The sequence below is a fragment of the Vulpes vulpes genome, chromosome 3 (assembly GCF_048418805.1).
Source record: "Vulpes vulpes isolate BD-2025 chromosome 3, VulVul3, whole genome shotgun sequence".
Classification (NCBI taxonomy): Eukaryota; Metazoa; Chordata; class Mammalia; order Carnivora; family Canidae; genus Vulpes; species Vulpes vulpes.
This window is the reverse complement of record NC_132782.1, coordinates 146421861-146543756: the sequence shown is the minus strand read 5'-3', so window position 1 is coordinate 146543756 and position 121896 is coordinate 146421861. Positions and strand designations below refer to the sequence as shown.

At 41.3% G+C, this 121896-nt stretch overlaps 2 protein-coding genes across 5 annotated transcripts; one reads left to right on the top strand and one right to left on the bottom strand.

Annotated features, from left to right (window-relative positions):
• Positions 1-13570: 13570 nt before the first annotated feature.
• Positions 13571-39262, bottom strand: CRYZ (crystallin zeta). Of its 3 annotated transcripts, none has more exons than XM_072754865.1 (9): positions 39177-39262; positions 33541-33657; positions 32012-32164; positions 28109-28272; positions 23488-23539; positions 19382-19531; positions 15526-15627; positions 15330-15425; positions 13571-14704 (listed from the first exon to the last, which is right to left on the bottom strand). In XM_072754865.1, the coding sequence occupies exons 2-9, from the start codon at positions 33649-33651 to the stop codon at positions 14540-14542; spliced, it is 993 nt and encodes a 330-aa protein (XP_072610966.1). In that variant the 5' UTR covers positions 33652-33657; positions 39177-39262; the 3' UTR covers positions 13571-14539. The 3 variants fall into 3 exon arrangements, with proteins under 3 accessions (XP_072610966.1, XP_072610967.1, XP_072610968.1); XM_072754866.1 differs by lacking the exon at positions 39177-39262 and adding an exon at positions 34700-34833; XM_072754867.1 differs by lacking the exon at positions 39177-39262 and adding an exon at positions 34694-34827.
• A 70-nt stretch (positions 39263-39332) lies between these two features.
• TYW3 (tRNA-yW synthesizing protein 3 homolog) lies at positions 39333-59397 on the top strand. Of its 2 annotated transcripts, none has more exons than XM_026018078.2 (7): positions 39333-39569; positions 43482-43562; positions 45201-45299; positions 45518-45589; positions 47867-48000; positions 56099-57248; positions 57315-59397. In XM_026018078.2, the coding sequence occupies exons 1-6, from the start codon at positions 39333-39335 to the stop codon at positions 56316-56318; spliced, it is 843 nt and encodes a 280-aa protein (XP_025873863.1). In that variant the 3' UTR covers positions 56319-57248; positions 57315-59397. The 2 variants fall into 2 exon arrangements, with proteins under 2 accessions (XP_025873863.1, XP_025873862.1); XM_026018077.2 differs by adding an exon at positions 41242-41433 and having other exon boundaries at positions 56099-59397.
• Positions 59398-121896: the final 62499 nt, after the last annotated feature.

The following is a 121896-nucleotide window of genomic DNA, read 5'->3' as shown; positions in this document are numbered from 1 at the left end:
AAGGACAGCCTCACAAAGGCGGTGACCCCGAAGTCTTGAAGGATGAGCCGTTTTCGTGAGGCGACAAGGTAGGAGGTGGGCATGCAGTGGGGAAAGTGTCCCCCAGGGTAACGGGGGCAGCACACGGGCAAGGCTGAGAGGCTGGCAAGTGTGTGTGCACCGCCCAGAAGTTATTTCAGGCTCCCAGGGAAGACAGAGCATGGGCATGGGGAGAGCTGTGGCTAAGACCAGACAAGGGCCTCAGCCCCAAAGGCTCTGGAAGCTTAGGTTAAGAAGTGGGGTTCCACGATCCAGGCTGCGGGGACCCCCTGGAGATGTCAGCACGACAGGGAGAGGATCAGATTTTCCCACTAGAGCAGTCATCCTGGCTCCCCGGAGAGGGGGAGGGGGAGGACTAGTCCACGTGCTGGCCAGGTAGGAAGCTGTTAGCATTGAAGAGAGGCTGACCTGGGCCCAGAAGGCGGGTGGGGGGGTGCACAGTGCTTTAGGAAGGGGCATCAGCCGGCCAGTGTGAGAGCACGTTGACATGCAGGCTCTGAGAAAAAAAGAAGGATTATGGGTTTATGCTTATATAGCCCCAAATGAAAGGGATATTTCTTTTCCTTAAACAAAGAGAGAAAGCCCCACCTTTTAATGCAGATGTCTTCCTTCTCTTTGTGTGTGGCCTTTGGAAAGAGTTAAAATATTTCTCATCATATGAGAGGATAATTGCTCCACAATCCAAGCATGCAATTTTACAAACTAAATTTGGAGACTTTCAAAAAAATATTGATCGCACCTGAAAACATTTAATGAATGCAATTTGGAAACAAGGGCCCAGAGACACCAATTTGAATCAACAGTGCTTAAATACTCCCATAAAAAAAAAAAAAAAACCCACCCAGGGGCCTTGGGAAATTTGGAATAAAACTATAATGTGTTTTCAAAGGAAGGTTTGAAATTTTTAGGTGAACAGCTATAATTATAAATTGAAATTAAATATAATGCAAAGGAGGCCACGACTTCCCTTGCTGTCAGAACAAATCTAAGGAATACGTTGTGTCCTGGGATGCCTGGGTGGCTTCCTTGTCAGGTGTCAGCCTTCAGCTCAGGTCATGATCCCCAGGTCCCGGGATCCAGCCCCACATGAGGCTCGCTGCTCACGGGGAGCCTGCTTCTCCCTCTCCTCCCGGCTCGTGCTCTCTCACTCTCTCTCCCTCAAATAAATAAATAAAATCTTTTTTTTTATTATTATAAAAAAGCATCCCTTGTGTCCACCGAGTATCAGACAAGGGCATACGCTTATTCCCTACATAAACCACTTTCTGCTTACGTAGCAGAGGTTTTTACCTCCGTATCCAAATGCTAACGGATACATTTTTTTTTTCCATCTAACTCAGATTTCAAATCTAAACATTTCCACTGATCTGAAAGGCTCCCTGTGACCCTGCTGGTGTTATCTTCTGTTACCCTCCCACCCCCTCACTCCACCCTGGTCGGAGCACCTCGGCCCTCCCGAAATGCACCACAGATGTTCCTCAGGGCCTTTGCACCTGCTATTCCTTCTCCCTGGAAAGCTCTGTGTCCAGCTATCTATCTGCACAGCTGACCTCCTCCTTTCCTTTAGGTCCCTCATGTGAACATCACCTTCATCGGAAGGTTCCCCTGACCACACCACCTAAAGCAGCCCCTGCTCTCAACGTTCTCTTGCCCTTTACTCCTCATGACTTCTCCATGTGGCTCTTACCATCCCTCGACACCCCATGTACTTCACCTGTTGGTTTATCATTGCCTCTTTCCACCCAAATCCAAATGCTACGAAGCCACAGCTGCTGATGTATAACTCAGGGTAGAGAACAGTGGCTGGTTCAGAGGAGGGGCTTAGCAAATATGTTAAATGAATGATGTTTATTTGAAGAATTTATTAAGTTTTTAGTCCAATGGGTGAGCTAGAGGTTTTCCATCAATTTACCAACCACCTGCTATGCGGCAGGTACTGTTCTCTACCTTTCATGAGACAAAAGACCACCCGTGGATCCCTGGATAAACAGAGCCGTGGGAGTCAGACAAGTCGGTTGATAAATATTGTCAATTATACTATGAAAAAGCCAGGAAAAAAAAAAAACAACCAGATAACTGCAATCATGTGCTCAACATATATTTATTGAGTGCCTAATGGAAGAGAGCTAAGTTTCTTTGCAGGCTTTTTTGGTGCCAACATTGTACGAAGGCATAGAAAGGTGCATCTAATAGATTTTTTATAGAACAACCAATAAGATAACTAGTATCCCTGACTGAGAACCATGAAACTTGAAACTCCTAAAGGCCCAAGGTTGCCACACTAGGGAAAGATGAAGGCTAGACCAGGTCTGGGCTTGTCTCACTCCGTAGTGGTTGTTCTGCTAAAGGAACCAAGAGAAAAACATCTAACCTATTAGTGGGGTCAGAAGAGCCTTCCAAGGTACTTGCATCCAAGCAATGTGGTAGAATTGGGCAAGAGGGCAGGGGAGGGCGTGCTGAGCTGGGCGGACAGCACGTGTGGAGGATCGCGACATCGCACTTCCCATAGAGAAAGAAACTTCTGGGCCTTTGTTTTCACTAATAAAGTAGGTTAAAATTTTGGCTTTCTGAATTACCGAAATATAACAATACAACACACACACGCTCCCCGTTATACACAATAGCAAAATCAATTTAATATGTGATGTAACTCAATCCTGCAATGCAAATAATCAGCATGAAGGAATAATATCAACACAAGATTGAGGGAGATCTAGTATTCCAGATTTTAACAAAAGGGATGTGATTGCCTATAAACAACATTTTCCATTTATAGCATATAATTAAGTAACTTATGTGGCAATTAAATTACATGCCAATTAAATAGAATTGCAAGCTTTAATAAAACAAGTTAAAAACAAGTGGAAGTTATTACTGAAGCACATCAATTGCCTTTTTCCTACGAAGTTGAATTGACATTTAAAAATTAATACTTACCTGTGTTAGGCACTTTGTATATTTAGAATATAAGTTTAAGAATTAGGCTGTCCAAGGTTTTCAAGCTAAAATTAAATAAGGTTAAGAGGTCTGGATGCTTGTTTCATTCAAATAAAATAATAAAGGAAAGTAAATGTTTTAATGGATCGATTTTACTTTTATTTTCTTTAAAAAAAAAAATCCCTTTTCTTTTTTTTTTCCCTCTCTTCATCATCCAAAGTGAGATTTTCTTTGAAGCAAGATGGCAAGTACCCAGAGCTGAGCTTTGACAGTATATAAAGCCAGTTTTTTTGTACTTGATCCAAATGTTAAATCTGCAATTTACAGTTAATGTACCAATATGTTTACATATCTCTGTGGGTTCTTCTGCAATACAGTTTAAACTTCATATATATACATATATATACATAATATGCACTACATATACGTGCGTGCGTGTGTGTGTGCGCGTGTGTGTGTAATACTCGGGATACAGCATTATTTGTAATAACACTTGATAAACAAGTATTATTTCCAGGAGATGTGCTTCCCCCTTGTCTGTGGTTGCCCAGGGTTGTGTTGCATACCTGGGACTTCATATGCTTCAAAGCGTTTAGATAAACACTGGCCAGGATGACTGGGAGCTAAATACCCACCCACACACACACGTAGGCACATATAAATATATACATATATAAAAATATATATAAATATATAAATACATAAATATATAAATATATATAAATACATATAAATATATATAAATATATAAATATATAAATACATATATATATAAATATATATATATATATATGATCTCAAGGATGGAAAAGCCTGCACACAGAGCACTTGAACCTCCTTTGTACCTATCCGGAGCAAAAAATATCAATAGCGTACTAAACCTAACTGAGGCTATTACTTCTTTTTTAATATATTTTATTTATTTACTCATGAGAGACCCAGAGAGAGAGAGGCAGAGCCACAGGCAGAGGGAGAAGCAGGCTCCCTGCAGGGAGCCCGACGTGGGGACTCGATCCCAGGACCCTGGGGTCATGCCCTGAGCTGAGCACAGATGCTTAACCACTGGGTCCCCAGGCGTCCCCTACCTCAGGCTATTACAGTTGGTTGTTTGAAGCACCCTTTTCCCCTCCTCCTGTCTTTTTTATTCCCACTTTCCAATCTACTCAGGAAAATGGGAAAATTGCCATGGATCAATTTAACATATCTTATTTCCTAAAAGCCCTTTTCTTTCGGGCCTGTGCAGGAGCCCTGCCCTTAGGGTGCAGAGCACTTCCCCTTTGACAAGGGACAGGCAGTTCTCCGGATCCCATCGAAAAAGTCGTGTAAAAGAGAAATTGTCATAAAAGGGATGCTCTGCTTTCCAGATCCTTGCTGTGTCTTCATCTAGGCAAGGCAGAGCCAAAGTAGACAGGTAAAGAACAGGAAAAAAAAAAAAAAAGTTGTCTTTATGGGAAAAATTGAAAAAGCTTAAAAAATACATATCTATATATTCACAACAAATGTAAATGGTGCGACAGGGAGACCAAGGCAGAGCAGCTGACCCGCTGTCGCTCCCCAGAGGCTTTGACTGCGCCTGGGCCGCCCGCAGGCAGCTTTGGATTCCTCACCTCCAGCAGCTTAAATTCTATTTAGGGCAAAAAGGGTTCGATCTGGTGGTGCGACTGCTCAGTGCCCGCGGGCGGCAGTGTCCCCCGAGCTCGGCCGCCCCGTCGCGGCATCGCGGCCACCTGCTCTCATCACCGGCCTGGCAGCCCCCACGTACCTTGCGGGGGGAGAGGCCTCGCCCGCCTCCTGGCGCTTCCCACGGGGACACGGAAGCAGCGTGGTGTCTTCCACCAGCCCCTCGGCCTCTCGGCGTGTCCGGAGCAGGGACGACAGGCCAGGCGGCCGTGGCTCGCAGGACCGCGGGCAGAAGGTTCTGGGCTCGGAGGGCAAGCGACAGGAGGCGCTCGGCAGCAGGTGCCACACCTGACTGGCCACACCGGGGGACGGAGTGAGGAGGCGACAGTGAGCTGGGGGGCGGGAGGCTCGGGGAGCAACTCGGGCCAGGAAAGCGGATGGGGCCACGCGACAGCAAGGACAGCCCTTCGGCTAGTTGGGTGGGACCAGTGTCTGGGCCCCGACGTCGCTGGCCACGTGCCTGGGGCCCGGGGGCAGCAGCCGGCCTCATGGTGCTGAGACAGTAAGGTGGCACACGGGCGCGGGACACAGTCGTCACCGCCAGCCTGGTCCCGTCAGGGCGGGGAGGCTACTCTGGCAGGTGTGACTGCAGAGCTTGGAGGGCGCCTTCGTCTCCAGTAGGCGCCGAGCCGGGCTCTGCACCCACGTTTCCTGCCCCCCGGCTCCTGCCCCTGGCTCCTGTCCTCAGCTCCTGCCCTCGGCTCCTGCCCCCTGGCTCCTGCCCCCCCTCAGCTCCTGCCCTCGGCTCTTGCCCCCCCAGCTCCTGCCCCCTCCCCTGGCTCCTGCCCCCCAGCTCCTGCCCTCGGCTCTTGCCCCCCCAGCTCCTGCCCCCTCCCCTGGCTCCTGCCCCCCAGCTCCTGCCCTGGGCCTGGGCTCCATCCCGGCCCTGCACCCCCAGCCCACGGCCACCTCCCAGTGGGGCACAGCGCTGGCCAAGGCCCGGGGGTCAGGCCGGGGCCGCACATATCCTCGGCAGGAGGCAAGGTCCATTCCAGAAGTCAGTGCACGTACAGGTTCATTAGCCGAGTCGCTAACCGTCTGCCGAGTCCCTCCCACCCTGCGGCACCGAGACAGCCCTAGGACACGGGACAGTCCCCGCAGAGAACCGCGCAGGCCAGGACGTGCGGCAGTGCCAGGTGGCCGGTGCGCCCCGCGTACCCGTGCTCTTCTAAAGGGACGGCAGTGGCCCTGAGCAGGTGGCAAGCGTTCAGGTCCGTCCAAGGAGCCGGGAGGAGGGGAGCCTCCTGCCCCCCGGGGGGCCGAGCGGAGCGGCTTTCAGTGCCCGGCGGCCTCCAGGCCTGAAGGCTCAGCTGCGGGCCCCCTGTCCCCACACCTCACCTGGTGCCAAAGGCTCCCTGGCCGCCCAGCGGGCTCCTCTGTCCCCACCTGATGGCTTGTCCCTCTCCTCCAGCCTGTGAGGCTTTTCAAACCAATCGCATTCCCCGGGGGCACCAGGGGCTCCCCTGCCCGCCTGTTACTGCGGGGCCTGCCCCCACAAGGCCCCCTTGGGTCGACTGGGCTCCCAGGTGCAGCCCCCGCGCGGCCCTGCACGGCTCTCAGCGCCCTCCTCCCTGGGCCCTGGGGGGTGACTAAGAACTCCTGCCCCCTCCTGTGATGAGCTTGGGGGCTGCATGTTTGGCGTCTCACACTATTTAGGGTGGGGGATACCCCCTTCATCAACGAGGTGCAAATGGGGGGAGCCGCACAGTCGTGGTCATCGAGTCCTGAAGGACGAGCATGTGGGTAGGGGGGGACCTGGAGAGAAGCCCGGTGCAGGACAGAAGGGCCGGGTGGGTTCAAGGAAGGCCGAGCGGGCCGGCAGGATGGAGGTGCGGGGGGGCCAGGGAGGCAGGGCCCTGGGGAAAAGCCGGGCAGTTCATGGGGTCCTGATTTTGTTTCCTGAGCACAGTTACAGGATTTTAATCCGAGATTTCACAAAGGTCGCTCTGGCACTTTGTGGCCACTGGAGCCCGGGACAGCAAGAGGAGGCTGAGCCACCGCCGGGGCCTGGGCCCGAGGCGGGGTGTGTGGGCGCCGAGGCCAGAAGGCAGAGGGCAGAGTGGGGCGCGGGAGGGCCTGCTGGGCCTGGGCAGCCGGGAACAAGCTGTCCCCACGCACCCAGCGGGGGCAGGGGTCAACTCCGGACACGCTGATTCCGACCGGTTTGTGCAACACCCGAGCCCCGTGCCCACAGGGGCCTCAGAGCAGGCCGGGGAGCAAGGGGGGAGCGCACGGGGGACAGTGATGCCAGTCGGGGGTAGTGTATAGGGGGGAAGGCCGCAAAGCAAGGCACAAGGCACGCCAGCGTGTACAGCGGTGAGTGAAGGAGAGGCCTACGCGGGCAGCTGAGACGGGAGCAGGGGTATTAGGAGGACGGTGGTCTAGAAGTCAGGGCAGGAAGGAGTGTGAGGTGTTCATGCGTCCGGGGACATGACGAAGCCCCAGGGTTCGGGGAAGACTTGAGGGCGAAGTTCCTGAAGAGGCCAGAGCAATGGGATTCAGGGAAACGAATGCTTCGGAAGCGGGATGGGCACCCGAACCAGGGGATGGAGACAAAAGGGGCAAAGGCATTTCCAAGTGTAAATAGCTTAGTGCTTTCTTCGTCGTGAAATAAAAATTCCAGAGAAATGAGTCCATCGGAGAAGGACAAACATTATATGGTCTCATTCATTTGGGGAATATAAAAAATAGTGAAAGGGAATAAAGGGGAAAGGAGAAAAAATGAGTGAGAAATACCAGAAAGGGAGACAGACTCCTAACTCTGGGAAATGAGCTAGGGGTGGGGGAAGGGGAGGTGGACAGGGGTGGGGGTGACTGGGTGGCGGGCACTGAGGGGGGCACTTGACGGGATGAGCAATGGGTGTTATTCTGTATGTTGGCAAATTGAACACCAATAAAAAATAAATTTATTATAAAAATTTAAAAAATTAAATTAAAAAAAAATTCCAGAGAAATTGCCTACCGCTGGTGGGGAGCAAAACGGGAAAACAGCACCCCTCACTTAGTTCCCCAGCGGGCTGCCCATAAGCAGGCAAAGGGTTCTTCATTTGCGTGGAAATGTAGTTTGATAGACATAAAAAAAGGAACATAATCTGAGAAGCACTTAGAAGCTACAGCGATAGGTCTATAAACAAGACTATGTGAAACCAGCTAATAAACTCAAACCTACTTTAGGATAAAAGAAACTGCAAGACACGTAAAAAACCCAAATTACATGGATACACTGAGAAAGAGAATGACTGTTAATTCCTAAGCAAAATAGTATTTCACCCAATAATACGTGGCTACAATTTTGCTAAAATGCATCTGTCACACCTCCTACAAGTGCCTTTGATTACAAGTGATGCTTACAGTTGGATTTCAAACGTGATGCTGCAACCAAAACAAATATCCAAGACACAACCGATAAGCCCAAGTTCATCCAGGGTTTTTTATTAACCGTAAGTTAAATCTGAAAGTTCAAGTGTACACACAAAGTTCTTCCAAGAACAGATTATTTCTCACCCTCTGAAGAGTCTACATTTTAAAGACAAAAATGGAGTATTTTCTGAGGACAATTTTATGATTTCAAAAACAAGCATGAGACTAATCATTACAATCCACTTAATACAAATTGAACACACGCCCTGCAATAATGTTTTACAGAGCATGTCATAAGAATAAAATACCAACATAGATAAAAAATAAATTACCAACACAGATAACATTAATTCTGAATATGCCGACATACAGCTGCGGAAGATTCAAAATAAGACATATATATGTACTCTGAACCTTCATAAGTCATTATTTTGATGTTTGATATTAAACTCTTTAGATCCTAACATTTATTATTTAGGGAAGCAGTTCTTTTAAATAGAATTTTGTGGGGTGCCTGGGTGGCTCAGTGGCTGAGAGTCTGCCTTCAGCTCAGGGCGTGATCCTGGGGTCCTGGGATCGAGTTCTTCATCGGGCTCCCCGCAGGGAGCCTGCTTCTCCCTCTGCCTATGTCTCTGCCTCTCTCTCTGAGTCTCTCATGAATAAATTTTAAAAATCTTTAAAAAAAATAGAATTTTGCTGCTGATTTGTTAGGAATAACTTTGGCTAAAAAAATTTTTTTGAAAATGTTGAAAAAATGAAAGTATGAGGAGGGAATCTTGATGATTCTACTACTACATCAAAACCTTCTGCTAGGGATCCCTGGGTGGCTCAGTGGTTTAGCGTCTGCCTTTGGCCCAGGGCGTGATCCTGGAGACCCGGGATCGAGTCCCACGTCGGGCTCCCTGCACGGAGCCTGCTTCTCCCTCTGCCTGTGTCTCTGCCTCTCTCTCTCTCTCTCTCTGTGTCTCTCATGAATAAATAAATAAAATCTTAAAAAAAAAAAAACACCTTCTGCTAAGTAGCTAAGGGGCATCTCTTGAAATGCATAGGTAAACCCAATGAAATAGAACCGTAATTATACATATTTTGTATCTTCTTTTTAAACTTAATATTCTTAATTCTGTGCCCTGCACGTCTTCCCATGTCAGCAGCTACATATCTCCACGATCATTCTAACAGCTACATCATATTGCACTGTACAAATATATCAGCTTTTTAATCTCTTAATTGATGAAAATCTGGGTCATTTCCAGTATTTTACTATGACGAGCTAGGCCGCAGTGAACACGATCTCAACACACGCCTACACAGACACATCCAGCTCGTTAGGATAAATTCCTGTAGTGGAATTTGTGAGTCAAAGGAGAGCCATATTTTAAACTTAAAGACACTGTCTATTCTCCAGAACAGAAGCAACTGTATGCTCCCAACAATAGTCCCCGAGTGCCCATTTCCTGTATCACTAATGAGGTGAACAACCCTTTCCCCGAGTTCGCCTGCCGTCTGCATCTATCCTTGCATGGATTATCAATTCATTTCCATGTCTCTTGTGGGGGGTGTTCCCCATTTACTAGTTTGAAGAACATTCTTTTTTAAAGAAACTTGATTTTTTGTTACCACAGATCTTTCTCTACTTTTTCTATTTTGCTCTTTCTTTGATAGTTTGGGTTTCTGAGCAATGATATAAGGGGCTACTCACCTCTCAAGACTATCAAAAGGTATTCATACATCAGATTTTTGTTTTATACAATTTTGTTATTTTAAAAATTTTGAACTATCTCAAAGTTTATTGATGTTATATGTGAAGGAAGATGCTACTTTTTATTATTTTTTCCCAAATGGGTAGCCAGGTCTCTCTCTCTCTCTCTCTCTCTCTCTCTCTCTTTTTTTAAGATTTTATTTATTTATTCATGAGACACACAGAGAGAGGCAGAGACACAGGCAGAGGGAGAAGCAGGCCCCATGCAGGGAGCCCGATGTGGGATCCCGGGACCCCGAGGTCACGCCCTGGGCTGAAGGCTCAACCGCTGAGCCACCCGGGCGCCTGGTAGCCAGGTCTCTTAATAACTTTCTCCCCACTCAAAAGCCATATTTATCACCCCCCAAAGTGAGAAACATTTCTAGACTGTCTTGTTCCACTGAGCTTGGACTAATATTTTAGCAATTCTACCTTGGGAAAAAAAATTTTGTAACCGTTGAGACTTCTTCCCACCTTTTCTTTTTTGCCCTTTCTGAATTGTCTGGCTATTTGCCCACCTTTCTTTTTTTTCTTTTTTTTTTCCCACAAAAGAAGCTTTAGAAACATTTTTTTCAAGTTTCTAAAAAGCCCTATTGAGATTTTGATATGAATTACTTTTTGAATTTCCAGAGTATGAGGGGAAAATCTGTACGTGAACCTGACCAAGGTATCTTTGAGTATTACGTCCCCCGGGAGTTCTGTAATTCTTTTTGAGGATCCTATATGTTTCCTGTAAATTTGGTCACTTATATTTCACTACTTTTTAAATTGGTAATAGTACTTCTATTGTGAATAGACCATTCTTCCATTTTATTTTCTAACTGATCAACAGGTTTATATTAATCTTTGTATATTTGTTGTGCAATTAGCTACCTTTCTGAACTTAGTAGTCTTTCCATTTGTTCTCTTGCATTCTCTGGGTCTTGCACTGGAGATGATTCTTGTGTACGCTCCCTTCCAAGATCTGTGTGACTTTAAAATTTTTTAAAGGATATGTCTTATTACTAGTAGTTTCCATTAATTTAGTACAGACCCAATAAAAACTATCAGTAAATAAACTCAGCTCTTTGGGTTAGTTCAGGAAATCTTCTCAAGTCTTCTTTTTCTGTTTTCTTTGGGATGGCGCATATATAATTCAATTTTTTTTTTCTTTTTCTTTCTTTTGTTTGCTATATCTTGATTTTTTCTCATCTTTTTCTTTTCTTTTCTTTTCTTTTTTTTTTTTTTTTTGAGTGATCAAATTTACCCATATGACCTATGAAGTTTTCAGTCGTGTCACTTGCGCTGACTCGTTCCTCCTACAGGAATTTGATTTTGGGGTTTCCTTTTATTTTTTTCGTATTTCAGGATACTCCTTTTGATTTCTTCTCTTTTTCTCAATTTATTCCTTCTTTAGGGCTAATTAAGATGAAAGTAATAATTTGAACACTTGTTTGTGCAAGCCAGAGCACTACGTACTCCACAGACTTTAACTCGCTTACTTCCTACAAATGCTTGAGGTAGATACCAGTCCCATGTTATGTGTGAGGAAATGGAAACTCAGGATGACTAGATAATTTGCCCAGAACTCTACTCTGGTCAGGAGGAGAGCCAGGACTTAAAGCCAGGTCTTCTACCCCTTAACTCATTCTTTTACCAACCCTACGAGAGGGTTTCACATGCCCTTGGGCCTCCTCCCTGTTCAAAGAGGAGTCCAGTTCCTTTCGAATCTGTATCTGGAATGAGGTGGCCTCCTCAGTGCCTGTGTCCATTCCAGTGCCTGCTGGACTAAGGCGGGAGCACCTTCTGCTCCAGTTCTCAGGTGATCTACCATTGCTACAGTCAGACCAATGTTCCTTGTACAAGTGCTATACACTCTCCAGTATTTGCTACAATCTAGGGATCCCCCACTCTCCATCCAACCATCCATCCTCTATCTATTTGCAAAACTTCTTTGTGGTGACTGGTATATCCAGGGGTGCAAAGTCCCCCTCACTCCTGAATCTGTAGTTGTACCAAAAATTTAAATTTGTAGTTTCTATAATGCCGGTGAGAGAAAGGGGCTGAGGAATGCTGTTTGTGGGGAGCGGGGGTTGGGTTGGGCACAGATCTCAATTCTAGCTGCAGCTCCAATGATGTCCGGGCAACAGGGACTTGGTTTTCCAGGTGGTGTAGCTTCTGTGCCCTGAGTTAGGGATTGAGTTGGCTTTTTCGTAACTTCTATCCAGCTAGTTTGGATCAGTGAATAAAAGGATGGACTCTAGAGCTGATGTAAATTCCCAGAGGATTTCGGCACCGGGTTTCCTCTTTGGTTTGTAGTATTGTTACAATCGTCCTGGATGTTTATGCATGAAGCTCAGGAAGGATAAGCAGGGATTGCCAACCTCTGGCATGTTTAACACATTTAACAAGGATTTGTATCACACAGTAGGTTTGGAATTTAGACTCACTTTTTTTTAAGATTTTACTTGAGAGACAGAGTGAGCGAGTGAGAAAAAAATAAGAGGCAGACAGCACAAGCCAGAAGAAGAGGGAGACAGAGAAAGAGGGAGTAGACTTCCCACTGAGCAGGGAGCCTGATGTGGGGCTCTACCCCAGGACCCTGGGATCATGACCTGAGCCAAAGGCAGACATTTAACTGACTGAACCCCCCCATGTGCCCCCTGGACTCATTCTTAAAGAGCACATGTGGGCTGTCACCATCAATGCCTCAGTCTGACTCTAGACCAAAGTGCATCTGGATTCCTTTTTTAAAAATTTTTTTTTAAGATTGTTTTTTTATTTATTCATGAGAGACACACACAGAGAGAGAGAGAGAGAGAGAGAGGCAGAGACGCAGGCAGAGGGAGAAGCAGGCTCCATGCAGGGAGCCCGATGTGGGACTCGATCCTGGGACTCCAGGATCACGCTCTGGGACAAAGGCAGACGCTCAACCTCTAAGCCACCCAGGCGCCCCCAGATTCCTTTTCATGATATAACATTTCTGGGCTCTTTTCATGGATGTAGAAAGTTCCCAAAATATGAGTTATTCCTAAAGCCCTATGGTTTAGTCCGATTAGCCTAAGACAATTTTCAAATGATTTATTTTTAAAAAAAATCCTTATACTAAAAAATGGTACTGTTGCAAAAGAATTAAGGTTTCAGCTGAGGTGTTTTCCTGTCTGTGAGATGTGGCTGAGGAGGCAGAGAGAGCCAGGTCAAAGCGACCCAGTAGGTTTTGCTATTCTTGAGCGATATCTTGCACAGAAAAAAAAGCTCTTGACACTGAGAATTGTGGAAGCCCCTTGGCACACACAGAATTCTCACTTCCATAAAGTTAAGGACATTATAAAATGTTACCTCGCCCCCCCTCCATTTTTTTTTCCCTTTTCAGAAGCATGCAAGTTATTTTGTACTTCAATAGCCAAAACTACTCTGGATGGAGACAGCTAACAAATGCATCAAAAATATTAAATGTGTAATTGGAAATCCCAAGCTACAGTAAGGGCCCCTCATCCGTGTTCCTATGTTACCTTCTTGTGATGATTGGTTTTATATATCAACATAATGTCACCACATTTTGTTTACATGTTTACAAAAAGTCACTGGGTGATTTTAGGTAGATTATCCTCAGTAATGCAAGTGGGCCTCAAAGGGTTGAAAGCCTTCAGAATGGAAACTGAGGTTTCCTAGAGAAAGAATTCTGCAATGTAAAAACCCTGCTGGCCCACCCTATAGATCTAGGCTTATCAGCCCCCATAACTGTATGAGAAAATGCCTTAAATCTCTTTATACATACGTGTGTGTGTTTGTACATATATGAGGCTATGCTCATATAAAGAAAAACAAGAACAAAAATAACAATCAAACTTTATTTCCTTGTACATAACATTGATTGACAGCAAGATTTCTAAGTAATCATCCCTTTATTTAGTTTAGATAAAGACTTCCAGCACAGAACTCTGTTAGAAATTAACCATTAGGAACCATGTAAAAGAGATGTAAGGCACGTACCATATAATGATCAAATAGCAGCTTTAATTTTTCTACAGAATTTACTGCAAGTTACCACATAATGAAAACAAAAGCAGGTTACTCTAAATGTGTTGAATTTGTTTAGTAATTTAAATAAAAACATATGACTCCCATTACACAGATAATTCTAAATCTACTCTGAAAAACAAATCAAGAAATATCTGTCGGGAGATGACATACCTATCCTAGCAAACCAAAAATTAGGCTGTTCTCTTCACAGAATATATGGAGAATGAGTAACTATCAACACAGTGAATGTTTTAATATTTGGGGGAATATTGGAAACCTATTTGTTAAAAAACAAATTTCTCTGGACATTGTTTATCTCGTCCTTGTAGATCCAGATGAGATTAGTTTAGAAAAGCAGTCTTCTTGAGTCTAGAAAATCTTCAGTCCAGGACAGTTCTGGGCTAATCAAAGAATCTTTACAAACAGGCTTGGATATCACATAGTCGTATTTTAAATTAGCTTGCTTAGCCAAAGGTATGGAATTAATGATCAAGTACCAGGATTTTCTGTTAAAGCACCCAATGCCAAACCACTACGGGCTGACATTCTACTTCCTACCATGATGAGTCTGATTAGAGGTAGATGGGAGGCATAAAGAATATGGTGAACTATAAATAAATTGTGCTCCAATGCCCATATCTCTAAAGATAAATCTTGGTTTTTTTTTTTTTTGTTTTAATATAAGAAATTCACTAAATTGAATGCTGATTAGAGCAAAGGTAGTGTAAGTAAAACTGGGGGTAGGAGACCTCTATTTGCATTGGAAGTATATGAAAGAATGAATCATTCTAAGAGAAGAATCATTTTCCCAATAGCCCCACTGCTGTGGATGATATTTTCGTGAGCCTGGACCACCTTCTCCAGTGAATACTGAGAACCTATCACAGGTTTCAACCAACCGATTTCCATTCCAGCTTGAAGGGCCATTGCAAATTTCCTAAATTCCTCCTAAGTGGAAGAAAAAGGTCTTTTTGTTGAACATGTAAATTAATTTTCAGAAACATTAAATTTTTCAGATTCTAAGAGTTAGAACATAAACAGTTCCTTGCAAATATGTGGCTTTTGTCACTTATCCAGAACTACAGAAAAAGTAGTTTTCTACAGAGTAACCATAAGTCCAATTTGTCTGAGCAGTGTCTGTTTACAAAAAAAGTACCGTCCTGAAATAATTTGTAATACTATCTCCTTTCTCGCTCAAGAGTGTCTTGACTTGAAAACAAAACAAAACAAAAGGGACGCCTGGGTGGCTCAGCGGTTGAGTGTCTGCCTTCAGCTTAGGGCCTGATCCCGGATTCCCAGGATCAAGTCCCGCATCGGGCTCCCCGCATGGAGCCTGCTTCTCCCTCTGCCTGTGTCTCTCATGAATAAATAAATAGAATCTTAAAAAAAAAAAAAAAAAGAGTGGCTTGACTTGGAAAATTACATCCTCACCCTCGTTATCGTGTAGTGACTAATCCTTAACATACCCATCCACTCAGATACCTTAATTTTAACATCTACTTAAACTTTCCATCTGCCCGACTAGGCAAATTGTCTCCATGTTTCAGTTACCAAAATCAGACTCACTTCCTACCTTAGTTGATGAATAAAGAGCAGTTCCAATTATACTGGTTTCCTTTGGGATGGTGTCCCGTGGGTTTATTTCAATAGGACCTCTGCTGCCAACAACCTATTATGAAAAACAACTTGTCTATGGTGAAAGATTACTGCAAAATAGTGTTAAATTATGGTAAAGCCTCAAAGTGGTAGAAAGAAACCAAAATACTTACTATTACTCGTCCTCCATACGACAGAAGATCCAAATCATTACTAAGATTTACATTAGCTAGCATTTCAATGATCACGTCAATGCCTTTTTCACCAACAGATTTCTACATAATAAAAAAAAAAAATGCAGAGTGAAGTAAGAAAACAAGGAAGAATCTGGTAAATAGTTATCATGGTCCCATATATTACAGAAACGTGTTTCAAAAGACATAAAATGCTACATTTTTAAGACGAATCATACACATTTTTAAGTGATCTAATTATATAGTGATGATGTAATTCCAAGGTACCAGTCACAACACCTAAAGTGTTGATGAAGATTCATACTAAACAAATTTCAAGTGCTTCGACTCAACTTGACTATAAAATATTTTTTCCTTGGTTGAAATTTTTCTGTCTTCAAAAATGTATTTTCGCAGAGAAACCAACAACAAATCCCAAATCCCAAAAAGGCTTCTACTTTTGTTAAGACTCAAAAAACAAAGGAAGAAAATCATTGGCTGCTTGGTGTTGCAGCATTTTTTGGTGCGCACTCAGTTTCGTCCCAAGGGGTTCCCACTCAGCGTGGTGTACTTCTGGGTTTTCAGAGACGTTGGTTTGCAACATCCAAAACTGGCTCTTAAACAAGGCACACATATCTACCTGCTACCTGCTATATTTTATGACAAAATGAATACCCGGGTCAGGCATTGTGAAGTACTGGGAATTCACAGGTGGACACGGGGACTCCAAACAAAACTAGGGAGGAGGAGGAGGGGAACAGCGCAGTCACAGCTGCGGGATGGGCTAATGTGGCGGTTAGAGGTCAGAGGAATTAGACTATAGGTTATAGGGAAAGGCGGGGCTCTAACTCTGATCACCTGTAAGGAGCAGAGGAAGCTCCAGAGAGATGAGGACCTGGGCTCTGAGGAATGAACGGGAGATCCTTAAGCAAAAAGGAAGGAGGAGAAACAACCAGAAGTTACCCTGGAGGTGGAGTCACTAGGGCAGGAGAAACAGAAAAGGGAAGAGTGAGGGGCTGGGAGTCCAAGTGGAGATTGGGGCTGAGGCTCCGTCTGGGAAGGCGGGGGGTGGGGAAGAGGAAGAGGAAGAGCGGTGAGGCAGCTGGTGTGGCCTGGGAGCGTGCAGCCAACGCTCTGCTAAAGGACAGACTTCTGGGGGGCAGGTGCTCGTTAATTAATTTTTGTGCCAGACCCTACTTTAGATGCGGGAGGTGCAGCAGGGAACAGGAGACAAAAATTCCTATCCTCATGCAGCTCCCATTTTAGTTATTGCTGAAGGCTTTTTTTTTTTCTTTTAAAGGAAACCCGGGAACTCTGGGGACTGAGGATAGAAGGGGTGTCACATCGGTTATAAAGGGCAGCCAAAGCTGGAGAAGACGACGATTAAATAAGCCACAGCAGGGAAGGGAGCAAAAAGGGAGATGTATGTGAACGGCATGTCAGAGGACAGTGACACAGGGAGGTGTCCTGACGGGAAGGAGAATGGGGGTTTAAGGACAGGAGTAAAAAAAAAAAAATGCAGGGGGGTCTCGGTGAGCAGATGCGACAATGGCAGGCTGATGGCATGAAGGAGGGGAACTCGGGCCACAGACGGTGCTGGGAACCAGCAGGATGTGGGCACGGACGGGAGTCATGGGCGTAGAGGAGACCCGTCAGGAGGGCGGTCCAGCACCGGGGAAGGTTTGAGACTAAGGGGGAAAGGCTAAGGGATGGCAACATCCAAGTAACACCAGGAGAAAGGGGGCGGAAATGCAGTGAGGGAGGTAGGAAGAGAACCAGCTTCCAGGAGATGTGGTCAGGGTCAGTGGCTGCCAAGAAATCACCCGGGCTGAAGGCTAAGCCCAAAGCAGCAGATGGGCCCCTAGGGGCTCACGGGTGGCCGCTGACGAGCAAGATGCAGTGGGAGGCGGTGGGAGGCGAGGAGGTAAGAGTAGGTACTACTGCTTTTTCAACAAGCGTGGTGGCAGAGGGGGTGGAGGGTTTGACAAAAGGGGAAGGGAAAGAACTGGGGAAATGAGAGAGACGGAAGCAGGAGGAACCAGTAGGAGAGAAAGAAGCCACAAGACCTCAGGGTCTCAGAGTGAGATTTCTGCAAAACAAAAACATATTTTTTTAAAAGATTTTATTTATTTATTCATGAAAGATGCAGAGAGAGAGAGAGAGAGAGAGAGGCAGAGACACAGGCAGAGACACAGGCAGAGGGAGAAGCAGGCTCCATGCAGGGAGCCCAACGTGGGACTGGATCCCGGGTCTCCAGGATCATGTCCTGGGCTGAAGGCGGTGCTAAACCACTGAGCCACCCGGGCTGCCCCAGAAACATATTCTTAAAATAACTGGCCATTTCTGATCGTGGTAAATAAATACTCTTGGATGATGGCCTCAGGAGAGAATATTCGATGGATTTTAGGTTTCCTAGGCCTGTTTAGTGGTAATAAACTCTCACTCGTATTTTCCTCAATTTGTAATGATGAGTACCTGGAAAATTCTAAGTCTTTCTCAACATAAGCAAGTAAGGTTTAGCAAAGTAATCAGAGTTTGGTGAATTATTACTACAGTACAAACGGAGAACTTCAGAACCTGCTCGAATTTGTTTGACGATGGGATAGAATATATGCAACTAACTAAAGCCGACCTCACCCTCCAGGTAAGGCAATGATTATCTCTCCATGGCATCCAATTAACAAATAAACTTTGTTCCTTACACCAGACAGATCCAGTCTGTAATCTGTAGATACCTCAACCTTCGATCTGAAAGGTTACACCAACAGAAATTATATTAAGAAAACCTCGTGGTTGGGGCCCCTGGGTGGCTCAGTGGTTGAGTATCTGCCTTGGGCTCAGGGCATGATCCCAGGGTCCCGGGATCGAGTCCCACATCGGACTCCCCGCAGGGAGCCTGCTTCTCCTTCTGCCTATATCTCTGCTTCTCTGTCATGAACAAATAAAACCTTAAAAAAAGAAAAGAAAAGAAAGAAAGAAAGAAAGAAAGAAAGAAAGAAAGAAAGAGAGAAAGAGAAAAAGAAAGAAAAGAAAGAAAAGAAAGAAAGAAAGAAAACCTCATGGTTGCCAGAGGCAGGGAGTGGGAAACAGGTAAAATGTGTCAGTGTGGTCAAAATGTACAAATTTCCAGTTATAAAAAAAAATAATAATAAGTCACAGGGATATAAAGTACAGCAGGGCAGCCACAGTTAATAATACTGTGTCACAGATCTAAAAGTTGCTAAGAGTAGATCTTGAAAGTTCTCATCAGAAGAAGAAAAAGGTTTTGTAACTATGTATGGTGACGGATGTTGAGGAGACTCACTGTGCTGATCATTTCACAATATCTACAAATATCAAAAAGGAAGGGGTGTCTGGCTGGTGCAGTTAAGTGTCTGACTCTTGACTGCAGCTCAAGTCATGATCTCAGGGTCATGAGATCAAGCCCCATGTGAGTGGCCCTGTCCCTCTCCCTCTGCTCCTCCACCCATCACCTCTGCCACACTCACTCTGTCCCTAAAATAAATAAATAGGTCTTGAATATTAAAAAAAAAAAAAAAAAAGAACACCCCCAGGGCTCTAAATACAAATCTGTGACTTTACTTAAAATGTGACTACATTAAAAAGTACCAATTGTTATAGGCTAGATTCTATGTGATAAGACAAATCAGAGTGAAGGCTCAGAAATTAGGCATCTCTTTTTTTTAATCTGTTAAAACTGTAAAACACATATAGGCATAAAAAGAGAAAAAAAAAAAAAAAAGAAAGAAGCAAACAACGTTAAGAGAGTGGTTGGTAAGAAAAAAAGAATTTACCAAAAAAAGTAAGTCTCCCAAGAAATAAAATCTACTTCTATGAAATTGTGGAATAATTTTACCTTGATTTTATCAATATAATTAAGTTCTCTGTGATTAAACACTTCATGGGCTCCATTCTGCAAGACAGTGTTTTGTCCTTCCTCGGTACCAGCCGTACCCAAAACTTTTAGGCCGTAAGCCCTGGCAATCTGGCACGCTGCTATTCCAACCTGAAAACCAAAATATAAAACCATAGTTTTAGATTCTTTGCATCCTTCCAAGTATTTATTAAATATAGGTAATACACTTAAGGTTCTCCTGGGTCCTACCCAATCCTTCAGGAATTTCAAGTCTGAATCAAGAAATAAGAACAACAATCGCTAACTTTTATTGAGCATTTATAATGTACCAGGTGCCACACCAAACACTTTCTATGCGTTGCTTTATTTTATCCTCACAGTAAGCCTATAACATAGATATTATTATTGTCCATATTCCAGAGATGAGGAAACTGAGGCTGATAAAAATGTAAGTTGCTGAGGTCACAGAGATGGGAACGGGGCCAGATCACACAGGGCTGGATCAATTCGGTCTGTAGAGCTTGAGCTTTTAACCACTGTATCAAAATGTTTACTCAGCATCGGCTTTGTGCAGAAGGTGAGGGGTTTAAGGATAATCAAAACTCACTGAGTTCATACTTCAACTGTACACATAAAATACTAAATAACAAATGTGACACCGTTTAAGTGGGAGAGATGGGTATACGAGCAAATTAATTTATCCATCCATACGATGACCGTTTATTGAGTGTTTATTATGTGCTAGACGTGGTACTTCACATAAGAAAATGCTACTCTGAGAAAAGAGAAAAATAATAAACCCACAAACAAATAAATGAGTAAAGTAAATTCAGAAAATAAAAAGTGCTAGGAACAAACCCAGCCTATTGGGTTACAAGGAGACAGGGAGAGGGGCTGGTTCGGTCATCGGGAAAGGCCACAGAGGAGACCGCGTGAAGAGAGGGACAAGCCACGCGAAGATCTCGACAGCCTGGTGGAGAACGTTGTAGGCAGAATGGTCAGGGCTCACCTGGTGACATGGGAATGACCCTGGGGCATTAAAGGACAGAAAGACGGTCACCGTGGCTCTCAGCAGGGCTCTCGGCAGACGGTGCCAGATGCAGGCAGAGGAGCACCCAGGGCCTTGCAGGTAAAGGCTTTGGGTTGTATTTAAGAGCTCTTCAGAACGGTGAGAGCTTCAGCAGGAGAGTCATACGATCCAACTTAGGCTTTAAGAAGAACACTAATTAGATGGGGGACACAAATGGGAGGCAATGGGAGTAGGAGGGGCCTTCAACATAGACCGAATGTGAGAGGCGAGCAGAGAAAAATCAAGGATGTCTCCTGGGGCTCCGGCCGGGGTAACCGGGTAGATGAACAGGGCTGCAGATTAGAGGGTCAAGCTTGTGAGAGTATCAAGAATTTACTTCGAACGGGCTGGGCTGTACTTGCTCACTTAGGATGTGCAGCGATTAGGCGACTCTGCATACGGCCTTGGGAGAGTCCAGGGTGGGAAACATAAATCTGAGACTCGTCAGTTCATAGATGGTATTTAAAGCCACGGATTGGATGAGGTCACTACATGAACGTGCTTAGGATAAGGGAGAAAGAAAAGCATGTGAGGAATACAGAGAGGAGCGCGTATTTGATCGCGACACCAGGGAACCGGTGCTCTGTGAGCGGGCCGGGCAGGTGGCACACCAGGTGGCACACCGCAGGGCGGGGCACTTCCGACATCTGGGGCTGGACAGCTGTTGTGGGGCTGCCCTGTGCTTCGGAGGGTGCTCGTGGCATGTCTGCTACCTACCCCGTCACCCAACGCCCCAGACGCTGGCCCGGGTGTTCCCGGGGAGAGGAGGGACACAGACCACCCCTCACTGACAACCAGTGATTCAGAAGAAGGGAAACTCGGTACGGATCGGGCATGAGAGAAGAGAACCGAAGCGAAAACTATGATGAAAAACGGACTAAAACTGCAACAGAATCACAGACTCCCAGGCCTGAAATAGGCTTTAAAGACTGTTCGGCATATGGGAGCCACGAGCCCGCAGTCCGTTGGGTTTTGCAGGGATTTGTTGGATTGAACCGAAACAAACAGACGCGTGGAGCTCACGGTCTCATGACTCAGAGAGACGTTCAATTCCGTGGAATGCAAGATACTGTGGACTTCCCGATTTTTGTTACTTTAAATTAAAAAAAACAAAAACAAAAACAGGCCTCTAATAAAACGATACCCGAAGACTTAATGTAAATATACCTTCTAAAAAAAATTAAAATAAAATAAAATAAAATAAAAATAAATAAATATATCTCCTTCTGCTCCACTTTAAAGAGGCATTTAATAGCTATTTTGAAGGTGCTGTTTATGCTGTTCTTGTCAACAATTACACCAGCCACAGTACTTCGGATTATATATCATTACGCGTCAATCGTTTTTCTTCTATGGACTCTGCCGATACTAAAATGGGGCGCTCCCCACCAGCATATCTGGGTAACAGCTGTGTTCATAAATTCCACCCCATTTCAAATACACAACATAATCCCAAAGGAACTTGAATTAAATGAGGACAGAAAGTACAAACAGAAGCAAGACAAAACCCAGTACTATTTCCCTCTGGTAGGGCAGGGAGGATCAGAAGCGCTGCTCACACCAGGCTGCCAGCCTATCCCTGCCAGCCAAGGATTTAACAAACTCAGCCAGCTCAGAGAACAGTGTGGATTTTGCCTTAAAAAAAAAAAAAATATCATGGTGAAGTGACTGGGCTTTTCACGAGAGGGTAAATGGAATAAAAGGAGATTTTCTTTAGATTCTTCTCTCCCCTTCCTACTGAAACCTCTCCGTTTTATACAGAGCACCAGGTTAGCTCGCTGGAAGCCAAAACAATTTAAATAAATGCATGTTGGACAGATCCTCCTGTAGTTCTGGGTTACACTTAATTTAACCCCAAAATAGCCTCTTTGGTGGAGCTAAGCAATGGGAGTTTTGGACGAGGTGTACCTGGCATGTTTTCTCAAGCCCCCCAAAAGACAATCTTAGGCTTTTTAGTAAAAACTCTGATTTGTGAGATGGAGGCTAAGCGTGGAAGCTTGTGCTTCATCTATTTCATGTAACGGAAACACAACGGGCTGAACGCTCTGTGTTACCTGCCACCGTTAGAGGTAAATTCGCATTTTCAGGGTGCCACTCCTCACTTCAGGAACAATGTGCCCTTTAACAGGGGACTTCTTTCGACGACTGTGGCATCACGATGCTCTGCAAGGGTTAACCGGCTCCCTCAAGGTGGGCCATCTCGCCCCAGGGCCTGTATTTTAAGAATGTTGAAATCTCATCTCCAAAATTTCTAAAGCCTCTACACGCAGGATAGAGGTCATGCGGATTTCTTGTTCAATTCCAACCTCAGAGCTCTAACTCTTCCTCTAAGCTCCTCGGAGGCAGAGTGACAGCCGGTTTCTTGAAGAAGCTTCTGACAGCCCTGCGTTGGGTTATTTCACTGAAGGGCTTATTTTAAAGTTCCCAGTCCTCTCCCACCCCAGCCCCCACGCCTCACATTAGCATTTTAAGCCATGGGTTGTGGTGTTAAGGACACAGCTGTACACTGTGCATTCCACGAATGTCATCAAAGCGCAGCAGGCCAGCCGTGGAAGGGGGTAGAAGGGGCTGAGAATTCACAGTGTGGCTATGCAGTGCTGTCTGGGGCAACACAGGTAAAGCTTTAATGAGCCTTAGTTTCCTTATCTAAGGGAATATGGAATCATGTTAACTTTAAGAAACTGTTTAAAATTCCAAATAAATATTCTAACTACATATGCTACTTGAAGGCGAAAACAAAGCCAGTTTATTTTGGCCCACACCCAACACAGGTGGAAAACGTAATACATACATTTTTAATGGGGTCATCTGTTGAATCTATTAACCAAAAAATGCTAGACTAATGACAAGGAATTAGCTTCAGAAGACAGCATTTAAAGAAGCTTTACTACAGAAGGGAATACATGTACCGACTACGAATATTGACTGTATTTCTTCATTTGGCTTTTAAAAATGACTTAAATATAACGTGAAACCCACAAACACGAGCTCATTTAAACGTACCCTTAAAAACGACAACGACAAAAAAAATACTTACTCCTCCACTAGCCCCATGAACCAGAACACTTTCTCCGGCTTTCGCGCGGGCACTGCAAAAGAAGGCAGGGTTCATCGCCTTACTTTGAAGCTGATGAAGCTCAGGTGTTTTGTCATTCTCGAGGAAACTCCTACCCCCCTGGTTCGGCCATCACGTCCCCAAACAGGAAATGCACTCTGCTTTACAGCCCAAAATACTCTCCAAGATTCACAGGGTCAAACGAGGGTTCTTCGAACTCACAGGCAGAAGAAAACATTAAATTCACTTGTTCATTCAACAAATGTTTAACGGGAACCTACTGGGTGCCGGGCACCGTGAGGGCTGCTGGTGGCCCATCATGGTGCTACCTTCCTTCTGGAAGGCTACATACAGTCTTTGGAGGGATGTAGGGTGAGAGAGCTCAAGCTAGAGGACCCGAGTCTCATGCATTCCCACAGAAAGGGTCTCAAAACAGGCTTATTGTCACCCCGTCTTTATTCTGTGACCCAGGGTGATGCCCAATGGAAACACAGAAGTTAAATGATGGAAGAAAACCTTTTTCCTTGGAACATGAGGCCGCGCAGCCTCTAAGCCCACATTTCAGAGAGCAATGCTAAATCAGCAAGTGGTAAGAAATACGATAAATCCTGTCACAGAGGTTTCCATGTCACACCAAGAAATGTCTAGATCCTCTGGAGAAACGACATCTTCTTTTGGCTTCTGGTTCATCCCACTTGTGCGTTATACCGAAAATAAGGCACGTGCAGAAAGATAGACGGGAGATGCCTTCTGAGTCCAGACGGACAAGTGCTAACGTCACAGGCCGGCAGGTGTTCTGTGATCCAGAGCTGACTCTCAGGGAGGATCTCTCACTCCCAGAACAATAGGGGAGGCCACGCTGCACAGACACATGTTCAATCTGGGAGTAAGCACCCAATGTGACCCAGAGTCCTGCTCAAGGCGGTGCGCCGACAGCTGACAAATGGCAATTACGAGCAGTAAACGGAGCTCTTGCCTACATTCTTGCCTAGAGATAAGGGGACTGAGGGCAGGGAGTTAAATGGAGAGTCTGAAATGATAAACTAAGGTAACTATTACCAAAACTCTTCGGTGTTTTAAACAGTAAAATATAAATGTGAGGGAACAGGATTACTAACATCATTCTATGGGATTTGACCTACTTTCCCCAATGATGTTGCTTTTAAAAATCTTACCAACGATCCCTCCAACGCAGAGTGCCTTCTCCTAAACCACTGGGCCGGGGGTGGGTGGGGCGTAAACAAGCGAGCTAACCCTCCCCAGGATCCCACTGCTATGATCCTTCTACTCTTGCACAGTCATCGTGACACTTCATTTTATGTGTCAACTTGGGCATGGGGCCAGATAGCTGGTTAAACATTCTGGATGAATCTGTGAAGGGCCTTATCCAATTGGCTGGAGGCCTTAAAAGAACCAAAACTGACTTTTGGAATAAGAACAGATTCAGCTAGATGACCTTTGAACTTGAACCACAACTCTTTCCTGACCTACAACAGCCAGCTTACCTTACCCTCTCAGGCTTTAAACTCCCCAAGCCTCCACATCCAATGTCTCTCTCTCTCTCTCTGTGCGTCTATGTAAATAATAGGTACATATGCACGCACACTTTCTGCTGTTCTGTTCCCCTGGGCGGCCCCAATTAATACAGCCACGTCCCCCGGGGGCTCGCGGCAGGGGCTCAAGCCTTGGCCTGGCCTTCCGCGCTGCTGTGGCTGAAGCCACTGAGGGTTTTCTCTCCCACCCCAAGGCCAGCCCTAATCTAAAAGATTTCAATACTCCCTGGGAAGGAAACCTTGAGCCCAATTCCTGAACTCTCCACTGTAGCCCATCTCTCCCAAGGCTGAACCTGGTAACCTGCCCCGACCACCCTACTTGAGAAGTATCGGACCCTAATGCCTCCTGCTATGGCAGTGATCTCCCGTCCCGATCCTGTAAGCCTACATTCTCTCAAAATCGCTTCTTCAACCTCCCAGAGATTGCGGCCTCTGGATGACTCAGATTCTGCCCACGTGTTGCTCCTGGCCCTGTTGCATCACTAGCCAGGGGGACCCTGCGTAGGTTGCCCCAACTCCTCTCTCTTCCTCTTTTGTGCTCTCATTTCCTTCTAGTCCATTCTGCTGCTAATTCTCCAGCCCTGGATTAATGTTAAAATCTAACTTCCTTGATAATCTATCCAAATGGCTAAAAACTATAAAAAAGAAAAAAACTGAAAACTATAAAAAAGGAAAAAAAAATCAAGTCACCATGCATCTTGGTGCCACTTCAGTTCTGATTCTCAGAAGATCACTTGGCCTCCTATTTAATTATGAAAAGTGAGGCGATCCCACGAGTTCCCTCAGCAGTCCACCTCCCTACCCACAAACCCTTCCACGATTATACCACGTTTACCTCTCCTAGGTTTAGCAGACGAGCTGGCCCTTTGACACCAGAGGCCAATCTCTCCACACATGTCCTTAGTCCTTTCCATCCAGCCACCTGACACTCCACCATCTCTCCCAAACCTTCCATCGCTTTCTCTCTGCTGGATGTTTTCTCAGCCATAAACATGTTCAACTCCCGTCCAGCCTTCTGTCCCCACACTCTCAGGTACCCTTCTCCTCTCCCCTCCCTGACCACCTCCATTCCAGGAACCAAATTCCGCCTCCTTGCTAAGTGGCTCAATCAAGCTTCTGTCCCACCACGCTACTGAAAGTGACCTGACTCAAGTCACCAATCACCTCTCAACGGCTAGGCCCGACTCTTTGTTTGTTTTTCCCAAACACACCACATTGCTGCATCTGACAGCTAGCTTCCTCTCTTGGTAGCAACACCAACTACCACCCCTAACACTACCCACACCGCCGGAGTACTGACTCCGCGCCAGACTCTGTACTAAGCTTCACAGTATTACCTCCCTGAGTTCTCACCACACCCCTAGGAGGTAGGTGCTACTAGTATTCAGGTTTTTCTAACCAGTAAACTGCAGCTGAGACAGGGAGGTAACTGGACCACAGTCGTACAGCTGGTAGAAGAGAGCAGTGTAAGCCGAGTCTTCCTGTCTTCCTGAAAGACCACGAACTTAACAGGTGTTTAACAGACACCGTGACCTCTCGACTCCCTTGGCCTTGACACGTGGCCTCTTAGCACTCTGTGCCCACCCTGACTACACCCTACATGCTGATGTTCTCTGGCGTTCTATCCTCGCTCCACTGTCTTCACTCCCTGGAGACTTGCAGTCACTTCCATCTTGTCAACTCCCACCCACAGGCTGATAGCCCCGTGTTGACATCTTTAGCCTTCAGGCTTCAGATTCATTCACCCAGCAGGTTGCTGGTCTTCTCTGTCACGATGCCTATCTTGCTTTCCATGCCTAAACTGGACTAAGTTTCCCTGTGAAACTTCTTCCTTCTTCTCTTTGTCACAGTTAAACATAATCCAAATGAAAGAGCTAAAAGTCACCAAATAGACCTGATTTTACCCTCTAAAAGTTGTCTTTTCCCTTCCACCTATTCTACCATGACCCTTGCTCTGGCCCCTGAGTGTTCTGCCTAAAGGATACTCGTAGAAGACCCTCCCATCTCTTTCTCCATTCCTGTCATCAAATCCATCCTTCACACAGCTGGTAGGTGATCTTAATGAAACACTCATATAACAGTATCACTCTTCTGAATAAAACATTTCACGACCCCTAATCCCTGAAGGAACAGTGCACGAGCCCTATCATCTTGCTTTTTACAACCTGAAACCTACCTATTTCGTGTGACAGCTAACAGTTGTTAAAAGATTACTATACTCCAACCTGATTCTGTGCCACTCTTTGCCTTGAAATCTTCTATCCAACAAAACCAGATTGCTATAACTCTCCTTAAATATCATGGTTTTTTCCCCCTGACACCAGGATATTCCCATTGCCTAGAATTTCCTCTCCCCTCCAACGTATCCTTCCTTAAGATAACTCCCTGACTGAAATATAGATTCTCAGAGGGGCACCTGGCTGGCTCAGTTGGTGGAGCATGTGACTTTCGATTTTGGAGTTGTGAAGGAGCCCCACGTTGGGTGTAGAGATTACTTAAAAATAAAATGTTAAAAAAATACATATATATAGAGATAGATAGATAGATAGATAGATAGATACAGATATATGGATTCTCAGATCCCAGCCATGGTAGCTGACCAGTGGGTCTAAGGTAGGGCCCTACACTGTATTTCTAAATTGCAGCAATTAGTTTCTAGGGCTGGGTAATAAGATTTCTGAACCATGACTTTAAAATAATCCAAGCTTTACATCTTGGCAGGAAGCCCTATCCCATCACCACTGTTACATCCCTTATGATCCCATAAACCCCTATGCGCATCCATACCACTGTACTTTCCACGTTATACATCAATATTATTACTCTTATGTCTCTCTTTTACTAGACTGTCAGCATCTTAAAGACAAAGACGGCGTTTTGCTCTTCTTTGTATCCCCAGTGATTAAAATAATTTCCCAAATTAGCACAGTTTCTACTCCATAAATGCTTAATGGTAACTAAATGGTAACCAAATATGAGAGATGGATATGTGTACGAGAGGCAGGAAGGCACGTAATACTGGCTGTGTACCTGACCGTGTCTGTCATTACCTGTGGAGCAGAGCTCGGTACGCGGTAAAATACGGGATGCCGATGGCAGCTCCTTGTTTCAAGTCCAGTTTCTCCGGCAGTATGTACACAGTGTGATCTGAAGCAAGGGCATACTCAGCATAGCCCCCAGAGATGGTGGCGGTAGTGAAAACTCTGTCACCTTTCTGGGGAAAGCAATAAATTAATAAATATACCAGGGATTAAAAAGGATGTCAAATGGGTATAATCCTTTTATAATGCAACTTTTATAACAACAAATAAGTATGTATTGTTTACTAGGTTGGAGGGTCTTATCGAAATAACTTCAGAATACTGAACATTTTTAAATGTTTTAGTAAGGGAAACCAAAAAGAAAACTTAAGGGAAATAGGGGGGAGAAAAAAGGAAAGAGAACCTCCAGAATGGTATAATGAGGAAACCATGGGGAGCTCACTACACAAGACACTGGATCAGGTGTCTGACAAGTACGACCTAATTTGATCTTCTCCAGAGCCAATGAGATAAGTACTTTTCTTATCACCACTTTGGATTAGTTCCACTATACACATGAGGAGATTGGGGGACAAAGAAGTTCAATAATTTGCTCAGATGAAGCAGTTAGTAAGCAGCAGTTAATACAATCATTTTTTTTTTCTCCGAAATACTAGGAAAAAGAAACAAGTAAGATGTAAGGTTTCCTCTAAACACCAAATACCTGCCCTAAGTCCTTTCCATAGGTGCTTCACCCCTGCATTTGTTCCCTCATTTTTTATACATACACCAGGAGCAGGAAACTATGCCCAGATCCTGACAGCAAGATGAGCCAGGACAGGCTTCCTCCCTTGTTACAGTTCGAGAAACACAGTAAACTCTCAGCAAACTCTGCTGGGCCCTTGCTACTGAAAAGGCAAGTGAAAGTGAAGGTGAGGTAAGGTGCTACACAAGCGTTCACACCTGCCCAGTATGACCTGCACACTAGGGATGTCAGACCATCTACTACAAACACCTGCCTGAGCATTTAAAAAAAAAAAAGTAAACATTCTTTGGAATAAGCGAAACACTAAGGCAATAACTCTCAATCTACTTAAATTTGTCCTATAAAAAAAAAGAAACAAAGAAAAAAGATTCAAAAGGCACCCAGCAGTCAAAGACAAGCATCACTGCTTACCAGTGCCACTTGCAAATGGCCAAATATGACCATGTTATGATTAGTCCTGTTTTTAGGGCTTAAAAAGATGTTGCACAGATTGCAATATAATTCAAACGTGTTCTAAGAATTCACTATGGAAAGCAGTACTTGGGAGTTCTGGGATAGATAATCAATAACAAAACATCTTCCACCATCGAAAGAACCTTAAAGTCTAGGAAGAGAGAAAAGGGTAGGAATAACCACAATGCAAGCAAACATGATGAACCCACAAAGGCAAGTGCCAAAAAGAGAAAGGAATTGTTTCTAAGTTGAAGGAATCAAAAATAGCTTCGTTGAGGTGCTAAAATTTAAGGAAGGTCTTGGAGAATCCAACAAGATTTTGAAAACTAGGACTGAGATGAGTCCTGATGAGTGAGGAACACTCAAAATAAGTAAAGGAACACTGGCAGGAATAAATTCTGAGAAAGTGCTAGCATTTGTGCCCAATGAGTAAGTAGTCCAATGCATGGAAGGTAATCGTTACAGAGGTACGAAGAAAAGGAACCAAGGCCGGGGATCCCTGGGTGGCTCAGCGGTTAAGCATCTGCCTTGGGCCCAGGGCATGATCCTGGAGACCCGGGATCGAGTCCCACATCGGGCTCCCTGCATGGAGCCTGCTTCTCCCTCTGCCTGTGTCTCTGCCTCTCTCCCTCTCTGTGTCTCTCATAAAGAAAATCTTAAAAAAAAAAAAAAAAAAAGGAACCAAGGCCAGAAGGTAAAAGTCCCCGCTACTATGTTCATAAATTTCATTTTAATTCTGCCAAGCAAAAGAACTAATGTGAGCAAAGAGAAGAGGGAAGCAAGCATGGGGCGCGCGGGAAAGGAGAGCTTTACCAACATATGGACCGAAAAGCGAGGAGGAATGGAGCCGAGAATGGAAGGATGGTGGGAAGAGCAGGAACAGAAGCACTCGGCGACCCTGACATCTACAGGGAACTAAGGCAGGCATTAGACTGTAGGACCACCACGACATTTTAGAAAACACCCCTTGTCGACCCAGGATAGATTCGGGGAGGAAGGAGGGCAGGTGTTAAGGATCCGCTACAGACCTCCAGGTAAGGACCTCACGGAGTAACCTGCCCTGGGCACGGACGGAGGAGAGGGAAGCCCGTTCTAGCTAGGGAAAGCTGCAGGAGGGGGGGACTGAAGCCACAGGAGTCCCAGGGACAGTCGCACCAGGGAGGAGATCTGATGTGACAAGAGATGAGCTCGGTTTTAGACGCACTGAGTAAGAGGGGACCGGGGTTGGCTGGGTGGCTCCAGGGCTCTCCCAGGACTTTCGCTGATGATGCCAATGGTGCACAGCAGCACCGTCCAGAAGGGTGGCCGCGGAAACGGGCCTACTCGGCCTCTGAAGGGTCATTGGTGTGACTGGGGAATCGACTTTCTTTATTTTGCTTTACGTTCACATGAATCTTAAATCGGCACATGTGGCGAGCGGCTACCTTGCTGGATAGCACAGGTCCAGGGCCTCGTAGAAAATTCTAAGCTAACACCATCACGGACGATCACGAAACTGTGGACGGGCATGAGCTCGTGGGGAAGAAGGTAGAGAACACAAAGAGCGAGGTCAAAGGAGGGACGGAGAACCAGAGAACAGTGGGCAACACTAGAACCTGGGGAGCCTCCCAAGAAGATGCTTGAGAAACAACACCCGGGAGGAAGTGGGGAAGAGGATGGGAGAAAATGATGTCATAGAAGCCGAAGGAAAAAAAAAATTAAGAAAAAGTAAGTGGCTGAAAGTGTAAAATGTCACCAAGAAGTCAAGAGGGATAATGACATAAAAGGGCCCATTAACTCCAGCAATAGAGGCCATTAGTGACATGAGCAAGCAGCGCTTCAGGGGGGCGCTGGGGGCAGAAGCCAGGCGCCGGGAGCAGTGCGAAGCTGCAGGAATCGGCCTCCTGGGCAGAGGCCACGGTAATCTTCTCTGTCTCAGTCCAATTTTGGTAAATGTGCTGCCAAAGTTGAGCAGGTCAAGGAATTATGAGGAAAGATGCGAGAACATGAATATACTATCTATGTTTTAGATTTCTTTTGGCGTGCAAAGAACAAAAGCCCCGATTAGAACACGAGCATGGACTCAGTCACCTCGATCTGAGTCAGGGCTCTAAAAATGTACAGTGGACCTTGCATTTTTTTCATCTTCTACTTATTATTTAAAAGAATCGGCCCTCCCTTTATCTTGTGAAACTAGATTAATTATAAAACTAGATAATTATAAACAAGGAATTTATAGAAGGAATGAAACATTATGTTGGCTTGTGTATTACTGAGGGTCAGGAAACAGTATAACTTCCTTATTTTCTTTTCTTACGTTTTTCTGCTACATCGAAAGGACCCCAGTTGAATTTCCGAGAGGATGTGAAGATACAGAATTTACACAGCGACTGTCCCCAGCAATGCAAACAAGGAAGACCTCTAGATAAAAGGCAATCTCTTTTTTGAATAGAGGAGTCCCCCAAGTGGCAGAAATTGTGTAATGGGGCCTTCCATTTTTTTTTAAGTTTTTATTTAAATTCCAGTTAGTTAACACGCAGTGCAGTATCGGTTCCAGGTGTACAATGCAGTGATTCGACACTTCTATACAACACCCGGTGTGCATCCCACCGCGGGCTCTCCTTCATCTGTAAGGGGGCCTTTTGAAGACTTACATACAGACACGTTTTAAAGCTACGTTAAAATATTTTAAGGAAAATATTAAGGCAAAATAGAAACAACTCAAAACGGAATACCTTGAAAGTAGATACATTCTCTCCAATAGCTTCTATTATCCCAGCCACGTCTGAACCCGGCGTGTAGGGTAAGAGTGGTTTTCTTCTGTAAGTACCAGACCGAATATATGTTTCCACGGGGTTTACACCACATGCGTGGACTTTGATCAGAACCTGCAAGGCCAATGTGCTTTTAGTTCACACAGAACACTCAGGCGTTCACCCAGCGTTAGGCCAGGGCTGTACTGATGATGGGGACTGTAAACCCAGAGGGGAAACCCTCACCTTCAAGGGACTCACATCACAGTTTTGCAAACCAACACAGACATAAAAAAGGTAAGACACAAAGGGCCTATGGGCTACATAAAACATATTTGGGAAAACAATAGCGGAAATACTTGAGAGGACCCGTGCCACAACTTCTCCACGCTCATCAAACCCTCTTCCTCCCGGGTACGCAGGAAGAACAGGATTTCTTGGCGCCCGCAGTTATGAGCAGCCAAAAGACTGAGTTTTGGGCAATGGGATGTGAACAAAAGTGATCAGAGCCACTTTCAGGGCTGGCCCATAAAGACGTCCTGGGCAATCCACACTGTGCCTCCCTCCCTTTCATAGGAGTGACGTCAGAAGACAGGCATCGAAGGTGGCAGAGCCACATGATGGAGGAAGGCTGGGTCCACAAATCACCCTGAGAAGTTACGGAATGAGACATACTTTGCTATTGCGGAACCCTTGAGATTTTGAGGTTACATCTACCATAGCTGCTAATTTTACCGTAATTAATACATAATGATTGCTTCTGTTGCAGGAGTAAGAGAAGGCCTTGCAAAGGAAGTGGTATTTGAGGTAGGCACTAAGAGCAGACGTTCTTTCAGAATGGGAGGAAAGGGTATTTCAGGTAGAAGGAATAGCAGGTGCAAAAGCAGAAGAAATAAAAGGGCCTCTTGGGGAAGCCAGATAATGCTGCTTGTTACAGCCCAGTCTACTGAGAAGCAGCAGTAAGAAATGAATCTCTCAAGCTAGGCTATGGCCAAATTGTAAAAACTCTCATAAGGTTCAAGGTTCGCTAAGGAAATGAGACTTGGGAGTCATGGAAGGCACAGTAATAAAAATACATAATTTTTAATGAGAAAGCATATTGTTAAAGTCACCGGAAATGATTAAACTCTTCATTTGAATTCTCTTAAGTCATACGTGGAAGGGCATGTATGCAGAAGAGAACGATTTTCCTACTGTGCACAAAATAGAAATCATGAAAGTTTGTAATAGGATAACTTGTTCAAAACTACTTATGACCCCATGCAGAAAAATTCAATTACTGCACTGCACAGATGGTCCTCAACCTCGAAAATTTCCTTACAGCAAGATATTTTTTCCTTTTCACAGATCCACCTCACTGTTACAATTATGCTGTCTTTGTCAGACCTTGCACGTATCATCAGTGTAAACTCTGTCCTAATTCAGCGTCTCTACGAATTACTGTGAGCCTGCTTCTTTTTTGAACATTAACCTGATATAATTATTGCCTGTTTTTATGTAAGTATTTCCACCTGATGGTCTTTTGGAATTGGTACTGCAACATCCGACTGGAGTTTCAACACTTCTGGTCCACCAAATTCAAAAACTCGAATCGCTCTCATCAACTTCCCTGCAGTCGCCATGGTGATCTAGACACCAAGAAAAAAAAAAAAAGAAAAAAAGATTGTACTGTCATATGGTATCTAGCCTATATCACTCTGTTTTGTTTTTGTTGTTTTTTTTATTTTCCCCTGGAGGGGGCAGATCAAAACAATTTTTCAAACAACAATTTAAATCATGAGCTTACACAGATCTCATTTCATGTTTAAGGACCTTTCATCTTACAAATCCTTCAGCTACAAAGCAAAATACTTCGTATTGCTTCCTGTAGGGATTCGGTGCCTTCCACAAGAGAATCAAACATGCAAACAAAAACATCTGGCTAGACACAGCATGATACGGTATCTTAGGCTCCTTTTTTGTGTAAGCTGGTGCTGCCACAGAGCTTAGAAATTTTAGGAGATAATGTTAAGTTTTACTAACATTAGATAAATATGCCTTCTGTTGGGTTATGAAATATTTCAAATATATAGAGAAATATAAATATAAATGAACACATTTACCTGCTTCCCTGCTTTAACAAATCTTAACATTCTGAAAACCTAGAATACTATAGACGTAACTGAAGCCTTCTGTACCCATCGCCAAGCCCACTTCTGGCCCACCCTTTTAAGAGGTGGTTTTTACCATGAACCCAGTGTTCAACATCCCCAGGCATGATGTCGTATCACTACTCCAGGTATACACATGACGTCAACAACATGCCCTATGGTGTTGCATGTTCTCAAACTTCATTTAGATTGGATCGTAATGTTCTTAATTCTGCAACACGCTTTTTCCTCTCTGCATTAAATTTTTGAGACTGATAAATGGCGAAACACTTAGCTTTATGACGTTTGTTCATTTTAACAAAGGAGGAAACCATTAAGGACTAATGCTTTGGACACAATGTAAGGACACTGCTTTGTATGTGACCTTGTATAAATTATAAGGGTCATTTACAGCTAACCTTTTTGCCCTACCACTGTTATTATTATTTTTTTCTATCACTGTTACTATTGACCTGAACACTTAGAAAAGGTAAAGAACATTTGAATATAAAAATAGCCAATTACGGAAACCTACCATAACCTACAGGGATATAATGAAAGGGTTTTGACTCTATCTCCACTATTTTGCATGTGTGTTATCACGATTTCTTGAAATTAGCCACATCAAATATTTAGTTAGGCTCTGTCACCACTCAGAACATCATTGTTAACTTCTGGAATAATAATAATTATTATTATTTTAAATATCTTATATATTCATGAGAGACACACACACAGAGAGAGAGAGAGAGAGGCAGAGACACAGGCAGAGGGAGAAGCAGGCTCCATGCAGGGAGCCCGACGCGGGACTCGATCCCGGGAGCTCCAGGATCAGGCCCCTGGGCGGAAGGCAGGCGCTAAACCGCTGAGCCACCGAGGTGTCCCAACTTCTGGAATAATTATATTCATCAAGCATGAGTTGGTGATAGATGAAACAGAGTCGCAGAAACTAGGACTTGAAAGAATTCAGACTTTTACTATACGGAAGCTCAACACAGGCTGCTCAGAACAGAGCTCGTGCCAACTGTCAATGTCAATCCATGTACACGGGGTAATCGAAAGCATTTTGACGGTGTCACTAGTGGAAAGTTCTTGATAGAATGAATCGAGAGTTGTATCATTTTAAAACCCTTTAATTTTAAGAGCTGCCGTGTAGTACCTAGCCCAGAGGAGACCGCAAACTGTCCATCGCTAGAAGGCCGCCTGGCAATGCTGTGTTCTGAAGGGCAGACCTCAAACACGAGGGGGCAGAAACAGGTGGAGACCTAAACCTAAGGTCGCCTAGAGCGGCGGGGCGGTCCCTGAGGGGGACACCCCTGCAGCGCGAGGACCCCGAGGAAGCAGCTCGCTCCGCTCCGTGCCTACCAGCAGTCTCGCCCCCGGGTTTCCATCTGGGTCTTCACTCGCGCTGGGAATTTCTCAAGACAAGAAAGTGCAAATACAAAGACAAAGAAACCCAAAACAATAACAAAAACAAAAAACCCACCACCAAGAACAACAAAACAAGGTTGCCCAGCTCAGAGTTTTCCACTCTGGAAATAAGAACATGGCTTTTTTTTTCCTTTTTATTGTCAGCGTGGAGTTAGGGAGCGAGCCCGGGTTTTGGAATCCGACAGCCTCCGCAGCAGGAGTCCCAGCTCCATCAGTTACCAGGCCCATAGGGCCTCCCTGGGGGGGGGGGCTCGCTGGGCTTCTGCACCTGAAAATGGCTCGCACCCCGCACCCCAAAATGTCCCAGCCCCTCTCCCAGCTCCTGTTCACTGTGCTCTCATGCTTGCACACAGCTACACAAGATCTGAAGCTCCTGTTCCACTTCCCAACTATTTATTTCCTCCTACTATTTCTTTCTTTCATTTCTTGCATCTACCTTTTCACCAACAGACATGATTATCCCCAAAGAACTGCAGCAGTAGTAAAAGCAAAACTACCGTGAAATAGGATGTGTCAAAATTATCTAACACATACATTTCCCGCCCCCCACCCCTACATTTTGACATCTGCTAAGCTTCGGGAAAAGAACAAAGGAAGGAGGAAATTCTTCCTTAATACTGGATTTAGAAACCCTGCTGCCTTGCCTAGGAGTACCATCCTGTCCTACTGAGCTTGTAAGGACGTTAGGCACACCCTTGACAGCGTGCCTCCTACTTTGCTCTGTCCATATTATTTCCCATTGAGCCTTTATCACTAGGATCGATCAGGCTCCAATCTGCACAAACTGCCTTTGAAAACCCCCTCCACTACCCACAGGATCATTACCTGCTTCATAATACATAAGGTGATATGTCAAAGGGAATAATAAAAAGATTAAAATAATACAACACACTAATTATCATCCTTAAACCCCTAATACCCGGTTTCTTCTAAAAAGCACGTTTTTGGATTTTTATTTTTTAAAGGTTTTACTTATTTATTCATGAGACACACACAGAGAGGCAGAGCCACAGGCAGAGGGAGAAGTAGGCTCCCTGCAGGGGGAGCCTGATGTGGGACTCGATCCCAGGACCCCCCGGATCACACCCTGAGCCGAAGGCAGACGCTCAACCGCTGAGCCACCCAGGTGCCCTAAAAAGCACACTTTTATCTCCACTGGCATAATTATTTTCACGACAGGTAGAAAAGCAACCACTTAATTGTATGTAGAAATGGAAATAAAATCACCATCCATTTTACGGATAGAAAACATTCCAAGAGGTTAAGAGAATCACCGGGTCGCACAGAAGCAGAACTAGAACCTAAGCCCTCTATCTTAAATGCTGGTAGGAGATTTTTTTTTTTCCCCTTAGTGTACAATCCTTTTCATGTCACCCTTTGAAATGTTGGCATAGAGGGCCCTTCGCTTCTTAAAAATATACTTTTTAATGATGATAGTGAGGCAGGCTGTGCTAGAAACACGAAATTCAACTAACCTGCAGGTAGGATCACCTATTTTATGATTAAGGTATCTGCTCAGAGTGAGATTTTTCACATGCCTCTAAGTTAGGAGGATCCACTAGGGATACCCACTAGTGATTCTATTCGGAAAACTAATCATTTCCTGATCTGTAAAATGGGGCCAGCACTCCCTAGCGTAGGATTCTTGTGAGGATGAACTGCAACAGCACAGGGGGGAGCTTCACAGCACGCCCAGCGGGCAATAAGCTCCATTATTCAGACTAAACCATTTGCATGTCAGCAGGCCCCTCACCTTGCAACCAGTGTTTTCAAACAGATTTTTTTGTATTTGTCAGACATGAACTTTAAATTAGAGGACCTGGTTTTTAAGTTTTGGTTGTACTTTTGACCTATAAAAAGTTGCCAAGCATACTTTGGAAATCTGGGAAACACAGGACTTACAATTCCTCCTTAAACTGTGATTGTTTCCATGTTCTGTTTCAATCTGTTCGGTTTAAATAAAAACTAAGGGGATAAGGAAAATGTCAGAAATTGTACTTTAGCACAGAATGAAAAAAATCAAGTCACAAAGCCAGAGCAGGGCACTTAGGAGAGAAGAATGTAAGTAAAATTAAATAAGAATTTCTGGCAAGACATGAAAAAATAAGAACTTGGAAAGAGAATCATCGTTACCAAGTGTGCTGCTGTTGACCAAGAAGGCCTCACTGTTAACCGTTTTTGTTGTTTTTATTAGCCTTAAGCCAGAAATGCAAAACAACAGCAAAAAACAAAACTTAAAAGTAGCCTAAGAAAAGTGTGTTCCCGGCTGTGCGCCCTGGCGAGGTCACTTGTCTGGGGTGGATCTCGGGGCCCACCCGAGAGGGGGTCCGGGTGGCCGAGGAAGGGCTGGGCCGGTGGTTCTAAAGCCCCCGGGGTCCTGGATGGACGGCGGGGGGGGGGGGGGGGGGGCAGGCCTGCAGCGCCCCAGGAGCCCGGCGGTGGGGGGGGTCGCCGGGGCCGCAGTGGGGGCCGCACAGTCCGAGGTCCCTGCGCACCGGGGCTCCGCGAACACCCAGTGAACCCAGCTATACCTTTACGCCCTGTTTTGTGATTTTTTTTTCTTTTGAAAATTATTCGGGGCGGGGGGGTGGGGGGGTGGGAAGGGAGTCAAAGAAACTTTCTCTCCAAAATTAGGACCGCAGCTCGGAAGGCAGGGGAGCTCGGGAGCCCCGCGGTCGCAGGAGCCCTAGAGGGGAACCCGGGGGTGGAGGGGGGGGCACGGGGCTGGGCGCCGGGGGAGCGGAGGGAGCTCCGAGCTGAGCACTGGGGGGGGAGCGGGGTGCGCTCCGAGCTGGGCACGGGGGGGGGGCGGGGCTGGGCGCCGGGGGAGCGAGGTGCGCTCCGAGCTGGGCACTGGGGGGGGGCGGGGCTGGGCGCCGGGGGAGCGGGGTGCACTCGGAGCTGAGCACAGGGGGGAGGCAAGGGGCCCCGCGCCGGGAGGGGGGGCGGGGCCGCCTGTGGAAGGGGAGCGGGGGGCTGGGCGCGGGGGTGGGGCTGGGCGCGGGGGTGGGGCGGGCCGGGGGCCTCGGGCGGAGCGGGGTGCGCTCGCAGCGGGGCACGCGGGGAGGGCACCGGGCCCTGGGGGGGCGAGGTGCGCTCGGACCTGAGCACTGGGGTGGGGGAGCTGGAGGGGCCGCGGGGGGCGGGCCCTGGGGGGATCGGGGGGCGCTCGGAGCTGGGCACGGGGGTGAGGACCGGCGCCAGGAGGGGGCGCGGGAGCCTGGGGGGCGGGGGGCGCTCGGAGCTGGGCACTGGGGGGGGGCCTGGAGGGGTCGCGGGGGGCGGGCGCCTGGGGGAGTGGGGGGCGCCCGGGGGTGGGGGTCCGGGCGGGGGCGCCCCCGCGGGGACGGCCGAGCCCGGGGCACGGCGGCGGGAGCAGGGCGCCTCTCGGTGGAGGCCGGGCTGGGAGGGCCTGGCGGCCGAGCAGCCTGCAGCCCCGCGGGGGTGCCCCCGGCCGGCAGCTGTCGCGGGCTCCGCCGGACACACGCGGGGCGGGCGCGTGACCGCAGCCGCGCTCGGCTGCTCCGGGGACGCGCGCAGGGCGCCCCCGCGGCCTCCACGGACGGGGACGTCCGCGCGGCACTTACCGGCTCCGGGGCGAGCTCCCGCCGGAGGGGGGACGGGCCTGGGTACTTAACCGGCCGGCCCCGCCTCGCCCGCGCCTGCCCCGCCCCCGGGGACCCAGCGCCGCCCGGGGCGCGCGCCGACGAGGTTTGGGCCTTCCCGGCCGCCGCCGCCGCAACATGGCGGCCCCCAGGGAGCGGCCCGGGCCGCGGTCCGCGCCGAGCCTCCGAGGCCTCCCTGGCACGGATCGCGCTGCAGAATTCGGGAGATGGAAGGCGCAGTGCCTGGGCCGAGCGGACCTCAGCCGGAAGGGCAGCGTGGACGAGGGTGCGGCGGGACTCGTGCAGCTGCTGAACGGGCGCGAGCAGTACTTCACCACCAGCTCCTGCGCCGGGCGCATCGTCCTCCTGGACGGGGTGAGGCCCCGCGTCCCGGCGGCGGCCCCGGGCTGTGCTCCGCGGGGTGCTCCGGGCGCCTAGGGTGCAGCCCAGCGGTAGAGCCGGGCCGGTGCCCTGGGGACCGAACGTGCCCGCCAACCCCGGTGCTGGCTCATAAGCCGGGGTGAGGCGGCCCCTGCGCCTGACCAGCCCCCGGGGGACAGCGACGCCGCAGGCCCGGGGCTTTGGGGGCTGCCCCGCAAGGCGAGGAGCCTTCCTCTGCCGTGGCGCCGCGACCCCCGGACGGCCGCCCCGGGAGACGGCTGGAGGCGGGGCTGCGGCCTGGGGCTTGGGGGCGGGGCCTGGGGGCTGGAGGCGGGGCTGCGGCCTGGGGCTTGGGGGCGGGCCCTGGGGACTGGGGGCGGGGCTGCGGCCTGGGGCTTGGGGGCGTGGCCTGGGGCTGGGGGCGGAGCCGCGGGGGCTGGAGCTTGGGGGCGGGGCCTGAGGGCTGGAGGCGGGGCTGCGGCCAGGGGCTTGGGGGCGGGGCTGCGGCGGGGGGGGCTTGGGGGCGGAGCCTGGGGCTGGAGGCGGGGCTGCGGCCTGGAGCTTGGGGGCGGGCCCTGGGTGCTGGAGGCGGGGCTGCGGCTGGGGGCGGGGGCTTGGGGGCGGAGCCTGGGGGCTGGATGGGGTCTGCGGCCTGGGGCTTGGGGGCGTGGCCTGGGCCGGGGGCGGAGCCGCGGGGGCTGGAGCTTGGGGGCGGGGCCTGGGGGCTGGAGGCGGGGCTGCGGCCTGGGGCTTGGGGGCGGGACCTGGGTATGGAGGCGGGGCTGCGGCCGGGGGGGGGCTTGGGGGCGGAGCCTGGAGCTGGAGGCGGGGCTGCGGCCGGGGAGGGCTTGGGGGCGGGCCCTGGGGGCTGGAGGCGGGGCTGCGGCCGGGGGAGGGCTTGGGGGCGGAGCCTGGGGCTGGAGGCGGGGCTGCGGCCTGGGGCTTGGGGGCGTGGCCTGGGGCTGGGGGCGGAGCCGCGGGGCTGGAGCTTGGGGGCGGGGCCTGGGGGCTGGAGGCGGGGCTGCGGCCAGGGGCTTGGGGGCGGGGCTGCGGCGGGGGGTGGCTTGGGGGCGGAGCCTGGGGCTGGAGGCGGGGCTGCGGCCTGGAGACTGGGGGCGGGCCCTGGGTGCTGGAGGCGGGGCTGCGGTCGGGGGGGGGGGGGGGCTTGGGGGCGGAGCCTGGGAGCTGGAGGCGGGGCTGCGGCCTGGGGCTTGGGGGCGGGCCCTGGGGCCTGGGGGCGGGGCCTGGGGGCTGGAGGCGGGGCTGCGGCCGGGGCGGGGGGGGGGGTGTTTGGGGGCGGAGCCTGGGGGCTGGAGGGAGTGTGCAGCCTGGGGCTTGGGGGCGGGGGCTGGGTTCTGGAGGTGGGGCTGCGGCCTGGGGCGAGGGCGTGGCCGGGGGCAGGGGCTGGGGCCTGGGCGTGGCCGGAGGGGCTGGGTGCTGGGCGGGGTCAGGGGCCGGGGTCGGGGCCGCAGCCCTGTTAGTGTGGCGCCGGTCACTTACCTGCGGCCGCTGGGCGCTGGGGTGGGTCTGAGCCGGCGGCCGGGCCCCAGGCTTTGCAGGGATGCTGCTTGGACTCGAGGCTAACTGTGGGACTTCCTGGCTCTGTGGCTTCGGGAGGGTCACCTGAACTCCGCCCCCTCCCTGTTGCATGAACTGGGGATCGTAGACCATCAGCTTCCTCGGGATTGCTGGGTACCTGGAGGCGCTTGGCGTCCCCTGGCCCTGTCCAGGGCGCTGCAGGAGTCACCTGCGTGTCAGTGTTAGGTCAGATTCAGTGCAGAGCATGGAAACACAGCACGCTCGTGAACTCGCGTTCAGATTTAGATCATTTGCTGCCCCCACCCCCCAGCTTAGCAGGGTCTGTGTATATATATATATATATATTAAGATTTATTTATTTATTTATTCATAGAGACACAGAGAGAGAGGCAGAGACACAGGCAGAGGCAGAAGCAGGCTCCATGCAGAGAGCCCGACGTGGGACTCGATCCAGGGTCCCCAGGATCAGGCCCCGGGCTGCAGGCCTGTATATTTTTATATGGCCTCCACTGCATCCTAAGCCGTGGCACCAGCTGGGCTTGCTCTCTGCCTCCCCCTATTTCTACTGCCTTATTTTATCTGGATTTCTGTAGTGTTTTCCTAAGGCCACTCACCTACCTTCTCTGCCCCAAACTATGCTACATGCTGTTAACAGATTCACCTCCTTAAAGACAACTCTGTGCATTTCACTTACCTGTGCTGAAATCCTTTATTACATCAGAAAATCTAAACCAAAAAAAAAAAAAAAAAGAAAATCTAAACCCCTACTCCGATACACCTTCCAACCCTTCTGCTGCTCTCTTATTTCCTACTCCATGTTTATCCAATTACCCAAATATTACTTTTTCCTCTTGTATTTAACCTGCCTTTGCCCTTATTCATATTTACTTCTCCTGAAATGTTCCCCGCCCCCCATCTCTGTGTATTTGAGATGTGACTCCCAAAACTCTCTCATGGAAACACAGGCGGACAGGCCCACTTGTCACGACTGCTTCTTCTGAACTGCCTTAGGATTTTTTGAGAACCTCCTTTCATGTTATGTATATTATTTGTCTTCACTTAGCCTTGTTTCAGAAAGGATTTGCATCAACTTACTGAAAAGCAATACAAGAGGAAAAATTGAAAGTGGGAAAATCTGGATGAAGGAAGTATGGATAAGATGAAGCTACAGACAGCATTAGTTCCCAGACAGGCCCTCTATGTTCTATAAATTTGCTAGAGGTGGGTTAGCATCAGATCAGATCAGTGCTCTAACATTTAGAGCAGCCAGCATAAGGTCCAATAAACGTCACAGAGGTCATTCAATGAAAGCAAACCAGTTATTTAGGACCAGCACAGCTCTTCCCCCTTCCAGAGCTAGACAGCCAAATCTCCTGTGAACTCATTGTAAAAAATAGTTACTTTGTAAAAATATAGGGATTTAAGAATAAGTGTGCTCTCCTACATCCTTTTTCCAGCCTCCCAGAGGGTAGGATCTGCTTATCCCCAGAGTCTAATAGAACTTTACAAATAAACATTTTTTTCCAGTTAATAAACAAAAGATATTATGTGAAGGTATTGGCTTCTTGAAGCTTTGACTTTTGCAGCCCTAGCTCTGCCCTTTGGGACTCTATATAGTCTGGCCCAGATATTACAAATGTATGCCTTTAGAGACTAGAGATATAGGGTGTGAACAGCTCACTTGTCAGTAAAAAGTAATAAGTCCTCTGTGGGATTGGGACAGTGCCTTATTACAAAGAGAATTCCATGGTTTTTTGTTTTTAAATATTGTACAAGCCAAGGGGCGCCTGGGTGGCTCATTCAGTGGAGCATGTGACTTGATTTTGGATGAGGTCATGATCTTAGGGTCGTGGAGCCTGCTTAAGATTCTCTTTCCATCTCCCTCTGCCCTGTCCACCTCCCTACCCTCATCCCCAGCTCTTGTGCTCTCTCCTCTCTCAATCTCTTTCTCTCTCTCTCTCTCTCACACAAACACACACAAATGTATATGTATATGTATATGTATATGTATATGTATATGTATATGTGTATGTATACATATATATAGTGCAAGCCAAATAAAACAGAGTGCAACTCACGGCCGCTAGCATACAACCCCTTACAAGAATCCCTTTTCTCCTGACAAAATCACAACCATATTTCAGAAAATACTAAGTTCTCATAGCTTAAACTATTTTCTTTCCATCTCAAGTAATATGGTTCATTTTTGTTTTGGGCTAACTTTACCCAAAGCCTCGTGAATTGTTCTCAGTAATACTTAAAATTACTACTAATTAAGAAAGCTTACAATCATGCCAAGCATTGTATTTATTATTTGTATAAATATTACATGATTAAATTACATTTTTTTTTTTTTTTATATTTCAGGGTATAAATGGTTTTGAAGTTCAAAAGCAAAACTGTTGCTGGCTACTGGTTACACACAAACCTTGCGTAAAGGATGATGTGGTAAGTTTTTATGTGTAAACTTAGAAATAAACTTGTAACTCATAATCACATTAAATACATTTGAAAAGAATAAGACATTCAAGGTGGATTTATGTGCATAATTACAATGACTGAAGATTAGAAAGCCTGAAGAGAATTATTACAGTGTTTTTTTTTTAATTTATAGGAGATAAAATATAAATATGTATATAAGCATTACTTATTGCTTAAGAAAACACATCCTCTTGGACATAGGGAGTGCATGGATGTTGGACACATATATAGATGGAAGATTTGAGTTTCATTTCGACCATTCGATAACTCTGTAACCTGGAACAAATTATACAAGGAGAAAGGAGCTAGGAGAAAGGGATTAGTACTATCTATATATTGCCAGCATACTGATAGAAATAAATTATGCATTACTTACCTGGATTGCTTCTTGTAAATCTTCCTATCTGTCCTGGGTTATTTAGTTTCAGAAATTAAAATCTTGAAATGAGTTCATGTAAGTCTGTATCATTCAGGCACTTTACCTGTTCAGGTGCTCATATGTCTTGGGGTACTCACTCACTCTTCATCTCCTTCTGTGGGGACTGGTTCTTTCTGTGTAGTTGCCCTTGTCCTCTTCTGCTGCAGACAGTCTTTGTGGCAGGAAAGATAGCTGCCAGCAGCCCCAGCAGAAAAAGACTTCTTTGGGATCCCTGGGTGGCGCAGCGGTTTGGCGCCTGCCTTTGGCCCAGGGCGTGATCCTGGAGACCCAGGATCGAATCCCACATCAGGCTCCCGGTGCATGGAGCCTGCTTCTCCCTCTGCCTATGTCTCTGCCTCCCTCTCTTTCTCTCTCTGTGACTATCATAAATAAATAAAAATTAAAAAAAAAAAAAAAAAAAGATTTCTTGCTGATAGTCAGATATCATTCCCAGAGGAGCCTGAGTCATCCTGCATGGGTGAGATGTCTTCCCCCTGAGATCAGTAATTTTTGCCAGTAGAGTGGCATACTGTCCTTCCTCAGACCTAGGCACTTGGCATGTCTGCTATTATGATAGCAGGAGTCATGAGTGATAGGGTCACGATTGGCAGTCCCATCGAAATCAAATGGTATGAAGAAGAGAGGATACTGCCCAAGGATACGAGGTGGACAGAAATAGCAACCACCTCGTATAAATTCTAACTCAGATATACATGTGTCTCAAACTTCAATCTAATAACAAAACATTTAAACAGAACTTTCATATCATATTCCTTTATTTATTTTTTTAAGTAGGCTTTATGCCCCACATGGGGCTTGAACTCACGACCTCAGGATCGAGAGTCACGTCCTCTAGAGAATGAGCGAGCCCGACGCCCTCAGACCATATTCCTTAATGGGGTTATGGAGTTACATAGAGTAGTAGTTTACTTTTCAAGGTATGGCTGGAAAGAAAGACACAAGAGGTTTATGGGAGAACGAGAAATCAGGTCTTTGAAAAGAATAAGCAGATTAATCAGTTTTTGGAGAACGAGGACTGAGAAAGCAGAGTGAAAAGTTATTGCAGAAAAAGGATGCTGGATGATTCTGAATGTTTCTGGGAAAAACTGAAGTTGCATATGGTAAAGGGTCACCAATGAAAAGGATCGTATATTGGTGTCTGATACCAATATTTTTCATTTGTTTAGATTGTGGCTCTGAAGAAAGCAAATGGCGATGCCATTTTGAAATTTGAACCGCTTGTTCTTCATGTGCAGTGTCGACAGTTGCAGGATGCACAGATTCTGGTAAAATTGTATGATTATACTTGAATTTAGTATGTGGGTAGACTTGATTCTAAGCTTTAAATCTACCAAAAAAATAATGTGATATTAGTTTTTTAGTTGACGACTTTTTTAATTTAATTATAGGTTTTGGGGTGACATATGTTTCTGCAATTTGTAGAGCTAACCAGTTTATCTGATTAGCCAGATTATCAGAATTTAACCAATTCATTTTCTTACAGCATTCAGTGGCAATAGATTCTGGTTTCAGGAACTCTGGCATAACCGTGGGAAAGAGAGGAAAGACTATGTTGGTAAGATAACTTTTGACAAAAAACAATTCTTTGGGCATGAAGTGATTCATACTATTGAATAACTTCATTAGACTCCTCTGCTTCTAATCTCTCCCTCCTCAAATCTTCTTGCCATTCCCTTGCTCAGAAATCTTCAGTACCTTAGTCTTTCCTATAGACAAGAATACAGAGTTCTTAGATTTGCGTTTGAGCTCTTATTTTATAGAATTCTCCTCTGCTTACTTTCAGCCTGATTCCTAAATAGTCAAGACTCCATTTAATAAGCACCATGATATAGTGGAAAGAATCATAGGCAGGGGGTCTAAAGTCCTCTACACGGATACTGGCTGCACCACAGCCATGGCTGTATGAACTTGGGGAAGCTCCTTAATCCCTCAGCTCTGACTTTTCTTGGCCATATCAGGAGTCCAGCAAACTACTGCGCGGGGGCCAAGTCCAGTCCACGGAAGGTCAAATCCCACTACTCTCACTTGGTAAATTACTATCACAGGTTGCTTTTGTGCTACGGTGGTAAAACTGAGCAGTTGTGACAGATAACATATGGCCGCAAAGTCAGAAATATTTACTCTCTATCCTTTTACAAAAAAAGTTTGCCAGCCCTGGACTAGATGATCTTTACAGCCCTTTCTAAGCCTCCAGCTGAGTCCTTTCCTGGCCAAGTCAGCGCCTAGTGATTTTGCCCTGTTCTGACCTGTGGTATTTACTATTTGTAATGGTCTATGTTCTTTGCTTTTGACCTATTTCAGGTTTTCTCCGATGCTAGCTCCCTCAACTTTTCCTATTTTCTATTTATTTTTTAACAAATTGCTCATTCCCCGTATAGAGATGGCTTACAAAAGAAGACACCTACAAAAAAGCGTACCTAAATAGAAAGTCAAAGCACACAGTACTGGTTTGTGTCCATCTCCTTCCCCTACACTCCATCTGGTAGCCCAAGCAAGAAAGAACCGTTCGTTCGCTTTCCATTCCTTTGCCTTCTACATTCAGTTAGTTACACGTCCTGTCACATCTGCCTCTAACTTCCTAACGCCCAGCTCCACCTTTCCTCTCCCTCTGTCCCTGCCTCTACTTAAGCCATCATGGTCCCTCCCCTCGGTCTTTACAGTGGTCTGCGACTGGTCTTCGGGCTACCCATCCTCTCCTTCGGTGCCCCTAAGCCAACACTATCCGAATCCCCCTTTTAGAAAAGTCAGGGTTTCCCTATATTTCCCCTGGTATTTAAGGCCTTACCCAAATATTTTCCATTTACCTTATTCATGCTCATCTCCTGCTAGCATACTTATGCTCCAGCCAGAGAGAAAACTATTAGTTATTTCCCAAATGTATCATGTTCTTTCATGTCTCCGTGACTATAGGTAAGTCATTTTCTGGCTGGAATGTCCCCTGACCCCATTCTTACATTGCACTTAAAAAAATCCTAACTCAAATGCTATCTTTCCCATAAAGCCGAGGCATGAGCCCCAACTAGTTGTTCCTCTTCCACAGTTCCTTAGCCCCGCATGGGTGTATATATGTACATGTACGTGTCTATCTCTTTCCTGGCGTAGGACCTATGTTGTGATTCTTTGTTCACTTGTTTATTTCCTGTTTTAAAGTGTTGGCTCTTAAAGGCAGGGATCATATTATATTTATCTTGTGTCTTCCCACCTCTTATAGGGCCTAGAACCCTATAGATGCTCAGTAAAAGTCCACTGAAAGAAGTTGTATCTCTCCTAATAGTTTTCATTGCTGGTTCTCAACCTGTTTGCACTGTTTGGATTTACTTGGAACACATTGACTGTTTCAGGAACAGGTTCACTAAGATGGGCGACCCTAAAGCATGGAGAAAGCAGCCACTTCGTGAGATAGAACAGGCACGGCTTATTCTTACAGCCACACGCTCTGCTCAGGCAGCAGTGAGTGGCTCTTCCGCAGCCAGTCCCCTTCGATTTTCCCTTGAAGCTTTTGTTGAGCTTGCATTTATTTCTTCTCTTTAACTAGTGTATTAAAGCTTTCTAGGCTTTAGTGAGACTGAAACTTAAACAGTGTTGGGATTTTTGGATATTATCTGCTTCTCTGAAAGACAATGCGTAGAACGACTTTCTTAAGAAATAACTTCATGTGATGGGAAACCCTAATCTTCAGTTCCTCTGTGTTTAGCTAAAGGATATTAAAGCGTCAAATCCTGTAATAGAACCAAACTATGTTTAAACACAGCCCTGACTGGGACTTGTCTGTAGTTATCTTCAGTGTCTCTAGTACATAAGTGATCATATCTAAGTCGTTTGTTCCCTGTAGGCTGTCCGGAGCACCCATGGCTTAGAAGTTCCATTAAGCCATAAGGGAAAACTGATGGTGACCGAGGAATATATCGACTTCCTGTTAAAGGTAGCAAATCAAAAGATGGAGGAAAACAAGAAGAGGATTGAAAGGTATATTAATTGGATATTTCTGTCTTACTCTTATCTATCTAGGTCATCTTTGAAAATATCGATACACGCCGTCTTCAGTTTATACTCCCAACTGCTTTTGTATTTGTAGTCTTATCACAGATAATAAAAAAAAGGATCAAAGTAATAGATGAGAGTAGCCCAGATTGTAACGGGTCCTACATGGCGTGTAAAGGGGAAGCGCCGTGGAGGATAGCGGGACAGGACTGCCGGCAGCCGGCCTAAGGGAGAGAAACCTAATCCCTCCGGTAAGAGAGCCCAGCGGCGGTGACAGGGACCGTAACCGATCAAGTCGAAGGCAGCCAGGAAGCGGTGCACACTCCCCCCTGGATGTGATCCACTGGACAGTATCAAGAATCTCCTTTTGGGGAGAGCAACCTGGTTAATTTTAGCGTAATAAATATTTTGCATATGCGGCTGGTTCGTATGGACTGGATCTAGAATTGCCGTAATTGTCCCAGGAGGAAGGATTGTGGCTGTCAATTCACATCTCTCTACTTCTCTTCTCCTTTACCTCCTCTCGCATGACTTTCTTTTCAACTTTTTCATAAAAATAAGAGTTTTTGACATAAAGAAGTGACTGTAGCGTTGCCTTTCTCATATGAAAGCGAGGCCAGCAATCTACCATCAGCAAGACGTATGCCCCTGAGTTCTTCAAGGAGTAACGGCCGACGTGTTGTCATTTCCCCTTCTCCCCATCCCCTTGCTTACCTCACAACCAGTCACTGCCCAAGTAATTCTTAAATCGTTCTCTTCCCATCTGTACTTGTCACACTGTTTATTCCACATCTGCAATAGCCTTGTTACCTGTCTCATAATAGAAGGTTTCTAGCGTGTCTCTGCCACGCCATACTCTGTATCACCATCCGAATCCTGTCTGTAAAGTGCAGAGAAATCCTATTATTTAACTTGCCTGCTTAAAATTCTTTAATACCTACTTTTTTTTTTTTTTTTTTTTGAGGTAGCTAAGGCTATCAGCGCCAGTGGTAGCAGTATACGATGGTGGGAAGAGGTATACCACTTAGTTAGTGAATCAGGAAGCTGGTGACTGTGTAGGAGAAGCTTGTGTTGGGACGGCTCCCATAGCTCTGTCTAGAACCCAGGGAGAAAGTGGTCTAAATGTGGCGTGTCTCACTCACACTGGAAAGGCAGGAATGGGAGACCCAAAGGTCTGATGTGATACTGTTGGTCCAAACACATTTAAAACCAATAGGTCTGGGATTATGTGGCCTTAGCTAGCTGGCTGTATATCTTTCCCTAATTCAGTCCATTACCACACAGTGGTTTTAGTTTTAGTTATTTAGAATAACTAATATTAAAATGTTTGCTGTGTGCAAGGGTGTTGAAGTTCATACGACTACAGATCATCAGTACTGTTGTCTTCTGTAACACTAAAACTGAAATGGTCTGTTTGAATTGTTAAGTCTTATAACAGAACGAGTGCTGTTATGTAGGAAACTACATTGTTCATGATGAGTGCCCAAAACCGTCCTGAAGGCAGCTAAACTTTGACGTGGTCTTTGAATATTTTTAATAAATTTATTTTGATAAAAAAAAAACTCAGTCAAACTCCGTTCTGCTCCACATTCAGGAGCAGAACTGAATTTGACTCCAGCTTCCACCACAACTTACTCAACTCTCTTGATGTCACTTTTCTTCTCTCTAACTTGGGAGATGTACATATCTTAAATAACAACTTTAGTATACATTAAACAGCATCTACCTAATGACCGGCCCTATCCCTGTCACGTCATGGATTCTCAGGGTAGGGTAGTTCTTTTCCTCCTCCATCGGCACATACAGAAAATAAACCTGTGATCACGTCGGTACCACCGTCCGGGCTCTCTTAACGAGGACTTCTCATTTCAACCACAGAATTCACAAAATTATTTAAGCGACTGTTTCAACAATGGTACACATCTTCCATTCTAGATACATGGGAGAGACGTTAACTCATTATATACATTGGATTTCTTAGGGCATGAGAGCTTAATTTTCCAGTAGGAAGGACCCTGGTTGAAAACCGCTGTGGGGTGACCTGGCTACAAGGTGCTTTGAGCAAACATTCTGAATGAAGTGACAATATCCAGTAAGTGCTGAGGAGCACCCAGCCGCTTCACCAGACTATGGAGTCTGAACTACATGTAGGTACTTACAGTAACATTCCACAAGTTGACAACATTTCCTAGACTGTATTCCAGTGAGGCTCTTTGCTAAAATATAGGAAGTAACAAATCAGTTTCTCTGTTTCCTTACTTGAATTTCAACAAGATTATAAATATAGCCCAAGAGCAACTAACTATACACCTGGTGAAGTTAATTGAGCCACGTTCACTAACTATAAAATCAAATTATACTTTAAATCCATTGACTCAAAAATATGTTTTGAGATTATAGTGTGCATGCTGCTATCAAGAGAGCCATGCTCATCATATAAAATCAGGGAAAAATTAAAGAAGGGTAAAAAGTGTCTTAAGATACTGATTAGAAGATTACATGTGAATTCAGAAAGGGGGAACAAATTAGAAAGCTCCCTTGGGAACAGCTGTACTTTCAACCAAATGCAGAAAAAAAGTTACCCTTCTGATGTGGAAAAGTGAAAAAATAAACATTGGAGGTGATAAGTTCTGCAGTCAGACCTTGAGTACTAAAAATGGGTTCGTCATAGGACCAAAGTTTCACAATTCAAATAACTATGGTAGAATTTTTAAAAGTCAAATCCTAATGAGTCACATTTCAGCAATAAGAAATGATCTAGGGGCAGCCTGGGTGGCTCAGGGGTTTAGCGCCGCCTTCAGCCCAGGGCATGATCCTGGAGACCCGGGATCGAGTCCCACGTCGGGCTCCCTGCATGGAGCCTGCTTCTCCCTGCCTGTGTCTCTGCCTCTCTCTCTCTCTTTTTGTCTTTCGTGAATAAATAAATAAAATCTTTAAAAAAAAAAAAAAAAAGAAAAGAAATGATCTAGAAACATAAAAGTCAGAGTTAAATGGTAAAATGTTCTTAATATAAAAAAGGTCTTGTTTCTGTAAAACAATTCCCAAGGCCACTTGTTAGTGGGAAGAATAAAATAAATTTATATATAATGATTTCCAGGTAAAAAATACACAAGTTTGGAGATCTATTTACCAATTATAAGAAGGAGACTATCTTTGGACCTGTTAATAAGAGATCAGGACTGACTTGTGTCAGATGAAACCACACATTTGACTATGAGCAAAACGAAATTAGCCATGTTCTGTGTTCCTCTCTTCACTAACTTGTAGTAAGAAAATGCTAAGAGTAAAGGGGCTGAATCAGTTGGCATATAATACTATTGGTAAAGCAAAATGGACAGAAAAAGTAAATGAACCTATTTCCAATGGTTGGTTGGTTTTTATTAAACTCTTCTTTTTTATGGTAAAATATATATGACATAAAATTGGCCATTTTAACCATATATTTCAATAGCATTATGTACACTCACATGTAATGCAGCCCCCACCATCGCCACTGTCCATCTTGAGAACATTTTTGTCATCCAGACTCCCAGCCTCTGGTAACCACTATTCTGTCTTCTGTTACTATGAGCTGGTCTGTTCTTGGTCCCTCAGGTACGTGCAGTCATACCATACTTGCCCTTTCGTGTCGGCGTATTTTACTTGTGTACCATCTTCAGAGTTTATCCATGTTGTAGCAAGTATCACAGTTCTTTTTAAGACTAAATAATACTCCATTGTATTTATATACCACATTTTATTTATCCATTCACTCATCAATGAACATTTGGGATTTCTCCATCTTTAAGTCATTGTGACTAATGCTGCCATGAACACATGTGTACAAATGTCTGAGTCCTGCTTTCCGTTCTTGTGGGCGTATACCCAGAAGTGGAATTGCCAGGTCGTATGGTAGCTCTGTGTTTAATTCTTTGAAGGACTGCCATGCAGTTTTATATTCCCACCAGCAACGCACAAGGGTCCCCTTTTCTCAGCACCTTTGCCAACGCTTGTTTCTTGTGGGATTTATTTATTTATTTATTTAATCACTTATTTATTTATTTATTTATTTATTTATTTATTTATTTATTTATTTTTGAGGATTGCTATGCTGACAGGTGTGAGATGGTACCTCTGTGGTTCTGATTTGTGTTTCCTTGATGGTTCATGACATGGAGCATTTTTTCATACACCTATGGGGAGGTATATGAAACTCTATCACTTTGCTGCTTTCCTTCCTGCTTGTGGTAGCCTCCTCCTTAGCTTCCTTCTGGATTCTCCTTATGATTCTGTCTCTTGGTTAATTATTATTCTCTAAGGTACCGTTCCTTGGCCCATTGCTTCAGCTACGTCCCCACATAGCGATAGGTCTTCCAAATCTCTCTCAAGTCCTGAGCCTACATATCCAACAACTTTTTGAACATATCTAATTAGAATACTCATCAGCCTTTCCTGATTAGCTTTCTTGTCCTAGTCTCAACCCTATCTCCATTTCCTTGGTTCAGATTCTTATTGTCAGTATCGTTACAGTTTATATTCCTCAGTGCAAAACAGAAATAGGAACCATATTGAATTACATTAATTGTATGTATATCCTTTTTATTCCTACTGCAGTGTGCTCACATTGAAAATAGGACTGACTTCTCCCTGCCACCAACCATACACATTCACGCTTTAAGTGTTTCTTATCCCAAAACCTAACCTAGTGTCCAGCTCATAGTAGAGAACTAGTACATGTTTATAAACTAGTACATGTTTACATAAACCATAAATGGACTTAGAAGCTAACCCATTAAGTTGAGTTCCCCAAAGTCATTGACAGTTTCTTATTTCTTATTTATATTTTTTTGAGCGGCTAGCATGAGAATAGTGCTTAATAAATGTTCGCTACATTTGGTAACTGACTTTTTCCATCAATAGTGCTACTTACAAGGCTTCAAAGTAGATTATTCCGGAGGACCTGTAAGACGACTTTGAGATAAGAGCGAGTGGGTGTAGGCTTTTGCGCCATAGTCCAGGTGAGAAGGAACAGGAGCTTGAATAGCAAGATGAGTGGGACTGATAGTGCAGAATGTAAACTGGACATGGGGACAGCCTGGAAATTGGGGTAGAAAGTAGGAGGGGGCAAGGATAACAGATGTCTTCGACTCCTCGTAGTCACTAGTCTTATTTTTAACAACGGAACTAAAGCAGGTAAATAATAAGTCACACATTTCCCTATGCATTTAAGATCAAAGAAATAAATAATAAAAAGTGAAAACACATACTTTATTTTTGTACAGTTCCCCCTTGGATATCTAGTCCCCTCATTTTTTTCCTCTCCCCTACCTTGCCAGCTTCTGTCCGTCGTTGCAATTCAGCCCAGGCATTGGGTTGTTTTCCAAGGAGCATTTCATGATCTCACTGGAAGCAGGGTTCCCCCAGGGGGCGGGCCCCAACTTTGTCTGGTCTTTCTCAGGGCATGCTGAATGTGTCTTTACAGTTCTGCAGCTCCCATTAAATACTGAGCTTGAGGGCACTACCAGGTCTTTTACCTCTCTTTCCACTGCCTGGCACAGGCTCTGTCACATACCTGTTTTTTAATAAAAATGCTAGAGTTTAATCAAAGTAAAATCTAAATACATATATATGAAAATAGCCTTATTTGTTATTTGTGAATAATGGAAGCCTAAAAGGGTATGCAATTGTGCCTAGATCTCATTATTTTTATGTTCCTATTTCAGAAATCAGAGAAATATCATATATTTTTGCAAGTGGTCCTCTAACTGACCTGAAAAACAAGAATTCATTTTCCTAGGGCTGCTCTAAAAAGTTCTGTCTGGAAGAGAAGGAAGTACAAGTTGCCCTGGGGCATGATGCTCTTGACTGCAGAAGTAGAGAAACTGAAGACAATTTGATTTTCTTTGGGGTTGGGAAGACCATTGCCTGTGCATACCTTTCTTTTTATATTCTGAATTCTTTTTGTTGCCTGTGAGAGCTGAGAAAATCGCACTTTAAGAATTGGGCTTTAGAATTCATGGAGAACATGTAATTGCAAAACAAATTTCTGACTTCTTGAGAAAGATAGTTTTGCAAAGAACCTTTTTTTTTTTTTTTTTTTTTTTTTTGCAAAGAACCTTTTAAAAATTCCCTTTAAAAAGGACAAGGAAAAAGTATTTGAAGGAATTATTCTTGGCTTTCAGACAACAGGGTCTTTGTTCCATTTTACCAGTTGTTTTGGGGTACCCCAAAGATGTAGCTTTGAACTCTTAAGTTCTTTAGTGGAAGATTAATTAAAGTAAGGCACCTATTCCTCTTTAATTACTTTTTTAATGTGATTGACAAAATACTTTACATAAGCTATTAATTCTCTGTGGTCATAAAAGAGCAATTTAATCTTTAATTTCCTAGGAATAAAGTATAATCCAGAAAAAAGACTTGGTTATCTGAGTCTAAAGTTCAGGGTTGGGAGGGGGACGGTAGGAAATGAAGTTGCACATCACGGATGGCCTCTTATGAGTTCAAATAGGGGCGCTTCACAGCATTTGATGGCATTAAGTTTTGGACTTAGCTGTTTTACGTAAGTCATGCTACTGGGTCATTTTGTTGATATTCCAAACGGGCAGTGTGCAAGATGAAAGAAAGCCAGTCATTGACATCACCTGGGATGATGGTAGGACCTGGAGAGAAAGATCATGCCAAGTGTAGGGGTTTCCATGAATGTAAGAGACTGAACAAAATACTGGTAGATGGCATGAGGGGCAGCTAAAGGAGTTCGGTCTGGCGAAGCCTTGGTGAGCCAGCTAAATTCTGACATCTCAACTCTGCGTCAGGTGGGATACAGAAAAATAAGCATCTCCACTTGAGAGGAATGCAGAGCAGATGGTGTCTCTGTGGGGGAACCAGGTTTCAGTTAAGCGAGGATGGGGCGGTGTGCATTAAATTAAAAGGTTGTTACCACAGAACAGGATCTAAGAAGTCACCAATCAGTATTTTTCAAAGCCTTTTGCTGTGCCTCCTACTATTATGTTTATCCTCATACTGTTACTTCCCCCTTGAGATTCATTTATTCACCGAGGAAATGTCTGTTGAGCACGTAGTATCTGCCAAGTGCGGTGCTGGGTATCAAGGTATACATGAGTGGTGAGTCCTTGAAATATGGACAGGATATGTTGTGATCAGGTCAGGTGTGCATTAGAATTGTGTGGAATATTTGGAAGCAGATGAATATCTTGGGTTTTTTTAGGGGAGTTTCAGAGTCTTTACAAGTAGAACTTAGCCTGGTTATTGAATTAAAGAAAGAAGAAAATTGGTCCAAACAGCAATCTATTCAGTAGGTGTCAAAAATTCTGTGACACTTTGCCATTATAATAGAATATATGGGCATGATGAGATCCTCACAGTGGCAAGGGAGGGAGGTCTCAGCGTCCGGATGACTATACTTGGGGATCTAGGATATGATATCCATACTCACCTTTTTGTTCAGTGGTTATTTATTCACTTACTTTTACCGAGTGTGTCAGCATTGTACTACTTGCTAAGGATATCTTTTTTTTTTAAGTTTATTTTATGATAAAAAATGTTTTCAATAAATACTAAATTTGATAAAACAATGTATAAGTATAGTAATTCTGTAAAAGTAAGTATATGGGTACATGTATAAATACATTAATTCAGAATACATTGATAAATTAGAAAGAATAAAAATACTGAGAGGTTATTTCTAGGTAGTTCTGTAGAGGTAGTCCGTATTTGTAACCTCATATTTTTGCTGAATTCTCTAAAGTGAGATTTTATTGCGTTTATGATTTTTTATAAAGAAAAATAATTTCTCTGTTTTTACCGTTTCGTTTGACTCCTACATCTGGAATAGAAATTGAGAGATAGATTACAGATTGTCAAGAGATGTTTCCAACCCAATTTTCAGCAGTGTTCTCGAAGAACTGGAAACACATCTCCTTAAATGATCATATAAAAGCAAGAAGCATATTATTTCTCCAATTCAGTTTATATTTTAAGATTCATATGAAACACTATCAAATTTATATAATTTATAACCTCTGGATGTATTTCAGTCCTTCTGTTTGAAAACACAGATATGACAGTAGTACTTATCTCTCTGCAGGTTTTACAACTGCCTACAACATGCTTTGGAAAAAGAAACTATTACTAACTCACATGCAAAAGAGAAAATCAAAGATAAAAGTAATTCATCCTATACTCATAAGAAGAAGAGAAACCCAGAAGCAGCATGTGGCAAATGTATTACTGAAGAAAATGCTAAAGAATGTGAAAATGATGATGACCCAGGAATGAGTGTTACCATCTTCCCTGAAGATTACTAAGATTCGGTCTTGGTAGAATAATGTGTCTAATAGACATTACAGAGCTGCTCTTTATAAGAGTACTTTAGTTTCTTGAGTGTATGAGCCACTCGGAAAACCAAGATTTCTTCTCTCTGTATATTTTAGAGAAATCCTGAACTTTTAAAAATAACTGTATAATATTTGCTCATTAGATACCATCTGTTTTAGTCACATAGAGATTCATTGCAAAAATAAAATGGACTTCTTAATGCCTCTCTTTTTTAAGTTTCAACTTCTACTTCTGCAAAACAAAATTGTAATACTCTTTCAAGGGAAACTTGACATTGGAAATGTTTGAGTAAAAATCATCACAACACTTAATTTCGTTTTTCACTTTGAAATCTCCAGCCTTTAAAAGGGGATGAGTTTGCTTTTTGTTGCCGTGATGTCCGGTAAGAAGACCTTCCCCTTTTTTTTGACCTTGTGGAGAAAACAACTGATAACGCTTTTTGTTCAGGACAAAATACATGAACCTTCTTTTCTCGTTATTTCTCACAAACCAGAGCTTGCCACTGGCACAGTCCCTGCCACACAGGTAGGCCTGGTATTTCACTAAGCCTGGTCAGAAATGGTGACTTAAGACCTGGGAATCTTTATAGCATCCTTATATACTTTTTTGCAAAATTTCAAGGACTTGAGTTCTTAATGGCTGCATAGAAATTGGGAGGCAGGGGTGGTCCTTGAACAAATCACAGAATTTTCAAGGCCTTCCATTTCCTCTTCAGCATAATAGTTCTGATACCTGCTGTGTTGACATAACAGGAGTGCTGACAGCATCACGTTAAATAAAAATGAGGAAGTTACTAATAGACTTTTGCGTATGTGTTACTGTTTCTCATTTTCATTATAAAATGATGCTTTCATACTGTGTTTTCAGAAAATATCAAATCATATAAAAGAGAAATGAGAGTGATTTCTCTTTTATATGATTTGATATTTTCTGAATCATCATTTTATAATGAAAATGAGAAACAGTAAACAGAACTAATAAATGCTAGGATAAAATTACCAGAATGTCGGGACGCCTGGGTAGTTCAGTGGTTGAGCATCTGCCTTCGGCCCAGGGCGTGATCCCGGAGTCCTGGGATCGAGTTCCGCATCGGGCTCCCTGCATGGACCTGCTTCTCCCTCTGCCTCTCAGGAATAAATAAATAAAATCTTTTAAAAAAAAATTACCAGAATGTCAAAAAAATTACACAAGATAGTAAACACTGAGTTGTGATTTGGCATTTCCTAATATTTTCACAATGTATCCAAGTTTTTATGTAGATCATGTTTAGATTGGCATTGCAGATGCTTGCCCTCTGACACACCATTTCACACTCCCATTTTTCAAATAGACGGACTTCAAAAATATCTTATCTCTAAATAAATTAATCCGGATGTTGTCCAAGGAGTTTTAAAGTTACTGAGAGATTTTTCTTCCCTCCCTTTTTCTATCGCATCTCTGAACCACTCTCTTTTAGGCCTTTATAATAAGATGCTGTTTACTTTTCTAATCTCTATTAGCATCCCCACAACATTTAGGAAGCTTCCGACACAACCTTCTCTTCCACATTCCAGAAAGAAGGTCCTTGAGTTCTCAATCCCCTTGCTGCCCTGCAGCATTTGATGCTGTTAATCACCTTGCGCCCAGGGGCCTCCCAAATGCTTTCTTCTAAATCATTTCCCTGATTATGGCAAATCCTTCTCAGTTCTTTTTCTCTCCAACCTTTTAACAGTTCTCAACATTCACTGAGCTTTAGAATCTTTGGAAAACTTTGAACTTTGGGAAAATACAGAAAGCATCTGAGACTCTCCGGGGAGGGACGGTAAGCATGTGTATTTTCTTTTTTTAAACTACCAAGTTGTTCTCTCGTCGTAAACCGAAGGGCAACAACATGTGGGCACTCCCTTATTTCTGTCTTTGGTTTTCTTGCCTTTCTCTCTTGGCCCCAGCCACCTCACCCATTGCAGCAGCTCTGACCTCTGAGAACAAGAACTCCCACCTCCCGCCCGGCCCTGCCCGTCTGCTAAGCTCCAGCTACTACGGGGCTTCTGCAGTTCAGCTTTACTCTCTAAATTTTCTCTGGTTACATGGTTTCCTGGTTTCTGGGCTAAAGAGGGCTTTTACCAGGACTAGTTTGGGGGGTTGGGTTTTGTTGTTTTGGTTTTGGGTTTTTTTGTTTTGTTTTGTTTTGTTTTGTTTTGTTTTGTTTTGTTTTAGTCTGAGCCCACTGGGATTTCTGGGTCCTGGCTTTTCCAGTCACCAATCCGGGGTATGTGAGGGCTGAAGAAACCCCAGAGAACTTACCACTGTGCTGTTCTTTAGGTCCCGGCATGCCTAGTTGGTCCACCTTCCCCTCTTCACCTTTCAGTCTTCTTATCTTTCTGTTATATATAATGTCCAGAGTTTTTAGTTACTCTTAGTAGACGGAATGGGAAAAAGTGTATCTACTCCATCTTCCAGGATTATTAAATCATTGGTAATATCATCTTGTTGGGATATTATTGGCACCTCTGGAATTTATCCAGACAGACACCCCTTTATTTAGTGCTGTGCCCCATCTCCCAGCTCATATGCTTTGCTGCTCTTGCTTTAGGTTTCTGGAGCCTCTCTATGAGAAAGAAAAAGCCTGGAAGTCTGTTTGCTATCCACCTCCCACCCTGCCACATACACACCCACTGTCTCATGGCCAATAATGACAAGTGCAGAGCTTCAAAAGGCAACTCTGTTGCCCAGACATGGGATAAACCTGGAGATGCAATTGCCATTTAAGCTCCCAGCAGTGTCAGGCTGAGGCTGGGACTGCACCTGAATCCTATCATGTTTTTCCCATTTCCTAACCCGTTTCCCCTGGGAGCACCTGCTTAATAAATCCCTTGCACTAGAACGGTGTCTTCTGCAAGAACCTAACCTAAGACAGGTATTGCGATGACTTTGGATCTATTTTTTTTTTAAGTGATGGCATATTGTTTATTGTAAAGAGTTGATGTCTTACTATGTTAGAAATTATGTCATTGGTAGTGATTAAAGTTATAATGTAAACATGATGCAAATAAACGTATGTTAAGCACATAGTTTTGAAAATTATTTGAGGCGGAGTATCTGACCAACAATTTTTGAAGATCACTTTTTCAAAAAAAAAGTATTTACTTGAGAGAGAGAGAGCAAGAGAAGAGGCAGAAGGGGAGGAAGAAGAAAAGAATCTTAAACTCTGCGCTCAGTGCAGAGCCCGACACAGGGCAGGACTCCGTCTCACCACCCTGAGGCTGACCTGAGCTGAAACTAAGAGTCACACGCTTAACCCACTGGGCCACCCAGGCGCCCCAAGGATCGCCTCTATAACACATACTGTTGTAAGATCCTAGAGGCAGGAATAATTGATTCTAGGTGAGAGAGCACTAGAAATCCAATTCAAGAGGATGCCATTTTGCTTAGGTCTTAAATGTCAAGAATCGAGTTCAGTTGACTGAAAAAAAAAATCCAAGAAAAGCTCTTGCAGACAGAAAGAAGGTGCAACGTAAGTGAGGCACCAAAGAGCATGGTATGTTCAGTGATGGTGAATATTCCAGAAAAGCTGAAAGGCAATAATATATGGCATGAAACGAGTCAAGTTGGTTCAAGCCCAAATGTGAAGGGCCTTGCCGTCCACCGTGGACATAGACCGGTGTCGCCTAACGCAACTGTGCGTTAGAAATGCCCAGGCTGGCAGTGGTTGGGGGGGCCGCTTTTTAGAAACCTGACTCCTAGACTTTGCTCGAGATCTTTCAAGCCAGAATCTTCATTTTTTTTTAAATTTTTTTTTAAATTTTTATTTATGATAGTCACAGAGAGAGAGAGAGAGGCAGAGACACAGGCAGAGGGAGAAGCAGGCTCCATGCACCAGGAGCCCGATGTGGGATTCGATCCCGGGTCTCCAGGATCACGCCCTGGGCCAAAGGCAGGTGCCAAACTGCTGTGCCACCCAGGGATCCCAAGCCAGAATCTTCAACATGGAGTCCAGGAATGTATTTTTTAAGCTCCTCCAAGTGATCATGACAAAATCAGCCCAAATCAGCCCAACGCTTTTTTGAATCCACTGGTAACAGACTTAATCCTGAAGGCACTAGAGAGAAATTAAAGGTTTTTTTAAGGAAAAAAAAATAATAACATGATCAGTTGTTGCAATGTACCTATGTCACAGATTTTGTGTACATACATTACAGGAGGGTAAGCAGGAGGTTCCAATATATTGATTAAGTCACCGTCCTTATCCTTAGGTCTAGAGCCAGGAGGGATGACAACACGTACAGCTGTGCCATTGGAACTCGGTTCAGCTCCAGGCGGGGACATTCCCCACGGATGACAATATGAATGGCACCCCTTAAAGGTATGCAGTGCACATTCTTATGTACTAACATACACAGCAGTCCCGCCAAAAGGGAATTTGGGCAGGAAAGAAGTCTTATGGTCTCAGAATGTCTGGAACATTTCTTCTAATTTAATGAATAAAATGTGGAAATACCTGCCAGTAGGTAGATGGAAAGAGAAGAGAAACAATAAAAAAAATAAGCCCTAAAATAAGAACTGTAGGAAAAGGCGACGGTGGGTGGGGTGGGGGGTGGGGGGAGCGATGTGGAATGGGGGAGGGGATCCCATGGTGCCTATGCATTCTGTTGTTTAAAAGTATTTCTAAAGAACCTATAATCCATTTGGTTTTCATATTCCTTCACTCATTTGAACTGAGCCCGTAGGGACTTATGTGTCCAAAACTTTTTATAAACTGAGTATATGCATGAGAATCAGGAAGAGAGGTGCTGCCTCCTAATCCCTTTATCTAAGGTAACAGAACTTGCCTGCACCTCTTAGATGAGCAGTGGAGGGAACCCAGGTGCTGGCCAATCAGCCCAAAAAGACATCGAATCCCACTCGCTCCTTAGCATAGTGTATTGTTTTATATCCAATTCACAGGCCCAATCAAGAATATGAAGAACCGCGGCAGGGAAATTAGTAAAAATTTAACATGCAAGATAACCTCTTGAGAATCACCGCGTGGTGTGACTTCCTTGTTGTTGATCCAAACGAAATGAAGAGAATGCTCCTCTTCCTCCAGGGTGGAGGCAGGCATTTTATTCCTAAGGCCTGGATTCATTTCTCCACGTCGTCTACACGTTGCCTAACTTTTTTGTTCTAAGAGAGAGAGAAAAAAAAAAAAAAGATTAAGTTTACTGAGAAACAGGAAGGGAAATTTATTTTATTTATTTATTTATTTATTTATTTATTTATGGAAGGGAAATTTATTTTATTTTATTTTTCATTTTTTTAACCTTTTATTTTTTATTATTTTTTTAATAATAAATTTATTTTTTATTGGCGTTCAATTTACCAACATACAGAATAACACCCAGTGCTTTTGTTTTTGAAATTCTAGGCCAGAGGTCATAAACTAGTGATGTAGATATGGCCAAACAGAGGTGTTTTGGCCTACACAGAATATATTTTTTTCCTGATTGAGCCAACAATGTACAACAGGATGAGGTTTTTTTAAGTACATCTCTAGTTTTTCTTTAAAAATTGGAAGATCTGACTCTCCTGGGCCAGGGACAACACTGAGCAGAGGCAAGTGCTGGCTGCGGTGAGGCTTTCTGCCCTCTGGCTCTCTGACTCCCCAGCTGCAATCTTCCCCACTTCAGGGCTTGTCCCTGTGGGCACCAGCGCTGGTAGCTCCTGGTTGGAACTTCGGGGGAGAACTAACCTCTACGTGATGTTAGTTAACAATATCACACAATAAATGACACATCAGAGCAGGACTGGCGATGGAATTGGCAGAGGATAGTGCAAACATGAAGACCGGGAGAGGGGACCCTGTTGAACGTTCAATTATAAAATGGCAACGATAGGGGATCCCCGGGTGGCTCAGTGGTTGAGTGTCTGCCTTTGGCTCAGGTCATGACCTGGGGTCCCCGGATCAAGTCCCACATTGGGCTCCCTGCATGGAGCCTGCTTCTCCCTCTGCCTGTGTGTGTCTCTCTCTCTCTCTCTCTGTCTCTCATGAATAAATAAAGTATTTTAAAAGATAAATAAATAAAATAAAATAAAATAAAATAAAATAAAATAAAATAAAATAAAATGGCAACGTGCAGGATGCTTCCAAACACAGGGCCCCGTGCAGCTGCGCAGGTTGTACAGCATGAGGCTGGCCCTGGGTTGGAGGCCGGTGCCCCACGTGTCCCTCCCCACCCAGGCGGCAGGGCCTGGGGCAGCCGTTTGGGCACACGCATACCACGACTGAATACCCATCACGGATGTTTTGAAAGGCAAGCAAGGGGCTCAGGGGCTAAACTCAGGCCAAGGGAAATGAAGCCTTTTTCAGCGCCCCCTGATTCCAGAGGCAAAGGCGGCGAGGAGCACCATGTTCTGAAAACACAGGCTTTCCCCATTTTGACGGGAGTTGTGCAAGCTCATGGGTGAGGTGTTGAAGAACCCTGAGAAATGGCACCCATCGTCCTTCTGTGGGTGGCCCCTGAACTGCTTGAACTTGGTTGGGCGGTGGCGGGGGTGCGGGAAGTAAATCTAACCCTGCCATATAGGGTGTATATAAGGAATGTTTGGCTAGGATTTTTGGATTTTAAAAATGAGCTTTGACCCTCAAGTCTCTCCTTTCCCTTCTCTTCCATGCTGCTCTCAACAGCAGGTTTCTCTTAGTGCAAAAGAATTGCAACACTCTTAAATGCCTATGTCTTTAACCCCAACACTTTAATGTATTGGATTTTTATGCATTTGGTTCTTGTGGATAATTTAGCTCTCATCCCTTTCTGTTTTTGCCTTTAAAATGCTGCAGCTTAAACTTTAATTTTAACTCATTGCACATGTATTTACTTATTTTAATTATTACTTTTAGTTTATTTATTTTTGTAAATTTTATTTCTCTGGAGCAGTTTTAGATTTCTAGAAAAATTAAGAAGAGGGCAGCCCAAGTGGCTTGGCGGTTTAGCTCTGCCTTCAGCCCAGGGCGTGATCCTGGAGACCCGGGATCGAGTCCCACATCAGGCTCCCTGCATGGAGCCTGCTGCTTCCTCTGCCTGTGTCTCTGTCTCTGTCTCTCTCATGAATAAATAAATAAAATATTTTTAAAAAAATTAAGAAGAAAATACAGGGGCGCCTGGGGGGCTCAGTTGGTTAAATGTGCGGCTCTTGGTTTTGGATCTGATGATGATCTCAGGGTCATGAGATCAAGCCCCGCATCGGGCTCTGAGCTCAGTGTGGATTCTGCTTGGATGTTGATTCCCTCTTGCCCCTTCCTTCGCTCATGCCCTCTCTCTCTTTCAAATAAATAAATAAATTGTTAAAAAAATAAAAAAGAAGGAAGTACAGAGAGTTCTCCTGCACTTCCCTCACCCTCTGTTCCCCCACCTCAGTTTCCATTTGGAACATCTTACACTAGTGAAGTGCTTTTGTTACACGGGACGCACCAATACGGATGCACTATTATTAACTAAGATCCGTCACAGACTCCTCCCCTCATCTCTAGCCTCTCCTTTTGAACTATTAGTCGTATACTGGTCCTTCTTTATCTCTGCTCCATCTCTTTCCAGCCACCCCTCCCCTCCATCTCTTTATGTTCATGCACTGTCTTCTGGGTCTGTGTCATTTACTCAGATTACCTTTCAGCAAACCCATTCACAGACACTCAGCTGTGTCTCATCTGTCGAGTTGGCCTGCTGAGTCTTACATTTCAAAGATGATGTTTTATCCCTAAAAATTCTGTTTGGTTCATCTTCACATCAGTAGCAGATTATTTCAAGTTCCAGAAGTTGAAGTCCCTTTCCCTAACACCCTTTTCCTGATATTTCTGTCAAATTTGCCAACACAAACATTTCATACATCTGTATGTCATAGAAATGACCTACTTTCTTTAGCTTTTGCCACAAATGCCCACGATGATGAAAAAGAAACTCCTTCTTCCAAATAGGAGTCTCAGAAGAGGAAAGTGAAATCTTTCTCAATGACCAAATTGCTTCCTGGCCATTCACACATGTTACACCAATTGCACAATGGTTACTTAACCAACAGGTGAGGAGAGGCTGACTAGGTGTCAGTCATGTAGAGACGAGACAAAGCCCTGCTTGGGCAGACCTTTCTGTCCCGTAACGCTATTAAAGTCTGTTTGGATTGTGGACAGCATCACATAGGGGCCTGGGGTCTCCCACACTCCTGAGGTTCCACTCATCAATTCGAGCCCAGCTCAAATGTTGCATCTTCCCAGAAGCCTTCCTGACGGCCCATTTCAGAAGCAGCACCTTCCACCTCTGGCTTCTTAGCACTTCCCCACAGTGCTTCAGTACGTCTCTGGAATCACACAAAGCATCCATATCAGACACACTTGGATGACATAAGTGGAAAAGGTGCGTCTCTAAGATGTTTGTATCTCCGAGGCCTTGCCCATCGTGCGTTTCTAACAAGCGCTTTCTAACCTATTTCAGTGTATAAACACGCTGTTATGTGTGAGAGTCCAGAGCATTACCTAATTTATTACTTTACAGACAAATGACAAGTCCCTAAGCAGACCCTATTCCTGTTTGTTTCTTGGAAAAATATTTATATGATTGATAAAAATCAAGGGATGGGGTGACAAGATAAGCTGAGGGGACACTCTGTGCATAACATCGTGCTTTATATCTGACAAGATATCCACATTTCCAGATCCAGCATTCCAAGATTCCAAGATATGGCTCCTTATTCCAAGATAAGGACTGAAGGTCAGAGGTCCTGTCTGTGTTTATAGAAAGCCTTTTGGAAGCTTTTTATTGTGAAATAATTTCAAATATACAGAGAAGCTACACCAGCATAAAGAACTTCTGGATACACGTTGCCCATATTGACTACTCCATCTCCCTCTGGCTCTCTCTCTTTTTATGCATATGGGTATATACATACATACCCATAAATATAAACAGTTTTTTTTTCTGAACCATTCAAGGGTAAGTTGAAGTTCATTATCCTTAAATACTTCAATGCATATTTCCTTAGGACAAGGACAGTCTCATGTAATCTCAACACAAATATAAAAATCAGGAAATTTGAAACTTATATGACTTAATTATATAATCTACAAGTCTCATTCAAATTTTATCAGTTGTTTCAGTGATATGCTTTTTAGTAATTTGTTTTTCTCACCCAGGAGCCAATTTAGGAACCTAAACTGCATTTAGTTTCTATGTTTCTTTAGACTCTTTTAAAAATTTTTTTAAAGATTTTTATTTATTTATTCATGAGAGACACAGAGAGAGAGGCAGAGGGAGAAGCAGGCTCCCTGTGGGGAGCCGGAGGCAGGACTCGATCCCAGGACCCTGGGGCCACACCCTGAGCCAAAAGCAGACGCTCAACCACTGAGCCACCCAGGTGCCCTGACTCCTGTGTTCTTCTGACAGGTTCCCATCAAGTTTTAAGCATTTCCTTATTATTTTTCATTAGATGTTCCAGATTTTTCGTGTACCACTGCCAGCCATAGAATCAGCTGAAGAGCCCAGTTCCTTGACATTTAGAAATTACGTTCTGAACTTTAGGTGTGCTCATGACAGCAAGTTAAAAAAAAAAAAAAAACGCATATAATTATGGAATAGATTCATCAGTGTATAATAATCAGTTAGTAAGTGATCATTATTCAAAGGCTGAATCTCGTAGTTTACATCATCCGTGAGATGTATTGACAGAAATGACACCTCCAAGTGTCTCCTAGGTTTATCTCCCTGTAATGTAGCAGCAGGAATGCTCATATTAATACACAGAAATGCTGCCTCATATTCTTTTCAATGAACTCCTTTGTTCCTCACTTTTTCGTAACTTAATATCTTCCTCTACCTATTTCCTAGGGTCTGTTAAGACTTAAACAAATGATTTTTAATTCCTTGGGTAAAAAAGCACTGTGCAGAAATCAAGAAGTTCTGGCTAATTTCATTTGACTTAGTGATTGCCAATAAGTCACTCAAACCTCCCGTTCACCTTGGGGCCCACGGGCCCTGATGCTGTGAAATGAGGCAAAAGAGACCTCGTGAGGCGCGTGGGCCAGCCAATGTTTCCCACAGCAACAGGCCTATTGTCGAACTGAAGTTTAATTCATTAGTTCCATGAAGGGGAGGGAAAAGAGAAAGAAACAGGATGCCCAGGAGCCTCGGGGTTGAGCATCTGCCTTGGGCCCAGGGCGTGACCCCGGGGTCCTGGGATCGAGTCCCGCATCGGGCTCCCTGCATGGAGCCTGCTTCTCCCTCTTCCTGTGTCTCTGCCTCTCTCTGTGTGTCTCCAATGAATAAATAAATAAATAAAATTTTTTACAAAAAAAAGAAAAGAAAGAAAGAAAAGGAAGAAACAGAGCATCCAAACACGTTGTCTAGAGCTTTTACAAGCAGCCACCAGATGGCAGGACCTACACACAGTGGACTTGGTGGAGCAGTTTGAGCATCATTTAAAACAAATGGTGAGTGTGGGCTTTGGTTTGTTTTCTTCTCTTTATAAAACCAATCCCAGAATATTTTGGTGTTTTTATTTCTAAGGGAAAAAATGACATAAGAACAAATAACTCTGCGACTTACTCATCTAATAATGAAATCATGTAACTCCAAATGACATCTGGCTTTTTAATACTCAGAAGTTTTCCACCTTTGTTGATTCAATATGCCATTAAATTATATCGTGTCTACGGCATAAAAGGAGAGAGATATTGGAATCAAATTTTACTTCAAAGTTTTAGTCTGCTTGAATCTGAAATCTACATAGAACGGTAAGATCCTCTTCATGACTTTATTTTCAAACACATGTAAGTAAAATGTGTAAAGAACAATCAACATAATTTTGTACAAATTCAAAAAATGAATCTATATTTTTATATAGGACTCTATACAGGCCTCAAAGAAAATTCCTGTGTCTCTCTGTATATTCGCATTAAGTCTATCCGTATCCTACAGAAAAAGGGAATAATCATAATTGCATTTATTTGAATTACAGATTCCCACGTCAAATATTTTTCTTTAGCCTTTTTAATCTTATTATTCCTCATGCGATCGTGTCTATTCTTTATGTGAAATATAAGTTCGACACTAAGCAATTAGTTACAAAATTTAAGTAGACAATCACCAAGTCTATAAATGATCCATTGCTATTGGTTTTAAAAGAATCATTCTAAGATGGAGGTTCGTTGATTCCTGATGACTTAGACAACATAGTCTAGATCTTGTACAACAACTTGATCCCTTTTGTTTTGAGGGGCTTTTGTGACACCGGGTTCCCTTTGTGAGTGCATAGGTAAAATGTCAAACAGCACACTTTCAATTTAGAGTGCAGTAGAGAGGGTTTCAAAATACAGCACAGCCAGGTATTTGGAACTACAGCTGTGGTTTGGTGGTCAAAAGTAGAAATAAGAGAATCTGAAGGTAAAGCCCAGCGAGGAAGAGTGTTCTTAAGTCAAAGGTGAAGATAATCCAATGCTGAGAGATCTTTAGCGATTGGTCTCCTTCCTCCTGCTATTGTGTGTTATAGATGTGGTCTCAGGAACGTCTGCTTTAACCTTGTAATCTCTAGTTTACACTCCGTATTTGAAAAAACAGAGGAGCATTTTTTTTTCTTAAATATCGCATTTGCATTTTCACTTAAAAACTTCTGGAGGTACTTGGCATGTGTTCCTCTGCGAACGTACGTTTTTGCTTTCTTGCCTGGATCTCTTTTTTGGATGCTAAACTTAACTATTTCCCCAGACTTCTCAATGCTGCACTCTAAGCAAATCAATCCTCTAAGTGGGAAAATACTATCTGAGGGGACACTCTTTCACTCAAGGAATGAAGAATTGTTCTTTAAAAGGGTTGCATTTCATCAGCCATTTCTACAATCCCTTCTTTTTTTCTGTCCTTCCATAATTTTAAAATTGAGAAGCTACCTAAGATGCCTTAAGTCTTGGTTGGTCGGTCAGTGCCCTGTTGACGTCGAGCAGCCTAAATATAGAAATGAGCATATAGCTTGCATCAGTTCCAGTATCATGCCTTGTTTCTATGGAAAATACACGATTCAACTTAATTACATAATCTGTCGTTCTCTAAGACAGGGCTTCCAACAGGGCCAAACAATTCTAAAGCGAGTTCGTCTCTTTTTTAAAGAGGGCTAATCAGAAGGGATTTGTGATATTGAAATCACTAAGAGGTAATTATAAATGATTTTGTGCAATTCAGAAATGAAAAATTCCTCCCCAAAGCCCCAAATCTTTGAGTCGATTTTGTTTTGAAATAATGGAAGTTTGTTTCTTCACTTACCTATCACGCTTGCGTTGTGCATGGATTTCTTAAATGCCAAAAATGAAAATATGTTCCTATAAAGAAAGATGAATGGATTCCAAGGGACAATAGGAAATGACATGTAATATACTTCTGGAAGCTGACATTTTTACAATGACGAAAGACAAGGGGATTTATTCCATGAAAATAATATTAATGATGGGTTTCAACACTGATATTTTTCATTGTTTCTTTACAATCAGGGAAGAAAAACATTTTCCAGAAAACTTTCCATAGTCTGTTGACATGCACATCAATTTTTGCTATTAAAGTAGAAACTAGTAATTACATTTTTAAAAATGACACTCTGGTAATTATATATTTTAAATATGAATCTCGATGTTTAATTAGGTCATATGACTGTAATATTAGCTTGCGTTAGCAGCAGATTATCAAATCCTAGCAATTCATCCCATAGGGAAATACAAGAAGAAAAGGCTGCTATAATTGTGAGATTTAAATAGAATAAACCATAATGCGTACAATATTCTTTAAATATTTTAATGTTTACTAATGTTATTGAGTAATGAAGTTTATCATCATGGCATATTCTTTGTAGATAATTACTGTGGTAGCAATAAGCACATAAGAAGAAGCTTCGTGTTTGTTTGTTTTTTTTTTTCTCTTTCCAGGAAAGCTTTCAAATTAAGCTCTCAATAGAATTCAAAACATATATTTGAAAATGCTTTTGTTTATTTTTAATGTGCATATGTATGTGGCATTAATTTTTTCCTGAAATTAATTACATTGTGCTTGGATGTTAGCTTAACAATTTTTATTTTTTAACCTATATCATAAATCTGTATTTTATCAGCTCCTACTTTCACTTTTTTTCCTAATTACCATTGATAAATTATGCAGTGCAAATAAAACCCATTTTTACCAGAAGTATCTATTATTTGCAATCAATATATAGTTTCTAAAATGCTTAACCATATGCCTATATTTTAGACAATGTCTTATTTTGCATTTATTACAATAAATGCAGAATTTTTGTTGATTTTTGTTCTAATCCCTGCTTGCTTCTCTAAAACACACTGACTGGTTTTTACTTGTTTCATTTCTTTGCCACAAATGCACAAACATCTTCATAGAGGTTAGTGATTCATTATTGAATCTTAACACAACCCTCCTTCAGTTGTGTTTTTCTTAGGGAAGAGATACCTATGCAATGTACACGTTGCACGTCTTTGATGACTGGTGGGAACTGTTTTCCTTATTGTTACATTTTCCCTCCAAAGTTCACTCCTTAAGATATAAAAACAAACTGTTAAGTGGCTACCACAAAATTCATTTGCTCAAGTTTAATGAAACAAGTGTTCTTAAATGCTTGGACATTTTAGAGTCTCCTTATAATGTGTCTAATGATTTACACAGCTAAAACAAACTTGAGTACTTTTCCATTTAGCCCATAAAAGCTAGGATTTCCCATATATATAGGTAACTTTACTACTCAAGAAGCCTGCCTTGAAATTGTTCCACATATTGTCCTGGATGATGCTACCAGAATTTTTATTAAAAAGTCTTGCCTTTTTTTTTCTCCTTGTAGGTACATCTGCTATAATTCGTAGCCATAAACCTTTTTCCTAATGAGAGAAAATATCTTTTCTGAATGACAAAAATCTAAAACTGCTTAAATGGATCTGAGGATAAGATACTCTTTCGTTTTATGGGTAAGAGAAAAAAGATTGCCTTTATCGCACACTTTGTGTCTTTCTGTGTTGACTAGAGCAACACAATTGTTGCTAATTGTATTACAGGCAGTGACAAAATGTGGGTGCTAACATTACCATATTCATAATATTTGGTTCTTATAATTCACCCTACAGAATCTATTTCCTAACACTAGGGGTCATTTTAGCTTGTGTTAATATTCTAAAATATTTAGTTTTAATAAAACAGAAGGTTAGGAATATGACACTTCCTAGAAGAGTGCTATCCTTGAAAAACATTTTCCTGGGCTCAGATCCCTACATTTTTTGCCTAGTTGGACCATGAATAGATTGTTACTTTATCTAACTTTAAAACTATAAAATAAAAGTATGCTTTGAGTTTCTCATCTAAAGTTCATTTTTGTTAATTCTTCTAAAATACTCAGGCTACTTCGAGGGCATGGTGCTTCATCTGTGGTTTTGTCTATGGTCACTAAATTTTGTCAATTTTTGGGTTTGCTAGTCCTTTTCTTTCAGCTTTTACATTCTGATCCTCCTTAGTCACAGTGAAATCTTACTTATTTTTCGCTAATTTTCAAACATCTGTGAAGTATAGCAAATGCATCCGTTAGAACAGGGCTTTTCCTTCCTATAACAAAATGAATACCTCCCATTACAATATCTCATTTCCCACTCTTAAAAGTTCTTAAATTCCAAGTTCCTTCCTAAAAAATACTTTTTTTTTTGTCTCTGGGACTTAATAATATCAATTCTTTATTTGTTTAAAAAAAATCACTTTCAGGTCATGGTGGTGGACATGAGAGATGACATAAGGGAATTTTTTTTCAGAGTAGCATTATATACTTTAGAATGTGCTATAGATTATGTAATATGAATTACGATCCTGTTTATATTGAATGGAGTGGGTAATTGCAAGCTATAAATCATTTCTGGGTATCTGAAAAATTTAGCCTTCTTACTCTAGTTACACACACAAATAAAGATAGTTATATTTGTTTTTCTAAATCCAATTTTTAGATCTGCTTAAAATCTGTTGTGCTTCAGAAAGCAGCATATTATGTTCGACTTTTTCATTTTAAAATCGAAATATTTCCTTTGATTCAAAAACTAGATACATTTTCTATATCTAGTATTTGCTAGACATGAAAAATACCAAAAGAAAGTTATTTTTTTCCATTAAAAATGAGTATATAATAAAAAAAATGTTCATTATGCTTACATTGATTCAAATGACAGGGAGTGCTACTTTTTTTCTAACTTAGATTCAGAATTACCACCTGATTTTCCAGGCACGTCGGTTGCCTTGTGTACAGATACAACTGTAGAGACCCGAAGTCCACCCACAGAATTCCGTCGGTTGCCTACCTGAAAAGAAAAATGAAAGAACAATATTGTGTTTTGGTTCTGCTACTCATTGTCTATTCTACTGTGGGCAACTAGTCTTATTTTGGAAAATAAAAGAGAAGAAAATATGTTTTCCATAGATGACATGTTAATAGTTTCATACCTAAGGACAAAAGTGTACTAAGCTACAGAGAAGTTTTATTACAGGGTTAACGGAAAGTGGTCAAACATGCAGAAACAGTGGTATTGCTCACAAAAGCATATTCTCTAACAAAAATCACCGGTGTCTATACTAGATGAGGCTAAAATGTCATATTCCTAAAAAAATAAGAAAAATAAAACCCTGCATAATTTAAAGTCACTTGGAAGAATGGATATAGTGTAAAAGGTGTGATGATGGGAGTAAGGATATGCAGGTTTTAATTTAATCTGTCATTTACTAGCTGCATAACCTTTAGGAAGTCACTACTCTTACCAGCCTGTGTTTCCTCATTTGAATAATAATTAAGAGGCTGAATAGGGTGGTCTCCACTCTCTTTCCTACCTCTGTGATTCAATATACTCTCTCTGCTAACTCTTATCAATGAATTTTCTTTGGCAGAAAGCAGCATGGTCCTGACCGCTTTCATACAATATTACATTAGACATGTATGATACATATGCTCAGCTGCTTTGTGAAGAGAATATTATCTATGCACACATATGTGTGTGGGTGTTTTGCTCGGTAGAAAATAATTACATTAATCTCCAAACTAGTACCTATGCCATATATATATTTCATTCTCATGTAAAAGTATAAAAATAAGAGTGTAGAAGGTGACTATACATATATTACAATATTTCTAGTAACAGAAACCTTCCCTGAACCAAGTTCACCAACACTGTAATACTGAAGGAAAAACCCAGTGGAGCATTTAACAGTACTGTTTTTTTTCTTTAACGAAGTCAAATTCTCCAAAAGGTCAAAATCCCTTCTAAAACAGTGATACTCAAGGACACTCACTCAAACATATTTGGGGATATTGTAGGTAAATGTGTACAGAAGAAATGACACCTCCACTTCCTCCCTTTTCCTTTGGAGACCCATAATGTTGACCACATTAAAATACATACCGTGGCATGAAAATACCACCATTAAAAAAAACATATTTCCAATATATATTAGTTGCTATTCTAGCATGGAAGCAATGGGATTTGATGTCATGAAAATGGTAGCCCACAAGAGAAACATGTTACAAAAGCAACTCCTTTCTATCTGCCTCCCCTCCCCCTGAAATAATAACAATTTGCTAAATTGTTGGGAAGTTGTTATAATTCCTTTTCCAAATTATTACTCGCCCTTTAGATTAGAAATGAGGCCAGGGTTAGCAATCAGCTATAAATGGTAGGATTTTTCAAGTAAGAAGCACTTGTCTGATTGTGAAGTGGAGGCCATTACTGCCTTGATTGGGCCTTTTTTTTTTTTTTTTTTTCAGTTCCCTTGATTTGTGGTTGAGAGCGCATATTCACTCCTGTACTGCGAGCAATCAGAGCCTCTCCTCTCTCATTTTTGCTCAGCGATTTAGGGTCCACTACTTTGGCACAGCTGCCACCTTTTAGCCTCCATCACGCAGAATATATCCTTTAAAAAAAAAGAGAGGGGGGGAGTGGAGGATGGGAGCAGGTAACTAATGTACATTCGACTTCTTAATGTGCCTATTTTATATTTTCAGAGAAAACTTTTTCACTCAAAATAACAATCGTGTTGGAAGTTGGACCTCTACACTTCATAAATAAGTATGGACAGAGACTTGAAGGTTGTTAGAGCATACTTTACTTTTCATTTCTTTCTTTATCCCATCAGGAAAAAAAAACCGTGTAGGGGTACAAGCTGACACTAAGGCATTCAGCTTTTTTGAGCACTAGCATAGTCTTTGTTATCTGGGAAATGAGATAGAAACAGGAGCTTTCTTCCCTGCTTTTTGTTCTGGAAGGCACTTCACCAGTTTTTCACCAAATTTAAGGTCTATAGGAAGATGCTAATAAAAAAGCTCTTGAAATTCAAGTCCTACTTTGTCTGGTTTAAAATTACTTAATACATCCTCTAATGTAAGACAATCTATTCTTGTTGTCAACGGTCGGGAAATATTTTTGTCAGGAGTCAAGTTCAGTGCATCTTTCTCCTTGGAAATCATTAAAGAATCCCTGGAAGAAACTGGAGTTTCAAAGTTGGAATTAGCTGGTCACCTGGGGCATCTTCCTGGATCCTGTCAGTCATCATCAAATAACAAGGCCATGCAACAGCATGTGTCCTTTCACCCCAGTTCTGCTCCTGTTTCCTCAACCAAATGCCCAGGTAACTTCCGTAAGATAAATAGCAAACTTGCATTTTTCTAAACACACTGACCACGTCTGGGCCCTAATAAACCTATAAAATAAAATGAAGCCCACCTGGTAAGTGGTAGCTTCCCTCAAGTTCTGGGTTAGAACTCATAATAATTTTTTTCATCAGCTTTATTGAGATATAGTTTATCAACCATAAAACTCACACATTGTAATGTACAATTCAATGAATTTTTGTGAATTCACAGAATCTGATTTTAGAATGTGGTCATCATCCTCAAAGGAAACATTGTGCCTGGCTACAATCACCTTCACTCTCACACTCAGTCCTATGCACCAATAATTTACTTTTTACCTTTAAATATTTGCCTTTTTTTGACACTTCATATAGAAAAATATGTGCTCTTTTATGTCAGGCTTCTTCACTGAGATGTTTTTGAGATTTAAAGGTTCATCCATGTTGTAGGATGTTATCCATTCTTTGATGAATAGTATTCTGTTGTGTGGATACACTACATTTTACCTACACTACATTTTGTCTCTCATGAGAGATACTTGAGTTGTTTTGACTTTTTGGATGTTGTTATCGATGCTGCTACAAACATTTGTGTACAAGTTTGTGTACGGATACGTTTTTAATTTTTGTAAGGAGGAGTAGAATTACTGATCCATATGGTAAATCTATGATTAACTTAAGAAACTGCCAAACTGTTTTTGCAAAATGGCTCTGTCAGTTCACATTCCCACCAGCAATGCATGAGTTCCAATTTCACCACATTCTTGCCAACACTTGTTACTGTCTGTCTTTTTTGTTATAGCCATTCTACTGGGTGAAAAATTGGTCTCACTGTGGTTTTTATTTGTATTTACCTACTGACCAATGATGATGACAATCTTTTTATGTGCTTATTAGCAATTTGCGTATCTTTTTTGCAGAAATGTCTACTCAAATCCTTTACTCATTTTTAAAATCAGGTTGTTTTCTATTAAGCGACCCATAAGAGTTGTTTATATATTCTGGATACAAATCCCTTATTGTATATATGACTTGTGAATATTTTCTTCTGGTCTGTGGGTTGACTTTTCATTTTCTTTCCTTTTTTTAAAAAAAGATTTTATTTATTTATTCATGAGAGACACACAGAGAGAGGCAGAGACACAGGCAGAGGGAGAAGCAGGTTCCATGTAGGGAGCCTGACGAGGGACTCATCCCAGGACCCTGGGATCAAGACCTGAGCCAAAGGCAAATGCTCAACCACTGAGCCACCCAGGCATCCCTGAAAACTACTTTTTAAAAAAGGTAATACAAGCGTTTGTAATACATCCAGTGGAGTTGAAATGTAGTGCTAATAAGTAATTAATTAAGGTAGAAAAGGTCTATTAAGTATAGGCAAGTTTCACCAGAAATAAAAACAGGTGAGCTGAGTGAGAATAAGACATGGTCTAGATAAATGTCAGGTGACTAAAAACAGCTCCTAGTAACTTTTATAAAATGACAATAGAAAAGGCCTAGCCTCACACAACAAGCCCTGCTCTGGATAAAAGGAACACCCAACAAAAAGAGATAAAGACTGTGGATTTCTTCCGAGAACAAATGGAAACGTTAGTAGGACACCTGTGGTTTAGATCAATAGGACCCACACTAAAACAAGGTGAATATTCTTTGAACTCTTAAGTGAACGTGTCATATCCATTGAGCAACTTTATACACAGAAGGAAATAAGCCACTTGCCCTGCTATGAAAGTTCTGGAAGAAAGGAAATTGGTTTGTTATAATCTATGAAAACCTGAGCTCAAGCAGGCCTCATCAACCTGTTTTATGGCTGGCGTAATCTTAACAGTAATAATCCGGGTATCCTGGCTTTGTGTCTCCCTGTGTTCTGCAGGACCTCGGAGACCTGCAAAGTCCTCGTACAGGCTCTTGGGAGTCCCCAGAATGTATTTTCATGAATAAAGTGAGTGAGTGATCTTGAGGTATTTGCTGTTCTACTGTTCCCGTGTGGGGTTAGCACATTCACTGACTTTCACTTCCTGCTTCCTCCTCCTTCTCCTTTCTACCTTACAGCCTCCTCTGCATTGGGATTGTTGGGGCGGAGCTCTAGGTGCCAAGCACCATACATACGGTTCTCAGATTTGCTCCTCTATCCCAGTTGTGGCTCTATTTTATAGTTTCTGTGTCTGTGCTTACAATTCTCATCTCTTCGTGCATGTCTTTCGCCTTTTCCATGGATCCTTTAGTATCTGTATCATTGTTATGTAAAGTTCTGGTCTGGTAATTCCAACAACTGGCTCATCACCGAGTCTGCTTTTACTGACTGCTTCCTCTCTTATGTACATTTTCTTGCTTCTGTGTGTGTCTTGTAAAATTCCGTTGTATTCCAGATACTTTTTACTAAAAGAATGAAGGAAATAATATTTGCCTCCAGAAAAGAGCACACACCCCTTTTCCTGCCAAAATGCTTGAGTGAGGAGGGGGTGCGGAGTGATTCTGGGTTGTAGTCAAGGAGGATCTGGTCTTTGCAGCATTAGTTTGATTCGATTCACAAGTGGCTTTAAAAGTTTTGATAATGGGATTGATATTTTTCCTTCAGTAGGACACAGGCTCTGAGCACAGATGAGACTCCTGAGACCTCTTGGTGCCCTACAGCAATGCCTTCAGCTTTCTGAACTATGGGAGCTCTGTCTCTGCTTATAGTGAGGATGTCAGATTTTGGATTTGCTAGGAAGTCCTCTTTGCTCTCTCGTTCTGCTTCAGGATTTATGCACTTGAAATCTCTCTCCTCCCTGTTGCCCTGTTGCCAACTTCAAAACTGCTTATACTCTCTGATGTTCTAGAAGGCCCTGGAAGGCTTTCTCTTAGTTCTCCTGCCTCATTCGAACATCCATCCTGAAACTGCAGAACGCCTTCAGTGGGTTTCTTCAGCATTCCTGCCCTATCCTTTGCGCTTTCCCAGCTCTCCTGCTCTGCCCTCAGGCTCTCTACAGGACCCCAAGCATTGCCTGAAGACCTCAGAGAAGAGGGGGTGGGTGGATGCCCATTTGTTTACAGCTATGGTTCCATAGAATTCTAATCTGTGATTCCTGCCCATTTGTAGCCACTAAAAATTCTTTAAAAGTTTGGTTGTCTTCTCCTTATCATTATCTCTGGTAAATTCTTCCTCCCCCTGCTTTCCAAAAGGCATGAGAATAGCCATGTGTCTCTTCTCTTCTAGGAAGGCATGTCATTTTCTGGAATATGGTTAATTTAGGCTTCTTTGTGTTCTCAGCTCTACAGTGGTTTCTAAATCTTATCCAGCTTGTTTTTGGTAATTAGGTAGAGAGCAATGGTTTCTTACAACCTTTTATATCCAAACCAGAGATCTCCCCACCTTGGTTTTCAGAGGAAGAAAAATGCTCCTTTACTTTCATACTTTGTAGGTTTATGTAATAGTCAATTAAGTTAGATGATTGCTGTAACTGTATAGTTGTCATGATCGGTTTGGAGACAAAACTAAATCGGAGTAAACACGATAGTTAACTGGTAGAAAAAGAAATGCAAGAGCACTATTAGCTTCAAGTATTTATGTGAGCATGTGCAAAAAGGTTTTAAATTGGGTTATGGAGAACTCTCAAATAGCCAAAACGAAACAAAAAGAACACGCACTAGATTCTTCTGTATTACCTATAATACAGAAAATACTGGTTTATACTTTCGATTTTGCTCATTCTATTGGGGTCCTCTACTGTTAGGAAATTGATTATCCATATGTTGGATTATCTTTCTCTGTCTTGCATACTTATTAATTGGCCCCTCCTAATTGCTTTAATCTCTTTTTTATTTGTATTTTCTTAATCATCTTAAATAATTGTATTATGTTAGCAACTTCATTTTCAGCAATTATCATTCTGTTCATTGTCCTTTATAAATATCCATTGATTGCACAATGACATTTTAATTATCAATTTGTTTCTTTAGGTACCAAGTAACTCCCTTTTTGCCCTCATTCTTTGAGTTCATGACAAACTCACTCTCATGACACACACACATTCATGTATATAAACACACACACATGTGTATATTCTGATGCTTATCAAAATTTATATCTCTAGCCCAGACCACTTACAAATCCAACTGCTTACTTGACTTAACAACTCAACTTAAATACCTAATAGGGGTCTCAAGCATAACATGTCCAAAGCTCAGCTTCTTATCTCTCCCAAACACCTACCTAAACCTGCTCTCCTATAACCCTCCCTAACTCAACTAGTGGCAATTCCGTATTTTCAGTTCTTCACACCAAAAGAAATTGGGATTATCCTTAACTGCATTGCTTCTCTCATACATCCAATTTTGTAGGCTCTACCTTCAAATTATATCCAAAATTTAATCATCACTGCTACCATCCATCATGTTGACCCTGATTGATAGATCTATCTATCTATCTCCCCTGTTATATTTGACCATTAGCTCTTTTCTGGGATCTTATCAAATGCCTTCCATAAGGTTTGCAAAACTACTTGGAGTGGTGGTGGTGGGATTTGCTATTCAGGTGTGAGAGATACCCTCAGGCTTTGGCTAATTTTAATTTAGTTACCTAACTGGTCTTTAAACAGGGTGGGAGGGTGGTTGTTTGGGAGCCAAGGCTTTTCAGAATTCAGTTCATATACCTTGTTATTAGTTGTTTTCTTTTATTATTATTTTAAAGACTTTATTTATCTATTTATGAGAGACACAGAGAGAGGCAGAGACACAAGGAGAGGGAGAAACAGACTCCCTGCAGGGATCCTGATGCCCACATCGATCCCAAGATTCTGGGATCACGCCCTGAGCCAAAGGTAGACACTCAAACACTGAGCCACTCAGGTGCCCCCACAGTTACTAGATTTTGAAGTTTACTGACCATTTTGTTATTTGGTTGTTGTGGTGGATTTTTTTTTCCATAAAGGACATATTTCTCTGGTCCAGTTTTAATCTGCCCTCCTAGATTTGTAATCTACCTTTGCCACACACTTTGCATGTACTATCCTTTGAAACTTCACAGCAACCTTATGAAATAAATAGTATTATTTTCCTTTGTGAATGAAAAATTAGGTTCAGAGAAGACCCAGTTAGCTCTTCAGACCCTGAACAAGAGGATTTTTTTTGCGGGGGGCGGGGGGGGGCTTTTGCCATTTCTCCATACTGCACGCATGTCTAAACCCTCCTTTAAAGGACCAGCTGTCTTCAGTGTCATAAGATACCTGATACACAAGCTGTAGATCCCAATAATTCTTTGTTGGTCATAAGGGAAGAATATGTTCCTCAGTATGGGGGTGGGTCCGAGAAAGATGACTCTTTTGAACATGTTAGAAGTTTGGTTCAGACAGAAGGTGAGATGGGGGAGGGGAATGATATCCCAATGTAACATCTTGTCATTCCTAGAGGAAAAAGGAGAGTGAAGTTGTCAGAAATATGGTAGATCATAAAACTCGATACTGTATGAAGTCAACAATATAAATTGAGAACCATCACTTCAGGTGAATAATGGTGAATTTAATATACACAGTTGCATTCAATTCTTCCCTGAAACCTATTGAGTTGTTTGTTTTTAAATAGACAAATTACAAAGACAAAGACAAATTACAAATTTACAAATTTGTAAATTACAAATTACAAAGACGTTTCTCTCTAGAACGGGAAAGAAAGTAAGTGAAGGCAGTTAGTTAGATTAGATCCCCAAATGCTAACAATGGAAGAAGGGGCATGAAAGGGCCCAATGAGATCACCTTGCAGGGAAGGATCCAGTAGGCAAATCCCACCACAATCACAGAGCTGCCACTCAGCTTTTTAATTCATACTTTTAAATATAAGTCAGTAGTTAACAATCACTACTGAGGCAAGACCAAATATGGAAGATTGAGACCCAAAAAAAACAGATAAAAGAAACTTAGAAAAACCAAAAGCTATGCAGGCAGGAGAAACATTGAAAAATACAACAAATGCTAAAATGCTTTGAGATAGAAGGAGATAATATATCCATAATACATGCACAGAATTCTATTAAAAAGGAGAAGGAATATTCAATGAAAAAAGGCCCTTGGATATTAAAAATAAGATGGAAACATTCTGCAATCATATTTTAATTAAAAATTTTAAAAATTCATTTAACATTTAATTAGAAATTAGTGTAACTTAATTTTTAAAAGCTTCAATCATATGCTTAATATCCAAGGCCCCTTTTTATTCTTTGAATGTCTTTTCCCTTTTTATAAAGTTCTGTACATATATTATTTGGAAAACATCATGGATATTTTCTATTTTTCCTTTCATTTCCATTTTCTCTTGCCATCCCATAGTGGGCAGACGCTAGGTTGACCACCCTCAGTGCTTCGCACCCTATATGACCCCCCTCTTTGAGTGTGAGTGGGATGTTGACCTGCTTCTTAACAAACAGAATATGGCAAAGGTGATGGGAAATTACTCCTATGATTAGACTACATCATGTGGCAAGGATGATGGGCTGACACTTCCAGAAGTAAGTTAAGTAATATGGTAAAGGTGATAAGAAGTCACTTCTGCGTTACCTTGATAATTTGACGTTACTATATGATATGCAATCACATATCTGTCTTAATCTTGCTAGCATGCACTAGAGACGCTCTTCCTGCTTACCTTGAAGAAATAAGCTTCCATGTTATGAATTGCCTATGGAAAGGCTGACATGACAAGGAATTGCAGCTAGTAGCCCCTTGGACCAGAGAGGCTTACACCAGCCAGAAGCCAGATCCTTCTGTCATACGGTTGTAAAGAAACTCAGCCAGAATCCAGCCAAGGACCAGCATGACCCCTGATCATGACCCACAGAAACCCTGAGATAATAAGATAGTTGTTGTTTTCATCCTTGACGTAATTTGTCCTGCAGCAATATAAAACTAAGGAAGCTTTTTACAGACCTGCCTCAGTGGTTAAGATGCTAGTCTCTTGGAAGAACTGCCTGGGTTCAAAATTCAGTTTTACCACTCCTTTGAAACAAGTTACTCAACCTCCTTGTTCCTCAGTTTCATCATGTGTAAAATAGGGATAATAATAGTACTTATCTCTTTGAATAACTTTAAACATTAAATGAAGAGATATATGTAAAGCACCAGAATAGTGCCTGGCACATAATAAGATGTTTGCTATTATAATAATTATAAACTAATAAATAATCAATATAAATTAACATAAAATAATAAAATGAAAGTAAATAAATATAATTAAATAGTTGTGATAAATAATACAAAATAAAAAACAATGAATTACTATCATTATATCAATTAGGATGGATGAGGTGACATTGCAAAAACAAAAATCTCAACATCTCAGTGACTATAAACACAAATATTTATTTCTTGCTTATATTAAATGTCCACTGCTGACAGCGCAGTCTTTTTTTTATTTTTATTTTTTTGGTTTATTCTAATCTGCACACTGAAAAACATTGAATGCCTAGGGTTTTTTTGTATTTGTTTTTGCTTTTATTTTATTTTATTTATTTTTTTTATAAATTTATTTTTTATTGGTGTTCAATTTGTCAACATATAGAATAACACCCAGTGCTCATCCTGTCAAGTGCCCACCCGACAGCGCAGTCTTTGTTGTATTCTCATGGAGCAGCTACCATATTAAATGTTGCCAGGCACTGTGTCATAGTGAATAAAGCTCTGGAGAGCCTCAGTTTCATAATTAAATGCTCCAGCCTGCAAGGGACACACCCCATTTCTGCTTACAACTCATTGGTTCCACCTGACTTTTAAGGGAACCCAAAGCATGCAATCCTGTCATGCACTTGAAAGTGGGGAGAACCAGAAACGTTTGGCAAAAGGACTACCACTTTTGTTATTGTCGGTGTTTGACCCTTTATTTGATGAACGTGTTTTGAGAAATATAAAAACTAAAATTAAGAAAGAACATAATGTGCCATCTAGACTCAAAAAGGGTTCATCTTAATTATTGTCGTCCAAAGTTGTTTCAGAAATTGGACTCCTCTAGGCCTCATTTGGATGTAAGTTATTGGAAAACAAATCACTGATTTTCAACATACTTCACACAAAGATACTTCTGCCTCTTAATACTACAAACATTTTATTGAATAGATGTATTCTTAAAAAAATAAACCATTGCAATTCTATTTGTTCTGCTGCACTCTTAAAAAAAAAAAAAGCAGAGATTTTTATTTCTTCAAGATAGAGACAACAAACATAAAAAACTACAAGGGCCATCATGTGGAAATCTTCATTGTCCCTGACTGCGCCTCCCAAACCCTATAGTCACACTCTATTTCTGGAGCTTGACAATTGCTCCTCCTCCTGCTCCAAGAAACGAGGCCTATGAGCAAGGCATATATTGGTTTGAGAGAGAGCCTCAGAGGCCAGGAGTGGACCAAAGTAAGCAGACTTCATTGCAGATTCATGGTCTTCTGTGATTAACACTGGATCTTCACAATGCTATTGTTTAAGAAAAAGTTATGTCCCTACTTGATACTGGATACATAAATAATTCCAGACTAAGTAACTTTTAAAATATATATAAATAGATGAATATATCTATATCTATATCTATATCTATATCTATATCTATATCTATCTATCTATCTATCATCTATCTATCTATCTATCTATTTATATGATGGTAAATGCTTTTCTAAACTTAACTCTAAATAAAATAAACTCATTTGGGGATCCCTGGGTGGCTCAGTGGTTTAGCGCCTGCCTTCAGCCCAGGGCGTGATCCTGGAGTCACAGGATCGACTCCCAAATCGGGCTCCCTCTGTGGAGCCTGCTTCTCCCTCTACCTGTGTCTCTGCCTCTCTCTCTCTCTCTCTCTCTCTCTCCCTCTCTCTTTCTGCGTCTCATGAATAAATAAAAATCTTTAAAAAAAATAAACTCATTTGGCGATGTAAAAAAACTAAAAGGCAAGTCACAATTGAGAAAGTTTTGTTTTCTAAGAATAATGAAAACAGAAACAGTGTCAATATAGGTGAAAAAGAAGATACCTTCTACACCATAAATGAGAGAAAAAGGTTAACATCATTTTACATAAAGATAACATAAATATATTCAGTAGAACAGGATACTATCCCAGAAAACAAGCAAAGAAAAGGAACATTTCCAAAAGAAGAAATACAAATGACTAATATAATGTATAATCTACTTGAAATGAAAATTAAAATGATATTTTGTTTTGACTCTTTGCTAAAAGATAAAATGGTTCATTATAGTCATCATCTGTGAGCTTGTGAAAAAAGGAACACTAATGCTTTTGATAAGAGTAATGTAACTCGGTTCAACTTTTCTGGAAGGTAATTTTCGATCTGCATCAAAACCCCTAAAATTATGCATATTCTTCAGCTTGGCAATGAATTGTATTTCTATAAATTTCCATATGGAAATGACCACAAGTGAATTGAAAACAACCTAGAAGGTTCTGTGTGGGAAGGCTAACCTCACTTAGAGTGCAGAGCTGAGAGTCCAGCAGTGGTCCCTTGGTGGTCTTCAATCCTTCAGTCTTTCTTTTAGTCAAGATGAATGATAAGCCAGACTTGTCTGAAGTAGAGAAGCCTGACAGGTCCAAAGTGAAGAGACTAAAACTGAGGGAAAACAAAACAAAACAAAACAAAACAAAACCCCTTCCCTTCAAAGGAAACTATCCAGCAGGGGAAAGTGTGGTCAAGCACTACAAAATGGGAATCTTCCCCCAAGAGCAAATTTCAGCATTGCCTGAGTATTTTGGTTTTGTTCTTGGTTGTGTCATTTATTTATTTATTTATTTATTTATTTATTTATTTATTTTGTAAACCCTTGTATTTGTAGAGATTTCAGGCATCTTCTGTTGTCTTCTCACTCATACTACCTGGCTAAGAGGTCAGAAGTAGCTAATGTTCTCTTATGTTCATTTTTAAACTTTCCTTTGGTGCATAAACTCCACCTGGCAAATGCTGTCCATAATGTCACCATTGATAACCTTTGTGTGAGAAGTCCTTTCACCCTCTACAGAATAAGCCACCTTTTTTTCTTTTTTTTTTTTTTTTAAGTAACCTCCACACCCATCATGGAGCTTGAACTCATGAACCAGAGATCAACAGACCCATTGAGCCAGCCAGGCAGGCGCTCCTAGATAACATAAGCCACCTTTAACCTTCTGCAGTTGCTCCCTAATCTTTATGAAGTGGCTTGTGTTTGCACCTTCTTACAGTTTATTTTCACTTCTAATGCAGCAATAAAATAATAAATATATTTTTTTTAAAAAAGGAAAACAACCTAAATGTTCTCAAGTAAGAGATTGGTTAAATAAATTGTTATAATTCAAATAAACACTAGCAGACATTTTACATTATTTAGTAATAAAAACATTAAATGAAATGAAAAAATGAGTATGCTTTTTTATTTTTTATTTTTAAAGATTTATTTGTTCATGAGAGACACAGAGAGAAGGAGCAGAGACACAGGCAGAGGGAGAAGCAGGCTCCTTGAAGGGAGCCCATTGTGGGACTTGATCCCGGATCCCAGGATCACGCTCTGAGCCAAAGGCAGACAGACGCTTAACCACTGAGCCACCCAGGTGTCCCAAATTATCATGCTTATTGAATGATTAAAAAAAACCAAAACTACAAAATATTAAGAATAGTAGGATCAGATTCACTAAAATAATAAATAATACAATAATAGTTAAATATACATATTTAAATATATTATATATATATATATATATATATATATATATATATATATATATATATATATCAAAGCTGGAAAGCTATAAATCAAGGTTAGCAGTGGTGACATATCTCTAGATGAACTCACAAATGACTTTTGTTCTCTTAACTTACAAAAATTGTACTAATTTTGAAACAGTCTCAGATTTACAGAAAAGGTATAGGTGCTGTTCAAAAAAATATTTATTTCCTGGATCATTTAAGAGTCACTTGCCAATATGTTGCCCCGACAGCCAAGAATACTTTAGGGTGTATTTCCTACAAATGAGAATATTCTTATACATGGCTACAATAAAACTATCAAAATCATAAGAACAACATTGATACTGCCATCTAATCCTCAACCCCATTCAATTTCCACTAAATATCCCCAAAATGCACAGTATAGTAAAATAAATCTAGTTCAGAATCACATGTCGCATTTAATTCGCATGTCCCTTTAGTCTCCTTTGTTCTGGAATAGTTCTTTACTCCTTCCTTAACTTTCAAGATCTTGACACTCTTGAAATTTATAAGCCAAGTTTATAAGCCAAGCCAACTTGAAGTTTATGAGTTTACAAGATTTCTGCAGTGTCCTTCTATTAGTGATTGTCTGGTATTCCCTCACCATTACATTCTGACTAAGCATCAGTGGCAGGAATATCTAAGAGTGGTCGCGTGTTCTTCTCATTGCCTCATACCAGGTAGCTGATCATTTTGGTTTGCCAGCATTACAATGATGCTCATTCTAATCATTTCATTCAGGTTTGGTCCAGTGTAAAGTTACTCTTTTCTCATTTGTGATTAGGAAGTATTTTTGTAGGGAGATATTTTGGGGGCTACGTATATGTATATCCTTCATTTTTCAAAATTTATATCACTAAGGACTCATAGTTTCCTAATTATTTTATTACAATTCATTAATAATATTATTTATTTGGGTGCTTAGTTTGTCTCCTATTGGAGCAGTAGAAGCATATTAAAAATGGTTTCTGTGTGTGTTACGGCACGCTCCCATAATTCGCGGAGTATTTCTTTTACTTCTGGCACAATGTGCTCTGGGCTCACTTTTGCTTTCTTTGCCTCAGTCTTAGGATCAGTCATTTTACTTCTTCTATTTCTGGCACAATGTGCTCTGGGCTCACTTTTGCTTTCTTTGCCTCAATCCTAGGGTCAGACATTTCTCCAAGAAGGCCTGGTTCCTTTTCGTGGAGAACAGTGTGCAAAGCCAAGATCTCGGTGGGGAGATGGGCTCATTGTTGTTGGTGTGTCACCGTTCTCAGGCCCTCTCAGAGCTGCGGAACACATGCATTTGCATCTCTATCTACTTGTATATCTAATCCATAGCGATGGAGATCTATGAGTGTTACACGGTATGTATCTAGAAATGATTTCTGAGAGGGTGAGATGATGGAGAACTTTGTAAAGACACAGCAAAAGAGTTTGGATTTTATGACAGCTAGTGGATATCTACTAATTTAAAAATGGGAGGTGAGGAAGACTAACATGGCAGTGATTCAGGGGGTGAACAAATGAACTTAAAGCTAAGAGCTAGGAAAAAAAAAAAGCTAAGCCCTAGGAAGTGTTTGCTAGGGCCTAGCTATGGTACTAGAAGCAATTGGGTCCAATACAGATGAAGGAGGAAGAGTCAGTGGATCTGTATAAGCAACACATGAAGGAAGACATACAGTGGGGAGAAGAGAAAGGAGTAGGAGGAAGGGAAAGGCGGTAAGACACAGAGGTAGGATTTTGCTAGATTCATTTACATTACAAATTGCCAAAAATATTGTCAACAGGCTGCAGCCACTCACACTGAAATTTAAAAAAAAAAAACAAGTATAAACTGAACATCAATGCTTTTTGCATCAAGGAAATGAAGCGGGAAAGATTTGCCTATGACAAATTAGTTTACTACATCAATTTAAAAGCCTCAAAGGCCAAAGAAGGAAACACCTGAAGGTTTTGGCCAAGAAATGTGTTTAATATGGTATCAACGTCATAATGAAGAGTTTGCATCTGTCTCTTGCTACCTTACTTCCCGGGGGTCTAGGAGTGTTGGCCAGTCTTCACAACATCTTGATACTTTCCCCGTTGTTTTTCCAGCTTCGTATGTTCGTGAACTTCAAAGCTCCTTGGCATCACTGGTCCATGATTGTAGCTTGTTGGTGAGAAATTGCTCAAGATAAAAAGTTTGTTATTTACCTTTTCAGAACGATTCTGAAGACTGTCGCAAAAGTCTCAATGAGCCTAAAACTGGGTGAGGAACTTGTGGCTCATCCAAAGAAATCTGTTGTAACCATGGCATGAGCTGGTTTTTAATGTCAGCCAAAACATTAGTTGTGGATCCCAGGCAAACATAACTGTCATAATGTGGTGACATAACACTTTGAAAAAATAAATTGTGCGTTCTTTCTTCTCTCTGGCTTTCTTGGAGGAGCATGGCTCTATCATGGAATCTATGCTACGGAATTAATTGTCAAAATAGGACCATAACATGACAGATACTTTTTTTATATATACTTAAAGACGGAGTCTAGGTGTGAGGAAGAAAGTGTCAGAAGTAGAGCAGAAGTGGTTTTTTCCTGCTCCTAACTCTCTAGTATTGGCTCCTCTATTTTTTTTATTTTTTATTTTTTATTTATGTTATTTTTTATTTTTTAGAACAAGACATCGTTTCTTATTCCTGCTGTATTACAGGCATGGAGCACAGTGCCCAGCAATGGTAGCTGCTAAACAAATGAAGAAGTCATTTACCCTGCCTGGATCCATTCTCAAGTTTCTAACTAACATCCTTATTTTAATTTGATGGCCTTATAAAATGGGTTTGGGAGTGTTCCCTCCTTTTTAATTTTTTGGAGGAGTTTGAAAAGGATTGGTGTTAATTCTTTTTTTTTTAACAAATTTTTATTTATTTTTGATAGTCACACACACAGAGAGAGAGAGAGAGAGAGAGAGAGGCAGAGACACAGGCAGAGGGAGAAGCAGGCTCCATGCACCGGGAGCCTGACGTGGGATTCGATCCTGGGTCTCCAGGATCGCGCCCTGGGCCAAAGGCAGGCGCTAAACCGCTGCGCCACCCAGGGATCCCTGTTAATTCTTTTTTAAACATTTGGTAAAATTCACCAATGAAGTTGTCTGGTCATGGGCTTTTCTTCATTGAGGGATTTTTTAATTACTGATTTAAAATCCTTACTACTATAGAAACTAGTTTATTCAGATTTTCTATTTCTTCCTTATTCAGTATTGACAAGTTGTCCATTTCTAAGAATTTTTCCATTTCTCCTATGTTGTCCAGTTTGTTAGCCTAGAGTTATTCATAACAGCTTGCGATCTTTTGAATTTCTGTTGTAATGCCTCCTTTTTCATTTATAATTTTGTTCACTTGGGTCCTGTCTCTCTTTTGTCCTGGTTAGTCTAGCTAAACATTTGTCAATTTTGTTGATCTTTTCAAGGAACTCTTAGTTTGGTTGCTCCTATTGTTTTTCTGTTCTTTATTTCATTCGTATCTGTTCTGATCCTATTTCTTTTTCTTCACCAACTTTGGGCTCAGTTTGTTTTTTTCTCTTCCTAGTTCCTTAAGGCATTGGAGTTAGGTTGTTTATTTGAGATCTCTTTGCTCCCTAAGGTAGATGTTTATTGCTACGAACTTCCTCTTTTGTTGTATCCCACAAGTTCTAGTATATTGTTTCCATTTTTGTTAATCTCAAGAAACTTTTATTTCCCCTCTAATTTGCTCTTTGATCCATTAGTTGTTCAGAAGAGTGTTGTTTAGTTTCCATGTTTTTATGAATTTTCCAGTTTTCCTCTTTTGTTATTGGTTTCTAGTTTCATGCCATTGTGTTCAGAGAAGATATTTGGTGTGATTTTCAATCTTCTTGAATTTGCTAAGACTTGTTTTGTGACCTATCATGTTCTATCCCAGAAAATGGTCCATGAGCATTTGAGAAGAAAATGTATTTTGCTGTTACTGGATAGAATCTTCGTCATTTATCTGTTAAATACATCTGATCTATAGCATTATCCAAATCCACTGTTTTCTTCTGATTCTCTGTCTGGATGATCCATCTGTTGTTGAGAATGGGGTATTATAGTCCTCAACTATTATTGTATTACTATTTATTTCTCCTTTTAGTTCTGTTAGGTTTTGCTCTTTATATTTAGGTGCTCCAATGCTGGGTGCAAAAATATTCACAATGTGATATCTTCTTGATGTATTGAGTTTATACATTTTTATTATTATGTAATGATCTTTTACTGTGTCTTTTTATTATTTTTAGTTTAAAGTCTATGTTTTCTGATGTAAGTGTAGCTACCTCTGCTATTTTTTTTGGGGGGGGGACGGTACCATTTCCATCCCCTCATTCACAATCTATGTGTGATTTTAAGGCTAAAGTGAGTCTCTTACAGACACCATATGATTGGATCTTGTTTGTTATCCATTCAACCATTCTATGTCTTTAAATTGGAGAATTAATTGGAGAATTTAATGTTTATATTTAAAGTAATTATTGAGAGGGGAAGATTTACTATGACTATTTTTGTTTTTTAATATTTTATTTATTTATTCATGAGAGACACACAGAAAAAGGCAGAAACACAGGCAGAGGAAAAAGTGGACTTCCTGAAGGGAGCCCGATACGGGACTCGATCCTAGGATCCTGGGATCATGGCCCGAGCCAAAAGCAGAGTTCAATCACTGAGCCACCCAAGTGTCCCTACTATTACCATTTTATTAACTGTTTTCTGCTCTGTTCTGTCAATCTACGTTCCTTGTTTCTTATCCTGCTATCTTTTTTGTATTTTGATGTCTTAGTATCAGTATGCTTTGATTTCTTTATTGTGTTCTCTTGTGTAATTACTACAGGATTGTCCCTCATGGTTACCATTGAGGCTTACATAAAATATCTTAAACTTAGAATTACTTGTTTTAAACTAGTAACAACATAACTTCAATAAATTCATAAACATTACACTTTTACCTCTCTTCCCTCTCACATTTTAGGTTATTTCTATTACAGTTTACACATTTTTTAAAATATTGTGTAACTAATAACAGATTATTGTATTCGTGGCTATTTTCACTATCTTTTTAAAAAATTTTTCAAACTAGAGCATGTACCACATTACCATATTACAGAATCTAATATATACTTATCATTATCAGTGAGATTTATGCTTTTTTATGTTTTTATCATATTCGTGTTCTTTAATTTCTACTAAAAAAAAACCCTCTGTAGCATTACTTATAAGGCAGGTCTGGTAGCCATGAACTGAACTCACTCAGCGTTTTTTTTTTTTTGTTTGTTTGTTTGTTTGTTTGTTTTTTGCGGGGGTGGGGATCTTCATCTCTCCTTCCTTTCTAAAGGACAGCTTCATTGGATATAATATTTTTGATTGACATTTACTTTCCTTCAAAACTTTGAATATGCATCCCATTCTCTCCTGATCTGAAAAGTTTCTGTTGAGAAATCTGTAATTGCCTTATGGTGGTTCCCTGGTACATAACCTCTCTTTTCTCTTGCTGCTCTTAAAATTCTTTGTCTTTGACTTTTGACAGTTTAATTATAAAGTATCTTGCTGTAGCTCTACTTGGGTTCAACCTATTTGGGATCCTCTGGGACGTATGGATCTGGATGCCCATTTTTAGGTTCAGGAAGTTTTCAGCCATTATCTTTTAAAATATACTTTTGTCCCTTTCTATTTCTCTTTTGCTTCTGGAATCTTTGTAACATGAGTATTATTGTGTCATACTTCCCATAGGCTTTCTCTACTTTTTTTTTTTTTAATTTTATGATAGTCACAGAGAGAGAGAGAGAGGCAGAGACACAGGCAGAGGGAGAAGCAGGCTCCATGCACCGGGAGCCCAATGTGGGATTCGATCCCGGGTCTCCAGGATCACGCCCTGGGCCAAAGGCAGGCGCCAAACCACTGCACCACCCAGGGATCCCAGCTTTCTCTATTTTTTACCTTTTTTCTTTTTGTTTGCCCAACTGGGTAATTTCTAATGTCTTATCCTCCCGGTCACTTATTATTTCTTCTACATGGTTAAGTCTACTTTTGAAACTATTTATTGAATTCTTCAGTTCATTTGTTTTATTTTTCAACTTTCAGGGTTTTTTTGTTTTGTTTTGTTTTTTGATGGTTACTATTTCCTTGCCAAACTTCTCACTTTGTTCACACATTATTTTCCTAATTTTATTTAGTTGTCTATCTGTGTTTTCTTGTAGTTCACTAAACTTCTTTAAGACAGTTATTCTGAATTCTTTGTCAGTTCATAGATCTCCATTTCTTTAGCAGCAATTATTGGAGCTTTATTATTTTCCTTTGGTAGTGTCATATTTACCTGATTTTTCATGATCCTTGATTCCTTACATTGGTACCTGCACATTTGAGTAATTGGGCCCCTGTTTCAGACTTTACAGATTTGCTTTGGCAGAGACAGTTCTTCAGTCAGCTCAGTTTGGTCTCTGGATATATCAGCTGGTAATGTCCTTAGGCAAGTGGAGCCTAATGTTTCCTTTGGGGTGAGGCAACTGGTCAAGCTCTGAGAATAGGGATGCAAATGGCAGTGCCACTGGCTGAGAGCAGTTGGGTAGGACTGTTAGCTTTCTTCCCTACCAAAAAGTGAGGATGTATGATGGGTCTGCAGTTGCCTGGATTCTGTGGTCAGTCTTACTAGATGATGAGGACTGGGTATTACATTCAGTAGCAGATGTAGCTATGAATTAGCTTCACTGTCAACCAGGGCAGCAGGATGGGACTCAGAACCTGCAGAGTTCATTGTTTGGGGCACGAATCAGGCCACAGTGTGCACTGAAGTCCCTGGTTAGGTAAGGCCACCAATTTTGCTCCACAGATGGGGAAAGCTACAGGCTGTGCTTTCTCTTTAAGTGCTACTTTATGTAGAGCTTTTGACTGGTCCATGTGGCTTTCCATGTATTCTAGTTAGGTTCCCTGGTCAGACAGGCTGAAGGCTGTATTCAACAATGAGCAAGGCTATGAATTATGTTCCCTGTCTGAGTGCAGTTGGAGAAGCAACTCTAAATCCAGTCAGCTCTTTGTTGTCTTCACTTAAGTCAACCTGCACCTCAAGTTTCCTAACTGAACAGGGCCACTAACTGCTCTGCAAACCATCAGCTCTGCCCACCTACCTCATGGCTCAAGTGTCACTGAGCCACACTGCTTCTATGAGTTGTTGCCAGTCCTTCTGGTCAGATAGGGCTGGGAGACACTTTCCACAGTGGGTGGGGCTGCGATTCTGCTTCTTGCTTGGGTGTGGGCAAACTGGGCTCTTAAGTGGGCAAACTCCTCATTTGAGGATCCAAATCAGGCAGATCTGCAACCTGCTGAATTTCGTGGTCAGAATGCATTCCCAACTTGGTTCTGCAGATGAACAGAACCACTGATTGGGATTACTACTTGGGCTCTTGCAGGTATGAACTCAATCTGCCAAGATCTGTGTGTGTGGTTTTCGTAAGTCCTTCCTCTCTTCTCTGTCAAAGTCAGATTCCCAGTGTTTGACCGAGAAGATTCTCCTGCAACCTCTATGGTTGGAGAATGGAATAGGGGCTCTTAGAAAGTGACCCACAATGCTGGGTGAGGAGGCGTGGTGCCGGTTGTCCTCTCTGGGTTCTTTGTCTCCACTGAAGGAGCCAGAGGCTCAGGGGAGACTTGTCTACGAGTCGCTGCACTGACCTTGGGGAGGGGCAATGTAGTCAACATTAGCTGCTTCTCTTACCCTTCTGCTAATGCAGTCTCTCTTGGCCTCTGAAGCAGGAGGGTTCTTCAGCCTCATCCCTGTGTTCTAGAATTCTCTCAGTGGTGTCTTGTTTTTGAATAGTTGTTAGCTGTTCTTCCTGTGAAGGGGAGTGAAGTCAGGAACAACCTATGTCGCCATCCATTAAGAGATAAAATGTGCTCGATCAATATTAAGTCAAGAGTGATGTTGACTTAATGTGATGAATAGAAAATGGTACTGTGATATCCCCAGAATTCTCTGCACATTGCTTCTTTTACTCAGAAAAAATCTGGACTCTTGACGATCCGGAGGAAACAGAATCAGAACGTATAAAATTCTGGAAGCAAATCTTTTTCTATTTCTCTGATTTAGAGAAAGAATGATGTTCAGGTCCCAAGATAGCCCCAGACCCAAAGTTCTTCTGGATGGAAGAAAGATGAAGGACACATAAGGAGAAGGGTTGAAGGAGTCAGTTTTCTGTGACAGAAGAGGCCATTAAAATTCTTCAGGAAAGGTAGGGGGAAGAATGCTAATGGACTGGCTCAGGCGCTTGCTTTGATGCTTAAATATAACAAGGAAGAGAGCCCGATTCCCAGCCCTATACTACAACTCCTTGTAGCTTATTATACATACTTCCTCTTTAATAAAGTTCTAATTCAAGTGTCTATGTCAGATGGGGATGATTTGGAAACATTTTAGGGACCCGAGGCTTATCAAAGTACTTAAATGGCCATGGAATGATTAAAAGGAATGTGTGTGTTCAAATACAAATGAAGAGTGATTTGAAGGTTGGACACAGGAATAGCAGATGGTAACTATTAATTATTAGCCGATTACCAAGGCTTCAGTCTAGTAAGAAAGAAGGTATTCTATGTCTGACTCATCATCATCTAACCCTTGTAATGCTTTGATTTCTTGTAAGAACAGTAAAGGAAGACATTTCCTCCTCTGTTGATACCAAGAAATCTCTCTGATGTTCAAACGAGTACAATTGTGTGGTCATTGATAGAATAATATCACATTAAATTCCTGAACATATGTATCAAGGGCTCAATAGACCAAAAAAAAAAAAAAAAAAAAGTCAGAAACATTATTACCAATGCATCAGTTCTTGAGAAATCATTTGGCATTTCTTGTTCTTAATTAATGCAGTTCTACAAGACTAAGCTGGGCACACGGGGATTTAAGAACCCCCCCCACTCTCAGCCTTGAATGCATTTAGGTAGCACATAATAAGCATGTAGTCAGTTTGTGCCCTAGTCAAGAGGTTTTAATAAATCCCTACAAGCATTTCAGATCCGAAGCCAGCAAGGGTGTGCGTGGGGTAAGGCTAGACGCGAGTTGAGCCCAACTTTATGAATGAAGTGCCTACATGTCATTAATGTTTCAATAGGTCCCTTAACAGGAGTAATTGGGCCTCCAGGGAGCTTCTCTAAGTCTCCAGGTTCAATCTGCCAATGATGAGGATGCTCAAGCCTTGAAGGTAAGCGGAACCATTCCTGTTTTACCCTGAACTCAAGGGTCAAACAGGCCTAAGGGAAATAGTTTGCAACTGTCATCTAACATTATCACCGACATACACTGTGTTTCCAAGCAGCCTGCAAAGGGAGCCAGCCAGCGGCATGCGTGCCTGCCCCGAGCTGCAGGGTGGTAGCATGTCACATGTCTGCTAACAGAAGGGGATAACCATCCCAGTACAAACTTGACATATATAAATTGATTACATAAGTGGGCAGTGGTGGTCCTTTCAAGTACACTCCTTTTGTTTGAGCTTTACAGTAAAATTACCAGCAGCAGTTTACAATTAAGGGGAATAATAATAACTGAATATGCTTTCATCTGCACATACAATTACAATGAACTGCATGCCTTAATAGGATTGTGAAAAATCTGCGTTTGACCCATACAAAAAAGTAAACATTCTTGTTCTGGATACTATATCATTATCACAACAAAGAGAAACTCCTGAAATCTGATGATTTAAACATCTGGAGAATGTTAATCACTTCAAAATGACGGATGTTTTTTATTTCAGCTTTTGACAGACACACTCCTTTCATAGATAGATGATTATTTACATAAATTACATCATCAATGTGAAAAAAATCAGAATAACTTCAAAGGACAAAATGCTTAATTAAAAAGAGACTTGTATTTCTATTTTTCTCCCTTTCTCTGTTTTTCCTTTAAAGGAGGAGTAAAATGCCCCCATTGACTTGGAAAAGCCACCAGACCCTTTGTAGGTAAATAAGAAGGAAATTGTCTTTTTGAATTGCTTCGTGGAGAAGGCAATCACCTTAAAGAATAAATCGCTCTGTCTTTAGTGCCCTGAAACCTATTAATTGCTTTGAGTTCCACTTCTAAAGTTTTCCCCTTTGGTAAAAATGACAATTGGGTGTTTACTCCACTATGCCAGGGGATGAAACCGAACAGATTCAAGCTCAAGTGGAGTCTGAGACTCACCTTCATTTCCCATTCAGACTCCCCAATTAGCCTGAGTCAACGGAGGGGGATAAAGTGCTTGCAAAACAACTCAGCTCTGAACCATTTTATTGCTGACTGGGGGTGGGGTGAGGGTGGGGGTAGGAGATAAGATTCAAGAGGAGCCCGGAGAGGCCGGTTTGCAAGGCTGCTCTTGAGGGAGCAGCGGGGCTGCAAGGCCTGCAAGGACTGTGGTCCCCCAGGGCGGCCTCTGACTTGCGGCGTGCTGCCTGGGGCTGGTGGGTAGGCCCGTGCAATTTGGCTGATCCACTACAATTTCCTCCTACACTCGGAGCTGCTCTGCAGGCTGACCTTAGACAATTTGTCTTCTTTCAGGGAGAAATGTCACCCGAAAGGAAGCTATTAAGTCAAGAAGGTAATTCTCTCAGAACGGTCCACTGTATAAACAGAACTTGACCTCAGGTAATTTATTGCTGGTCCCTAACAAAGAGACTTAAGATATAGGCCTGATATAGTGGAGATCTGAATCTGTCAATAAAAAGGGCAAACCAGAACCTAAGAAGGTTTCTTTTGAGCGGCCGTATTTAGAGTAGAAGCCACATTAATAAATTCTTCAAATAAAGAAGAGCGGCATTTGGTCTTTTGGAATGAAAAGTTTGTTTTATCAACAAATCGGAAGTGTGTGCTTGCACAGTGAAGCCTCTATTTGTCTTGTTCTTTGACATATTCTCACTCATTTGTGAGGCTAACATCTAAATGTGATAGAGAGGTTACATTTTTCCTAAAAACAGTGAGTTGGATTCGGTGCTCAAGATCCAGGTATGCCCCAGATTGCCCCAGATTTCTGTTTTCACAGAACCTAAGTGGAATGAATGGTGCTCCTTGGGGTCTGAGGGAACCATGGGCGACAGCATCTCATGGGCTGCGAACTCAGAAGGTGAGGCTACTGCACTGTCTCCAGACAATGTGTCCTGGACCGTCTTGAATGGAGAGTAGAGAGGCTTCTGCAAAAAAGAGGAGAGGAAGGAAGAGGAGAAGCAGCCAGGGAAGGGGGGGAGGAACAAAAATATCAGGAGAGCAGGTAACTCACTTTGAAACTCCTTGCTTTGTGGTTACTAAGGTGAAAACTTCCATTTCCAGTGCCCCAAGGAGATTTCCTGCGTGTTCTATTACAACAGTAAATACCAGTGTCTTAAGTGGGTGTTGCAGGAGTACAATTGTGTTAGTCTGTTTGTCAGGTGTCATATTAATTGAGAACATTGCTCAGGCTCTTCTGGAACCTCCAGTTATATCTCCTTGTCAGTTACATCTTGGTAAATTTTCAATTTCATTTTTATGATTTCAGTTTTTAATAGTTTGTTTTACGCCTTCTGCTCTAGGGCCCAGATTTTCCACTCCGACATCAAGCTGCATCAGGGAAAACCTTCCCTACCTCCAGCCCACAGCCCACAGCCCTTCCTTCCCCGGCCTGTCCCCTTCTGCGGTCCCATCCCATCCACCAGCCAGCTCCGCTAGGGTCTGCAGCCTGGAGACCACCCACAGCCTACAAGTGGAGACCTGCTCAAAACCTGTCAACCACAGCTGACACCGAACCCATCAGGTTAGATTCTAATGCTGTGAAAAGGTCTATGAAATTTTTCCACAGAGCACTGCTTGGTGTGGACATTCTAGGCCAGAGAGTAGCAACTTAGCCTCTGCTCCTTGGCTGGCACTGACCTTCAAAATGATGGGTGTACAGAATTCTGAAACCCTCTGGAATCTCCATTTGTCCAGTCTATAAAATGGAGCTGATGCCACGACTGGATTCCCCGGACAAATTGCAATGCTTCCCTTGAACGCACGAAGTGCTTTGAGATCCTCATGGGAAAATCCTAAAGGAGGAATTGGAAAGCATAATGATGTTTTTTTAAATTGAAAGTGACAACCAGCATTTAGTGGGGGAATCAGAAGATAGAACTGAGAGCAGGAAGCCTTACATTCATTACAACAGATGGTTTAGTTTTCACTGAATGATGAGGATGAAGCTGAGCGAAGGAACAGCGCTATGTCCTTAAAAGATTCAGCAGCCCCCAATTACCCAGGAACGATCTAGCCGGTACTCAAGATGTGGACTGGTCTGTATTATGCTCGGCGAAGCATCCCTACTGGGGTGGACTTCAGCTGGTGGGAGTCGCAGGCACGGTGTTCCGCTATTAAATAACCCTGGCATAATTACCCCTGGCATGGCTTTAAAAAAGAAGATTTCATTCAAATTCCTAGCACAGAAAGAAGTCACACAGCAATCCGTAATAAGGGCCTGTTGAAAAAAAAAATAGTGAATGATTTTCAGTTCAAAGAATTGCTTTTTTTTTTTTCCACTGCATGGTCTTTCTCTTAACTCTTGCCCACTTCTGTCTCCCCCCTCCTTATAAATAATAATAAAAAATTATCAAACATTTCATATGAAATACAAGGCAGGAAAGTACAGACCCCTTTTCCACCACCAAGATTGAGCGGACGTTACCATTTTTAAATACGTGTTTTGATCTCTCTCTCTTTTGTCGACAAACAATGGTATATAAATATTTCTTCATGGGGATTCCCGGGTGGCTCAGCGGTTCAGTGCCTGCCTTTGGCGTGATCCTGGGGTCCCGGGGTCGAGTCCCATGTCGGGCTCCCGGCATGCAGCCTGCTTCTCCCTCTGCCTGGGTCTCTCACTCTCTCTCTCTCTCTCTATCATGAATAAATAAATAAATAAATCTTTAAAAATAAACAAGTAAATAAATAAATATTAAAAAAATTCTTTCTTCACCCCTTATCTGCACACTTCCTCAGAGGTAAAAACTTATCTGAAATTGTTTTCCGTCGCTTTTGGGCCTATGTTTGTACTTTTGCTACAGGAGTATGTGTTCCTGAACAGTATGAACCATCATTTCATCGAACTATTTTCATACATGTCATTATGCTGTATTTATCCCTTTGCAGTTTTCTAATTAACATGTTTTTAAGACTTATTCATATCGATACATGTAGATTTAGCCATGCGTGCAGCAGTTAATAGAACATTCCTTCGTGTGTACCTAACCCATTCCGCTGCTCAGGGACTAGTTCCAGTCCTCAGCAACTGTTGGCTGGCCCCGTTTGATAGGCTGGCAGGTGGTTGTTTTTTTCCTAATCCAACATTTTTAATAGCATACATGATATGTATGAGAGTTCACCGAAAAATGTGACTCCTGATGGCAGGTTTTTGCTTCTTTGTTTTTTACTATTACAAACAATACTGAAATGAACTCTTGGTACGTGCAGCCTTGACGGGAAATCTAGGAGTCAAATTGCCAGATCCTATAGAATGATCTCCTTTGCTTTATCTGGTATGGCCAAATTGTTCTCTAAAAATGGTTGTGACGGTTTACCTTGCCATCAGCAATAAATAAGAATTGCTATTTCTTTACATTATCATTAACCCTTGCTGTCATCCTGCTAATTACTTTCTGTCAATTTAATGGTCGTGAATTTATATCTCATCGAGATTTTAATTATTTCCCCTTTTATTAATTATATTGAGAATATTTTTTATCAACTCTTTGCACTCCTGTGAGTTGTCTGTTTATATCATTTACCCATTTCCTTTTGGCTTACATGTCTTTTTTCTTCTTACTGATTTTTAAGATACAGCTTGCAAAACAACAATGTCATGTCAGTTTTTTTGCTTTATTTGTGATGTCTTTTTCATGAAAATTGCTTTCATGTTTGTGGTGCTCAGACTTACCAATCTTTGCTTTTATGGTTTTTGTTTTTCGTATTCTGTTAAAGAAATGCTTTAAAATGCCATAAAAGTATTCTCTAATATTTTCTTTGAAAAGATTTAGCTTCTCCTTTCATAATATTTGAAAAACTTATTTGTGCATAAAATATAATATGGGAATCTGTTTACAGCTTGCCCCTTTGCCAAGTATCAAATAATTGATCCCATCCCCTATTATTTGTAAGTCTTCTTTCTGATAGAAGGCCTAAAGCTTCCAGGAAAAGCTAAAGGCCTAAGCTTCTAAATATACATGATTTTTTTTTCTAGATCTCTATCCTTATAGACCTATACCAATACCACGCTGTCTGATATAACGTAACTTAAAATTTGATACGTGGATTGGAAGGCAGAAAGATGCCTCCCCAAAGGCATTTTTGTTCATATCCTAATCCCTGGAACCTGTGAATGTTTACATTGCCTGGCAAAGGAACTTGGCAGATATGATTAAATTAAAGCCCTTGATATGGAGAGATTATTCTGGATTATCCAGATGGGCCCAATCTAATGTCCAGTCCTTGAAAGGGGAGAAACCTTCCCAGCTGAGATCAGAGTGAGAAAAAGATCTGCCTACAGGAGACTGGGAAGATACAGGTAACATTCTTGATTTGAAGATGGAGGAAGAAGGCCATGAGCCAGGGATGCCAGCAGTCTTTAGAAGCGGGCAAAAGTAAGGAAATTACTCCTCTAGAGCCCTCCAGACATGAAGACAGCCCTGCTGACACATTGATTTTATTCTAGTGAGACCTGTGTTGGTTCTAATCTATAGAAATGTAAGAAAATAAACGCATACACATAATATACATTTTATATCTGTCTATATTTATATCCATATCTATATCTATAGATAACCTATTGGCACTATTTCTTTGGAGAACCTAACACACATGCCATATTTCCATAATTGTTTGGGTCATCTTTTCTAACGTTTCTCCATATAAATCTTTCTTTTACAATTTTGATTAGATTTAGTCTTGATTGCCACATAAACAGTATCTTTTAGATTTCGTTGTATGGTTTGATGCTTGAGTATAGACGTTACCGAAATGGATATTTTGAACACTGATCTCACTTTCAGCGATTTAATTGAGTTCTGCTATGGCTTGGAATACTTTGTCCATTCTCTTGGATGTTCCATATAGACCACCAGGTCAGCAAAAATTAACCCCTTTGTTTCACTTTCTTATCCCTATGCTCCATTCTCAATGTTATAAAGGGTCGGTAGTGTGTGTTTGTGAAAGTAGGCTCAATGATATAATAAATGGACCATTTCAGTGGCTACGTAGAGAAAGAGAGGGCCCTACAGGGTTATATGGAAGGTTTCCTTGTAGCTCAGGTCCTCAGGTGGTGAACATCACTTATTCCCACATTCCATTACCCAGAATCCAGTCACATGAGTCTACTTAACCACAAGGGAGATTTGAACGTGACCAAAGTGCGCGTTACCAAACAGGACAATGATCTATAGCTTCTAGCTCAATTTTTTTCCAGTCTCCCCTGCTATTGGAGCTCTGTGGGTTAGTCAGATTAGGAAATCTATGAAAGTGGGGATCCCTGGGTGGCTCACTGGTTTGGCACCTGCCTTCAGGCCAGGGTGTGATCTGGGGTCCTGGGATCGAGTCCCACATCGGGCTCCCTGCATGGAGCCTGCTTCTCCTTCTGCCTGTGTCTCTGCCTCTCTCTCTCTCTCTCTCTCTCTCATGAATAAATAAATAAAACCTTTTTTTTTTTTAAAGGAAAGCTATGAAAGCATCAGAAAAGGGTAATTTTGCCATCCTATGGCAAAACGCACTGTAGAAAAACATCTTCCTTCTGAGAAACACGGTGGTTTAGCCAACACATTACTAGCTGAAATTCCTACCTGTGAGAAGGGGTAGCAAATTTGCTAACCAGAATTGCAAAGAAGGTAGAAACAAAGCGGTAACTGATTCTGAAAGGCTAATTTAAAAAGTTGGCTCTGGGGGGGCCTGGGTGGCTCAGTCAGTTAAGCGACCAGCTCTTGATTTCAGCTTGGTCATGATCTCAGTGTCCTGGGATTGAGCCCCGTATCAGGGTCCACACTCAGCAGGGAGTTCACTTGAGAGTCTCTCTCCCTCTGCCCCTCTACTCACTCATGCTCTCTCTCTAAAATAGATGAATAAGTATTTAAGAAAAATTATAAATAAAAATAAATAAATAAGTAAATAAATACTAAATTAAAAGCAGGCTATGCTAATACCCTAAAAATCTGCTTAGGCTTTCCTCACATTTTTTATTTCTCCCTGTGTGACTATTACATCTTTTCCCTTTTTGCTTTCAATTCTGCTTCTGTCTTATAGTCTTGTATTTCTCTCCTTTTCCCCAATATTTACCTTCTGTCCTCTTTTTTCTTCTTCTCCCACTTTTTCTTCAACTTCTTTACCTTCTTTTCTCTTCTCTCACCTCCCACCTTTTTGTTACCACCTAAGTAAATGACTTTAATAAATGGGCCTTTATCACAGGAGTAAATGTATTTTTATTATTGGCCATTAATGTTGAAGACAGCTTTTGTTTCTTATTTCTTGGTCTCCATGCAACATTCTAGTTAACTGAATGTTCCATATACAAGTTCGAGTTACCTGACATCATCTGAACACTCAGTTTAGAGAGGGACTGGGGCCTCTCCATCCTTACCAAAGAGCCACAGGTGATTTTGCCGTGAGCGTGGTGCAAGGTCACACTTCGTGAAATCCTGCTTTCACTCATCTTTCCCTGCTCTCAATACTACCTCCATGCTGCCCATTTGAGAACCTCTTCTTTTCTTCTTAAATTCCAATGTCCACTATTTACAGATGACTTTGCATATTACTTTGCAGAGAACAAGGCAATAAGGTGAATTTCTTCACTTTTAATTTTTAAACAACCACCAAGAATGCGTCTTTTTTGTCCTTAATTCATCCTTGCAATCCTTCTTCTACCAAGGCTGACAGTGTGCCCCCAATTGCATCTTTCAGAAGACGAGTCCCTTTCCTCCAACCCCCACTATTATTTCTCTTTACCTTTCTCTCTCTCTCTGTTTCTCCCTTTTGTCCTCTCCCTTCTTCCTCCCACCCCTCTCTCGGCCCTAATCATTCCTTAACTTTTTTGTTGTCATTGTTGTTATTGTTACTATTATGGATCTGAGGATTTATCTCTTTCACAAACTTCTTGAGGACAAGGTCCCTTCACATCATCATTTTTGCATACCTACAAAGGTATGCACCTAGTTCTACCCTTTAATAAATATTTGTTGAAAAATGATTACTTGTTCTTTTCCCTAATACAAAACAAAATTGAATCAGTCGCTTTGTCCTCATGCATATTCCTCAACTAAGTGTTTTTATGAAATATAGAGGTGTCAGTTCCCAGCCCTGGACTAAGGAATAGCTGTTCAGAAACCAGGAATGTTCAGAAAATATAATAAACTTTTTATTCAGAATGGCAATTAAATCTGAAAATATTTAGAAATAACTTTCTCAAGTGTGATATTTATAGGTAAGAAACCACATTTACTGAAACAAAAAGAAACTGAATCAATGGAAAGGAATATTTATCTCTCTGGCAACTGAAGAATGGATTTTGTAACAATGTCACCTCTTCTGAAATTGCTTTCTATTTTTCCAGGCCATTAAACACCCAACACACAATCTGATCTCTTGGCCATGGGATGGGGACAGTTTCAGAAGCTGTCATGTGGCATCTGTCACAGTGCTATCCCCTATCCCACAGGCCAAGGAACCAGGGAATCCATGGGAGGGTTCTGCTAATTGCTAAGTATGTACATTTTAATTATACACTTGAGACCTGGGGAGCTGGCCATTATGTTTGTGAGCACAGTGGAACCACGGTAAGCAAGATGGAGATTAGGATTAGGATTCTATTTAATACCTGACCCCCATTGGCTCTAGTAGGAGGGGCTGTGACTACCCTTCCTGTATGTCACCTTGTACAATTGTGTCCAACAGTCTCTAAATTCAGTATTCCCCTCTCTCCAGGGTGTAGTCACCTAAGTAGAGAATCTGAGTCCCTTTGGAGAGGCTAGAGGAAATCATTACCATAAAGAGCTGCTGTTTTAGGATCCTTCCTCATGGGGACAGAGTCTCTTTCTAAGGCAAATCTGAAAATTGCCTAGTTCAGGTCCAAATCATGAGTCATCATGAGTCATGAATTGGGGCTTGGGCCCTCAGCCTTCTGATCATCCATCCTCATTTCTTTTGGTTAAAAATCAAGCATACCTTTATTGGCTGCCCATTATCTGGCCCTTAGGGACACTGCTTTTTTAACCATTATCACAGTTCCATTCAGGTCAGGCCTCTTGACTGGCACTTCCAACTTGCTACACATTATGCTAATTCTACCCATTTTGCTTCTGATGGTTGCATGCTGCCATTTTGCCTCTATGGCCTCAGAATCCCTCCATCCCCATTGCCATTAAGGAGCCTAATTCTGGAACAGCCCTGGACTACAGAGGAAGCCACCATTGATTTTTCTCAATGATCCTAATGCCTCCTTCAGCACATTCCTCAACTGCTTCGACAGTGTCTTCTGGATAAACATACTTGGCTGGTCCTCTAGCTGCTCACCTCTTTGAGCCTTTTAATCCCTTCTTCCAGAATCTTCCATGGCAATTCTGAGCATTTCTCCTTCCTTTATTGTGGACTATCACTCCCCTCCCCCCGCCCAAGTTTTCAATAGCCATTCTAGAAGCATAGTAGTGCTGTCTTCTGGGGTCTCTGCCAGGGCATTAAATACTGTGTTCTAGGAAAATGCTCTTCTGTACGTAAACTCTTTTTTTTTTTTTTTTTTTGCCAATTTTATATTCTATCTCCTTCATTCAGCATCCACAGGATCTAGTCCCATATATACTCTCTTGGCTTTTGTATAAAGACTGTCCTCTCAGAGAGAGGGTTACCTTGAACAAAGCAGCTCTCTTTGGAAGAGGGCAATTTTAGCATCCATGGATGATTCTTGACAGAAACAATTGGAATTATGCTTACTGAAAGGAGGTTTTCCCCTTCCTTCATTCCTTTAGTTTATATCTCTAATACCCCAATATAACAAAACAGGGAAAATAATGACTAATACCATTTGAAAGAGAAAATATAAATGATCTCCAAATGAAAAACATAATTACCTTTCTCATGATCAAACAAATGCTAATTATGATAAAATACTATGTTGCAAAGTTTTGTTTTTGTTTTTGTTTTGTTTTGTTTTTAGTACCATACTCATTTTCTCATTTTTAGCAAGGATGCACTAAAATATGAAGTATTTCCTTGTAAGAAAGGAATGTAAACTTGCACAATTTAACTCTATGTATCAGGAAACAGGTAATTTCTTCTCTTGGAACACTCATGCAACCATCATGATCCTGGAGTCCTGGGATCAAGTCCCACATCAGGGTCCCCACAGATAGCCTGCTCCTCCCTCTGCCTGTGTTTCTGCCTCTCTCTGTGTGTCATAAATAAATACATACACACATACATACATACATATCTTTTAAAAAATCATAGACTAGGGTGCTTAAACAGTAATTATTTTTCCTCACAGTTGTGGAGTCTGGGAAGTCTAAAATCAGGATTCTAGCATGGTTGCTCTCTGATGAGGGTTCTCTTCTGGGCTTACAGATGGCTGCCTCCTTTCTGTATCTTTACATGGAAGGGATGGGAAGTGAAGGGGGTGGAGGGAATGGTAGAAGGAAGGGGATGGAAGAGAAGGATGGAAGAGAGAGAGAGAAAGATCTTTCCCTTCTGATAAGGCTACAGTCCTATCAGATTAGAGCTATACCCTTATGACCTCATTTAACCTTAAGTAACTTCTAAAGATCCTACCCCAGATCCATTCACATTGTAGAGTAAGATTGTCTATTGCATCATCTCTTAAAATAAATGACTTTAAATACCTACTATTGATATATTTGCAAAAAGTCATCAGGAATTGTATTTCTATAGTGCTAACTTTGGTAATTTCTGAATAGTAAGAATTTTTGTTTTGGGTTTTCCTCTTTGCACTTTTCTACATATTGCTTCAATGTTTTCATAAAGCTACTTTTTAAAATTATAAATTGGAAAGACCATGTCTTTTCAACAGTACCCTAATTTATTGGCTATCATGTTGGATTGAGAGCGAGGAAACTTTTTCATTGTCAGGAAGACTGACTCTCACTTAGTGCTTCTCAAATTTTCTCACCAAACACTCCTTTGAATACAAGAGATGAGGAAGAACTAGGCAGTGGGAGGAATTTCTGAAGGTATAACTATCCTATCTCAAGTATGAAATTTCTTTAAAATCTTATAGACTTTAGACTGATATAGTATTTAGTCTTTAGACTGATTTGATTTTTTCCATTTTATCCTGTAATAGCTGTTTGTTTCTATATAAAACTAACACTTAAAATTACTTACCCTTGAGGAGAATTCATGTTGAAGGAAAATATACCATCATCTATCCTAAGGCAATAAGTGTCCCTTGATCCAACCAGCTTACATCTGGAGGCACTAATATCCCCATTTGAGAGGTGTAAACTTAATTTAACTATAAAACTATGATTTGCCTGGATCCTACAAATTGTAAACTATTTTCTGCATAAATTATGTCACCAGGCCTCTCAGCATCCTCTTTTCTAGGCTTGGCCTACTTCACCTAATCTTTCAATACAAGAATCCCTCCAGACTCAGTTCTAGGTCCCTTTCCCTTCTAGCTTTATATCTCCTCCCTAGATAACCTTTTTTCATTTTTAAAAAAGATTTTATTTATTTATTCACGAGAGACACACACAGAAAGAGAGGCAGAGACACAGGCAGAGGGAGAAGCAGGCTCCATGTAGGGAGCCTGACGTGGGACTCGATTCTGGGTCTCCAGGATCATGCCCTGGGCTGAAGACGGTGCTAAACTGCTGAGTCGCCCAGGCTGCCTGGTAATCTTTTTTTAAAGATAATTATATTTTTTTTAACCATGGTTTCAATTACCTTGTACATTTCAGTGATGCTCAAATTTAAATCCTTAGAACCATCTATAGGACTGCCTGATTGACACCACATCTTGAGTGTCTCCCAAGCATTTTAAACTTCCTTCAAATCTTGGCCTACTTCATTCAAAAGTACCACCATCCATCTAGCTATGCAAGCTAGAAACTGGTATCATCTATGACATTTTAGCATCCCTCACATCAACGTCCAATATATTACCAATGTTTACCAACTTCTAAAAATGCCTCCAGCTTGTCTATTTCTCACAAGTTCACCATCACCATCCCAGCTCAAGCTACCATAATTTTTTTCCTACTAAAATAGACCTTTATATTTATATTCTGATATTGGGTAGGCATCTCATAATTAAGATGTCCTAACAGAACACTTGACTGTTGATTCTAACCTGTCCTTTGCCCATCTTCTTTATGGGAAATGGCACCATGATATACCCAGTTTCTCAGGTGAAAATTAAGAGATATTTATAGATTCCTCACCTTCTCTCATACCCTATACTCAATTTCCATTGTGTTCTGCCGATTATATCTTCAAAACACATGTCAGTTTCATCTCTTCAATTCCCCTGTCAATGTCCTATTCTAAACCACCATCATCTGTCAACTGGATTCCTACAAAAACTTCCTAACAGACCTTTCTCTTTCTACTCTAGTCTCCCAGCATTCTGCTCCCACTGAAATTCTTTTTAATACTGTAAGATAATGGTGCATAAGTGAGTAAAAAAATAAATGAACAACCTTATCAGTTATATAGGACTGACATTAATGTATACCTATTTGACAAATAAGTAAAGACTTACTTGACAAGTAAGTAAACCAATGTTCACCGCAGGTTTTATACAACATTGGCTTATTCCAAAGAAAATAGAAACAGCTTACGTGACTGAGCTCTTACTAAATGCTAAGAATCCTTCTAAGCACTAGGCACGTATTGTGTCATTAATCCTCCCAACACTCTTACGAGGTAGGTACTATTATTATCCTCATTTACTGATGAGAGATCTGTACAACTGAGTAATTAGGAAACTAACCCAAACTTACCAAGCTAGTAAAGAATGGATCAAAATGTGAACCTATGATCCAATTTAAGCGTATGCACTTAAATACTACATTAAATCTATTAAGTTAATTAATAAAGGTAAACCATTAGATAGTGTCTAGCACATAAGTCTTATGTTAACTAGATATTATATTACTATGTTGCTTTGTTGGTGAATATTTAAATTGGTGAATATTGTTGGTGCTTGTTTAAATATTTGCTCATGTTTTATTAGTTCTACCAGTTTGTGGTTTGCCTTTTAGTTGCTTAGTGATTTTCAAAGAGCAAATGACAAAGTACAATTTATCACATATTTTCTTTTATATTTTGTATTTCTTTGTCTTATCTAATAAACCTTGCAATGCCGTAGCACAAAGATTTTCTGTTTTTTTTTTCCTAGAAATTCTAGAGATTTAAATCAATGCTCATTTTTTCCTTTGAAGTTATTGAGTCAACCCAGTACCATTTATCGAAAAGGCTTTCCATTCCTCCATTGAATTACCTTGGCTCCTTTCTGGAAAATCAGTTGACCAAATATACATCAATCTATTTCTAGACTTCTATGTATCCCGTTGATATATAAGCCTTTCTTTCTGATAATAGCAAACTGTCCTGATTAATATAGCCTCTGACAGTATGTCTGTATTATTCAAAATAGCAGTCACTAATCTAGGTATTTAAATTTAAATTGATTAAAATAGAATTAAATTAAAATTTCAGTTCTGTAGGTGAAGTTATATTTAAAATGCTTAACAAAAAGAAATAAAATAAATAAAATAAAATGCTTAACAGCCACATGTAACCAATGAGTACTACATAGTTGGCAGAACCTGCCAACTATCACTGAAAATTTTATTAAACAGTGCTGTAGGAAGTCTTGAAATTGGTTAGAAGTTTGTTCTTTTAAAAATTGCTTTGGTTAACAGTTTTATATACCTATAAAATTGTAAATATCTATGCATCAAAAATGGAAGCACCTAAATACATAAAGTAACTATTAACAAACATAAAGGAAGAAATTGACAGTAATACAATAACAGTAGGGGATTTAACACCCTACCTACATCAATGCATAGATCATCCAGAGAGAAAAGGCAACAAGGAAATAGTGGCTTTGAAAGACACATTAGACCAGATTGTCCAACAGATATGTTTAGAACACCCCATCCCAAAACAGCAGATTACACATTATTTTCAAGTGCACACAGGAATAGATTTCATGTTAGGCCACAAAATAAGTCAATAAATTAAAAAAGACTGAACTCATATCATGCATCTTTTCGAGTTACAACATTATAAAACCATAAATCAATCATAGGAAAAAATCTTGAAAGAACACAACTATATGGAGGCTAAATAACATGCTACTGAACAATGAATGACTCAACCAAGAAATCAAAAAAGAGATTAAAATATGTGTAGAGATGAATGAAAATGAAAACACAATGGTCCAAAATCTTTGGAATGCAGCAAAAGCTGTTCTACAGGGAAGTGTATAGCAATACAGGCCTACCTCAAGAGGCAAGAAAAATCTCAAACAACCTAACCTTATACCTATAGACCTAGAAAAAGAATAACAAAGCCTAAAACCAGTAGAAGGGAATAATAAGGAATAGAGTAGAAATAAACAAAATAGAAACAAACAAAAAACACAATAGGACAGATCAATGAAACCAGGAACTGGCTCTTTGAAAAGCTCAACAAAATTGATAAACCGTTAGTCAGATTCATCAAGAAAAAAGAGAGGGGACTCAAAATCAGAAATGAAGGAGAAGAAATAACAACCAACACAACAGAAATACAAATAATTATAAGCAAATATCATTAAAAATTATATTCCAACAAACTGAACAACATAGAAGAAATGGATAGATTACTAAAAACATATAACCTTCCAGAACTGAAGCAGGAATAATAAAATTTGAACAGACCAATTATTAGCAGAATTGAATCAGTAATGAAAAAGCAACCTACAAACAAAAAATTCACAGGTGAATTTACCAAACATTTAAAGAAGAGTTAATAACCATTTTTCTCAAACTATTCCAAAAAACAGAAGAGAAAGGAAAGCTTCCAAATTCATTCCACAAGGCCAGAATTCCCCTGATACCAAAAACAGATAAGGAAAGATGCTACAAAAAAAGAAAACTACAGGCCAATACCTCTGATGAACACACATGCAAAAATCCTCCACAAAGTGGGGCCCCTGGGTAGCTCAGTGGGTTAAGTGGCTGGCTCTTGATTTCTGCTCAGGTCATGATTTCAGGGTCCTGGGATGGAGACCTGTGTTGGGCTCTGCACTCAGGAGGGAGTCTGTTTATAGATTCTTTCTCCTTTTCCCTCTCCTTCCTCCACTTGTGCTCTCTCTCTCTCTCTCTTAAATAAATAAATAAATAAATAAATAAATAAATAAATAAATAAATAAGACTTTATTTATTTATTTGAAAGAGAGACAGGGAGAGCCTGAGTGGGAGGAGAGGCAAAGAGAGAGGGAGAGGGACAGATTCCCCGCTGAGCAGGGAACCCATCCCCACTGCAGGATTCAATCCCAGGACCTCGAGATCATGACCTGAGCTTAAGTCAGATGCATCACTGCCTGAGCCCACCAAGGGACCTCAAATAAACACATCTTCTAAAAAAGAAAAATCCTCAGCAAAGTATTAGCAAACTGAATCCAACAGCACATTAAAAATGTAATTCAACATGATTAAGTGGAATTTATTCCAGGGATGCAGAGGTGGTTCAATATTCACAAATCAATCAACATCACAGTAACAAGAGAAAAGATAAAAAACCATATGACTAGCTCAAAAAAAATGCTTTCATTATTCTGGGCTCTTTGTACTTCCATATGAATTTTGGAATCAATTGCTACAACAAAGCTACTAGAATTTTGTTTGGGATTGCCTTGAACCTATCGATCAATTTTGGCAGATATGCAATGTTAGTGAGTCTTCCAATTCACAAATACATCTCCCCATTTATGGAGGTTTTCTTCAACTTCTCTCAGCAGTGTGTTGTTGGTTTTAGTATATAGGACTGGAACATCTTTGGTTAGATTTACTACTGGATATATTGTTTTTTGGCATGATTGTAAATAAAAGCTTTAATATTTTATTTCCAATTGTCTGCTGTTCACATATAAGAATTCATTTTTTAAAGTAATTAATTGTAACTAAATGAGATGATGGATATTAACTAAACTTATTGTGGTAACCAGTTTCCAATATATGTAAGCCAAGTTAGCATGCTGTACACTGTGCATTTAAACAGTGCCACATGTCAATTATATCTCAATAAAGCTGAAAGGAAAGACTTTATTGTTGTTTTGAAGTATAACTGACATACGATGTTACCTTAGTTTCAGGTGTGTGACAGTGATTTGACAACTCTATCCATATGCTATGCTCACCACAAGTGTAGCCACCATCTGTTACCATACAATACCGCTGACAATGTTCGTCATTTGTAACTTTCATCCTCATGACTTATTATATATATATTTATATAGTTATTTTATATAATGTTTATTTTTGTATGTTAATACATTATCCTTTGAACTTGTTAAATTCATTTATTAGTTCTAGTAACTGTTCTATAGATTTCCTAGTATCTTCTACATAAATAACATGTCATCTGTAAATAAGGAGGGTTTTGTGGCTTCCTTCCTTCCTATGCTTTATGTTTTTTAAATCTTTTCCTTGCCTTATTACAAAGCTGATGCCTCCAGTACAATGTGCAATAGAGGTAAGCAAGTGGGCCTCCTTGTTTGTTCTCAGTTTCAGGGGGAAACGCCCTTTCATGTAGTTTAAGGGAAGTTTCCTTACTTTTCCTATTTTGCTAAGGGTTTTTACAATGAACAAGTGTTGATGCTGTTTCTGAAAATCTTGAAGTAAGCATGTGGGCTTTTTCTCCTCTATTTTGTTAAATAATTAATTACACTGATTTTTACACATAAAAGCAACCTTGAATTCCTTCTGGGATAACCCTACTTGATCACATGTCTTATCTTTTTAATATATTGCTGAATTTGTTTTTGCTAATATTTTGTTAAAATTGCTTACATCTGTATTATTGAGAAATATTGGCCTATAACTTTCAGTTTTTTGTAATATCTTGTCAAGTTTGGGTATTATGCTGGCCTCATAAATGAGTTAGGTTGTGATCCTCCATCTTCTATTTCCTGTTAAGACTGGACTTCTTACTCCCTTAAATGTTTGATAGAATTCACCAGTGAAACAATCTTAGGCCAGAATTTTCTTTTAGGGAAGGGTTTTGATAATAAATTCAATTGATTAAATAAATAAAAGCCCATTCAAATTTCTCTATATTTCCCTTGTGTCAATATTAGTAAGTTGATTATTCAGGAAAATATTTTATGACTTATCAAATTTGTTGCAATGAAGTTATTCAGAGAATTCACTTATTAATCCTTCTAATGTCTTCAGGATCTATAGTAATAATTCCTTTATCATTCCCGATATTGGTAAATCATGTTCTCTTTTATCTTGCTCATTCTAGGTAGAGAGTTGTCAATTTTGTTGATCTTCACAAAGAATCATCTTTTGACTCTGTTAATGTTTTCTATGCTCTATTCTCATTTTGTTGATTATTTTTATTACTTCCTTCACTCTTTGAAATAACTCTGTTGACTCTCATCTGGCTTCTAATAGGGAACTTTAGGCCATCAACTTTAAATCTTCTTTTTAAGTTATGCATTTAAAGTGATGTTTTCTTCTAAATACTGCTTTAGCTATATCAAATGAATTTAATATGCTGTATTTTTGGTTGTCATTCAGTACAAAGCATATTGTAATTTCCTTTATGATTTTCTCCTTGACTCATGAATTATTGAGAAATGTGTGATGTATTTTCAATATATTTGGTGTTTTCCTGGATACTTCTTATTATTTATAAATACCTGATTTATTGTCAGAGAATACAGTCTACATAACCTTGATCCTTAATATTACTGACACCTGTTTATGGCACAACACATGGTTTATCTTCCATTTATCACAGGCACTAGAGAAGACTGTGTATTCTTCAGTTGTTGGATATAGTATTCCATAAATGTCAATTAGTTTGCTTCTGATTGTGTGGTTCACATCTTCTGTGTCTTTACTGATATTTCTTCTTTGTGGTTTGCATTTTCCTGATGACTAAAGACATTAATTCTTTTCATGTACTTACTGGTTATATTTAATTTTTAAATGTATGATATGCAGTAAGGATTGAGGTTCTTTGGTTTTCCCATATACCTATTAAACTTCTCCAGCACAACTTGTTGAAAAGACTTTCATTTCTTCATTGAATTACACTGGCGACATGTAGAACATCAACTGATTTCATGTGGGGTTTAGTTCTGGATTATCCATTCTGTGCTATTGATCTGTATTTTTGTCCTTATGCCAATACCAAACTGTGTTGATTGCTGTAGCTTTACAGTATGTCTTGAGATCAGATAATGTATGTGTACCTAACCATATTCTTATTTGGTATGTGATATGTGATATGTGATATGATATGTGGTATGTGATATGATAATTTATGATACATTATCGTATCATACGTATTCTTTTTTTATTCTTATTCTTATTTTAGATATTCTAAGTTGCTTGCACTCCCATATCAATTTAAAAGAAATTTCTCAACTTCTATCAAAAACACTCGCTAGGATTTTGACTGAGATTGTGTTAAATCTATAGATAAATCTGGGGAGAAGTGACACCAATACTGAGTTCTTTAATTCACAAATAAGGTACATCTTTAAATTGGTTTAGGTCTTTGATTTCATTCATGTTTGTTAATTTTCAGTTTATAGGATTTGTACTATTTTATTAGATATAGCTCTATTATTCCTTATTGTTATGGTATTATAAATGGTACTTTTTCATGTTTAAATTTTAATTTCCAGGGTTTTTTTAATGCTTGTATACAGGAATACAATTGGTTTCTGTATACTGACTTTGTATCCCATGGCCTTGCTAAACTCATTAATAAGTTATAGTAGCTTTTCCTTAGGTTTCTTCGAATTTTCTGTGTACTCAATCAGGGTGTCTACAATATATAGCTTTATTTCTTTCCAATCTGCATGCCTTTCCTTTCTTTTACTTGTCTTAGAATATTAAGTAGCAACTCTACTACTATGCTGAACAGAACCCTGGAGGAAAACATTCAGTCTTTCACTCTTAAGTGTGATATTACCTATAAGTTCTCTATAAGTACACTTTGTCAAACTCAGGGACTTCCTAGTTTGAGGAGACATGCATTTGTTTTGCTTTGTTTTTTTTAGACTTTATTTATTTGAGAGAGAACAAAAGCAGAAAGGGAAGGGGCAGAAGGAGAGTGAGAAGCAGACTCCCCGTTGAGCAGGGAGCCTGACGTGGGGCTTGAACCCAGGACCCTGAGATCATGACCTGAGCCAAAGGCATATGCTTAACTGACTAAGCCCCCAGGCATCCCCTGTATTTGTTTTTAAAGCAGTCATGGAAACAGGATTTTGTCAAATGCTTTTTCTGTATTTATTAAAACTATGTTTTCTCCTTTTAAAATTCAGCTAATAAGATGAATTATATGGATTGATTTTCAAATGTTAAGCCAACTTTCCATAATTATAATAAAACCAACCCAATCATGATATAGTTTTTTATGTATAAGTTTTTAATTTACTAATATTTGTTAAGGTTTTTTTGAGTCTTTGTTCACAAGAGATATTGCTTTATACTGTTTGGATCTTTGCCTCATTTCAGATTCAAGATAATATGGGCTTCCAAAAATTAGTTAGGAAATATTCATTCCTCTTTGATTTTCTAAGAGTTTGTGTAAGATTGGTGTTATTTTTTCCTTAAATATTTGATACTGGGGTATTGTTTTAACAGATGTCAGAAACCAATATAATGAAATACATACTATATAAACATTTAGGTGAAAAACAATGTTCCAATTATATCATATAAAGTGTATGGGGAACCTGACTGGCTCAGTTGGTTCAGTGTCTGCCTTTGGCTCAGGTCGTGATCCCAGGGTGCTGGGATGGAGCCCGCATCAAGCTCCCTGTTCTGAGAGGAGCCTGCTTCTCCCTCTCCCTCTGCCTGCTGCTCCCTCTGCTTGTGCTCTTTCTCTCTCTGTCAAATAAATAAATAAAATCTTTAAAAATAATAATAATAAAGTATAGATCTTATATCTCTTAATATATTAAAATAATTTATATTCTTATCAGATATTTTCTTAGATCATAATACAACTTGTTCCAATTTCTCCTATAATTGGAGGAGGCTGCTCCACTAATACCAAGTTCAAGTCTGGTGAAGGTGTCCTAACTCTAGCTCCTCATCATGCCTCCTATTTTAAATATATCAAACCTATATAAACTGAAAGATTAGTATTTGTCAATATTAATAATGAAGGCAGAACCAGGGATACAAAAAAGGATGAACATATGATCAATATTTGTTATAGGTGATTCTTTTTATATCTTATGCAGAAAATGAAGGAGTGTATAGAGAAATTACATAGGCTATATATTTGGGGTCATCATTCAAAGAAAGAAATATTTATTATTATGGTTTATTATACTAGTTTCTATTTCATAGTTTAATACTTTTGCTAATATTTTTTTAGTTAAGTATTGAATATCTAGCAAATTACGTCCATATAATCAAGGCTGCCATCAATAGAGAATGGTATCGGGGATAATGTGTTCTTGAAGAATATTTTAAAATTCCAAACAAAAAGAACACTGGCTATTATTATCAGTTTTATTTTCTTCCTTCCCTAGTATCTACAACTAAAAATTTCTTACAGTTTTTTTTTTTTTGGCGGGGGAGGCGAATAGTGAGATAGTGACGTAACTTTTATTAAAAAGAGATCATGAACAATAAACTCAACTTCAAAGCTTCCTGTCAATGCTGAGGCCTCCAGTAGGCTTCAGCTTTATACGGTTTGCTTGAAAGAAACTGACGTGCCAGTTTTCAGAGCTTTAGAGTTGGCAAAGTGCTCAAATGGCAAATTTCATGTAGAAAACTTACATCTGATTTCTGCCTGGTGTCCTGCCCTTTACAATACATTAAAAGACAAAAGTCAGGGGGATCCCTGGGTGGCTCAGTCATTTAGCGCCTGCCTTCAGCCCAGGGCGTGATCCTGGAGTCCTGGGATCGAGTCCCACATCAGGCTCCCTTCATGGAGCCTGCTTCTCCCTCTGCCTCTCTCTGTCTCTGTCTCTGTCTCTTTCTGTGTCTCTCATGAATAAATAAATAAAATCTTACAAAAAAAAAAAAAAGAAAGAAAACACAAAAGTCATGCAACTAGTTGGGCCAGCAGCTCTGGAAAACAAATACTGTCTTATAAAACAGTACGCCCTGTATGCTTTGATTGTCATCCTTTAATATGGTTTCCAGTGAGAGTGACATTTCCATCTGATGCAGAGCTGAAAGCAGATCCTACATGAAATCCCTTTCCCATTCTGCACCTGGTTTCCCCTCCCCCTTCCCTGCCAGCCCCTCCACAGTGAAGGGCGGCCCAGGCCTGGTTCCTGTCACTAGCCAGGCTACAGCCTCAAATCCCAAGTCTGTGTTCTGGTTTCCCTCTGGGTCTTACTAGAAGTTTATCGACAAAACACAGGCTCCTCATAATCTGTTTGAAAAGCCCACTGCGTTCAACAGGAAGATATGATCATCCTTTAGCGGTGAACACCATTCTGTGTGTTGTCATTGTGGAGAAAATGTTCCACAAGTGTGTGTATGGAGAGAAGTGGAATTGGGGAGGTGGGATGTTTTCACTCTACCAGTGAAACAACCTCATCTCTGCCAAAAACCTAAGATCCGGTTCCCTTTGGGGAACTCTCTCTCTAGGTTTTACTTTGGAAACCATCTGCTCTCTCCGTGAGTATTGGCTCCCCGGGGAAATCCAGGCCTCTCAAAGTTTTGGCCTCATGTCTGGGGGAATTCCATACCCAAGCCAGCCAAGACTTGGCTTGTCCTTCTTGGAGAGAAAATTCTGTGGATCTAGCATTTGCATGTGCTTATCCTTTGGGCCAAAAATTATCCAGAGATGTAACTGAGCTTTCTAATTATGCAAATAAATGCCAAATATTCTCTTTCTCTCTCATGCACTCTCTTTTTATTCAAAGAAAGTCATTATCATAGAGGGTAAACAGTACCCGAGTTTGTTTCAGTTCTGCTAATTGCCACATAACTTGGGACAAGTTGTAGATGAAATCTAAATACTGAATGGGCCAAATTCAATAGGATATGAGCAAAAACAACAACAACAAACCAAACAAAATGAATTATTCTTGTTCACTACTCTCTCTTTAAACTTATTTTTGGGCTGTATCCTCCTGACTGCAACAATCAAACCTTTCCAGTATACTCAGATAATGCAAGTCATTTTAACGCATAATCAGAGTCTCATCACAGGCCTAAAAATGTCATAGTCACTGCTCCTTATTCTTATCACTACAACCAGACTTTATCCTACTCTGCTACTCTGGCTTGCTATTGCTCTAGGCCTAGAAGTCTAGAATGGTGGGAGAGAACTCGTGGCTTTTCCCTTTACCTTATTTTTCTCCTCCTTTCACTATTTTTAGGCCTTCTCTGGGTCCATCAGGGTTGAAGGTGGAGAGTAAGGAGAGCAGGTAAGTGACAGTAAAGATCTTACTTCATTGGCATGGACATAATCTGTGATGAAACCCTCTGAGTGTGGCAGTGTTCCAAAGCTGATTCTTCCTCTAATGGGATGTTTCTGTGTGTTCTTCAGTGATACTGCACTGGATCTCTCCAATTGCAACTTCCTTGATGCTTACTTGTTGCTTGCTGGCTGCTTAAAACTCTTCCCTCAGCCCCTGAATCATGTAACAGTCTTCTCTTTCATTGGGCTCACACCTCCATCCATGCAGTTTCTTCTGGGTGGGGGCTTAAATTCAAAGTAGCTTCATATTGCCTCTCTCCCTTGTGGCCCATATCTGATCTACAAGAAAAACTTATCCAATCTTGTCCTGTCATGCTGTTGGTGGAAAAGCTTTTCGTTCTCAAGGTAGTCCTCTTTCACTCTGCTCTACTGTATTGGGCCAGTCTATCTCCAGTTTCTCTTGCCATCCTTATGTCTCCAGTCTGCAGAATATTAGGTCAAACCCACCAAATAATTCCCCTGAAGCCCTCTTTCTTATTTAGATTAATAGGGAGGAGAAAGGGCCCTTTCTACCCCATAGAGGTGGAATTCCAAAACATACCAACAACTATTTCCAGAATAATCCTCTTTCCCAGCCATTTCAGCTTTGACTCTTTGTATCTTTAAGGTGAATGGTGACTCAAGATCTGAAAATCAGGTCCATGAAACTCCAAGTCCTGTGCTCTGAATAAGTAGGTAATATATATTACATCATTAAAGATTAATAGAACTCATAGCTCTCAAAAGGGAAATTACAATTGATGGGGAACAAAGCCTTATGAATAGATTCAGGTTAGGTGTTTTTGGCAGGTAGACCACAGGGGCAATATTGTAGCCTTTTCGTTGCATCATATCAATGCAAATAGGCAAATGATATCTATTTTCTCTACTATTAGAGAGGTTAACTTTAAGTACTAAGTAATGTGGCCGGGTTTCTTCACTACAAAATTACTATTTCTCCCTTATAATTAATGCATCTCATGTGAAATATATTTTGAAACTATGTAAATATTCAATTTTTTGTCAAACTTTGACTCACTAATTTCAGAATCTACTAATGATTCTTGCCTAAAACAATTATTTCTATATTAGTTGCCAAATGATAGTAAATTCATATGTTTTTAATAAAATTAGCATATAAAGTAAAGAAGTGACAACATCTTTACTCTTTTTCAAGAGAAACTGAAAAAAAAAAAAAATACCAGGAAGATTTTAAAAAGAATCAAAGAGAATGACCAGAAATTAAAGACAGCATCATTAAAATTAACAAATCAATGGACGAATTACATACAAATTAAACACAGCTGAAAAGGGAGAATTAACATGAACCTATAAATTTATCCAGAATCCACTCTACTGAGTTAAAGAGATGGAAAATTTAACAGCAGATTAAGGAGACATGGAGGGTAGAGTAAGAAGCTACAACCTAAGTTTAGTAGATGTTTCAGAAGGAAATAAGGAAAGAGATATAATTTTCACACAGACAATGGCTAAGAATTTTCCAAAATGATGTGAATCCTTAGACTCAGGAAAATATAAGAAGCAAAATAAATAAAATTAAACCCACACTAGATAGACCTTAGATAAGTTGCAGGATATCAAAAACTAAAACTAAATTTAAAGGAGAAAAAACTACTAAAGGTTGGCTATAAATACTGAAAATTCAACTGACAGCAGACTTACAGGCAACCACAGAAATCAGAAGTCAATAGAATAATATTTTCCACCTGACAGAAAATCACTGCCAACATAGAACTCTATATCCAGCTAAACAACAACAAAGTAAGAAGTTATGTTATATAAAGTATTTAAGGAAGAAGTAAAGTTATATAAAGACTTTAAGACAAAAAATATTACAGATTTTACTATTTATAATTTCTCCTTTAAAAAAACCTTTAAAAGTCCATGGTAAGCAGAATTGTAAAGATGGTCCCCTGACACCCGACACTCACCCCTGTTGTAAACATACCTTCTGTAAACTGCTGTGAAAAGATTTTGTTGAGATAGTGACCTTTCAAAATCAGTTCATCTTAAAATAGGGGGATTATCACATGAGTCATTTAAATCTGGGCCTAGTGGCCAGAGATGGTGGAAGTCAGACAGAGTCAAAGTATTTGAGAGTATATAGGGAAGGCCACATGGCAAGTGATGGTAGACAGCTTCAAGGTGCTGAGGGTGACCCCCATCAACATCTACCAATGGAATTGGAATCTAAGTCCTATAACCAAAAGAACTGGATTCTACTAATATAGTGAATTACCTTAGAAGCAGATTCTTTCATAGGGCCTGCAGAAAATAGTGCAGCCCTGATTTCAAACTTGTGAGAAACTGAACGGAGGCCCAAGTTTTGACCTATATTTGGATTCCTAATCTACTGAAACAGATAACAGAGGTATGTTGTTTTAAATCACTAAGTTTATAGTGATCTGTTACACTGCTATGAAATAACAATCAGTGTACTTTAGAAGATGGAAACTCAAGATATAAATAGAAAGCAGTGAGTGACTCTACACAAGCACTGTAGAGTGCTTAATTAAGAACTATAATAACAGTGCACAAAGACATTGGAAACAAAATATTAGCAAAAGTTATATTTGAAACAAAAAGATGGATCAGAGTCAAAAGTTGGAACTTGTTTTGGGAGAGGCTAAGGTTTAACTTCAGATTATGTAAAATCAGGTATTTGTGTCAAAAATATAAGGTAGCCACTAAAAATAATAAGTGGAATATGTAACTTTTCTTTCTGCTGCATTCTAGGTAATTTCTTAGATTTATTTTTCATACTACACAGTCTTTCTTTAGCAGAGTCTAATCTGCTTCTTATCCTTGTTGAGGTCTATTTTATCTCGTTCACATTTTTTCTTTGCATCATCTAATGTATTTACCAAAAGAAAGATGTAGAGTGTGTTTATTATTGCTCTATTATGATGTTTAATATAGAAAATTATGGATCAGAGAAAATCACAAATGATTACTACAATTTCATCACTATCAGCATTATCCTGAGTTGGCATACATACACACACATATATATATAAGCACATATCCTTATAATAGCTATAGAAGTCATACTTTTGTTAGGTAGTATAATGTAATAGTTAAAAACATAAACTTTGAAGTCAGAGAGACTTGAGTTCAAGTCTACTTCACCATTTATAAGCTGGGTGTACTTGGGTGAATTATTTAGCCTTCTGAGCCTTAATTTCTTTATCTGTTATATGAACAGGATGATGACAGTACTTTCCCCATAGAAGGTCATTAGCTATTAAATTTCAGTGACTATTTTTAATTCCTAAAGTGTCTTTTTTTCCAAATAATTTTGTTCTTATTATATAGTGCCTTGTAATTTCATAAAAATCCCCATTTCCTTATTTTGTTTCTTTAATCATTTTAACTATACTTAGTTTATAGGGTCTTTTGGGTAGTTCTGACTTCTCAGGTTCTTGGGCTGCAGATTCTTCTTGTTGTGTTATTTCTCGAGCCTCTGATGGATAGTTTCTTTGTGTAGTCTGCATTTTCTTTTTCATGAGTCGATTTTAGATTCCTTATCTGAGTGCTAAATCCTGCTGATCCACAGCTTCATGGGCTCACATGAGTATCATTATGGCTACTGTTCACTCCTAATTCTAGCATAATTAGGTTTCTTTTCTTGCTTGCTTGGCTGTATATTTATTTTATCTTCATCTCTATGTGTTTGTGTTATCAAAACAATAGGAAGTCATCTCTATTAGTAAAATTTTAGACATGGTTGCCAAAATTGGGAAAAAAAGTTAGACACTTAACTTTGAAGCACTCTCAGATGATATCATGTAAGCACCAATTGTTTCTATCAAAGCGAAAGGCTGGCCTTGATTCACAAACATGCTAAATCATCAGCTCCCCTTTCCTGAATGAAAGCATGCATGTCACTCTGTTAGTTAAGCAATGCATTCTCATTTATTATATGAGCTGCAGGGAATAATAAGGAAGGGATTCAAGATGTTTGTGGAGCACAGGAGAGAAAGTATAGAGCACGAGCCGGCTATTGTTATAGAGTTCTGAGTAAATCAAGAACTTGTGGGTAAATGTGCCTTTGAGCTTTAACATATGACATATTTCCCCTGACTTTTCCCCGGAGAGCAATATTTAGTGAGTTGCTAAGAGAAATGATCAAAAGTATTAGAATCACTTTGTGACAACATGCAACTTTACAAGATATTTTTGTGCTAGAAATGTGTACAAGTGTAATAATGTGTGTATTACATTATGTGCTAAAGAACAACCCAACTGTTGACCAATAACAAATCTTTCTGTGATCTAAAAACAAAAAAAGTAACACAACCCACGTGCACTAGATAGTTGTGACATTACAATAAAGACAAATTGCTAAAAAATCATAAATCATGAATCTGAAAATTATAGTGCAAATCGAACCAACATATCGGGCTTACCCTGAGCCTGAGATAGTCCCTAAAGGTGGTATTTTGTTCTTCAGTTTGCAAACACATCTCATCGCATCACTGCCGCATGCACGTTTCAAGTGAGAAGCCCTTATCTGGAACACAAAAATTACACTGATGACTTTAGACAATGAATCCCAGACATCCCATAAAGGCCTTTTCTTAGGCAACATTAACATTAGATGCAATTACATAGAATCTAATTTACTTGCTAGTAAGACTGGGAAATGAGCTGCCTTGGTGGAAAACTTGGCTATTAACGGGCATACTACACTTAGCTGTATTCCCTAAAGGGCCTTACAGGGAGGTCACACAGGAACGAGACACATATTTTACCACCATGCTAAGAGATCACTCCTTCCTCCCCTCCTGGTCTGCCAAGATTCAAACCCTAACTAATACTGGCACATTACTCCATGCCTGTTTCCTCATCTAAAAATGTGAATATTACCCTATGTCATGGGCTAACTGTGAGGAATCTCTGACCTAAACTATAGTTTGTTATTATTAGCAAATACTCTGATATTATCACTTTTATCATTTTAGATCCTCTGGAAAAAAAATTGAAATGATAGTGATGATAATGAAAAATTATAAGAGACTTTCTATGAGCTGCATCTATTGGGTACGTAGGTTGTGCCAGGCAATTTATACTCGTTGTATCTTGTTTTCCTAACAACATTCGAGGGGAAGCACTTTGATCCCCATTTAATGCATGATGAAGATGTAGTTCAGAGAAGTGAATAACTGAACTCTGAGCACACAGCCAGCATGTTGACGTGAAACGAAATTCTTCTGTCGCCCAAAGGCCAGACCGCTTTGTACTGTTTCTACGAATCCAAGGACAAGACAAACTGAATGTGGAAGGGATCCTGGCCACTTCTGTTTCCCTGAATGGAAAGCAAGTCTAGTTGGTGGGGAGCAGGGGGCCTACATACAGCTATTTTTTGGAAAGGGGACTAGAAGGATCTCAGCTCCTCCCCTGACAGGCTGTGTGGTTTTTATGCTATTTCACCTCTCTGATCCTCACTTCCTTCTTGGTGGAAAGGGGAGCTTGGGCTAGACTAGTGCACCTATCCATTTAATTACTCTGCTTCTCAGTTTCCTTGTCTATGAAACAGGACTATAACCTTGGCTGCCCAGGGATGTTTGGGAGAT

Excerpts from the sequence above, each read along its gene's own strand:
- CRYZ (XM_072754867.1), bottom strand. Across the intron at positions 19,532-23,487 it reads TTCATGGGGCTAGTGGAGGA|GTTGGAATAGCAGCGTGCCA; the intron begins GTAAGTATTTTT and ends TTTGGTTTTCAG. Across the intron at positions 15,628-19,381 it reads ATTATATTGATAAAATCAAG|AAATCTGTTGGTGAAAAAGG; the intron begins GTAAAATTATTC and ends TTTATTATGTAG.
- TYW3 (XM_026018077.2), top strand. The coding sequence starts at position 39,333 with ATGGCGGCCCCCAGGGAGCGGCCCGGGCCGCGGTCCGCGCCGAGCCTC. Across the intron at positions 43,563-45,200 it reads CTTGCGTAAAGGATGATGTG|ATTGTGGCTCTGAAGAAAGC; the intron begins GTAAGTTTTTAT and ends TCATTTGTTTAG. Across the intron at positions 48,001-56,098 it reads AACAAGAAGAGGATTGAAAG|GTTTTACAACTGCCTACAAC; the intron begins GTATATTAATTG and ends ATCTCTCTGCAG.